The sequence below is a fragment of the Rhipicephalus microplus genome, chromosome X (assembly GCF_043290135.1).
Source record: "Rhipicephalus microplus isolate Deutch F79 chromosome X, USDA_Rmic, whole genome shotgun sequence".
Classification (NCBI taxonomy): Eukaryota; Metazoa; Arthropoda; class Arachnida; order Ixodida; family Ixodidae; genus Rhipicephalus; species Rhipicephalus microplus.
The window spans coordinates 50,438,197-50,582,375 of record NC_134710.1 but is presented as its reverse complement, the minus strand read 5'-3'; the positions used below and the strand labels follow the sequence as shown (position 1 = coordinate 50,582,375).

Here is a 144,179-nt window from a genome sequence, read left to right as displayed (position 1 = left end):
GCTAGGGATTATATTCCTTACACATAAGAAAACTTTGTTCCGAAATTGTTAATACTTGCTCAACAATAATAAGAATAATAATATTAAAATTAATAATATTAATCATGTGTTTTTACCACCAATCCACAGTTGATGGAGGGGGTGAGAAAAAAAGCGAATATTCGCTTGACTAAGTTCTCACCTCCCTTATAACATAAGGCAGTAGTGGTGGTGGCAACAGAGCTTCACAGCTAACGAAAGTGCCCAACAAAAACAAAATTACGAATTATAAAACTTTCAAACTCTTTCAGACGGTTGCGCCGACAAAAAAACCAAAAAAACATAGACAGTGTACATTAAATATATGCAGAAATGTGACTTAAAAGTCTCAACTGGTTAACCACAAGTACACTCAACATATGATTATGTGCAGCAGTGATTGCAATAACATTCTTTCTGTTTTTGCTCATTCTTTGTTTTGCTTAAGAGTGACGTCAGGCTCAGCTGCTCCGCAAACATTTCGTCTGCTAAACGGACACATTCAGTCATGCCTCGTCACCTGCATTGCTGTCATCGCCGTACGAAGTGTCGACTCGGGTTCAATACATTAGTCGGGAGCTTGGAGTCCCTGCAATTCGCGACGTCGCAAATTATTTTTGCTTCGATTGACCTTTTGCACAACAATGATTTCGAAATGGACGCCCTTCCAAGCAGCACTGCAGAGGTGCCCGGGGATGCACGCTCCAGCCATGTTCGCTCGTGTGTCTCAGCTATATTGGTGTGTTTTGGCGTGCAAAGCATTTAGGTATACGCAGAGGGGTCAATACAATATATCTATCGTGAATGAGCATCAGTGGAAAAATAGAATACGATTCCTGCTTGTCAGGTTCTTTTTTGCGCCTCCAGATGGCCCCACGTATCCAGCCTCTCACGGTTGACGCGGTATTACCACTTTTTTGTGGACACAAAGTCTACAGATGAACTGAAATTCAGTGATACCTGCATGTTACTTGTTAGCGATATCATCTGACTACACGCTCTTCCACTTTTGATAGCTTGTGGTCGTGTTGATGTGTAACAGATACGTGATATGAAAAGACACTCTCATTGCGCTTTTTTCGTGCTTCGAACTAGACGACTGCAACTCACCTGCAACTCGCAATGATTCCCCGCCATGCTGACCGACAAGCACATGTTTAATCATGCTCTTTTCTTTCGCCATTCTTTGAAAGGTGGTTTTTATTTTGATAATTTTACGAAATCATTCAAACTGGTGCGATGAAAATCAGACGCGATGAGCTACGGCTGGGCTAGACTGCACCTGCGCGCGCTAGCCCGGCCCTAGCCCGGCCGTGGACAAGCGAGTGCGTTTCTGCACTTCAGCGCCAGTCGGCGCCACGATAAGAACACTCAGATCATACAAGTCATCGCTATTAGGGCATCGTCACTCAGGATGGTATTTGTGGAATGTATCACACGGAACACATAGCACTAGTGTGTATGTTGCAGGGCAGTCCATCTTTCGTTTTTTTCTCCTTAGCTTTTCTACGCTGTTTTACATCGAATTAAAATAGCTTCCACGCGACGGATGCCATTCAAATATGGCCAAGAAGATCTACGCATACCAAGCAATCGAATGATGGGCACATCTCGATCTTGAAATTTCATGTCTGTGCTCCTTTAAATGTGAAAGAAATAAAGCGTCGTATATAACAAGCTTTGCCTTTAAAGGTAAAACAGATTTATTTCGCCAAAGTATGCCAACCGCTCTTGATGCTTTTAATAAAATGCTGTCGACATGATCATTCTATTGCAAATGCGGTGTGAAATATACTCCTAGTGATTTTATTGACCTGACAATTTTAAATGGCTGTAATTCATACTGCAAATGTACTAAAGAGTCACAGTTTTTTTATTTATGGAGTTGAAAATTACAGCATTAGTTTTATTTACATTATCTTGCAGTGCACTTTCCTTTGTCCAAAGTTACAGCTTAAATAAAACATTATTACCACGAGAAAATAGGCCAGTGTGTGTATCAGTTCTCAGAAGGAGTGTAGTGTCATCCCCATAAATAACTAATTGGATTGATCATCAATGTTTACAATATCATTAATATAAATGTTAAAGAGAAGAGACCCAAGTATACAATGCTAAGTTATTTTAGTCCACGATGGAAAATTTGGGCTGCACACCGACCAAACGACTTGAGGACACTTTTCAGGACTAAGTTGTTTTCAGCATCGAGGTCTTCTGGGGACTTTGCACTCGCGACGCGGCACTCCATACTTCTGAGCATGCAGAAATTAATGAAGCAGTCAGAAAAAGGAAACAGAAGAGAAATGGAATGCAGGGAAGGAAGAAGTTGGAGAAAAGCAATAAATGGCGCACGACACTCGCCTGTCCTATGTTATTCGATGGCACTGTTTATTTAACCTAGGACTGCTACAACTATTAAAACAACGCACATCGTTTACATGAGAGGGGCTATACACACTGGAATTCTTCGTGCCACTCGGTCTGCACTATGGAGGTCCATGGTCTGCGCACACTCGAGAAGAGGCGCAAGATCTTTCCGTACGAGTACGTGACCTGCAACAAACAAAGGCATTCCAGCCATTCCGGTGACCAACGTTTTGGACTGAAGCACATTTTGTTTAATACTAGCGAACAAAAGAAGAAATTTAACTGTAGGAGGAAGAAAGTACGAATTTTACGATTTCTGTCGCATAAATACTTTTATTATCATTAATAAAATAATTATTATTATCAATAATAGAAATGATATTGTTACGGATGTGATGGGTTTATTTACACTGAAAATACCAGCACTCAACCGTCACTGCTGAATCACCATAGCTCGAGAGCGTCCTACCTCTTCCTCTTTTTCGCTCTTTCAGTCCGCGTTACATTTTCCTCCAGGCAAGACGAAGCTCACCGAGCGAGTAGAAGCGATCGGTTGTTGTAGGGCTTCAATCGGGCAATGTGCACAATTTGCATCTTACGCAAACGCCGGTTCTGAGCTGTCACTTTCGCTACAACGTAAGTGATGTCACTCAAGCGCTGAGTAATGACGAATGTTCCAGAGTACTTGGAAAGAAGCTTCTGGCAAAGCCCCTTCTTTTGAATAGTGGTCCACAGCCAGACAAAATCACACGTAGTGAAAGTCACAGGTGAGTGTTTTGCGTCGTAACGGTCTTTCGCGCGAGTGTGGGCAGAGAGAGTTCGGAGCCTAGCAAGTCAACAAGCTTCTTCGGCCTGACACAAAGTCTGCGCGACACTGGCGTTTGCGTTAGTCGAAAACGGAAGTATGATTTCAAGAAAATTTTGGGGATGACAAGCATAGAGGAGAAAAAAAGGCATATAACCTGTGACCTGGTGTTCCGCGGTATTAAAGGTGTATGTAACAAAAGGTAATAAGGCATCCGAGTTCTTGTGATCCGCCGCGACGTACATTGAAAGCATGTTGATGATGGTACGATTGGTGTGCTCAGTGAGGCCATTGGTCTGAGGGTGGTATGGCGTGGAATGCCCATACTGGCAGCCACAAAGCCGTAGCAACTCTTCGACAACGTCAGTGGTAAACTGCCGGCCGCGATCACTTATCACCACACGAGGGGCCCCGTGACGGAGTATAATTGAGTGCAGAAAAAACCATGACACGTCAGATGATGTGGCTGAAGCAACCGCTATCGTTTCAGTATACCGTGTCAGGTAATCTACGCACACAATAATCCAGTGGCAACCGGTGGTGAACTTGGGGAAAGGGCCCAGTAAATCTATGCAGACTTTTTCGAATGGTGATGTGGGTGGCTTAACGGGTTGCAGATGGCCGGCCAATGGCGTGGTAGGTTGTTTGTGGTGTTGGCAGACATCACTACTTGCGATGTAGCGCTTGGTGGTCTTCCAGAGTCGAGGCCAGTGAAAACGATGTCGGATACAGTAAAGCGTTCGAGCAAATCGAAGGTGCCCAGACGTGATGTCATCGTGCATGGCTTGGAACACCACAAGACGCAGGCATTCTGGCACAACAAGAAATAGTGTGGAACCATGGCTGGAGTAATTCTTGCGATATAGTAGGGGATCATGAATCACTAATGGCGTGGCGCGTTTGGAGCTATGAGCCACACCGATCATCGATTTCAGCGAAGGGTCACGCTGTTGCTTGTGACGGAAGACGTCCAAATTCGGGAAGTTGGAGAAAATTGCAGCCAGGTATTATCGAAATCATCATCATCAGCATCCAGAGTTGCAGATGAAAGACGAGATAAGCAGTTGGCACCTGCGTGACATCGACCGCTCTTGTAGGTCACGAATAATTATATTCTTGAAGCGGCAAGGCCCAGCGAGCCAACCGACCAGCTGGGTCACGTAGTTCGACAAGCCAACAAAGCGAATGATGATTTGTGACGATCTTGAATTGCCGGGTGTACAAATAAGGTATGAACTTTTGGACGGCGAAAACAACCGCAATACATTGCAGTTTGGTGACCGAATCCCTCTCCGCCTTAGTCAAAGTAAGACTTGCATACGCCACGACGTGCTGGTGGCTGTCGTGATACTGAACTAGCACGGCACCAACACCGATATCAGTAGCATCTGTATGCAGTGCCACGAGGGACTCCGGGTCGAAATGGCGCAAGAGGGGCTCAGCAGTAAGCAAATACTTCAGCTGCTCGAAAGCAGCCTCACACTCAATGGTCCATCGGAACGGGGCGTTTTTGTGGAGCAACTCGTCAGAGGATGAGCCAGCTGGGCGGTCTTTGATGAACCGGCGAAAGTAAGAACACAGGCCCACCAAGCTATGGAGATCCTTCACAGACGTTTGTTGCTTGAAGTCTCGGACAGCATTGACCTTTTGCGGGTCTGGCCGTATACCGTCCCTGTCGACTAGATATCTGAGCACAAGGGCTTGAAGCTCACCAAAACGACTTTTCTTTGTGTTTAAAACGAGACCAGTTTGTTTGACACAATCTAGAACAACGCTAAGCCAATGGTTGTGCTCGTGGAATGTCTTGCCAAAAATAATTACATCATCGAGAAAACACATACATATCTTTCATTTGAGACCGCGAAGAATGGAGTCCATGAATTACTCGAAGGTAGCTGGGGCATTACATAAGCCAAACGGCATAACGTTAAACTCAAATAACCCATCAGGCGTCACAAAAGCAGTCTTCTCTTTGTCAGAAGGATGCATTTGTATTTGCCAGTATCCAGACCTTAGATCGGCGGACGGAAAGTATGCGGTCGAGTGCAGACAATCAACAGCATCGTCGATGCGTGGTAGCGGATACATGCCTTTCTTTGTGACAGAGTTGAGACGGCGGTAGTCGACACAAAATCGCCAAAAGTTGTCTTTCTTTTTTACCAATAAAACAAGAGCTGCCCAGGGACTGCTTGACTCTTGAATAATGCCTTTCTGCAGCATGTCATTGACCTGATCGGCGATCACTTTCCTCTCTGACGGGGATACGTGATAGGGTTTCTGGCGTATCGGTGTAGCACCTCCCGTGTTGATGCGGTGGCGCATACAGGATTCGGTCCACATGGAACAACGTTTGTCTTGAACGAAATCAAAGATTCTCGCATAGCGTGTAAGCCCCTCCTTGAGGACATCCTGCTCTGAAGAAGGCAACGACTTATTCATCATGCGTTTCATCTCAGCTGAGTAGTTGGGCACAGTCTGACTGATGGCTGGAAACTCTGAAACCATTCTGACGTCAACTGTGGCCTGCTCCTCAAACGTTCCCAGTTTAAATCCAGCTGGTAGGACAACAGGCTCTGATGCTGCATTGAGCGCCCACAAACAAGCATATCCGTCGATGGCTGTAAGGACAGACCGTGGGACCAGCACATTCTTCTTGATGGCATTTGTATGGTTGGGCTCAACAAGTCCAGTGCAAGGTCCTGAGCGGATGTCAAGAGCATACAGGAACTAGCATTGCTGTCCGACCAGAGATCTTCACATCTTCAGACAACGAAAGCGCATCGATGGGGAGAATTGGAAAATCGTCAACTATGGCAGCGGGCAACATACTTTGTAGAAGAATCTCTCCAGTTCCACAGTCAAACGTAGTGCTGCGTTCATGAAGGAGGTCTATCCCTAAAATGACATCATGAGTTGCGCGAACCAGTTCAGTGAATACAACTTGAAAATTTGGTCCACCAATCGTGAGTACAGTTGAACAAATACTAACAGGGCATAATGCTTCGCCTCCAACACCATGAAAAGTTTCTTTACGATCCCACGCGAACATTGCTTTGTGGCCCAAGAAACGATGCTTGAAATGAAGACTCATAACTGAAATAGCAACACCAGTGTCTACAAGAGCAAGAGTGTCTACACCGTCTATACACACACGCACTTTGTTCATCAACACCACAGCACAAAGAGGAATTGGCGAAACTGACCGTCCCGCGACCGCACCAGCTAGTTTCCCAGCTGATGCGGGGAAGGCGACCGATGACGCGGAGACGGCGACTGGCGGGAACGTGTCGGAGGTGGCGTCAGGCTTCGCTCGGAGGCGGGGGACTCGCTGCGAAATTCGTTAGGCCATTGCTGTCGGGGGCGGTGGTTGGCCGGGTGAGCTGTCCAGGTTTCACGCATACGAGGCGGGTACGTCGAAAAACGTGGCTGCATGGCCGTTTCATCAGTACGAGCCGGGTACGTCGAAAAACGTGGTGGCGCAGGTGGCCGGCTGGAACAGAAGCGTGAAATATGCCCTGGGAGACCGCATGTGTAGCAAACAGGGACTTGTCGGCTTACGTTAGCAGGAGCAGAGGTGGCAGAAGTACGCGGAGACGGGTCATGCTCTGCAGGAACATTTCGTGATGACGCATAGTAGTCTTCTGGTAGAAGCCTGGTGGACAATGGTGGAATGTCTGCAGCGGCACGCCGAGATGATGACATCCGGTGGTGGCCGTGATTTGTCGGGGAAAACGGAAGCCGCGGGGTGAAATCTGCTATTTCTGTGCGCTGTCGGTTTCGACGTGGCGATCTCGCATCCAGTAGGGAGGTAGTTCGGGGCAAGCGGCGAACGAGCATTGGTGGTGAGCATCACCTCCTTGAAGCCGTACGAGCTCATCTCGAATTACCCGACGTACGAGGAAGGGAATGTCTTCGCAGGCAGCGACGTCCATACTTGCAACACTGGGAATATTGTCCAAGCGCCCAAACTTGGGTGAAATTCTCCGGGTCTTCGATGCCTCGAATGCGCGACACTGCTGCCTGAAAATAGAAGGAGTGTTCAAGTTCTTTTTCATTGTGAGAAAATAGTACACATCCTCGGCGATGCCTTCAAACAAATGAGCGACCTTGTCTTCGTCAGACATATTTGCGTTGACAATCCGGCAAAGCTTCAATACCTCTTCAATGTAGGCTGTGCACGTTTTGCCGGGCAACTGAGCCCTACGTGACAGCGTTTGCTCAGCTTTCTTTTTCATAGAACTCATGTCCCCAAAGCAGGCCTTCAGTTCCTGAACAAATATATCCCAAGTGGTGAAGACATGTTCATGGTTCTCAAACCAAAGCAAATCGGTCCCGGCAAGGAAGAATACTACGTTCACAAGCTTCGCTGGTGCGCCTCAGTCATAGTAGTGGCTCACTCTGTCGTAGAGTTTTAGCCAAGCATCCATGTCTTCATCAGTTTTACCCGAGAATATCCGTGGTTCAGGCGCCCAGTAGCCTGGTTGTCGAGGTCGACGGCCACCTTGTACCATGTCGGTGGCACTGGCGAATGCAGCAGCGTAGTACGTCAACGGGATTGCTGTGTCGCCGTTCATGCTGATGATGTCAGAAGTAGGCCAGCTAAGCATCTGCTTCTTCAAAGAATTTCTGCTGCGGGATCCAGGATGGTGAATTACCCAGCACCGCTCCACCAAAGCTGTTATGAATGTGATGGGTTTATTTACACTAAAAATGCCAGCGCTCTACCGTCACTGCCAAATCACCATCGCTCGAGAGCATCCTACCTCTTCTTCTTTTTCGCTCTTTCAGTCCGCGTTACAATATCAACTGGTTAAGGAGTCACACGTGTCCCGCACGACCCGCCTGTTGCTGGATGCTGGCCTGGAAGGTCGGGAACATGCTGAGGAGGGTCACGCCCGTGGACGGCTTGAACCTGTGCTCACGGTGCAGGCTTGTGTCCACTACATAAGTCATGTCTTCAACGGTGATGGACATCTCGGCGATATTAGTGGAGTGGATCACTTTGCGCACATCTGAAAAGGCAGGATGGGGTAGGAGTAAGGAGGCCTGGGAGAAAATGTGGCTACAGTTTGTCTGTAGTCACAGTCAATATCGCAAGCAATTACAGTCAAAGCTCATTAGAGAAAAATTACATCACACTGAAAATAGGTTCGTTATATGAAAAAAATTCATTATAAAGGTATATACCCAACACTATATCTATCGCAAAACTATATTTTCATTTACTTCACAATTATCAATATTTTGTTTTATCCAGACTCATTATAACATTGTTTAATTGTAGTCATAGCACATATTTGCTGTCCCAATACAGTCGGAACCCGCAATAACAAAACCCCGCGAGTACAAAATCCCCGCGGCAACGAAATATTTCCAAATCCCCGGCGAACGTTCATAGAAGCCCATGTATTACGTATCTCGCAGCAATGAAATGTTTTTGAACAGCGATCCCGCATTAGCGAATTTTCTACCATGGTGCGGGCCTTATTTTACCCTCCCGCCAAAGGTTAACTGTCGAAAATATGCTCGTATGCGTGTTATGCGCACTCAAAATTTGTAAACGCCTGCTTTTGCCGCGCAAGTGTGGGTACCGCCATTTTTGTTTACTTAAGGGAGGACGCGGCTTTGGGATCGCGAAAAATGGCAAAAAAATCGATTTTTTGAAAATCAAGTTTTCAGTTTTGGAACCTTTTTTTCTATCTGATTCCAAAATATCTACACTGAAAACTGCGCAGAAGTGCTTCGGGAAATTCATTTCACACACCTAGGTAGCGAAACTTTTTTTTGGAAATCGCGAGAAAACAGCGACTTTCAAAAAGTTATGGCTTCGTGATGGCGGGGCCGGGAGCCGGCTTTTTGGCTCATCAAAAAGAGCATTTCTCCGTGTTTCACTTTCCCGCCTCAGCTGGCTCCTCCCTTTTAAAACAAGCGCACAAAAAGCAAATGTTTGAAGGTAATTTCGAGGCCCTTGATTGGCTGTGGCCGCCATGTTGCCTCAGTTCGCCTTGCCATTGGCCCGATGCTCGCTCCGGGAGATTGTCGTCTGCTGCTTGTGCGTCGCGAGGACATGGCTCTCGAAAAATTGCTACTTCGTGACGTTTTCACGGCTCGATGATCGCTTGAGATATAATTACGCTTTAGTTAGGAGTGGTATGCGCGATCAGGTTACTACGAGCGCGATGCGTCATCAGAATCGTCTTTAGCCCTCACTCCGTCGACAGCGAGACTGCGGGCAGGAACGACACGCTAACGCACTCGTAGCAACGTGCTTCGTCGCAAGCAACGAAGCTGTAAGCGGCGGCACGGTCGGATTACTACGAGCGGGCGCGCAGTCTACGAGCGCAGCGCATCATCGGAGTCGGCCTTAGCCCTAACTTCGCTGACAGCAAGACTGACAGCGAGACAGCGGGCAGGAACGACGCGTTAGCGCATCCGAAAAGACCCGCAGGTTGTTTTGGATGCGCAGGACACCCTTCGCTCCTTTGGTGACATGACGACGACGTAGCAATGGACCACTTTTCCAGTGCGAAGGCAGAGTTTTGAAGTTGTTGCATGGCAAGGGTTGGCAAAGTAAGTTGACCTACTTCTGACAATAAATTATCGTTTTGCTGGCCGTATCACTGTTTTTATGTCTCATACTCGCGGCAACGAAATTGTCGCGAAAACTAAACTTTTCGGTTTCCTCGGCGATTTCGTTATTGCGGGTTTCGACTGTAGACAAAAATTGGCACCAGCAATTCACTGCCTGTGTCGTGGCCGTGCTGAAGGCGGAAATCCTGTGCCGAATCGTGCGCGAACGTTGTTCTTGTGCAGCTTTACTACCACAGAACATGAGAGAGTGCACGATACACAGACAACCCAGAAATTACCTTGGCAATTTTGCACTTGCTGAGACTGTGGCGCCCTCTCTTGTGTGGCACGGGTCTCAGCTGAATCTTCTATAAACATTTTTCATGATGCTTCCTGGTTATTTCCAAAGTCTATATAATTTTAGACCTTGTTAGTATATTGTGCACTGGTCTTAAAGGGACACTACAGAGAAACAATCAGCTCCCTCTAAATTGACAAAGTGCCCTCTGAGAACTCTAATATCATATATTTCGCTAGCATAGGTTCATTATTAGCAGATAATATCACGGCTAATGATTTATTTTAAATTTTCGTGCGAAAATCACTGCACATGGCGAAACAAATTTTAAGGGGAGATGCAAGTCGAAAAATCGCGTCTTTAGCGAAATTTCTCGTATTTCTGATTTTTATTGCATTGTAATCTTCAAACCTTCTTCTTTCATCTGTGAAAATTTCAAAACTAAATTCGAACCGCAAAATGCAGAAAAATGTGTATGAAGGCATCGCGGTGGCTCAAAAATCAAGAATTTGCGCCGATATTGGCCATCTTTGACTGCGCGCTGCTCCCCGTTGCAGTGCCGCCCGCCATCGCGATCGGTTGGGAAAGTTGCCTCCGGCCTTCTTCTTACAGTTCCGACGACCGCCAGTTTTGTACGTGGGCAAAAAAAATTTAAAAAAAACGAGGTCTTTTTATCACGTGGTTTGAGCGGTTTGAAACGCGCGGCACCCTAAGACGCATCGCCATTGGCTGCCGAGTCATTGTGAGCTGTTGGTGGCGGCCATCGGCATTTGGTTCGTCTGCTTTTCTGTGCGTCTACGCATATTTCCGCGATGACAAGCCCGAAAAAGTGCAACGTGAGACCGCAGAAGTTTCGAACGAAGCACAAGTTCAAGGGAAGGCGGCGTAAAGCGCCCCGAACGACGGCGACGAACGAGAACGCGCCTACGTGTGCTAGGCCTGACGGCGGCATCGACGAGTGCGCGAGCGACAGTGGCTGCGATGAAGGGATTGACGCTGCGCTTTCTTTCGTCAGTGCTTCGGAAAAAAAGCTCGGCTTCTTCGAAAAGACGAAAGACAGCGCGATGAGGTTTGTGCAACGACAGTTTTGTGCGACACACTCTTGCTGACGGCACTTGTGGCAGGTGCGGCATGCCCTGCTTGTGGTATTCAAAAACTTGCCGTTTGGGAGCCGGCAGAAAAGCGCAAGGGACTTTCGTCGCTCCTCGAACTTCATTGCGAAAACAGCGAATGCTCAGCGACTGTTCTTTCGTGCTCCTATACGTCACTGCGTGTTAAGGCGGACGGCAGCGGCCGAGTGAGCCAACGGTACGAGAGTGGGAGCTCCCGAGATAGTTTCGCTGTAAATGTGAAGGCGATGGTGGCTGCACGCGCTGTCGGCATTAGGCATGAGCAATTGTCGAGATTTTGCTCCATTATTGGACTCCCAAAACCAATGCACCACCGAGGATTTTTTTCGATAGCAAAGAAGGTGCACACCGCTGCCATGGCAGCTGTGAGTGGAAACTTGCGCCGATCCAGAGAGTTGACGAAAGAAGTAGCAGGCGAAACTGATGTGGCTGTTATGTTCGACGGCACTTGGCAGAAGAGGGGCCACAAAAGCCACAACGAGATTGGAGCAGTTATCTCCTTAGATACTGGCCTCTGCTTAGACTTCGAGGTCATATCAAATTACTGCCTGACTTGCAGTAGGCACAAGGATATGGGCCCAGACAAGGAAGTGTGGCAGGCATTCTATGGCCCAGTCTGTGAAAAAAATGCAGACTCTTCCTCCCATGCCATGGAAACGGAGGCTGCAATGCGCATTTGGCAGAGAACATTGACTTATGACACCCCACTGCACTTCATGACATTCCTGAGTGACGGTGACAGCAAAGCATATAGTGCAGTTGCAGAGTCAAAAGTCTATGGTGCTGTCAATATAGAAAAAGAAGACTGCACTAATCATGTGGCCAAGCGACTTGGCACCGCGCTACGGAAGCTGCATGTGCCATCACCACGAGGGCAGAAAATGAAAGAGCCAGCCATTCAGAAGCTCCAAACATACTATCAGATTGCCATAACAAGCAACAGGGGGAGTGTACGGGATATGTACACTGCAGTATGGGCTTCGTACTTCCACTCATGCTCTACTGACAATGCTGGCAGCCACAAGTTTTGCCCTGCAGGAACAGAGTCGTGGTGCAAACATCAACGCGCTGAAGCATTTGGTGAACCTGCACCACGCCACACACCTCTCCTGACAAAAGCACAGGGATTGACTGTTTTGCCCATTTATAAGCGGCTAACGGATGAGAAGCTCCTTGCTCGATGCATCAAAGGGAAAACCCAGAACGCATCGGAATCCCTGAACAGCAAAACTTGGCTACTTTGCCCCAAAACTAAGTTTGTCTCCCGAACGGTTGTCGAGACTGCCGCAGCTATGGCAATCCTGTGGTTCAACAAGGGTGATGCTACTTTCGAGCACATCCTGGAAGAGCTCAACACACTGCCATCTAGAGATCTAGTTACTTTCAGTGATTCCCGCGATGCGAGGCGCATCAAGAGAATGTCCGAGCGTCTGACAGCAGAAGCAAGGGCCCACCGTCGTCGTGGAGTGAAAAGGGCACGGCTAGAAGAGAGTGCTCGCAAGGACCGTGAGGGCACAACCTATGCTGCAGGACAGTTCTAGTAACTTGCAGTGCTTTTCAAAGTTCTGTTGAACATTATGGCCAAAGATTATGCATTTCTAACAACTTTGTGATAAAAAAAAAAGGTTTCAAACTTTCAAATGCGTTTTTCTCCTTTTGCAGTTTTGTGTGATCTGTGCTTCTTATACACGCTAGTTCGTATACTTAGAATTGTCATACCTCTATGAAATTTTGCACATAGCATGATGAAGGCCCATAGAGTGCAAGTATCTATTCAGATTGTCAGTGCTGCTTGATTATGTTTTTCAAAAATTACATAACACTGAAAGCCCTTGGCAACTAGAGCCATAGTAAATTTTTCTATTTTATTATTGTATTTCACCTTTTTACACGCAAAATTTATATAGTTTTTTGCACTCTACAGTTCCAAAGGATCATAGTCAGCTATATCTGCATGCTTTATCTCAAATTTTTATAGGTCAGAATTGTTGCATAACAATGGCCATAATTTTGCAGTATCTGACCTGCAGAAAGAAAACCAAGCAATCTACATAAAAATAAATGACATATTTGAAAAGAGGAGAAAAAACTCTATTAGCATGCCAATTTGTGTTAAATTCAGACTCTTATTAAAGAAAATCGTTTTTCGAGTAGCATCTCCCTTTAATATCTATTTTTAGTAATAACATGACTTTGACTGAATAAAATTTTCTGAAACTTCATACACTTAGTCTATGCCAACCAAAGATTACAATGTACTTCATTTTTACCGACAGTAAGCTGCATAGTACACGATATATGCCTTTAAATTTTCCTACATCATGGTGTTTGGTGCTAGAATCTCAAGATGGCGTCGCCTCCTACATTTTCTTTTCGCGCCTTTTTTCACTTACTATAAGCATCAAGGCACAGTAAGAGTACTAATACTTGAAAAACCATTTTGCTCGTTAGTGTCCCTTTAAGCAATGGTGGCCTTGTGTTAGACTTGTGTTGACGACTGCAAGACCATGCAATGTATGGCAGTGGATGGACAAAAAAGGGGCCCTTTTAAAGTGTTACGCATTTAGGACAAATAATTCTAGGCTTCATACCCAAAGAGCTTATCTTTTTTATCCTAGCAGCATCTCACACGACATAAACTAAAACATGATAAGTTGAAAATCGTAACACAACAAAGTTCGTTTGACAAAACAGCTGAGTGTTCACATCAAGAGAAGTGCGACTATTATTGAATTTTGAATGTTACAGCCACATAAAAAAATGCGTTAATAAATTGCCTTTCAATACTTATTTTGCTTTTTATGCTATGTTTTAAGTTACGAGCCATGAACAGGCCAAATATTTCATCCGTTTCCGGCGAAAGCGCGGTGGCGCTCACGTTTTCGGTTTCCTTGCAAAATTAATACAGAAATGAGGTGTGGCCAACTGAAGTTCCTATTTAGTTCGTTGTAACAACTAATTCACTACGAGTGTTTGTTATGCAATTCAGTTGTGTGCTCGGCAACATCTTGTGACAATACTCAGCAACAACCTGTTCTTGTTGACAACACGATAATTCAGTACGAGCTCTGCCAACAAAGCCTGTACTGATCTGGCCTACTTCTGCAAAGAGAGCTGTGCAACCAAGAGTCCACATCAACTTTATGCCCTGCTGAGACAGATTGATTGATTGATATGTGGGGTTTAACGTCCCAAAACCACCATATGATTATGAGAGACGCCGTAGTGGAGGGCTCCGGAAATTTTGACCACCTGGGGTTCTTTAACGTGCACCCAAATCTGAGCACACGGGCCTACAACATTTCCGCCTCCATCGGAAATGCAGCCGCCGCAGCCGGGATTCGAACCCGCGACCTGCGGGTCAGCAGCCGAGTACCTTAGCCACTAGACCACCGCGGCGGGGCCTGCTGAGACAGAAGTTAGGCTTATTGGAGAATAGAGGTTTGCTGTTTTTAGGCCGAAATATCTATGACATAAATGAAATTGGCTGCAAAATTTGGCAGAATCTTCAAGTTTCCATCTTTAAAGTACAAATTTCATGACTGTTCAAGCATCCTGAGCAGACTATTTTACAGAGGGGTTTCAGTGCCGCCATGTAGGGCTATTAAACTAAAATTTGTGTTTTACATTTTTCGCAACTTAACTGAAAGCAACTATGAAAACAAGAAAACATCAACTTATCAACCAAAGATAGTGGCACTCACATGTCCTAGGTATAACAGTGAATCCAGAATTAATAACATGCCGTCTCAGCATTTGCAGTCACATATAGCTCATCTGGTGTACAGCGTCATGCACATCTTACACCCATGTCAAACCATCTAATGCCCTTGGCAGAACCAATCGACAAAACCAACCCGTGGAGGACTTGCAAAGATCTTTTGCTGCCCTTGGTAATCGAGACGGGAGTGCAGGGGCGAAATTCATTCGTGAAACTTGGCTGGCGCTCGCTTGCACCGCAAGCCAGCACGTTGATCTCGTTCCAGCTGGGCTTATCTCCATGAGGTACACCAAAACGTCGGGCACAATTTTGACCGGGTCGTCACGGCTCTGGAGGGGACATACCAAAAGCACCAACACTTACAGTATAATGCCGACAAGTCCTGAAAAGCAACAACACATGCATAAAATGTTCATCACTGATAACATCATGTATGTGTTTATGATGTACACTATAGTATCTAAAGTTATTCACTTTGTGCTGAAAAATTTTCCTAAAGTGTCCCTAGATACCAGAGACACAGCTCTGTCTACTTCCTGAAGCATGGTAGTTGACCTCAAAGATGAATTTATGCATATAGCGTGTTTGAAATCAGCCCAAAAACTAGAAAATTCCATTTAGTTTTATCAGATTTACCCACAAAATAAAGAAAATACGTCAGCCTAAATACCTGAGCAGGGAAGTATACATATATTTCATAGAAAACTATTTACTAGGGCTACTCGCAACAATATCAGCTTTCCAGGCATCATGCATTTCTTTTTCCTGGTACCCTTTACTATTCAACAATAATGTAAAATACACCACAGTAGAGAAGGAAGAGGTGATGAAGAGACAGCACCATTTTAGTGATTCTGAGAAGTTTAGCACTTACAGTCACTCACGATCAGGCCCGGTAATAGTGAAGTTAGCTTTCCTGTCATGCAGTTTGAACAACAAATGGCAGCTTGTCATTTAGCGGAAATGGCCTGTTCAAGCGCGGTGCGCCTACGCAATGATGTGAAAAATGTTGAGTCACCTCTCTTGATATTCTAAGCAATCATAATGACAAGCCCCAGCACGTTGAAACTAGGACCGCGCCTCCGCTCCAAGAACGACAGCTGCGGCCATTACTTGCTCAAATAAGCAGTGAAGAGAAGCGTACTTGCAAATTACGAAAAGGGCCCGTTCATGAACATTCTGCATGAAAACGGAACGTCCACCCAAATGTATGCGCCATACCTTTTCTGACGAAGCTTTGGTAATGATTTTCTCTGCAATGAGGTCTTCCAGAAAGACCTGGGTGATTGGATGCGTTCTTCCCGAAATCCTGATGATGGGGGCGTCGTTGAAGTATTTGGAAAACTTTTCAGTGACAGTTGCATTCATGAGAATCACCTGCAGGACGAAAAGAAAAAGTTAGAAACGATATAAATTTCCTTTTCGAATGTATTAACGATACCTTAAGGGCCTTTTTTCATGATAGTTTTGAAGACAGCACTGCATTACAGGACATTTTGAAGATTACAAGATGAAAATAATAGCATCAAATTCTAAAACTAATGAAAATGCAATAATGTTGGCACTTGAAAGAGCACTGAATCACTAGCGACGCATGAAAAAAAAACACCTGAGAAAATGCATTGGGACGTGGCCAAAAGGTACATGGGCAGTACAGCGATCAATGCACAGTGTGAAATGCATACCGCATGCAAGAAACATCATACGTACCTTCTGATAGCTGGTATGCTGGCAGTGCCCGACAAAAAAACCACAGTGTCAATCGAGCTTGGTAAAGCATTACAAATGATTACACGATGCCCAAAAGCAGAAGTTGGGCTTGCGTAACAACCAGAAGTTGTTAAAACACGGCCTAAAAATCATCAATATTTGTTAGGATGAATGGGATTCCTTGGCTTCGGCACGGCACAGCGCTCGATATAGCGGATATTCCGCTGCATCTGAGATTGATATATGTATGTACCAACATCACACTTTTCCATGAAAAATTCGAGGTAATTTCCCACCAGTTCGATATAGCCAATAATGCGATATATATTCGAAATATCGAAGATCAACTGTACTACTATGACAACGAAGCTTGTGTTAATAGTGAATTTTAGTTATGGTGCAATTTCAAAGCAAACAGCAATTTTAGTCATAATTTCGAATCAAATAGTATATATACTGCATAATATAAAAAAAAATGGACAGATTTGTTGTGACCTGCCTAACCTGGACAATAATTTGATAGAAATGTAACAAAGCCTGTTAAAATGCCATTTAGTGTCACCAAAGAAAGCAGAAACAGTTTTGAAAATAAGCAGCATTCTAGTTTCGATCTATTTGGTTTATATGTGCGGTTTAGTGTCCCAAAACCACCATATGATTATGAGAGACGCCGTAGTGGAGGGCTCCGGAAATTTTGACCACATGGGGTTCTTTAACGTGAATTCAAATCTGAGCACACGGGCCTACAGCATTTTCGCTTCCATCGGAAAAGCAGCCGCTGCAGCCGGGATAGATCCCGAACCTGCGAGTCAGCATGAGAGACGCCGTAGTGGAGGGCTCCGGAAATTTTGACCACATGGGGTTCTTTAATGTGAACCCAAATCTGAGCACACAGGCCTACAGCATTTCCACTATTATAGGAAATGCAGCTGCTGCAGCCGAGATATATCCTGGAACCTGCAGGTCAGCAGCCGAGTACCTTAGCAACTAGACCACCGCAGCAGAGCCGTGTTCGACTTTCAGTGCAATGCAAGTCATAGCCTGTAAAACGTGTTACGTTTTTAAAAAATATTTGCTGTACTTGGAGCATACAAGTCGTTATCACAAGCTTCTGAACTAAAAAAAAAAATGATCAATCGATGCGAGGGTAACATTTTCACTTGTCTTTGAATAGGGGTTTCATGGTAAAGCAAATTTCTCCTTATTATGTGTTCTCACGGTTTGGCACCACTTTAGTGCAGTGTAACACTTAAATAAGTGCCTTCACGGCTTAAGGGGGGACGCGCCCTTTGAAAACCGAAAAATCGCGAAAAAGTCGATTTTTTGAAAACCACATACTTGGGCAGTATGACTCATAAACTGCCTCTACTGTAAATATCAATGTCTAATTCATCGCGAAAGTACGTCAAATAAACTTTATAACATGCCGCGGCAGCCGGCAAGCGGCGAGCGAGCGCCAAAAATACCCCAACTTCGCGCGCTCGCCATTTCCCAACCGCTCGGCCGATCGCCGCCATCTTGATGTTGTTTTGCTCGTGAATTCTCGCGCTTTTTTTTTTCGCCACCCGCGGCAGTGGCGGTGGCGCTCCGAGGCGGGAGTCGCTCACAATTGGGGGGCTCGCGGAAGCTTTCGAATGTCCCGCTGCCTGGATGCGAAGCCGCGATTGGACAAAACGCGCGCCTCTCGAGGGAATGGGGGAACGCGCAGCTCCTATTGGTTGCTGCGCGCGATGACGTAGCTACTTCTCCGGCATGCGCCGGCTCGTCGTCTGCACCGGCGCTTGCAATGCCGGCGTTCTTTGCGTGCCCCGTTTGCCATCATTCCGATCGGTCGTCACACGTGCTCCTCTATCTTTCACCGTCTTCACGAGACGATCTTCTACCGTCTTCACGAGCAATCTTCTACCGTCTTCACGAGACGATCTTCTACCGTCTTCACGAGACGATCTTCTACCGTCCTCACGAGACGATCTTCCGCCGTGTTCACGGGACGCGGATTGTTGCGCTGACGGTCACGATGGGCATTTCGAAGTTCAAGACTCGGCACGCGTTCGGTTCAAGAAAGCGTCAGCTGAAGCTCGTACGCATGGCGAAGCTCACCTGCACGCCCACGCGCGGCGACAGTTGCACCGATGCTTCCGCTTCATCTTTTCAAGACGAATGCGTCAACGCTTCTAGCGATGAGACTTCTACACCATCGGCACAAGGATCCGTCGTGACGACTGAGACTGGTGTTTCGTGCTCAAGTGCGCCTGGTGTGTCGCGCTCGCCAACCGCATTGATTCCGGCCCCGAACAGTGAGACCGCGTCGTTGACTGTGCACTTCCAAACACGTTTTCGGACGTGCGAGGAGTTGGCGACGGCGGAGAGAGAACGTGCTGCTGTGCAACGAAAGCTTGGCGCTATGCCAGCGACCGAGAGGAAGTTTCAAGCGATGATGCCTGAACCCGAAGCTGCCACCGCTACGACCGAAGGCGAGAGATATTTCCTCGTGCAAGGGGATGCCCTTAGCGACATGCTGTCCAAGACCCCGTGCCCGCGCTGCCTCGCGACCGGGATGAAAGTTCAAGGAGGCACCCAGCTTGGACTTGCCACGAAGCTTGAGCTGGTATGTCCACATTGTGGAATAGTTTCAAGTTCGTGGAGCTCTGCTCGTCAGAACGAGTCAAGGGCCTTCGACGTGAATATAAGAGCCATTACGGTCATGAAACAAATAGGGAAGGGACAGACAGCCCTCAACGACTTTTGGGCAACTATGAATGTTTCCCACCGTGGCCTGCACCACAGAACTTTCCAGAGGCACCTGAAGCAATTCAGAGAACCACAGCAACAGACCCTGGATAAATTCTATGAAGAATCGGCTTCTGCTGTGAAAAAGGTGTACAAGGAGATGGACCCATCTTTCTGCAAGGACATTACAGTGAACTATGATGGCACGTGGCATAGGCGCGGACATACATCTCACATTGGAGTTGGTGCAATCATCGAGTATCACACAAGCCTCATCTTGGATGCTGTAGTTTTATCGAATCAGTGTCTCGGCTGCCAGGTAGGACCGAAGCCTGAAGACGAGGGCTATGCAAGCTGGTTGAAGCACCATGTGTGCCAAAAAAACACTGATGCCAAGTCTGGGAGGATGGAGGTTGAAGCAGCTGTAACTCTGTTCTCACGTTCACTGTCCAAGCATAACCTCCGGTATACAACCATTGTATCTGATGGGGACAGCGCCACATTCTCTGCCCTTCAACAAGACAATGTTTATGGGCTAGTCCCTATTGTGAAAGAAGAATGCTTGAACCATGTCCGGAAGAGGATGGGCACAGCCCTACGTAATCTTGTGCAGAAAAGCGAACAGGCTCTGGGAGGGAAGGGCAGATTGACAAAAGCCCTTATTGATAAACTCACAGACTATTATGGCTGGGCACTGCGGAACAATTCAAACAATGTGGCTGCAATGCAGCGTGCAGTGATGGCGTCATATTATCACGTCACCTCAACTGACGAGGATCCTCACCATGACTTGTGCCCGGAAGGTGCAGACTCGTGGTGCCGTCATAATGCCTGCAAAGGGAATGGCGTGCCACCTCCAAAGCACAAATACAATCTTCCGGGCTACGTTGCAGAAGCGCTGCTGCCAGTCTACCAGCGCCTTTCGCAGGCTTCTCTACTGCAACGCTGCCTGGGAGCAAAGACGCAAAATGCATCGGAGTCATTCCATTCTGTCCTATGGTCCTTGATGCCCAAGGAGCAACATGCATCATTGATTGCTGTCGAGACAGCACTGCATGACGCAGTTTTGCGGTATAATGCCGGCTGCTACAGGGCCACCCAAGAGTTGTCGTCATCAGTGGGACTTCCACCTGGCCACCTAACCATTCAACGAGCTGCGGAGAAAGACTCTCTGCGTCTGAGAAAGGCTCAGAAACGGATGAATGAGAAGCAGGAAAAGCGGCAAAGAAAAAGAGAGCCTAAGGACACATCTAGCTACTCTGCAGGGTCATTTTAGACCATAATAAATGTTTGAAACTTTCGAAGTCAATTTTCTCAGAATGACTTTTTTGGCCAGTGAGGCTGCTTAGTCAGGTGATCTCTCTGGAACTGCTGGTCTGATTTCTATCAGGTTTTTTTTATTATGCACCTTAATAAATTGCCCAGGGCAAGACAAGCCCGCTTTTTCAATTTATTGTGTCTGTAATTTGTAATAATTAACTAAAACTTCTTTGATGAGAGCCAAATTGTGAACACTAAATTCAGTGCTCTGCTAACATTTTTTGGCAAGGAAATTTAAAAAAAGGGCTCTGTCTTGCCCTAAAGCACCTACCCAGGAATCATCATAGTGAATTTCACAGTGCTAGCACATTTTTCAAATTCTCCAGACCCTGACTAAGGGACCCATGTGGACTACCCTGATAAATAGCTGTAACTTGGGAACCAGTGAACATAACTGCATGAAACTTTGTGGTTATTCAAATGGCTTTGCTATTAATGTACACTGAAAATTTCATTAAGATATCTCAACAAACAAAAAAGTTGCCCATCGAAGGTAGCCTCCCCCCTTAACACCCCTCCATTGCGGAGAAACCACCTTTACAGAAATTTGCATGCAGGTTAATGTGCACCTATTTGTTTGAATAACCGAAGCCTTCAAGTATTCGCACAAGCCTAATGACAACAGCACAGGGCAGACTAAGGCAGCCTTGTTGTAAAAAAAATAGAAAAGCCTACCTTGATAGTGGCGTTTTTGAAGAGCAGCCCACATAGGAGAGCAAGTAGGAAGTCTGCGCGAACGTCGCGCTCGTGCAGCTCCTCAACAATCCCGTGAGAGATTCCCAGCAGATTGCTGTTGTGCTGCAAGTGGCGCAGCAGGATGCCCACCGTGCAGAAGAGCATGCCACTGCGGAAGCTCAGGAGCTGCTTTGAAAAGCGCACCTGGTATCCAACGGCGTCGCTCAACTGTGAAATTGCGAGAACTCTAGTTTTGGGGGGAGAAGGGGTTTACAGGTTGGGTTATTAACTTGTGTTTGCATTTGAGTGCCAACACATCGTCAAAACTAAGAAAATGGCAGTGGCTCAAAACAAAGTCACTACTGCAAAAAGTTTTAAGCTTGGTTTATTTTGCCACCCAAGGTACGAAAACTTCAGATGTGGTTTGAAAGGTGAGAAAAAAGCTACATATATGTAGCGTGACTGGCCCCAGCTCCCATTACCCAGCAGTGCACACTGTAGCAGAAGCGAATCAAAGCATATACAGAAAGCGTTTTTTAATTGAAAAACAAAGCGATTAAAATATACATATATAGTAGACAGACACTTTGGAGAAATAAACAAAACATATTCACAAAAGATAACAATAGTAACAATTTTTTATAATTACAAGTAAGATGGTGGGTACATGCAAAATTGTAACTAAAAAGCAAGACACCATGGAATAACAGGCAATTATACAAGAAGCAAGTGCAATTTATTGTTTGAAAGTACACGCAAAATTTTCGTAGTTAGAATAAATTTATTTAACATTTGAAAGACGCTGGACTGCAACAGCTGCAAACCATAGTTTGTTCGCGGTCATGGTACATGCCAGAGTTCTGCGTGCCTCAAGGCTGCAGGTATGAAAGAGTTATCAAGTTATTTCTGTTCTTATGTATATCAGATCTTGTGGAAGATAGTAGCTTAAGTTCATATATCTTGCCTAGCTTTAAAATTTCAAATTTAGTGAATAACTGAGATGTGTGTGCACCATATGGCTGTTTGAGTATCGCTCGCACTGCATTTTTCTACATTATAATGAGTTTATACAAAGCTTTCTTAGAACAATTTCCCCACACAAGATGACAGTAGCCCAAGTGCGATTTGAACAAAGCAGTGTATACAAAATGGCTGCGATAGACGGAGAAAATGCATACACTTTTTCAGCACCACCTAAAGCTTTCGAAAGTTCAGTGCGAAGGTAGTCAGTGTAGTGGTCCCAAGGCATACATTCCTTAAAAATTACTCCTAGTGTTTTAGCTGTAGAATATAATTCAATGACAGAGTGATTGAACTGTAGGACGTCTCCCGAAGTTGATATCGATTTCGAGCAGAATAAAACAGCTTTTGTTTTTAAAGGGTTGATTATTAGGGAGGTTCTGAATGACTACTCATTTACTTTTCCAGTATATGATTTTCACACTCTGCCATGGCATTAGCATCCGTTCAAGCTCAAAATATACTGGTGCTGTCTGCACACATGATGTAATCACGCTGTGCTTTCGAACATTTGCAAGATCATTTATATAGATAATGAATAGGAGCGGCCGCAAGATACTGCCTTGGGCAACACCATATTTCACGGGCTGTTAACGATTCTTGGTCAACACAGACTAACTAAAAAGTAAGGAGGCACAGCAGCGAAACTACACTCACCACCCATTACTGTGAACCCTCATAAAAGAAAACATAAAGGGACCAGCAAAATATGTTGAAAAGTCAACAGGAGTTTCATTTACTGGGAGATAAACAGGGGTGTCGCATACAAGTATGCAACCAATTACATCAGAGGCAATTGTTGCATTTAAGCAGCAGTACCGTTTAACAGATTTCCGTTCCCTGAAAGTGCACTGTATAATGTAGTCACATCTGAAAAAAAAAAAAAAAAAAAAGCTTGCAGGGTGTTTTAGCTTTGCCGTCAAAAACACAACACAATAGTACAGTTGCATTGTATTCACATCTGCTCATTGGCTAGCATAGCTTTGCTTTTGGCTGAACATCTGAAAGGGACACTAAATTGGAACAACGGCAAGGTCTCCACTGACACACGAGACTCTGAGAACTCTAATGCCCTATGTTTCACTATCATAGGTTCATTACTAGCCTGGAAAATCGTGGTTGAAGATTCTCTTGAAGATTTCACACTAAAATTTCCACGTGAGACGTCGGAAATTTCAAAATGAATGCATGGTGTTTTCGTAGCATTGACTCGACGAGACTTTCTAAAACTCTGTAAGCTAAGTCTATGGCACCCACAGATTGCAATGTCCAATAGACTCTCAATAATTCAAACTATGTTAATTTATTCTTTTGGCTGATTCCAACAAAATTCAATTTTTTGGTTGGACCTCTATTCTTTCAATGTATTTAAAAGCCTGTTAGTTCAAACTCCATCTTTTGGTTAATTCATACTTTTTGCAGTTTCATACAAGAAATTATCAGCTGCTTTCTCACTACTATTTGAAAATTAACATGCTTATATAATCTTAACAGCCTACAAATAAAAACAAGCACACAAGGGCTTCAAGGAAAACGGCTTTGCTAGTAAACAAATGTTTGAGACAAAGCGCACAGTTGGTAAACCGTGATGCTTCTTATCTGGTATAGAGAGCTTTCTCCTGAAGGCACACACCTCTAGCAAAGAAGCAGTTGGTGATTCCCAATTTCTTTAACAAGGTTTCATCAGCCGTAAATGGCCAATAAACATGTGGACCTTACACCTCTGCTATTTGTTCATTGTGTGCAGTTAGGGTTTAATAATACTTAAAAAATTTTTTATATGTGATAAAATAAATGCCTAATTATAATTTGTGACATCGCCTCACCAAGAGTCATCTATCTGAGAACTTCTAATAATTCAAACTTTTTGATTCAGATGCCCTTTCGAGTTTGAATGAGTGAGAGTTGACTACACTTCATTCTTATTGACTGCAAGCTAATTAGGACCAAGTAGACGCCTTCGAAATTTTTTATGCCATGGTGTTTGGTGTAGAAATCTCATCACCACCCAAATTTCCTTTTCACGCGTTTACTCACTAAGTTCCGTGTCGTGGTAAGAGTGTGTATTTGCGATTGTGACCTTGTACTTCACTAATAAGCGAAAAATCGGTTTGCTCTTAGTATTCCTTCAAACATGGCATGAGGAAAGGTACCTCTGTGCATGTAGTACTCATCGTTTACAACTATTCTAGACCGATTACAGCAAGTAGAGCTGCAAAGAACCAACTACACCCAAGCCCCCCCCCCCCTCCTTTTTTTTTTTCCGAATCCTTGAAGCACCCACTATTTGCCCAGAAGGCAACATACACACCAGAACACTGTTGACGCTATTGTTAATGATAATTACTTGATTGATTGATTGATATGAGGGGTTTAATGTCCCAAAACCACCATATGATCAAAAGAGATGCCGTAGTGGAGCGCTCCCGAAATTTCAACCACCTGGGGTTCTTTAACCAGCACGCAAATCTAGCACACGGGCCTACAACATTTCCGCGTCCATCAAAAATACAGCTGCAGCAGCCGGGATTCGATCCCGCGACTTGCGGGTCCGCAGCCGAGTACCTTAGCCACTGGACTATCGCAGCGGGAGATAATTACTTACACTGAAGCCTCATCATAGGAAAATTGCATCTTCCTCAAAAATAGGTTTGTTATATCCAAAAATTCATTATAAAGGTATATTCATGACACTATATCTAGCGCAAGACCAGTCTTCATTTACTATGTTATAAACAATATGTCGTTATATCCGGAATTCATTCTATCGACGTTTTAGTGTATCTTTAGGTGCATTTAATAGATAGGCAGCCAGAAAATTATTGCCACGAAATCATTGCGCAATTAGCATGCTTTCAAACCTTGAGCGAATTTACTCTTCTGCCATGCAATATTACATGTGCTAGAAAAATTCCTCACACTCTACAACATTCGTATTATAATGTTTATTTTTTTTTTTTGCCCTTCCAAGACGGCTTCAAGCCCTGGCATGGCTCTATGGTGTAACACATGCTAGCCAAGCAGGAGACCTGGGTTCGATTCCCTGTAGGGCAAAGTTCTTTGTATATTTGTATCTATCTCGATTTTTCGGTCACCACCAACGAAGCCAAAACCAGAATTTCTGCAAAACGATATCTTTAAAACTTTTGCCAGTTAGTCTGAAAATATGGCATAAATGTATGTCCAAAAATATGCCATACATGTGTATTTGTACCACTAAATCTACAAGAGGACAACTTTTATTTACTTAGATTAAATAGATCATACTGAATTTTTACATTCGTTATACTTAGGTCTGAGCGATAACACAAAGGGCAACAATTGTTTGTTAATATGTTGCACTGCCTTGTTAAAACGTCATCGATATTTACACCACCTAATACAATCTTTTTAAACCTGAAAGTTTCCTAATTGAGGTTCACTCATATGCACCAGATCATGCCTGCACTTTACGTCAAATGCCACTTATTTGTACGGGCATCCTGTAACACTAATCGGCAAGAAATATTATAAACCCGGGACCAATGCTTTCCCACTGTGGCCGCTCTGCTACCTCAGCCAAACAGGACGCTTAAACATTGAAGCGAGATTCAACAGCCTGAAGTAGGCTATGCTGAATATGGCAATCTTAATTTAATGTTGAGCTCGTTAAACAGCACATTTGTAACGACATGAAGCAGAACTCTGATAGAGAACCTGAAATCCTGAGCATTAGCGTGCGAGTAGTTCCACATTTGTGTAAAACAAGTTACTGATATTTCTTGTAAGCACATCCTTGTATTTTTGTCATCTAGAATTTTATTGAAAAGTATTTGATCGTGAAGATGAGCGAAGGAAACGCCCCAGAGGACGCACTGCCAGAGTGAACGATTGATTACTGCAAACTACACAGCTTAAAGGTATCCAATGAATAGCTTGTATAGTCACACTTCCCATCACACATATTCAGTAGCGATAATCGTATACGGATATCTATAACTTGACTGCCAACTTTTTGCGTGCATTACTGTACTTTGCACAGCTCAAGCTATTGAAGGTTTTTTTGCGAATATGAATAGTTTCTTACCTGCAAAACTACAAGGATGGTTATTAACATTACAAAACTAGCAAACAAATCATAAGCTTTGTGATAAACCCTTATAGTTAAGGCAGATGCAGTACCTCACAGCACACGCTCGACGTGGAAGCACAGTCTTGCGAAAAGAAACGCAAGCAACCGAGAAGACTTTCCAAATGCAGTTTTCGTTTGAAGTTTATCCACTAACAAAATCCTACCTGCCTAATGGAGCACATGCAGACACTGGCCTTCTTGACATAGTCCCTTTTATCCTATGTTATTGCATTGACTATGTTATTGCATTTTCGCCACGGTACTGACACTTGTGCTTTCCATAACAGCTGGCCATCTGCGAAAAGGAGATAAGATTTCAGAGATCGATTCCATCACGAGCATATATATTCGAAAGTCCCACGCACGCCTCCGTCAAACGGCTTACGAAAGCCTTCGGGTAACGCCTCAAGAAACGACCAGAATATCGATAAAATCGTTCGATAAATTGATATTCGAGTACTGCTGCCGAAGCTTTACATAGTAAATTTTCAAAGCTCACCCAAGACGACCTTGCAAACAGAAAGACAGTGGCCGGATCCGCAATGCTTCGCCATGAAGGGATCCGAGGAAGCCAGGATATTGGTCGGATTGATGGCGTCTGGAAGAGATGAATAATTAAACCATTCTATCAGTGGCCTCGAAACTGCCGCACAAAATTTTTACCGGTGTTTTCGCCCTGCGGTAGCTCGGCGTCTCCAATACTACTCAGCGCATCGCCTGAGCTAAGCGTCGTGCTTTCTTCGCATGGGATCATCGAGCCTCTTCTACCTGCCCTGACATGGTGCAGGCTTGCATGCACAGACTACGCAAATTCGAAATTGTTTCTCCTGTTCTTCCAGAACTGAATGCAGAAGAGTGCCGCAAAGAAGTAATGGCTGAGGCAGGTTCAAATCCTGTATCTCTAGCCGTATCCACAGGATGTATTTTATTAGAATGTTGAGAGACTGTTCCAGCAGCAAGCTGTGCCAGATAACTAGTGCACAGAAATGTAGACACTCTGGACTGCTTTGTGTCTTCTTATGCCCAAACTAAAATTACATAATTATTTTTTTTAAATAAGTTGCATTTCACACTTTCAACTCTTCAGTACCCAATGCTATTTTCTGTATTCTAGTGAATATTCAGTTCATTGAACTTTCAGTTAATTGAACTATTTGTTCGGGTCCCTCAAGGAGGCCGAATTTTCAGGCACTAAAAATAGAGTTTAGACGCTCTTAGACCAAAATTACTATTCGCTTCAAATTCGCTTTGACGCTAAAATACACTATTCACACAAGCCCAGTAGCAACATATGTAGGAAATGGAGTAAAACGCACCCTGATACACATTCGAGTAGACACAGGGATTAAGCTTCTATCGTTTTTCAATTAACTGACGTGTGCGTAAATATTGTGCAATTTTGATTTGCACCGACCAAGCTCCCGCTTTTGACACCATAATTTTAGTCTTTGACTGGGTGCTGAGGCCTTTATTCTGGTGGCTTCTTGTGGCTGCGTGGTATTTCTTTCTGAAACTTTTTGTGGCTGTGCAGCTGTGCAGATGCCCGTGGCATTGGTGTGCCTGCAAAAAAAAAAAAAAAAAGAAGCAAAGCAAAGAAAAAGGGCACACATTTACAAGTGCAGCAATCGAAATAAAGATTTACATCATTGGACAACATCAGAGGACAGTCATTGCCAGTATTTTTGAAAACCGGTGACAACATGGGGCCAAGAACATATATAAAAAAAAGAGAGACCTGCAAAAAAAAAAGTTTGTAAAGCAACTCTGCATGTCGTAAGGTGATGACAAGATTGTAGCGTACAAGAGAAGAAGCTCGCGTGAGTCAGCTCCAGTTCATGACAATGTATAACACAGACCATGAGCAATTAGAAGTCGGCAATTTTTACAGAGAAAGCCGTCATGAGATCACAAGAAGGGTCGCGGGCACCGTAGCTGTTCGCCGCCAGTGTTCGTAACCACTCTTGTTGCAAAATTATTTTAAAAAAACAATGACAATAAAAATACAGTCTTTTGCAAACTCACCATAGGCAGGCTTCATGCCGTGAAAGGAATCGCATTGTGTTTAATAAAGTGCTTTAGAACAGCTAAGGAACAGCTAGGCGTCGGACAATGCGAATTGCATAACGAGTCGGTCGTCAAATGGTACAACCCATTACGATAGCACTAGGCATAACTCTTCATCGTCGTTAACCACAGCATAAAAAACTACACAAAATTCCTTGCAAGTGTGTAGCAAATAAGTACCACACTTCTCCGAATAATGAAGAAGGATGACATAATTAATGCCTGCCTACATCACAATGATTAGGTGATTGTGTAGTGGGTACCCTGCAAGAGTGTTGCAGGGTACCCCTAATGTGTTGCACGCTATCATGACAATAGGATACTCAGCCAGAAAGACCAGTGCAAGGTCTTCGTATTTCAGGCACTTGTTGCATCCATATTTAAACTCTCTTTAGCGTGCACAGAACACAGACAAAAATGTTAGAGGCACACGGGCGTACACGTGCCTCGATCTTTCTCGTCTTTGTCTTCTGTGCACACTCAGAAAAGTTTATATACGAATACATACCAACCCAGCCACCTATCAGTTTTCGTGCAATCTGGTTGAATGGCTGGCTTATGAGGTGACACATGAAAATCTGTGTATCCACATCTACTGAGCCGCTGCGGTGGCAGGAGACACGGCCCTTTTAAAGCAAGTGGTAGGGTCAGAAGTTTATAGGTTCCTGAACCGCATTCTGGAGTAATCATCAAAGATCTCAGTATCGGAGTTTAGTTTCACACGAAAATCGTTTGCCACAAAAACTTTTCGAATCCGTCAAAAACGAGCAAAGTCGCGGAGATTGGTCCCATACTACTTCGAGCGCCATCTCTTCTCTCTCGCCTTGACGAAACCCGCTGGAAACTACAGAGAGGTGATGGCACAGGGGAAGAGGTTACATAGGTGCATCATGACCTTGAGTGTGTCATAAAATGCAATCTTCCTCTCCTGTTGGGATTCCCAGGCACACTAGTGTGTAATGTTTGCAGACCTGAGTGCAGCTGCGACACCCCATGGCAAGATGTGCACCTGATCTAAACGCTGCTCTTGGTTCATTGTTGACTATTAAGCAATAGCAAGCTATATGTTCAGTGACGCCGAAGGGCAGGCGCTGGCAACTTCTGTATAAAGACAGCCTCTGTATGAAACGACTGTGTATGAAAAGAGAGCTCCTGATGAAATGGCAACTTCATGCTGTGTTTGTAGGCTCTCCTTGTTACACACAACTGCAAGATTTGTCCAACCTGTTCATAGTGTATGCTTTCTGAATGAACGGAGGCTACTTATTGAAAGCCGTACCATACCAGACCGAGAAATTTGGAAAAAAAAAAAAAAAAAAAAACAGTGAGGCCTTTAGACTGGTCTGTACAGCAGCTCAGGTATTCTTCACAAATTTAAACAAACGCTTACCGTTGTGGTTCGGGAAGTCAACAGTATCCCCAATTCGAAAGGGTAACGGTGTCCCATTCCGGGCGGTATTTAGATCCAGTGAAGTGCCTTTAGAAGATGTTTTGAGAGGACAAAGTTCACCAGCAGCTTCTAGGGCTGGCCCTTGTTTATTGTTCTTCAGCACACGCAGTTTCTGCAAGGAAAAGAGAGAGAACGCCACAATCTGAGATTTGGACTTCACACTAGAGCACTGTACGAGCTCGGCCTGGCCGAATCGGGCCGAGTAAAGCATTGTTGGATTGGGCCCGGTTGAGCTTCGGGCTCGAGTCAAGCCTTAGTGAAGTCCGTATTAGGCCCGGCTTTCATACACAAGGTGTTTTATGAAATTGGTCCAATATTTTTGAAAAACTAAAAAAAGGAGGCATCGGCATTCTACCTGCGGTGTTCCCTTTACTTCGGCAGAAGGCATCTTCAGATGTGTACAAATAATAATTACGGCAGTCATTAGAAAAATTAAAGCAATTAAATCTTCAGAAAATTTAGAATAATTATTTCTTCATTGAGGGTGTTTTCAAAGGGAAGCTGTTTTTAAAGTTTGAATAAATTAACAGATAAGTAAGTTACATCAAAGCTGGAAACATGAGCCCTTACTCCTGTAAAAATATAATGTATACAGTTGCATGCGGTGATCCTTGGTGTCTGCAAACGACCAACCTGCCCGCATCGAACAGTTTCGCAAGCTGGATAGTTGCTAGGAAACTATGCACCGTCGTAACAGGGATTAAGACACAGGGATTAAGCTTCTATCGTCTTTCAATTAACTGACATGTGCGTAAATATTGTGCAATTTTGATTTGCACCGACTAAGCTCCCGCTTTTGAGACCATAATTTCAGTCTTTGTCTCGGTGCTTTGGCGTTTATCTGAAACTTTTTGTCACTGTGCAGCTGTGCAGGTGCACGTGGCATTGGTGTGCCTGCAAAAAAAACAAGCAAAGCAAAGAAAAAGGGCACACATTTACAAATGCAGCAAACGAAATAAAGATTTACATCATTGGACAACATCAGAAGATGGTCATTGCTGGTATTTTTGAAACCTGGTCACAACATGCGGCCGTGAACATATAAAAAAAAGTTTGTAAAGCAACTCTACTTGTCGTAAGGTGTTGACACGATTGTACCGTACAAGAGAAGAAGCTCGCATGAGTCAGCTCCGGTTCATGACAAAGTATAACCCAGACCATGAACAATTAGAAGTCGGCATTTTTTACAGAGAAAGCTGTCATGAGATCACAACAAGGGTCGCGGGCATCGTAGTTGTTTGCCGCCAGTATCCGTAACCACCCTCGTTGCAAAATTATTTAAAAAAACAATGTCAATAAAAATACTAAGGACAAACTCCGTTGCAAACTCAACAAAGGCAGGCTACATGCTAGGAAAGAAATCGCATTATGTGTAATAAAGTGCTTTAGAATAGCTAAGGAACAGCTAGGCGTCACACAATGCGAATCGCATAACAAGTCGGTCGTCAAATGGTACAACCCATTACAAGAGCACTAGGCGTAATTCTTCACCATCGTTAGCCACACCATAAGAAAACTACACAAAATTCCTTGCAAGTGTGTAGCAAATAAGTACCACACTTCTTCGAATAATGAAGAAGGATGACATAATTAATGCCTACCTACATCACAATGATTAGGTAATTGTGTAGTGGGTACCCTGCAAGAGTGTTGCAGGGTACCCCTAATGTGTTGCACGCTATCATGACAATAGGATACTTAGCCAGAAAGACCAGTGCAAGGTCTTCGTATTTTGAGGCACTTGTTGCTTCCATATTTAAACTCTCTTTAGCATGCACAGAACACAGACAAAAATGTTAGAGGCACACGGGCGTACATGTGCCTCGATCTTTCTCGTCTTTGTCTTCTGTGCACACTCAGAAAAGTTTATATACGGATACATACCAACCCGGCCAGCTATCAGTTTTCGTGCAATCTGGTTGATTGGCTGGCTTATGAGGTGACACATGAAAACCTGTGTATCCACATCCACTGAGCCGCTGCGGTGGCAGGAGATGTTGGCTTTTAATGCAAGTGGGAGGGTCAGAAGTTTATAGGTTCCTGAACCGCATTCTTGAGTAATCATCGAAGATCTCGGTATCGGAGTTCACACGAAAATCGTTTGCCACTAAAATTTCTCGAATCCGTCGAGAACGAGCAAAGTCGTGGAGATTGGTCCCATAGTACTTCGAGCGCCATCTCTTCTTTCTCGCCTTGACAAACCCGCTGGAAACTACACAGGGGGTGATGGCACAGGGCAACAGGTTACATAGGTGCATCATGACCTTGAGTGTGTCATAAAGCACAATCTTCCTCTCCTGTTGAGATTTCCAGGCACATTAGTGTGTAATGTTTGCAGACCTGAGTGCAGCTGCGACACTCCAAGGCAAGATGTGCACCTGATCTAAACGCTGCTCTCGATTCATTGTTGACTATTAACCAATAGCACGCTATCTGTTCAGTGGCGCCGAAGGGCAGGCGCTGGCAGCTCCTGTATGAAGACAGCCTCTGTATGAAACGACTGTGTATGAAAAGAGAGCTCCTGATGAAATGGCAACTTCATGCTGTGTTTGTAGGCTCTCCTTGTTACACACAACTGCAAGATTTGTCCTACTTGTTCATAGTGTACGCTTTCTGAATGAACAAAGGCTACTTATTCAAAACCACACCATACCTGACCGAGAATTTCAAAAAAAAAAAAAAAACAATAAAGCAGTGAGGCCTTTAGATTGGTCTGCACAGCAGCTTAGGTATTCTTCACAAATTTAAACAAACGTTTACCGTTGTGGTTCGGGAGGTCAACAGTGTCCCCAATTCGAGAGGGCAACGATGTCCCATTCCTGGTGGTATTTAGGTCCAGTGAAGTGCCTTTGGAAGATGGTTTGAGAACACAAGTTTCACCAGCAGCTTTTAGGGCTGGCGCTTGTTTAATGTTTTTCAGCACGCGCAGTTACTGCAAAGAAAACAAAGAGGACGCCACAACCTGAGATTCGGACTTCACACTAGAGCACTGTACGAGCCCGGCCCGGCCGAGTCGGGCCGGTTAAAGCATTTTTGGATAGGGCCCGGGTGAGCTTCGGGCAGGGGTCGGGGCTTAGTCAGGTCCGTATTAGGCCCAGGTTTTATATACAAGGTGTTTCAAGAAATTGGTCCAATATTTTTGAAAAACTACAAAAGAGAGGCATCGGCATTCCACCTGCGGTGTTCCCTTTACTTTGGTAGAAGGCATCTCCAGATGTGTACAAATAATAACTATGGCAGTAATTAGAAAAATCAAAGCAATTAACTTCAGAAAATTTAGAACAATTATCTCTTCATTGAGGGTGTTTTCAAAGTGAAGCTGTTTTCAAAGTTTGAATGAATTATCAGATAAGTAAGCCATATCAAAGCTGGAAAAATGAGCCCTTACTCCTGTAAAAAAAATATAATGTATCAGTTGCACGCACAGACACCAAGGAAAGATAAATTTCCTTGGTGTCTGCAAACGACCAACCTGCTTGCGTCGAACAGTTTCGCAAGCTGGATAGTTGCAAGGAAACTATGCACCGTCGAAACAAACTTGAACTGAGTCGAGGACGACGTGTCGTACTCGCGATTGTTGATATTTAGTTTTCTCATTGCGACGGGTATTCTGGGTTCAATGTGTGCTCATTATGCCCATACGTCAGTTTTAAAATAAAGCTACTTTTATAGATCCACACTTTCACACTAAGTGCGTCTGTTTTTTTATACAAACGTGCAACAAAAAAGTTCATTTTACTTGTGCCGAACGTGTTTTGTCTTACTGAGAAATCAGTCAGCTTAACTTACGCCTCTTCAGAAAAAACGAACAAAATTTAATAACATTCACAAAATTTTATGGCCACAATGGCCAAGATGCCAGTGGATCTGAAAAAAGGCACGAGCGCGTTGCGCATACATGCGAAGTGTTGAAAGTGGAGCTTGTGTGGCAACCTTCCTCCTCTAAATATTTCGTCCTATCTCTCTATTTTGGGACCTCACCAGTGACGTCATGAAAGAATTTTTCTGTTCATGATTTATTTCTAGTAGGATGCTCGGCAACCGCCTGTGGTAAAAGCAACCCAGCCGCTGCCGGGAGTGAATACATGGGAAGTATAGGAAGTTTCCATCCCGTGGAAGTCTTCTCAGAATTGTCTAAAGCGGATTTTTTTAAATGCGCCACGTAATAAATGACGCTTGCAGGAGACTTGTTACATTTACTCGGCAAACCCGGCTTGCATGCAATTTCTGTAGACTCAAACTATAAATGTATGCCATTTTTTTCAATTTATGGGTGTAATATATTTAGTAGTCATTCTCTGAAATGAAAAAAAAAAAGACAGGTTTTCGTGCTTAGCACTGCGTACATGGTACAGCCCAATTATATTTTAAGTAACCTCGAATTATTTCCCGGACGTGTTACAGGCGTAATTACCCTAAAGTACACAGAATATACCAGCTCAATATTCATGACCCTCAAAGAAGTTCTCACGACAGTCTAGAAAATATCTTGTTTGCAGCAAGTATCGTCACATTTACCAAATATTGAACAGTGCCTTGTTTACGCTCCAGGCATAATTGGCTGAAACAGGCGCGGCCGGGTAAGGGCCGTATTTAAAAAACGACGGGCCGGGCGGGCCGGAGCATGAACTTTTCGGGTCAAGCGGACTCTGGCCGGAAAAATCTGCCCGTGCAGAGCTCTACTTCAGTGTCATGTACCACTACAACAAGTTTAGAGTGATGTTTTAATGCAAGAAAAACATGAGTATTGACCAGAGAATCCGTTTAGGACTTGCTGCTTCGCAGTGCGAATTGAGCCATGAATAGAAGGTTCAGGGTAAATTGATTGCTTGTATGATAAGGTTCAGGATGAATTGACAGCTTGCACATAAAGTCGCGACGCACAACACTGCTTTAAAATGGCACATTAGACAACGTAAAGGCAGTATAATCACACAGCGACTAACCTGCTTTAGCTAACTAAAGACTCCAGAAGTAAATAAAGTGGCGCCATTCGTGTCAGTCTGCTGGCTATTCATCTCCGCTGTGCTTGCTAATGCAAGTGCCATCCTCGCGTTTCGTTTTGCCTGTGCCCCATGGCTACCGAAGCAAGTGCACGCCCCACAATGACACTGCCATACCCCTCTCCAGTGTTCCGGGAGGAGTAATGCCTGTGTGGACAGTTCTCTGGCCGACACCATAGAGGCACTACTGCAGCTGCTGGGAGAGGAGGCAGAGGCGAAAGGACGCTACTCTGTTTTTGTGGGGGGAGCTTTGGCCTCGGCGTGACAACGATGTTGCTGAAACATGATAGGGCCTTGAAGATTGATTGATTTGTGGGGTTTAACATCCCAAAACCACTATTTGATTATGAGAAACGCCGTAGTGGAGGGCTCCGAAAATTTTGACCACCTAGGGTTCTTTAACGTGCACCCAAATCTGAGTACACGGGCCCACAACATTTCCGCCTCCATTGGAAATGCAGCCGCCACAGCCGGGATTCCATCCCACGACCTGCGGGCCAGCAGCCGAGTACCTTAGCCACTAGACCACCGTGGCGGGGCAACAAGATAGGGCCTGTGTGCATGAATGACGAAGGAGCCAGCATGCATTGTACTGATTAGTTCGCATCCCACCACGTTGGTGCTCCGCCGTAGCCGTTTCAGTGACGTCAGTGCAAGCCACCCATACATGAAGATGCACGAAGTAGCTGATCTGGCACTACTTTTGCGGCAACCTTTAGAGTGAAAAAAGGCTTAGGAAATTTAGTCCACCCATTTGTGTATGACACCACGAAAGAAATACACACAAATAACTGGGAAACGAAGCTTTCCCAATGAGGAAAAAGCCCATCCCAATCTGGGATTCGAACCAGGGACCAATGCCTTTCCACTAGGCCACTCTGATATCTCAGCCAAACAGGACGCTTAAACATTGCAGCGACAGCCAACAGCCTGAAGCACACTGTGTTGAATATGGCAATTTGAATTTTGGAGTTGAGCTCGTACATTTGTAACGACATGAAGCAGGACTCTGATATAGAACCTAAAAGCCTGAGCACTAGCGTGCGAGTAGTTCCACATTTGTGTCAAACAAGTTACCGAAATTTCTAGTATGTAAGTACATCCTTGTATTTTTGTCATTTAAAATTTCATTGAACAGCAATTGATCGTGAAGATGTGTGACAGAACAGCTACACAGCACGCACTGTCAGACTGAACGATTGATTACTGCAAACTACACATGTTAGAGGAATCGAATGAATAGCTTGTACGGTCGCATTGGCCATCACACCTATTCAGTAGCGATGATCGTAAGATATCTATAACTCGATAGCCAACTTCTTGCGTGCATTACTGTACTTATGCACAGCTCAATCTATTAATTGCTTTTTGTGAATATGAATCGTTCCTTACCTTCAAAGCTACAAGCACGATTATTAACATTGTAAAATTAGCAAAAAAATCATAAACTTTGTAATATAAACCCTTATGATTAATGCTGATGCGGTACCCCACAGCGCACGCTCGATGCAGAAGCACAGCCTTGCGAAAGAAAAGGCAAGCAACGAAGAATACGTCCCAAATACACAGTTTTCCTTTTAAAGTGTAGCATGTTAATGAATTATTATCTGCAGAACGTCTGGAGCACATGCGGGCACTGGCCATCTTGATAGTGTTTTCTATTTGCTGTTATTGCATAAACTGACAGTTCTCTGGGCCACGGAGCGCGTGTAGTGTCGGCAGGTGACACCAGACGACCTGTCGCCGGCCTGGAGCAAAAATCGACGGGCGCCGGCAGGGCCCGCGAGCGAAACAGCGAGTCCTGTTTCGCCGACACTATAACATGGCTATGAGGATGGGATGCCAAGGCCGATCCACTGCCGCCGCAACTTCACGACTCACCACCACCTCCGCCATAGCTCGGAGCTCCTTCGCCGGCTCTACTCCCGAACTTTACTTTATTCAGGAGCCAGTCGGCACCTCTTGTTGACTCTCAGACGAGATCTTCCGAAGTGCGGACGCGAATCCACTGCTGGACTCACTGTTGTAGAAGCTCGTCGCTTTACGTAGGTTTCCTTCACGGCCAGTACGTCCCACACGGTGCACATGCTCGTCGATTGACTTTGGCATGGCGCACATCCTTGATGTCCAAGCCTCGGGCAGCCACTGCAGTAACCACAATGACCGAGCAGGTGCCCGGTTGTTGCCATGAATTTTGCTTGGAAAGCACCACAACTACAACATATTCCTGGGGCTGTGGTGCGGGGGACAATCCAACGCTGCACCGGCAGGTTCTAGCTGGGGCAACGCCAATGGTACAGCCAGCTCTGCCTGGAACAACAAAGGTGCGGATGACAAAAACAATGGTGCAGGCACGGTGGCTTCGTACGACCCCTGGTAGGAAGAGTGCTGTCCCTCGATGGTGCCAAGCTCGCGTTTCGCGAAAGCACTTTTGATGACGGCCAGTGGAGGCTGAAATTCTCAATATTCAGTTCAATATTTATTGTATGATTGGTGCATAATGGGACGCGGACGCAATCTATACGCGTATTCGTAAATAATGTACGAATTTTCTGAATGCGTTGTTTATGCGCTTATAAGATTTTTTAACGTATTGACGCATGTTTATGGTTTCAGGTTCCAACTATACACTTAATAACCCAAGTTCCACGTTGTGTAGGATGTTTTCAATATTAATAAAATAAGAATTATCATGCGAAACATGCGAAAGAAATGACGCTTTAGATATCTACAGAGCCGTCCACTTCTACCGTGAACACCGCGCCGTGTGTCGGCGCTCCGCGGAGCTCCTCGGTCGGGTGCTTCGGAAACTAACGCGCAAACGCAAAGACAGCTGTAGACGGGGCCTACGATGTAGGAATATTCCTACACCATGGCGGGGCCTTCGCCACGTCGTCTGCTAGAGGGCGGCTGCTCAACCGCATTGCGCCTGCTTTGCGGTGAAGCAAGCATCTCTTGTTATGTGCGCACACAAATTGAGAAGCCGGCACAGTCCTCGAGAGGCGAAGCGACTGTGCGTTTTCTGCAAGCAATCGTACAAGTAATAAACCTCGCCCCATACATGAGCAAAACTTTCAAGCCGCGCTGCCACTGATAAAGCTAGGTTATTCGCCGGAACCGTGAGAATATTCCCACACCTCACACGACTTTTATGATCAGCCCAAATGTGGGCGCTGCAAAAAGCACAATAAAAATAAACTGGGTGTATCATGTCAGGTATTAAGTGTGAACGCTGCAGCATTGCACCAGCTACAATGCACTGTTATTGAAAAGAACTCATACAAGAGTGCATAATCATGATTTAGTCTGATCTGGTCAAAAAGTGAAAAAAAAAAGAGAAGTTCTGTTCAAGCTTATGTGAAATTAAAAATAAAATGTTGGGACATTTAGAAATGCCTTTCAGATAGCTCAACTGTTGTAATTAGATAATTATATTAGATTATTTAGAAGCGGGTGGCATCACCATGAGATTCGATCACCGCCCTCATCCTATGAGGAAGAGAGGCATACAAGGCGTCAAATGTGTGAACGTTCGCCCTGACTTCCTCCCACTAGTCTTGTACTGTTGACCACGGGTTGTTCGAAGACAAGCCATGCAGGCTGTGGGTGCACAACGCTGCCTTAATGTTTCCTCTTATGTTCTCAATGATGTTCATGTCTGCGGATTATGGTGGCCAGTCCAGCACAGCAACTCCACGATCTTGCAGGAAAGAAGAAGTCAGCTTGGACACGTGTACTGGGGAGCGGTCTTGTTGAATGATGCAGTCTCCATCTAGAAACACTTCCCCCAAAAGAAATGACAACGCCCCGTCGTCAGATTGGAGCAGTAGCTCTCAGCCGTGAAACAGCCATGCACCCTGACGAGAGGACCGAGGCCATCCTTCGCGATTGCCCCCCAGACAGTCACCGAACTTCAGCCACTGGCGGCTACTCGCTGTATGTATCGCGCCATATATCTGCAGGAAATGAACAAGTATAGCTCATGATAGAAGAGACTCCGAGGGCAAACCAGATTCCCATAAAAATAGAGACAGTGAGCTTTAGCAGACTAGGCCTGAGATGCCATAGCCGCCGACCATTTGGCCTGCCGGTCGTTTACAGTGGTTTCCGGGCGTGCTTCCCGATATCTGTGAGTCACTCGTGCATCAACTTTCAAATTGAAAGTCGCCTTCACGGGTTACCTCATCAGTTGAGATAGAGCTACGAAGAATTTTCAATAAAACGTTCCTAATATACATATACTTTTCGTCACTCGTACCAGCAAAATGCAATTAGATAAGGGTTTTAGATAACATTGTTTGGTGTTCTAGATAGCAACGAAAAATTAAAAGGGCTGTTTTCAGTGTCTAATAAACTCTAATGAATTACCTTCCTGTCAAATATCACTCGCTCCTTGCATTAACCGAGAGAAGATTTCTGACAATATTTAGCTGCTAACTTGGAATCAATAAAGTATTACCAGTACCTGCACAGTCATATTACAGGTAACTAGCGCTGCTAAAAGCCTCAACTGAAATTCACACAAACACGACTGCTTTTTGAAAGCTTAAGAGCACTGCTTTACATACTGCGTGTTCATGGGGTGCCAAACTCGTGTTCTCTGATCCCACCGAGTCCTGAAAGTGGACTGGTCCGTGAATACCATGCGGTTCCAGTGAGATGCAGACCAGTTAGCGTGATCTTTAGCAAACTGGAGTTGCTTTGCCTTGTTCTCAGCTCGCATGAGCGGCTTCCATTCGGTTCCAAGTTCCGCTTCGTAGAGGTGGCGCTTGATGATTGTAGCCAAAACATAGTTTTCGGCTGTTCTACCACGGCTGCAACAATTCGCAAGTCTTCGTCCTTTGTAGTCACCCGGCGACAAGGCTGCTGAGGGGCGTCTCCAATACGTCCTTTATTCTTGTATGCTAGAATTATCCGGTTGACAGTTGCAAAAGGACGGTTTCTCATCGCAGATAAAGCACGTTGAGAATATTATCGCAGGCATAAATCTACGATGCTTCGTCTTTCGTCTTCCGGCATGGTCCTTCAATCGTAAGGCAATTCTGGAATGAAGTACTACCGAACATAGGAAGCCCTTTTATCACGGGGCGATGAAAAAAAGAAAGTTTGACAGTGCTATGATTTAAAAGGTCACAAGAAATTACTGCAGTTGGCTAACGTTTCGAGCTAAGAAAGATATGAAGCGATAAGCGGGCCTTGTGTCGCCCAGAGACAAAAAAGTATGAAGCTTTATTTTGCACCTGCTCACAGCAGTAAAAATTTGTCATTGGCGCTTCTTTGGTGCACTGATTTCCCCGTACGAGTTCCGCTGAACCAGAACATTTTTATATTGTCTGCATGAATAGCATGAAGAAACACGGCTGCTGGTGAGCAGTGAATAAGAGTGGAATATTAGCGAGATAAATTCGGTAGCACATGAGAGCAGCGCTATTGGTAATACGCATATTTATAATATCAGTTCTATAAGATTAAGGAACTAGTCACATTCTTTTGTTTATAGGTTACTAACTAATCAAAATTTTCATACATTGGAATATGTTATATCAGGCCTTACATGATATATTCATTACTGATTTCGCAGCACTCATCTTTGCGCTGATCCGTCGTGTGAGCTGCAAGATATTATTTCTGTTACACTGAATAGCTTAGTGTGGGAGGGATCGGGAGTTTTTACAAAGAAATTGTGGTCAGTGTAAGATTTCTCGCAGTACGTTTTTCACGAGAGCATCAATCTGGCTATTGTTAGAAGAAAATAACTTTACTTTGCTTTATGCGATATGGTTTTCCCGTGCCAATGTACCGATCATTATTCAGTGGAGGCCCAGGTATGTTTTAAAGAGAGTAAAAAGGATGCAAGTCACGCCGAGAGCGAAAACATTTTTCTTTAAGCTGCATAGTGGAACATTGCCTGCTGAAACGTTTTTGGAAAAAAGGGGCTGCTTTCTGCCTTGGGGTACGTATTGTTTAATTTATAAGCTGCAAGAAACGGTTGACCATGTTTATTTAGATTGTTCAGAGGGGGTCTATTTTCGGGATGTGTTGCACAGATCAGAGGAAAAAGAATTCCCACTGGACCCGTGTGGCATTAGATTTCTAACAGTAGAGAACGAAGACGGGGCTCGTTTTGATGCAGTTATGCTCATGGGCTTCCACTGCATATGGAGAGTGAGAATGGCAGGTTGCCATTGTGATAAGGATGCACAGCCGGCATGGGCCTATTTCAGAAACAACATTCACTGGGTTTTTTTTAGATTTATAAAGCGGCACCGGAGCCACCAGTGTAGCTTCCACGACTGGAGCTGCTTGTGAGTTTGCGCGATTTTTAGCTTAACGAAACCAGCACCATTCTGGTTAATTGGTAAGTCATCATGTAAATATTGTACATTTCATACTGTATTTTCAGTGTTGCTTGTATTTTGTGTTCTGTACCAAACTCAGGTAATAAAGAAAAAAGAGAAGCTTAGTTGTGGCAGTGCCAGCGCGGCTTGAAGTTGTTCTCATGTATGGGTCCCAGGTTTATTACTTGTACGATTGCTTGCAAAAAAGCCACATTCTCTGTGCTTCTCGAGAACCGCACCAATTTGTCAATTTGTGTGCGCACTTAACAAGAGTGATGCTGGCATCACCGCACAGAGGGCGCAATTCGGTCGAGTGGCCCGCTCGAGCAGACGATGCGGTGAAGGCCCCGCCTACAGCTGTCACTTCTCTTGCGCGCTAGTTTCCGAAGCACCCAGCAGAGGCTCTCCGCGGAGTGCCGGCCACACGGCGCGGTGTTCAGGGTAGAAGTGGATGGCTCTGTACATATGTTGTACGCATAGACATATGTTAAAACAGTCGGATGTTTACTGTTGCATAACGATGCCAATAGGAACATGGGTATTAGCAAAAAAACCAGAAGCAGTAGGCTAATATGTAGCGCTTGTGCCAGCGAGGATGGCGGCCCTGGACACTGATGGATAAATGAGCTTCAGTAGATGGCGCTTGACTACACTTGTCGTTACGCTTCTTCTCAGGTACAGGTAGTGATATGCACGATACCGGAGGTACCGGTGCGAGACGGCAACTTGCAAAGAGCGGTTGTCAACGCAAACAAAGAGATATGGCGGATGAGTCGAGAGAAAGGCTTTGCGATGGTGGAAACAAGCAGGGAGGTGCATAGATGGGGTGGTTTTCAATGAAACAGAATTCACTTCGATGGGCGGCTAGGTGTTGAAGTGGGTTGGCGACTTGCAGGACGCGCAGTAGCTTTTGGGGGAAGGCACGCGGGCCCTTCAGGGTGCAGGATAGCTAGTAACGAGGAAAACAACCAGGGAGACTCTTTGACAGGTGGTATGGACCAATACGATTCCGAAGTGGCACCAGTATTTAAGATAGGTAGAGTCCGGGGCAAAAATAGACATAGCCACGAGCGCCGAGCCAATTCAGACATAGGGTATATTAACATGCAGGGTGGCAGAAACAGGCTGAAGTGGGAAAACATAGAAGAACAGCTAAGGGAGGAGAGGCCTATGGTATACAGTTTTGTAAAAACACATCTTAAGGACATGGAACAACCTCCTAACAATCCGGACTACGCGTGGAAATATTGTAATAGAACAGAAGCCAGCAAAAAAGGGGGTGGTATTGGTGTATTCATTCATAAAAGTACAGACTGGCAAAGGGTCAATCCGGAGTGCAAGGAACATTTATGGCTAAAAGGGAAAGTGGCAGGGCAAATGACACTCCTGATTGATTGATTGATTTGTGGGGTTTAACGTCCCAAAACCACCATTTGATTATGAGAGACGCCGTAGTGGAGGACTCCGGAAATTTTGACCACCTGGGGTTCTTTAACGTGCACCCAAATCTGAGTACACGGGCCTACAACATTTCCGCCTCCATCGGAAATGCAGCCGCCGCAGCCGGGAATCGAACCCGCGACCTGCGGGTCAGCAGGCAAATGACACTCCTTGGTTTGGTGTAGTTGTGGAGGGGAGCAAAGGCCAGAAAGGAAAACCAGGCAGCAGGCAGTGGTAGAGTGTATATCAAAGGACATTGAGGAGTTAGGAGGAGAATGGGAGATAATTATACTAGGAGATATGAAAGCGCACATAGAAGATATAAATGGGTATACCGACACAACAGGCAAAATGATCATGGATATGTGTGAAAGGCATGATTTGATCATTTGCAACAGAACCGAGAAGTGTGAAGGGCAAATAACATGGAAGGTAAAAAAGCTGCAGTCGACGATAGCTTACGCACTGATGTCTCATAAGATGTATGATAAGCTCAGGGGAATGCATATAGATGAAGGTGCCTCCAAAAGTCTGGGTAGTGATCACAAACGTATCAAGCTACGTTTTGGAAGAGCAGTGAAAGTGGGAAGGAGACAAGATGAGCAACTAAAGAAAACTTTTTATTCAGAAAAGCAAATAGAAATAGCTACTAAACAAATTGAGAAAGTAATCACTGGGGATAATAAAACAGTGTGGACATACACAAATCTAATTAAACTTGCTAAGAGAGCTTGCTGAGGCTAGTGACAAGTCGCCCCAGAAACGAAGACAAAAACCCAAGAGTTGGTGGAATGAGGACGTTAAGAGAGCCATAGCAAAACGTCAGCCAGCCTCTAGGGAACACAGACATGCTAAACAGCGGGGTGAACCGACAGATGATGCTGAAAGGAAATGGGAAATCTTTCTAAGCTGTAGAAGGAAAGCATCTCTTCTAATGTATGAAAAGATTAGAAAAAAAGGGGGCTCAGGGGCTGGCAGAAGTACTCAAAAGGATAGAAAGGCATCTGCGAAAATTTGGAATTATCTAAACTCCCTAAGAAATGAGACGAGCGTAGAGCAGAGGTTTTTAACTACAGCTCAAGGTGCTAGGCCAGAAGGGGACGAAGCTATTGAATATGCAAGAACAAGGGTGACAGAAAAATTTCAACAAAGAAGTGACTAATGCACCACTATAGACAAGGATGAATCAAGAGGCGCAATGGTTCCATTTTCACAATGAGAGTAGGAAAGAGCTGAGAAGAGGGTTTTTAGTAGTACATCAACAGGCCCAGATGGCATTCTAATGATGCCGATAAAGACATGGGGTCCGAAGACTAAGCAGACTTTGAGAGAGGCAGTGAGCAAAATCGATGGTGAAGTCCCCGATGGATGGAAACTTAGCAGGATGAGTGTGATCTATAAAGGAAAAGGGGACAAAGCTGACATAAACAACTACCGTCCTATAACAGTGACATCAGTGGTCTACAGGCGGGCACTGCAGTACAGGCTGGTACTGCAGATTATAAAGGAAAGACTGCAGGCATGGATAGAGGATGAGGGGGTGCTGGGGGAACTGCAGAATGGGTTTCGGAAACACGGGAAGTTGGAAGACAATCTGTTCTCACTGACGCAGTGCATCGACATAGCAGAAAAGGAACACAGGCTCCTGTGGCCAGCATTTTTGGATATCAAGGGAGCGTACGATAGCGTGGTTCAAGAGGACTTATGGGGAATACTGTACACACTAGGCGTGGAAGACGGAGTCACTAATCTTTTAAAGGACGTCTATAAAGGTAAGACGGTAGGTATAAAGTGGGAAAAACAGGTATCTAAGACTGCAGAGGTAAAACGGGGGCTTAGGCAGGGGTGTCCTCTGTCACCATTGTTATTCATGATGTACTTACAAGGATTAGAGGCTAAACTAGAGGGAAGTGGACTTGGTTTCAACCTCTCTTGCATCAAACAAGGAAAACTCATTTAACAGGCACTACCAGCATAGATGTACACAGATGATATAGTGCTAATGGCTGACAACAGGGAAGATTTGCAGAGATTGATGGACATCTGCAGTAATGGGAGAGATGCAGTAATGGGAGAGATAGGTTAAATTTCAGATTCTGTAAGAAAAAATCAGCAGTCATGATTTTTAATGATAATGAAGGTAGTGAGCTTATAATACAGGAGGTCACACTAGAGATAACAGATAAATACAAATATCTGGGCGTATGGATAAGCAATGGGACTGAGTACCTAAGGGAACACGAAATATATGTGACGACTAAAGGTAACAGGAATGCACCAGAGATGAAAAACAGGGCACTGTTGAATTACAATGAGTATGATGTTGTGAGAGGAATACGGAAAGGGGTCATGGTTCTTAGTCTGAGGTTCGGCAATGTGGTCTTGTGCATGAGATCAGAAGTTCAAGCAAGATTAGAAATCAAGCAACGTGGAAAAGATAGGCTTGCCATAGGAGCTCATGGGAATACACCAAATCAGGGAGTACAAGGTGATATGGGATGGACATCATTTGAGTGCAGGGAAGCTAGCAGCAAGATAAAATTTGAGAAGCGATTGAGCCTATGCATGCCGAGCCTTGCTAAGTTTGAACGCAATAGCGTGCCAGCGGTCGTTTCGCAAAAAGTCCGGTGTCGGCGTCACTGGTTGTGAGCGAAAATTGGCGTTCTTGGGGAGAAATGGGGGAGGAGCGTTCGGCTAATAGGTTTTCAGCTACTTGTACATGAAGAATGTCGATACAAAATGGAGGAAGCGAACCAGAAAATTGACGCGTAAATACTTGGAAAACAGCAGGGGGCCATACCAAAAAGAACTATCGGTTAAGAAGAAGGTGAAGGAAACGGAGACTGATATGTGGAGAATCGGCATGATTGCCGATTCACCACATCGATTGCGATGCACCAGCATTGTAGCTGGTGCATTGCTGCAGCGTTCACACTTAATACCTGACATGATACACCCAGTTTATTTTTATTGTGCTTTTTGCAGCGCCCACATTTGGGCTGATCATAAAAGTCGTGTGAGGTGTGGGAACTTTTAAGCAGCAAATTGCCAAGGAAAGGATCTATGATAATACTCGGGGTAGTTCTCTACTGTTTGAAACAAGGACGGGAGTACTGCGAACCAAGACATATCGGGCCAAATACGAAGGGGTAGACACAGTATGCAGTGCGTGTGGAGAGGAAGAAGAAACTGCCAAACACTTGATAATGTTCTGAAAAGGGCTTCACCCTATAGCTCACAATGATGGCGCAGAGTTTTTCAAAGCACTGGGGTTTAGGGACAGGGAGGGCAAAATAGACTTTAAGCGGGTAGAATTAACAAGAAGGAGGTTATCTGATTGGTGGCTTAAGTCAAGGCACGAGTGAAAATTAGACCCTTCACTGCAAAGTACGAGTCCTCAACCTCACTATTTAAAGGAAAAAAAATAAATCTAGTTTTTGATATAATGAGTATTACAGCTTGGTGGCGTTAGCCATCACCCGATCTAAAGGGTACAGCCATATAAATCCATCCATCCATCCATCGTTAACCTGACGTGACGGTTGTATGATAGGAGTTTGTATGTATATTTACCATTTGTGAGATTGGATAGTCAGCGCTGCAACCTCACAAACATTACGATCTACTTGAAAAGCAGTTCTGAGTCCTAGCGTGGCTCAGTGGTAGAATGCCCGATTGGCACGCAGAAGGCTGGGCCTCGATTCCTGCTGCTGGGACCATGATAATTGTTCTTTGCCCTCATTTGGTCAACGCTGCCGATGCCTGATTTCAGGGGCGAAGCTCCTTACGTCCTACAAAACCGAAACTGAACTCCTTCACAACAAAAATGAAAACGTGTGTAAACGACCAAGTCTATGTGTAATCAGCTATACGACAGCACAATACATGATCACCGGCGCCGCCAGTTTGTGTGTCCATCCGCCTGTCCATCGGGGCATACGTCCACCTGTTCATGCGTCCGTCCGTCCTTTATACTATTCGGCGATTTCAACGTAGACATTACTAACCTTATTACCTGACCTATAGCTTCGCCCACTCATCGTCATTCACTTCGTGGAGGTGTACTGATCTTTCTTAATGCTCTCACGCTGTTCCTTGGTTGATATAAACTGTCAATTACCTTCAGTGCATTGCGCTTAACTGCAGTTGATCTTGACCCAACATGACACCTCTATCGCAGGAGTACATATGTAATGTTTATAAAATTAGATAGCTATCCCTGCATCTTGAATTAAAACATCACGAACATTATGGCATATTTCAAAAGCAGCTGCGAGACGTGGCGTGGCTCTGTGGTACAATAGTTGGTTGCCACGCATGCAGAGTGCTCGGATTCTATTCCTGCTGGAACCTTGACATTATTTCTTTACATTTGGCAGGTCAACGCAGCCGATGCCAACTTTTTCTTAATGGTCACGGGTTAAAGTTACCCATGTGCCTTCTCACCGTTCCTGGGCAGGTAATGGTTTTCGAATTTCGAATATAGAATGCAGCGCAATAGAATCGTAATTTTTCCTTTTTTTTGGAAGTGACTCTAGGCAGCGCCGCCATTTAGCGGGACAATTAGTGGTGGCGCTAGGTACAACCGAGTTTGAAGCAATTACTCTACTTCACTCTCCACCACTATTAAAATTCAAACGACGTGACTTCGAAGCCATTGGCTCAGTCGAGCAAAAATTATGGTGGAGGGAACCTTCACCGGTAGCCAAAAAGAGCTTCTCCTCCCCGTTTCTGCATCTCCAGCTCGCAGCGAAAGTAATCGAGCTGGGTAACGGCTTCACCGTCGCCGACCGGCGGTGGCTGTGGCAGGAGCCTAGAAAAGAAAAATAAGAACAAAAAAACACAGCCTACTCACGGAGTGAATAATAATGAATGGGGCGAAGCTTGAAAGGCTTTCATTGGTAAACCGTGAATCCTCAGTCAGTCCATCTGTCTGTCTGTCTGTGTACGACAACGGATATAGACAGACAGACGGGGTCTTTGACGACGTATACAGGAGAGACTGAGCCACAACATAAGTGCATGAGGCCTGCATGTGACGCCACTGTTATCAAAGAGGCAAAGACGTGAGTAACCGTCGAATGGTCTGGGCGATTTATTTTGTTTTTACATTGTTATATATTTCCAGGCCACTGGCTCACTGGCATTCAATGATAGGGTCAAGTTCATCGCACAAGTTACGTACCACTCGTTTCGACAGACGGAAACATTGTCGGACTCTTTTTTCGGTCAACTATTCAAATGCATCATTTACCTCCCTTCGTCGTCTCTGCTCGGCTATAGCAGTCGCACAGGCAAGACGAAAAACCGTGGCAGAGAAAGAAAACACCATGTTCTTAATATGCCCGGATACCGAAAACGCGCGAAGGGCTTACATTTCAATCCAACCCATGCCGCCTCGCGGCCATTTCAATCCATCTTTTTCATTTCGGATGGTCTCTCCGACCGTTACTTCGCCTCTATTCGAAAAAAAAAAAAAAGGATGAAAATAGACACGTGACATCTTGACTCACGTGACGGAACGTCACGTATGGAATTCCTCTCGGCTGAAACGAGCCAATCGCGTGCGATTCGATGGATTGGAACGCCTTCATTTGGATTTGGAATGCGTACAATATCGCATCAATGAAGTTTCGATCGCCAGTGGCGCATAGTGCATACTAGTGGCCCATATACCAGCCAATGGTATGTGGCACTGTCTGGCGGAAAGTGTTTGACGACATACGCGATGAGATTGTGGCATTATATTCATGTCATTGCTAGAGAGTCATATTCTTCAAACCATCTTACCCTCTCATAATAATTTTCGTTTACCCCAATTTTAAAGGGGTGACGACGAGAATGCCCAGACGTAGGCGACTACATAGGTAGGTAGGTAGGTAGGTAGGTGCGGTGGAGAGGGGTGAGGTGGATGGATGGATGGACGGACAGACGAACGGACGACAAAAGTGCTTGTAGTACGCAAAGAAATGCTTCGCATTTACTATTGAGAATATTTTCCATGGTTTTGAAATGCTGCAGCACTATAGCTCTCTATTGTGTCACAACAGAAGTCGAATGCGCAGTAAAGAAGCGTGTCGTCTCAAAATGAATCTATGATAACAATAGAAAAATAGTGTTGCCACAGTAGAAGCTTCTGGTTCATTTTCAACTTAGGCACCGTTTTTTATGGAACTGTGACCAATATCCAATAGTGCGCGACATATGGAAATTCACCCAAGTGCCTGGATTGACGTTTGCAAATGCAAGTGTGTGCGTGTCAGCAGTCACTCGGGAATAGTTGGAGCGGGAAGTGGGACGCATCGTTTTTGACTGTCATGCATGGCATGGTGGCGAACGAAGGTGGTCCATATGGACATCAGATGGTCGAGCCTTCATGCACTTGAAGCGGATGACGTTCCACCGCCGCCTGCTGTTCACTGCTCGTGAGAGGTGGGCTCGACAAGTATTTGTTTACCTCATGGCGACATACATGCGCACTAAGTGGGTACGGCGAGTTTACCAACTCGAGAAAAAAACATGGGTTCATCCAGGCGCAACCTGTGGCCGAAAACAAATGAGGGCAAGAAGGAACTTCGCCAGCGTATCAAGTAGGTGGAGGAGGACAAGTGGGGGCTGGCGCAAGTGAACAAGCCAGCTCTCCTTTTGTTCCGGCAGCACAAGAACAGGATCGCTCCAATCCGACTGTACAACAATGGCATTGCTACTGTTTGACAGCAGGGGCCCTTCGTACTCTACTGCTACTGTTTGACAGCAGGTACAGCAGGGGCCCTTCGTACTCTCATCCGTGAAAGAACCTACGACAGTGAACTCGTCAGCGTGGTGTGTCGTGCGTGTGGTCGGGCGGACGAGATCACCGAACACATTGTGACTGAGTACACTCTACTGAACCCTCCCAATGCAAACACAGCTTTCGCACTGGGCTTTGGAAACACAGAAGGGCTATGGACTACCAAGCTGTGAGGAGCAAGATTCACCTGGAACACTAATGAATGATAACTTTCAAGAGACGTCAGGTGGGTTCCAAACTAACACCCCTTTCCTCTCCGTCGACCTGAGACCACTTTGGTGTTCCACCTATGTCTATTTCATGTCGGCCTGTGTTCTTTGTGTTTGTGTGTTTTGCGTGCCCCCTCCTCCCAATTTACAGTTTATGTATCATGACATCGTTACCAAGTGCTCGCAACTCATGCCGTGGTCAGCAGAGGGCACCAGGCTTCCGCTAGAATTGCTGACATTCTGCCCTAAAAGGGCAGAGAACTGGGCTATGAATTTGCGTTTTTCTTCTATATAGATCTAATCGAAATAGACATGGTATTAGGCCAGTTTAAAAAAAAGGATATTGTTTTTTCTCATTCAATTGTTAAGCTTGTTGACACACTTGTGAGAGCCCTGTTATAATGGCGAAGCTCATAGCATCCATCCGTTTATCTGTCCATTGTGATTTGAGTCACTTTGAGTCTGCTGAGGCTATGGGCTGAGGACCAGCGTAACAATACAATATCGGTTATGAATGTGGCGGATAGTGAGACGATGAGTGCAATTTCCTCCTCACTCTACCTCCTGTATTGTTTTAATGTTTTTTACGCCTTTTTTTTTTCCTCTGGCTAGGTTTTAGTAATGCGTCCACCCGATCCAAAGGGTACGGCCATAACTTATCATCATCTCCAGAGTCCATCGTCTATAGACCGACAGAAATGCTCAAAATGCCTCTGGTTCGCAATAAAATACATCGCTTTTCATAACTAGTCCCTAACCTACTGATTAGAGACAACTGCCGCATTATTCAGTGGAACCTCGGTGATACAATCACAGCTCGTACGAATTTTGGGGTGAGATGAATTTCGCAGTGCTTCCGGGCTGGACCCATGGTCCTCCAACATAACAGAGCTAGTACAGTTGCTAAGAACCGTTTTCGGCCCGTGACGCTTGATACGAACTTATGCTATCCCGTGCAAGGTCGAATAGCCTGTGCTGCCACTGACGACACGTCAATCACGCGCGGCTCCGGAATACCCAAGCGTGGACATTCACACCGCGCTATCAGTTTGTTGGATAAGCAGCGCGTGGTATCCTCGGAGATGGTTTTGTGGAAATTTTAACGCCGTTGGCATCACTTTTTTTAAACTCTCAAAGCGTCAACGTGTGTTGTTTGTCTTGAGGCAGCAACGTTGTACTATAATGCAACGTCTAATGTTTTCCTATGTTGTACTATGTCCCAACGTTGCTGTGTTCACAGTTGCTTGCAACATCCTTGCAATCAAATGCCCTATGATAGGCAGCCGAGGACTAAAAGAGGAAGGGGACGGTCTTATAGAAGAATCTAAGCCTCGCAACGTCATCATGCACGGCTGTTGAAGACACGCCCGCCTGCAGCTCCAGATTTGCACAGGATAGTCTAATTTTCAGCAAACCTTCCAACAATGTGTGCACGGCTGTAAATCACTTGAAAAAAAAATATTCCCCGTGCCACTGCGATCAAACAATAATAACAAAGGGCAGTGGTTCTAAAACTTTGTCTTGGTCTATCATGTGCAAAGCGCTCCTTAGGACACTTTCACGCAGCCAGAGCCAAAGAAGCTGTAGTCCAAATGTAGCTAAAGACAAAAAAGAGCAAAAATATTTGCAGTCAAATATTCAATTTGGACTTGCGTTTTCACATTTGGGTACTATAACCATTTTTGTACAACACGTCGTTATTGTATGAAACAGCTCATGTTGAAGAACGTGAAAGTATTGATATGTCGATATTCAGGCGCTTCCTTAGGAAATCACATTTTAATTTAAAAAATAAATCCCCCTCTCCCCTGCCAAACCCTCAATTCTGCCAGCTGCATCTCACCAGTCCGTTGCTATTGGAGTAATCTTCCGATGCGAAGTCTTTGCACCTCTGCAGTATTTTACACATGAAGCAAAACAGTGTCAAAGACTTCTTTTTCTTTTAGCTTTCGTAGAGAAATTCTATGACGATAGCCACCGGCCTTCGCCTCCTCACCTGCGAATATTCAAATCATGCGTTGAATTCAGTCAAAAGAAAAAAGAAAAAAGTGAAGATTCCGCAAAGTCGTGCAAGCTTTGAAACAGAAATTGGAGATGCCTACACTGGGCCGCAAGCTTTGGAACTACGAAACTGGACGACTCTGAGGATTAATCTGGTCGCTGCTTTGTTAAGATAAGCGATGCCATGTTGTTTCTACGTTGATTCTCAGCGCAAAGAGATTCCAGTTGAACCGGGCACATGGGCACACCGTCGTTGGAGTAGGCGTTCCATCGTGTCTCAGTCTTTTCGCAATCGCCGTAGTCTTTCCTTTTAGCTAGTGTTCTCTCGTTGTACGTGATTATCTTCGGCTTTTTATTGGGCTTTGCCTCCTTCTTTTTTTAGTAGACCAGTAATGGGTAGTGGGATCTAGCCCATTTCGGTGGCGCATACCCGCTTATGATAGTTTCTTAACACCTTCTCACAGGAGGAAAAAAAAAAACACCACCATGATGGGCTGCGCGAGGGAGTACAACGGCTAGAGGCACAGCCTTGTCAGTGCATTTTTGAGAGGTCACACCAATTGGCGCAACCCAAAGATGACTATGGCGGCGCCCATGGAGGCGTTTTTGAAAAGGTCTATACGGGGTGAACAAATTTCTTAACAACCTGGCTATTGAAAAAAAAAAAAACGCCCACTTGAACATTTAAAAGCAATATGCCGGTAGTAAAAAATAATGCGGTGGAAGAGGTACACAGTAATAATGGTCGAGTGTGTACATCCCAAACAACATGTTTATGAGTGACGCCGTGCTGGAGCGTTCCGGAAATAACGACCACCTGCGGTTCTTCATTTAAAGAACCCTTAACACCAAATTTGGAAACTCGAGATGATTCTGTTGATTGACTGTCCTGCATGCCACGGCACTTTTGACCAATTATTAGCGACGAGCATCGTTACAAGATCGTTAAATTTGGTTTTAAAGTAAGGGCGAGGGCTCGCCCGAATATCCAGGTCCAATCAATATTTTCTGAGGTTTGACGTAGACAGGGGCCTCCGCGTGACGTTGCAGAGGTCAAGCAAGTATTGTCGGGTTCAGAGAACATTTGCGGGATGCTCACAAACCCCGACTGTAGAGTTACTGTATACGCTACCTTTAGTAGGAGTGGTTAGAAGAGGAAAAATGCACCTAATTTCTGCAGCTTAGTATGGAGCACGGCGCAGTGCCTCTCCCTTTACCTAAAGGTAGCATATATATAGTAGCTCTACCCGACTGGCTCCCGGCGAAGACTATTGTTCGATCGTCACCCCTCTCGCTCTCTTGTCTGGCGGCTCAATTTTTTAGGCGGGCGTTTCGAACTCACGCAAACTCGTCCTGAATTAACGGCGCTAGACGAGCAAGAAAAACGAAACTTTTGTGCTGACAATGACCAAACGTGCTGCCATAAACGAGCTTGTGGAGTGCATGTGTGCCATTCACAGCCTCATTACGGCTCATATTGTGAATCTACAATAAGCTTGCAGCTTTGCACTTCGTGTGTAATCTGCTGAATGCAAGAGAGCTACGGCGCGAATCGGCCGGATAACCGCCGAGACAGGCCGTTTTTTTCTGCAGATACGGCAAGTTCAGGGCACGGAACATAATGTAACAGTGGAATGTCATTTAATTTATCTTGATTTTTGTTCAGATGAAGTACCTCCGAGTCATTATTTGCCAAGTATGACACGATATAGGTGTGCACGAGTATCGTTCTCAGCAGCGTGCGGGTCGGCCGACTGCATGACCATATCGGAAAAAAAAAAAAAAAACTTGGCCTTCCTTCATGGCACATTGAAATGGACGAAAAAGCGTACCAGCCAAAGTTGTTCTGTCGGCGTCGTATGGGGGCACAGTCACGCAGAGAGAGCTCGGGTTCACGCAAGTGCGTGAATGCTCACTCCACGACCGAGGCAGGCGACGGAGCAGTTTCCACCATGAAGGACATTTTTTCTTCCGCCATGGTTGCCACCAGCAGAAACCGCGTTGCAGCTAGCCTGACGATAGTTATAGCGCGAGAACAAAACGACGACACAGAGACAAGAAGGACACTTGTTGTCTCTGTGTCGTCGTTTTGTTCTCGCGCTATAACTATCGTCATGCCATACCAACTAGCCCAAGCTACCACACTTCTAAGTTGCAGCTAGCGTCTGCACAACTCCAAAGCCGACATCAGCCACATCAACGTTTTTAGATACTTGAACAAAAATTAGGTACGTCAGCGTCCAGTCGAATTTACATAGAGATGGTGATTCTTCAACAAACAAGCCATTTTTATTTTTTCAAAACAAAAATAAATGTGGTAAATTAAAATAATAAATAATTGCATGAACATCTGGCCACATTGTTATTATTTTGTCACAAAAAACAGGCAACACTGACAAAGAAATTGTTATGTACAATGATATAACGCATCATTATTATAGTAAAACATAGTCTGTAAAAAAAGTTGTTATAAAGTTTTTTTTTATTTCTATAATTGAAAGTATTAGTGTTCATTGTGCTCAGTGAAAATCTGGCAACCATCAATTTTTGAAGTTCTGGCCACATAACAACGTATTTTACAATGTTTTCTATGCATAATTACTATTATTTTGCTTATTTATTTAACGCGTTTTTGTCTTTTTTAAAGCGTTGTCAATATTTAGATATTTTGAGTCATATGTATGTATGGTTGCGACGACGGCCGCGAGGTGCTCGCTGGTTAGCGTACAGGTTGCAGTACAGGTGCGGTCATAGGTGTTCTGTGGTACGGTCACAGAACAACAATGAAAGTTGGCACCAACATGATCGTATGTGTACTGGTTCACTCCTTGTGTGAAAACTTGAACGCATGTATGCGGAATACAGGATGTTGTGCAGTGGGACAGTGCAAGTTTTGTCAGCTTGTGGTTGGTGGCGTGTCCCTCATGGATGCAGACTAGGTAGTAAGTAACCTGTGAATTTCTTCCAAAGACATCAGCGTCATAGGTGGCCGTACATTGTAGCTGCCGATACGCGCGGTTTCTGTAGATTAAACTACGCCATGCCCTTTCCGTTCTGTAGCGGAAGTTCCCGCACTTTGGTGTAAACTTGCTTGTCTTTCGCATTGTACGTGTCATTCCCTAATATTGACTCGTGCAAGTGAACTCGCACAGGTGCCGGCACCCGAGCTGTAATGCTACATTGTCAATCAGCGCACAGTGACGCTAAAGCGATTGACGAATCGTTCTGTGCAATTGTGATTCCGCGGCTGCTTCTGTGCGTAGTGATATCGACGCGGCATTATATCAACCGTGATTTTACACACACGTCATGATTTTCATGTTGTGGCCCGTCGCAGGTCATAGTACATGTACTGAGGGGAAACAATAATAAATAAACCTTTGTGTTTATCAGCTTCAAGAAGCTTTCCACTAGGGATTGCTGTGTAAAAACGTGTTTCGCACAAAAAGCTTTGTGTGAGTGTGTGTGTATGTGTGTGTGTGTGTTTTGCGTACATCCATACATATCTGCTATTTTTTTTCGCCTTCGTAACATGCCGTTTCCGATAGTACACCCTCATTCCGCTACACCGAAAAACCAGCGAAAAGACAGTTTGTATTCAAACTTATGTCAAAAACATTTGCATGGTGCAGCGCTATCAGCAATAAATATAAATAAATTGAAAAGTCAGTTTTGCGTAAGGGCGAACCAATGATCGAGTAGGAACAAATTAGCGACGAGAGCAAAGCACGCACGCCTGCTGATCTTGGAGATGGCACGCGCGACCACGCCCTTTTGATCTACGTTTGCAGTTTCTGCCGAGTGGATGCCCAATCCCAATGGAGCCCTGGACGTAGGGCCCCAGCCATAGAGGTTCCCATTTTCCTTTACTAGAGTTCCTACCCTCCAGCGAAATTTCCCCTTTCTGCCATTGTGTGCTGTTTCGCGTCTTGACAGTGTAGGCATGTGGTAAAGTAAAACTCAACGGCAGGGGGATGGTATCATCTGATGGGAATATAAAACCTCTGATCAAGTTGCACAGTTCATAACTATTTTAAATGCGGGGCATCTCTTGCTGGGGTCTATGTCCCGCGGCGTGGGCGTCTGCACACTTCCCATGTGCAACTCTCCTCCTGCCCCCTCTCCTACTCTCCACCCTCTCGCCTCGCAACGCTGACGCAGGGAGCGTCTGCTGACCTATGATCGCTCCCCCCTCTCCTCAAGGCATTCCTCCCCGCGGTGTTTACACTGCCATTGCGCATGCGCCCCCCCCTCCTCTTCTCTTTTACGCTCCCCCCCCCTCTCTCGACTCGAAACACTGATGTAGCAGCGTCTGCTAGCGATTTTCTTGTCTGAAAAAAACTGGCTGCTCCCGCTGCATAATCCTTCACTGGTAACCCTTTATATATAGGCACTGGATGTTAATTGACCTCCAAGGTAGTGCTGGTGGGAGATTTCTCTTCCGCGTTGTTGAACAATAAAAATTCACAGCGTACACGTTAACTAAAAGCGGACTGCAGGTCTCTGTGTTTAGTCGGAGTCTTCTGCCTTTCACTGACCATTAAGCAGCAATTGGCATGTTCTAGTAGAAAACACCGGTTCATCACTGCGTGCTCTTCGCCTCTTCAGGTTTCTCTCCTGCACAACACCGCGTCGAGCGCCACCGTCAGCGTTGCTGCCAGTGTAAACGTTAGCACCCGCTGCTTTGCATCTACGCATGGTTCCTTGTAGCAGGAGATGGTATAATTTTTTGGCAGTTGCTATGCTCGACCAAGTGATGTGATAATTATAATGACCATCATGAACCGGCATACATACATACACATAAAGCAATTCTTTCAAACAATCTTTTTTTTTTTGCCAGGCGGAGACGCAGCCTTGAACCGAACGTGCTGGAAGAATGCACTACTCATCCATGCCTTCGATGACCAACTGTGGGTCGTCCAGAGGGGCGAGGCCGCCGCCAGAGCTCAAGGGCTCGTGGCCGATACCTAGGCGGAGATATATGCCCAAATCCCTGAATAACTCACCGGATGTTTTTTTTTTCTTGACTGAATGAAGTTTCGTTACTCTCTCCCTACCAGGGTGAGATTTAAACCATGTATGCACAATCCAAAGCTGAGAATAGAAAGTGGGTGGGAAAGGTATTGCAAGGGAGCAGAGGATGAAAAAGAGGCGAGAATAATAAGAGTGATAAAGAGAGAATTAGGAAGAAAATAACGAAGTCAGATGGAGAAATATAAACAGAAAAAAAAAAGATGGAAAAGAAAAGGGATCAAGCATAGTTCAGCAAGGTGTTGTAAGAGAAAGATGACAGGGTAGAAACATAATCAAGCCAGCACCAGCAAAGTACTCGCCAGCTGTGCTGTGCTATGCATCGCCTTGCACAACTTTTTGCATGCTGCGTTAACTTTTTAAATTGAGTTTGAAGTGAACGGACTTTCAGTGATGAATGCAGTACTACAGAACTGAAAATTTACAGCAATATTTTATTAATTAATTTTATTTAACGATACTGTAGGCCTTTGTACAGGTCCACACAGTAAGTGGTTAGAAAAAGTATACATGAGCACGGACATATTAAAATAAAAAATGAAAGCAGAACACAGATTGCCTCAGTAGATAATGCTTCAGTAATAAATCAAGAACAACACAAAAAATGAAGAAATGGGATCACACATCAAGAAGCACCATACATGTGACAAGCTTCTGCAAACATCTACTTTATAAAGTACGTGCCTATGTACAATCAAGAAAGAATTTCAATTTTCCAAGAAATTCATCCACAGATCGGAGGGCGCGCTGGTCGCCGAAGAGAGCGGACGCGCATCACGTCGGGTCCGTCTTCCAAGAACTATTTGCCAGTGATTTTCGGTCATTCAGCCCATGAATTTTACAACAACGCGTGCGGAAAGTGACCAGGATTCCACTTACACCGAAATTCAAGGTGGGAAAAGACTTTTTGCCGGATTTGAGAGGTTTTCAACCCACGCCCCTTTGGCCCGACGCTCACGAAAGCCGGCCACCCAACGAGACGCGCTGAGCGTCTCCTCTGACGCGGGCGCTTTCTTCGCCCAACAACGATGGAAGTCCAAGTGAACGGGGAGGATATCTCCCCCGAAGAGGGCACGGATTGGTGCACCATCGGATCTAAGACCCAAGTTAACCGCGCAAACGCGCAGAGCAACACCCAGAACGGAGCCCCCTCCTGCACCGGCGAGGGAGCGGACTTCAACCGACAGCGTTCGCGTCGACAACTGCGTAACATCAAGTAGCAAGACATTAGAAAGAGCAAAATGCCACTACTCCCACGGAGCGATTTCAAGATCGTGACACGACCACGAGGAGGCCTCGACGTGGCCACCACTGGAACCGTGCGCCTCGCATCGGCGATTTACCGCGCGGCCAACGTACCGGCTCATGAAGCAGGGGAGGACACGGTGTGTTCCAACAACCATCAAAACATCATCGTCGTGAGCACACCACATGCCTCTCACGCCGATAAGTACAGACAGCTTCAAGCCATCACCATCGGCGACCGCCACCACGAGGTTAGTGCGTACGAGACGGCCCCCAACAACACGGTGAAGGGAATAATTAAGGGCATCCCGTTGGAAAAAGACGCCAAGTCCATTCATACCAGCATCGTTCACGCACGTAACCCTTATGCCCTGGCAGCCAAACGGCTCAGTAACACCATGACCGTCATAGTGGCGTTTGAAGGATCGCGAGTGCCCACTTACGTCAATTATGGCGGCGCCCTCCTTCGCTGCACCTTGTATCGCAAGAAAATCGACATGTGTCACTGCTGCGGGAGACTTGGTCACCGCATGGACGTGTGCCCAAAGCCCAAGGACAAAGTGTGTCGTGGTTGTGACGCCCCTAACCCAGGCCCCAACCACCAGTGTTCCCCCCATTGCAAGCTGTGCGGGGGCGCACACATGACAGCGGACCGCAACTGCCGTGCAAGGTACAAAACGCCCTACATCGTGACGAAGAGACAGTGGGAACGACGCAGGGCCTACGAGGAGGCAGAGGCCACTGCCACCAACTATTCCACCAGCAAGCCCCGCTCAAGATCCAGGACACCCAGTCGAAGCGACTCCCGATCTCGTAGCCGCACACCGGGACCCCGAAAGCAGCAGCAACGCCGAGCTCGCAGCCGAACACCTGGACGGACCCCAACGAGGGACGCGAAGACAACTGATTCGGTGAGCTTTGCAGATGCGGTCAAAGGAAAACGCGCAACAAACGCGGAGGCTGGCGGCAAAATACACACTAAGATAGAGGCGGAGATAGCTCAGTTAACACAGACGATACAAACTATATGCAAAAACAAATTGAATGCATGCAGACACAGATTCATGCGAAGGACGAACTCGTACAAAAGCTCCTGTCTGCCGTTCACAGCGAGACTGATCAACAGGCAATGCTGGAAACACAAGAAGAACTCGTAGAGGACGGTGAGGTCGAAGGCCCTGATACTAAACGCAGGCCGGCTATCTCCCTTAAAAAGTCAGTACGTTCCAAGCGTACGCGCGCAGTAACAGACGACACCCGAGTGAAGGCACTCGAGGCTCGCGTGAGCAGTCTCGAGGAAACTATCACCGCGACTATCACGCGTACGATTCAACAGAGCTTGGAGAGCATTTATCTCACGATTGTCCAGATTAGAAGCTGCCAACAGCGCGCTGGTGACGTCGCATAGCGAAGCGGCGCCACACTTGTAGTACCACATAACCACGGCAAGACACCCTTCGAAACAAAAACATACAATATGGCAGTGGAACTGCAGAAGTTACAAAAACAAACGAGCGCACCTACAACAATACCTGAAAACGATCCCCGAACGCCCAGACATCATCATACTGCAGGAAACAAACGGCCCCGCCAAACTTTCAGGGTACCAGTCTATACCAGGCAAGGAGGAAAATCCAAACGTCACCACACTGGTCAAGCGAGAGCTCACGGTCATCGAACACGACACCCATGTCAAGGATATTGAAAACGTCCTCGTAGAGCTAATTCCACCGCGTAAGACGCCCGACAGCATCTTCGTACTAAACGTCTATAGCAGTCCGAGATGCCGTAAACACCGCTTTCACGTCCTCTTCAAACGAGCACTCGATATCGCCCAGGGGCAACAACTCTTCATTGGAGGCGACTTCAACGCGGTGCATACGGCGTGGGGTTACAAACAAGATCAGCCGAAAGGCAGGCATTTGTGAAAAACGGCGCAACTCGCCGGCCTCGAGCTGGTCACTGACCCAGCGGCACCAACTAGGCAGGGCAACAGCGTCAGCACTGACACCACGCCTGACCTTACCTTTACGTGCAATACACGAAAGGTGACTTGGAGAAACACTATGCAAGACTTAGGCAGTGACCATTACATTATCTCTATAGAAGCAGAAGGCGGCCCACAGGAACACAATGCTGGTCGCCAAATGAAGATCACCAATTGGGAACTACTACGAAAAAATCGAGACAAGCAACAGATTGAAGACATCAAAGACATTGAGCAATGGACCGAGCAACTTCGGCATGACATCGAGAGGGTGAATAGACACCCGGTTACTGCACATGTGGCAAGCCAAGACCCAACTGCATCGCCGTTGGAAACGACAACGACATAATAGAAGACTGCGAAAATGAATAGCACAGCTCAACAAAGAAATAGAAAAGCACGCACTTAACCTGCAACAACAGCAATGGGAAGCGAAATGCGCGCAGATGGATGGTCAGTTCACTATGAGTCGCACATGGCAGATACTGCGGTACCTCATAGATCCCGCGAACACCAAGACCTCACAGAGGCAAGGCATATGCAAAATCATACACGCTTACGGGGGAACGGAGCAAGATTTCCTACGGGAAGCGGAACTCCATTACATATCCCAAACGCCCCCGCAAGTACACCCGGACTACAGGGGAGAAGGCAACGCCATCCTAGACGCAGAATTCTCAATTTCCGAAATCGAGGCGGCCCTCGTCAAACTCAATACCAAGTCAGCCCCAGGCCTAGATCGAATATCGAACAGGGCACTGCGCAACCTCGATTACAGATCGCTAGAGAAACTCAAAGATTATATTAACGAGTGTTGGGTGCGTGGAAAGTTACCCCAGCCATGGAAAGAAGCGCAGATCATACTTATACCGAAACCTGGCAAGCAATTGCAGCTGCAGAACCTGCGCCCTATCTCCCTAACATCATGTGTAGGTAAACTGATGGAACATGCGTTCCTCAATTGACTAACAGATTACCTTGAGGACAACAACCTATTACCACACACAATGATTGGGTTCAGAAGACATCTCTCCACACAGGATGCTCTTCTGCAACTAAAACATCAAATCATAGAAAATCCTGGGTGCTCAACGAGAGCCATCCTTGGCCTGGACCTGAAGAAGGCCTTCGATAACGTTCGTCACGACGCCATATTGAGAACAATAGACAGATTGAACCTCGGAATGCGAGTGTACAACTACGTCCGAGACTTCCTCACGGGAAGAACCGCACGCATGCGAGTGGGACAGCTAGAATCAAATCAAATCAACATTGGAAGCTCGGATACACCGCAGGGCTCGGTGATCTCGCCGATGCTCTTCAACCTCGTCCTGCTGAGGTTACCCGAGCGATTACATCAAATTGATGGACTGCACCACACGCTATACGCGGATGATATTACGATCTGGACGACAACTGGCAGTGACGGAGAGATCGAGGATCGCTTACAGGCGGCCATAGAATGCGTGGAACATTACCTCGTAGGCACGGGACTCACCTGCTCGGCCGAAAAATCCGAATTACTGCTATATAGACCGGTGAAAAAGGGACGCCTGCCCAAAAACTACGTACCTTCAGAAAATCAAGAAATCAAACTAACATCATCAAACGGCTCACCAATCCCAATGGTAAAGAAGATCCGGGTACTGGGGATGATGATTGAGCAGAACGGCGGCAATGGTGAAGCACTGCGCAAGATAATGGCAAAGGCCACCAGCACGATGCAACTCATCCGACGCATCACGAACAATCATGCGGGCATGCGCGAAGGCAGCGTCATACGACTCATACAAGCCTTTGTTATTTCACAACTAATGTACACGGCACCGTTCCACAAATGGACAGTTGCGGAAAAAGAGAAGCTTAACGACCTGATACGCAAGACGTACAAGTTCGCGTTGGGACTGGCGCCCGGAGTTAGCACCAGCAAACTCCTAGAGCTAGGGTTGCATAACACCCTCGAGGAACTCGTGGAGGCGCAACAAGTTTCCCAGCTCGAGCGCCTATCCAAGACCCACCCAGGCCGACACCTACTCGAAAAACTTGGCATCACGTACCATACGCAGCACGGCATCAAAGTCGAAATTCCAAGATCGGTACGCGAGCAAGTATACGTACCCCCATTGCCTCGCAACATGCACCCCCAACACCATACGGGACGGCGTAAAGCCAGGGCACAACGCATTACTCAAAGCTACTCCAACGACACTGAAGCGGTTTTCACTGATCCTGCGCGTTATACCAATAAAAAGAGTTTCATGGCGATAGTTACCGGCCATCGTGGCAAGTACATCACAAGCCTCACTGTGAACACGGCACACGCTGAAGCGGCAGAGGAAGCGGCTATAGCACTGGTCCTCACACAGACCAATGCCACATACGTGATTAGCGATTCGCAAACAGCAATTCGCAATTTTGCCAACGGACACATCTCGCAAGAGGCGTTTCACATACTCCAACGACATCCCATACATCCAGGAGAGGTCGACTTCGATAACCGAAGGCACCTGTTATGGATCCCGGCACATACCGGACTGAGCACCCCCAACGAAGCGGCTCACCGCGTTGCTCGAGGCCTCACTCACCGAGCATCGCCGGAGGACGACGAGCCCCCACGGGGAACTGCAGACATCTGGGCATGGGAGGATCGTATGACCAGGTTTCACGACATCACCACACATTACCAGTTACAAAGACGCATATACCCATCTCTTCACGAAAGGCTAAACAGAACGCAAGCGGTACACTTCAGACAATTACAAACAGATTCATACAGAAACCCTAGACTCATGCACGCCATGTATCCAGACATATACACTACAAACAGATGCACGTCATGTGGCGAGGTTGCCACCCTTAGTCACATGCTGTGGGAGTGTCAGGGCCTAATAAACAATTCGAACAGTGCCGATTCATCTCACTCTTCCACCGCCAGCCTCCGCTCGCGTTGGAAGGCCGCACTGCTCAGCTCGAACCTGACAGCACAACTCTGGGCCGTCCAGCGTGCCGAGGAAGCCGCTTCGAGACAAGGTCTCGGAACCGCATCCGCGGTGGGTGCCCAGGCCCACTAAAAAACGCCGGACTCGAATCGTCTGGATTCAACAAATAAAGTTTATGTTCTTCTTCTTCTTCTTCATCCACAGATCGGCATTCAACAATTTCACTTGGTAAAGCATTATAAGTTTCAATAGCTCATGGAAAAAAAGAATATTTAAACATGTCGCATTTGGCCTGATAAGGCTTGCTGTGTTTATTGGGACAAGTGCTGATGGAGTGACGGTGCGGTGTCTGCACGTAATCGTGTTTGTTTATGTCTATGCGGTCGTGATAGAGCATAAAAAGAAACTTCATCGTGGCCACAACACGCCGACACGCAAGGGTAGGCAATGCTGCCTGATTTCTAAGTGCACTTGCGCTTTGATGTCGAGAGCTCTACTTTGAATATATAAATCTTAATGCTTTATTTTCTATACTTTCTAGTTTTTGAATAAGTTCTTTCTGGTGTGGGTTCCACCCAATATTACCATACTCAATAAGCAACCTCACCAATATTTTATATGCGGTTGATTTCCCATTTTATGGAGCTTCAGACAGTTTTCTTCGCAGGAATCCTAATGTACGGAAAGCCTTTGTGCACGTGTTTTTAATGTGATTATTCAATTTCATGTCTCCTGTAAAGATCACGCCCTGATATTTAACTGAATCTATTAACTAATCTGTTAAACTAATAAATCGTTACCCATTAGTCTATATTTGAAACTAAGAATTGTCTTTTTATGTGTTATAATCATGCATTTAGTTTTCCTAACATTAATTCCCATGCTCCATCTGTCACACCAACGAGCTATCTTGTAAAGTTTATAACCCATTGTATCGGGCCAGTTGGTAAGGATCGCAGCCACTAGTTCTACGGGCTCTTCACCATTAACGTCTCTTCAGTGGCTGCGCTTCCTAGCAAGATTGTTAAGTGTATTGTTCAATTTGAGTCGATCATCGACTCTCTGCATGCAAGTGTAGATGACCAAGTCATCGGCGAAGAGCCGTAACTTTACTCCTTCTTCTGCACAATCATCGATGTCATTAACATAAATAAAAAATATGTGTGGTTTACCGTCCCGAAACGACTATATGGCAATGAGAGATGCCATAGTGGAGGGCTAATTGATTGATATATGGGGTTTAACGTCCCAAAACCATTATATGATTATGAGAGACGCCGTAGTGGAGGGCTCCGGAAATTTAGACCACCTGGGGTTCTTTAACGTGCACCCACACCTGAGTACAGGGGCCTACAACATTTCCGCCTCCATCAGAAATGCAGCCGCCACAGCCGGGATTCGAACCCGCGACCTGCGGGTCAGCAGCCGAGTACCTTAGCCACTAGACCACCGCGGCGGGGCTAGTGGAGGGCTACAGAAATTTCGATCATCTGGTGTTCTTTACGGTGCGCTGGTATCGCACAGTACACGGGCCTATACCATCTTGCCTTTATCGAAATTTGACTGCCACGGCCGGAATCACGCCTACAACCTCCGGGTCAGCAGCCAAGCACACTAGCCACTGTTTCACCGAGGTGTACGGAACTGAAAATTTGAGCTTGGCTGTTTAGCCATTTTGATTTTGCTATATCTGTATATGATGGCAAAAAATGTATGCCTCAGTGGTGGGGATGACCTTCCACTTTTTTGTTCTTGTTCAGCAGTAGATTAATAACCTTCAGTGGTTTTGTCATTCAACTTTCAGAGAGAACTGGCTCAAAAGAATGGTTTACTGGTGTGGAAATTCTGTTGTGTGGCACATTGCATTACAGTGGACGACTGCGTGCAACTCAAGCTACAACTTTCACTTGTAAAGGCCTTCAGAAATTCCTACTGGTTTCTGATTGGAATGGCTGACAATGCTAAATCTGACAATTGTAGCGGCAATGAAAGTGTTGCCTACCTTCTTTGTAAAAATCTCCGTTGCAGTGTCCCCAAAATAGAGCAGTTTATCGCCTTTGGTTGAAAGGGAGGGTTCAAAGACGCTTGCCTAGACCGTCCTCAGCTCTGAAGATGATGAAATAATCTTGTTTCTTACATAAATTAAGGCTTAGAATACTGTAGTATTCTCCTTTTCGCTTACTTTTACAGTAAAATCTCGTTAATTTGACACTTGTTAATTCAGAAAATCAGATCATTAGGACATGTACTTTTGTCCCAGCACACATATGCATTGTTTATTGGCATCAAACTCTCATTAATTCGGTTGTGTTTAGCCGAACTCGTACTTCGGTCCTCAGAGTGCACTGAAGGAAAAAAACTGGCTTTCATGGACAGGTGAAATGGTCATGGACACTAAGAAGAAGTGGTCGCCATCCATAATTTGGTTGTTGTTATGTAGTAAGGTAGGGGTTCAGAGCAACACTCAAAATGCGCCATGGTTCTAACCTTTTTGTCTTTTATTTTGTTTCTTTCTCCTCCTTCCGCTCATGCAGTACTTATATAGTAGCTGTGTTTCTTCGATCACTGCTCTTGTTCTCTGCCGCCTTTATCATGCTTCTGCTGTAGCTTTTCCTCTTTCTCCTCTCATTCTCACTGCTGCCACTGTTTGTCATTCTGCCCTGTGCTTGATATTCACTCTCTTCCTTTGTGCCACTCAAACACTCGATGTCACGAAACACATTATAATAGGTTGAATCTAACAGACAATTGAGCATAATCGACTGCTGGATTCGTTAGGTTGTTCCTAACAAAAGAAATGAGATATTGATCTTAAAAACTGTCGTGCCATCTTTTTGATGCCTAATAAGTTCTAAAGTGCACACTTTAGAGCTTATTGCATGCTGTTTTGTTTTGTTTGAGCTTTACGTCACTGGGCCTCGACACAGATAGCTTGTTATAGAATATGGATAAGTTGGTGCACAATGAAAATTGTAGTAGAGTGCAAGTCACGATTGCATGGCAATCAACGCGCATGTGCAACACTCGATCCGCTTATCACAAGCCTCCTTATATACTCGGCTGCATTACTGAATAAAACTGCTTTTGTTCCCCGCTACTCGTCTGGCGTACATGGTGTCAGAAGTGGGCACGGCAGTTAGTTTTTGCCGTGCAGCAAGCTTTTCCATGTAACCACAGCCTTAACGGAGACAGTACGGGACGAGCGTCCCTCACGCCCAAGCCCGCGAGACAAGCCCGAATCACCCAGAACTACAGACACAACCATGAGTTCTACACTGCCACCTCCCCCCAAGCCGCTCGACACCACTGGCGATCGACGTTTACCTAAACTGGAACATCTGGAAAAGTGAGTTTGAACTTTTCGCAATAGCAATGAATCTGAAGGCACAGCCGCAAGATGTTCAAGCCGCTACATTTCTCATGACCATCGGCGAAGAGGCAAGGCGGGTTTTTCGAACCTTTAAATTTGAGAAGGAGGAAGACAAGAAAGATCTGAATGTCCTAACCTGGAAGTTCGAAGCCCACTACAAACCAGTTACAAACCTCACCTTCAACGAGTTCAGGTTTGGTTCCAGAAACCAGCGAGAAGGCGAGTCGTTTAACGATTTTATCACAGAGCTCAGGATTCTAGCAGCGCTGTGCGAATTCGGGGAGCTTGAAGATAGGCTTCTACGCAGTAGAATAATCCTTGGGATACGAGACAAGGGACTTCAGCAGAGACTTATCCATGATAATCCCTCCTATGCCAAAACGGTTGAGATTTGCCGTGCTAAAGAACAGAGTAAAGAACAGGTCGCTGAAATCCAAGGCAGCACATCTTTTCGCGGTACAAGAAAAACCGCCCCCTGCCCGAAATGCGGCTTGCAACATCACAGATCTCGAAGATGTCCGGCAATGGGGAAATATTGCAAGAAATGTAACGGTCGAAATCATTTTGCAAGCGTGTGTCGCACTCAAAGCATGAAAACGCGGTCAGAAGGACGACACATATACGACATGTAGAAATGGCCGATGACGAAGAATACTTCCTGCAAACGTTGGAAGTTCACGCGATAAAGAATGATGAGCACTGGGTGGCGACGTTGAATGTAGCGGGTGCTATGATCAGGTGCAAAATAGACACGGGAGTGAACTGTTCTGTCATACCAGAATCTGTCTTTCGAAAGTTATCAGTGGCTCCTGCGCAAAGCAGTTCGGCTACCTTGCGTACTTTTTTTGGTCACACACAAAAAGCAATCGGGAAGATACACCTTGCTGTCTCTAGCAGCACGCAGAGCACCAAGGTTACGTTTTTTGTTGTCGCTCAAGAGGTGCCAGTTACACCAAGTGGTGAAGTCACTGAGAGAATGGGCCTAATACAACGCATAGATACAGTCAACGTCGAAGCGTCTGACATGTTGGTATCCGGCTTTGATGATATTTTCCAGGGCCTATAGGGCAACTTAAAGGATTCACCTATCGCCTGCAGCTTGAACTCGATGTACCACCAACCATCAAACCCGCAAGGAGAATTTCCGTTACCCTTCAAGAACCAGTGTAAGCAAAGCTAGACGAGATGGAAGGCGACGGCGTCATCACAAAGGTGAAAGAGCCGTGCGTGTGGTCCAGCCACATGGTCGTAGTAATAAAGAATGGGAAGGTACGCATATGTTTGGATCCTTCAGATTTAAACAAGGTGATCTTGCGAGAGCATTACCATATGCCGACTTTGGACGACGTAGGAGCCAAATCTTTTTCCACGCTCGATGCTGCTTCATGCTTTTGGCAAATAACCCTTGACGAACAAAGTTACAAAGTTCGCGTGTGGGCACTATGAGCACACCGTTTGAAAGGTACAGGTATCTACGCATGCCATTCGGCATCACATCGGCACCAGAGGTTTTTTTCAACGTGCCATGCATGAAGTGGTTGGAAATTTGGCTGGCGTAGCGGTTGTGATGGATGATATATTAGTCTGGGGAAAGACGAGACAGGAGCATGACAGAAACCTCACCACCTTGCTTGAACGCTGCAGAGAATGCAATTTAAGGCTCAACAGAAAGAAGTGCCAATTTTTGCGGTCCAGTGTACGTTACATTGGCCACCTCCTCACTGCTGAAGGACTCTCACTGGATCCAGAAAGAGTACAAGACATCATGTACCTGCGCCGAAAAACCGTAAGGAGCTTCAAATATTCTTTGGAATGGTCAACTTTGTATCGCGTTTCATCCCAAACCTGTCTGTTGCATATGCGAGAGCTGCTTAAGAAGGACGTCGCATGGACGTGGACAGAAGCGCAGGAAAACAGTTTCCAAAAGTTGCGAGCTAGTCTTGCTACCGTGCCAGTACTAGCCTACTTTGACCAGTCCAAAGCAGTGGAATTGTTCGTTGACGCGAGTCAGTACGGCGTCGGTGCAGTCATCTTACAAGATGACCACCCCGTAGCCTATTCTTCCCGCTCTTTAACGGCACGCAGCAGAAATAGGCACAAATCGAAAAAGAAACCCTAGCCATAGTTCATGGCTGTATGAAGTTCAAGGACTACATACTCGGACAGCCATTAGTCACAGTAAAATCTGACCATCGGTCACTTGAATCAATTTTCGAGAAACCACTCTGTGATTGCCCTCTTCGTCTTCAGCGCATGCGCCTCGTGCTACAAAGATTTCTCATCGCCGTGGCATACAAACCGGGAAAAGAACTGTCTTTGGCCGAGGCACTTTCGCGTTTTCCTCGTAAAACAGAGCTGGTGGATGAAACGGAACAGCGCTGTTTCTTCGTTACCTGTTTCAGATCGGCAGCTACTCAGCATGAAAGCAGAGACCGAGAAGAACACACTCATGACCGAGCTCTGCCAGTACGCAAGTACAGAGTGGCCCTAAAGCAAGCAGCAACTGTCGGATGCCTTAAAGCCATATTGGAGCTTCCGGGATGAGCTCCACGTCGAGGCCGGGATGCTTCTCAGAAGCAACAAGCTTGTCATTCCGCCAGCAATGCCCACGAGTCACCAACTCTGCCATGGCAAGTTGTCGGGGTGGATCTTTTTCATCACGAAGGCAATGAATACCTCATAGTCGTTGACTCTTACTCAATTTTCTTTGAGATTCGCAAGCTTTGTCATGCCACCGCTGCTGCAGTAATCAAAGCAAGTGCAGGAATCTTTGCAACGCATGGCATTCCAGCGAAGCTGTGCAGGGACAACGGCCCGCCTTTCAACAGCACGAACTTCCACGCTTTTGCGAGCAAATTTAATAGCAACCACATCACGTCTAGCCCGTACTACCCGCGCGGCAACGGCTTAGCAGAACCCGCTGTTCAGGAAGCTAAGCCTCTGTTAAACAAGTGCCCGTTTTCCACCCTTGAATATTACAGTGCGTTGCTGGAATGGCGGAACACTCAGAGGGACGAGTGGCTGCAATCGCCAGTTCAAAGGCTTATGGGACGTCACACCCGAAGCCAACTCCCGGTCCTCAACTGTCACTTGGAACCGAAGACGGTTCCCACAGAAACTGTTCATCAGCGACTGCAAGAAATACGACATAAACAGCGCTTCTACTACAACATAACTACAAAAAGTCAGCCAGACCTTCATAGCGGAAACCGAGTGTTCGTATATGACGCACGCAGCAGAACGTGGGCTCCAGCCTTAGTGGTCGGTCCTGCAGGGCCCACGCGATCCTACGTGGTGACTACAGACAATGGGCAACAGCTACGCCGCACAAGAGAACATCTTAGGGCCACAGAAGTCTTGTCGCCTGCCCGCGAGTCCCCAGCAGAAAACCAAGCAGCACCATCAGACTCAACTAAGGTCCTTCGAAGACGTGAGCGCATACGCTTAGAGCCGCAACGTTATCCATTGCCAGAACGTCACAAAAAGCAAGGCTATCCATGTTTGCAAACAAAAAATTTCCTCAACGCTTGTTTTTTGTGTGTGTTATGTCTCCTTTTGTTTTGCCCCAAATAAGGGAAGATGTAGTAGAGTGTAATTAAGTCACGCTTGCACGGCAACCAACGCGCATTTGCAACACTCGATCCGCTTATCACAAGCCTCCTTATATACTCGGCTGCATTACTGAAAAAACTGCTTTTGTTCCCCGCTACTCGTCTGGCATACAAAAATGTTCAGACTTTTATTAAAACTTTCCAGAATGTTTGTTCATTATTTTTACTTCTTATTTATCGCAAAATTTCCTCACGTCTTGTACCTTCTTTAAAACAATGGTCATTGCATGTTCTAGAACATGCATTGATCATATCCTTCTGTGTCCCAGTGTCGCAGTTGCTAAAAATAAAGCAGACAATAAACAAAGCATAGAGCTTATTTGCACTAGAGTGCATTAAAGCACCTAATTACCAAAGCCGCCTTTTAAGGGGTTAGCTGTTTTTTCACTGTACAATCTGAGCTTTTGTAATCTTTTGGTGTTAATTTTCCACCATGCATCCTATATTCAAGAACCTTGTAGCCCCATATGGCTTGAACATTGTCTCTTTTTATGGAAGGTGGCTTCTTAATTTCGTGGCATTATTTTCTGGGCTTGCTAGCTGCTGGTAAGAAAGCCATTTGCCACCTTATACTGTTGAAGGCAAAAAATAGAAACAAAGTGGGGGGGGGGGGAGGGGCGTGGGGACAGGATTGTATTTGAACATACTCAATCACTACCAATATTGGTGAAGCCCTTCTGAGTGGCAACCTTGTGAGTAGATTCAGTAGCTGGCGTAAATCCAGAAAAATCACAAGGCGCGAGGGGGGGGGGGGCACACACACATCTTGCGAAGGTGTCCATATTGTTTTCATAAATGTTATAGCTTGTATTTATTTTTTTTCTTATAAAGCTGCCCCTTTTTAAAAGGGGCATGCACGGGGTGGGGAGCAACTCTAGTCTTTTATAAAAGGTGTCTTGTATAAGCAAGGCACCCCGTATGCGTTTTATTATTAACCCCTATTTTAATGTACACAGTCTGGTGTCTCTCATATGCTTGGATTTCTTACATCAGTGTCGCTTAGAAAGGGGTTTGACTGTATCGAAATTGAAATCATGCCTTGAAACCAAATTGAAAAACAAGTATGGCTTTGGGACTCGCATAATTACATTGTTCTTTTCAGTCATTTTTGAAACTGATCGACCGGCAGTGTTGATTCTAATAGTCTCACGCAGCTGACGGTTATTGAACACCAGTGCATGCTAGGGGGGAAAAAGGCATAGGAGAAGTTGAACATACTATGCTCAACTCTCAAGCCATTCCAATATATGATGTTTGAAGAGAAAGCTTTAGGGGTGACACTTGCTAGGGCCGTCCCCCCAGCCAGAGCCCAAGCAGTGTCATGATGTCCCTGACTCAATCCCCCATGATTTATGCTACTGAATTCAACTCGCAAAGAAAAACAAAAAGAGACGTCATATGGCAGTCAGCACTGGAACTGTTGTACATGTCTCTTTTGTTTTTGTCCATAATGCTGTTGGACCTTGCAGATGTCATGTGGCAGTTCACTTATTGGGCATCAAATTCTTTATAGCGAAAACACTTCCTGAGAAACGGTTGTCTGGAGAGCTCATGATAACTTTAATGGCCTGTAAATTGGCATTTTTGCATTCCATCCACAACAGGATGCAGCTGATGAAGGCATGTAGCGTATTATCTAAACGCAGTACCTGCTTAGCTACCACAGAAGGCCTAGCTCTCATAAATAAATAAATAAATGGGACATAGTAGGTGTGAAAGATGAGACTAATCTTTTAAAGGATATCTATATAAAGGTAACAAGGCAGTTATAATGTGGGAAAACATGTATCCAAGCCTGCAGAGGTAAAACGGGGGCTTAGGCAGGGGTGTCCTCTGTCTCCCTTGTTAGTCATTATTTACCTGCATGGATTAGAGGCCAAATTAGAGGGAAGTGGACTGGGATTCAACCTGTCTTTCGTCAAACAAGTAAAACGCATTGAAGAGGCACTACCAGCATTGATGTACGCAGATGATATAGTGCTAATGGCCGACAACAAGGAAGATTTGCAGAGATTGATGGACATCTGCAGTAATGAGGGAGATAGGTTAGATTTCAGATTCAGTAAGGAAAAATCAGCAGTCATGATTTTTTATGAAAACGAAGGTAGTGAGCTTAGAATACAGGAGGTCACGCTAGAGATAACAGATAAATACAAATGTCTGGGCGTATAGTTAAGCAATGGGACCGAGTACTTAAGAGAACACGAAATATACCTAACGACTAAAGGTATCAGGAATGCAGCAGTGATGAAAAATAGGGCACTGTGGAATTACAATAGGCATGATGTTGGGAGAGTAATATTGAAAGGGGTCATGGTTCCTGGACAGACGTTCGACAATGTGGTCTTGTGCATGAGATCAGAAGTTCAAGCAAGATTAGAAATTAAGCAACGTGTAATGGGTAGGCTTGCTCTAGGAGCTCACGGGAATACACCAAATCAGGGAGTACAAGGTGATATGGGATGAACATCATTTGAGGGCAGGGAAGCTAGCAGCAGGACAAAATTTGAGAAGCGTTTGCGAGAAATGGGGGAGGAGCGTTGGGCTAGGAAGGTTTTCAGCTACTTGTACATGAAGAATGTCGATTCAAAATGAAGAATGCGAACCAGGAAACTGACTGGTAAATACTTAGAAAACAGCAGGTGGCCAAACCAAAAGGAACTATCGGTTAAGAAGAAATAGAAGGAAACGGAGACTGACATGTGGAGAATTGGCATGCTAAAGAAGTCCGCACTAGAAATCTATCGAACTTTTAAGCAGTAAATTGCCAAAGAAAGGATCTATGATAATACTCGGGGTAGTTCTCTACTGTTTGAAGCCAGGACGGGAGTATTGCGAACCAAGACATATCGGGCCAAATACGAAGGGGTAGACACGGTATGCAGTGCATGTGGAGAGGAAGAAGAAACTGCCGAACAATTGATAATGTTCTGTAAAGGGCTTCACCCTATAGTTCAGGATGATGGCGCAGAGTTTTTCAAAGCACTGGGGTTTAGGGACAGGGAGGGCAAAATAGACTTTAGGCGGGTAGAATTGACTAGAAGGAGGTTATCTGATTGGTGGCTAAAGTCAAGGCACGAGTGAAAATTAAACCCTTCACTGCAAAGTACGAATCCTCAACCTCACTATTTAAAGGAAAAAAAAGTTAAATCTTGTAATTAGTTCACTAAATATCATGGCTAGGTGGCGTTAGCCGCCGCCCGATCTAAAGGGTACAGCCACATCCATTCATCCATCCATCCTCTCTGTACGGCAGCTTAAAGTGTGGCGAGTGCGGCCGTGGGAACACCGCGGTACGCGTATTTTGTGTTTTTTTTCTGCATTTCTTGAGTGTTTCAGTCTAAAGTACCACTAGACGTACGTGTTCTAAGCATGCTTACTGCGAACCTAGCTTGAACGATACCTAAAGCTGGTTCGCAACCGCACCTCACGCTTATTTGAGTATCGGCGAAACCTGCGTACATGATGTTATGCGATTTCTATGCTGTATTTAACTTGGCAAATGTAGTACACTGTTCATATAAATGACAGCGAACGTGCAAAATAATGATTCAGAGGCTTTTGAAAGTGCGAGCTAAAGAGGGCACGAACAGAATTTATTCCCAGAGAAATTGCGGACTCACAATTTCACTTATTTTCGTGACAGCGGCTTTCGGGAAAATGTTTTATAAACGCTGTTCTTATCCGTGGTTGTAGATGCATGGTGGACAAGGAGTGGCCTGATGAACCTTGTGCAAACCAGCACGGCTAGGTCCTTGTGGTGCTGGATGTTAGACGTAGTGCACTTCAGTAGCGCTGAATCCGACACGGCTGGAACGGCTGCTTCAAGTAGTGTTTTCAGGGAGCTTTTGAAGGCTTGGCTCCTTTCGAAGTGCCGTTTCTACGAATTACCGCAAGGTTTCCAGTACGTAGAGCAGCTTGTCCGAAGGATAGAGCAGTCCGCCTCTGTCTTGATGCCAAACAAATGACTGGAGTGGCTGGTTGGACAGAGCTTTTGTTGTAACGGCACATCAATCTTCGCAATCTATGTACTCCATAACAACGCGTGCGATGTAGCCACCAACATAAACAACTGCTGACAGCTGCAACGTTGGAAGACTGGCTGGCACATTTGTCCGCTTTAAGCGCTCCAACACGTGAATAGCTTCCTCTGGTAGCTTGGCGGAAATCGTTGGCGTCTGCTGCCTTGCAACCACAACCCCGTTGTTTTGTCCAGCTTCTTCACTGCGAAGCACGTTACTATTTTCTGATGTAGCTGAAATACCAATTTTTAGGAGCTTTTGCAAGCCACTCACTGCAGATCGGGCATCCAGCTGGTCATTGCAGCCCAGTGATCGCCGGAGTGTTCCAAACAACGACTCAATCGGATCGCTGCCGAATTTCCGCGTAAGAACAAATAAAAAATTCTCTGTTCTTAGCATATAGCGAATGCAGGCAACTGTCGAATACATTGTCAGTAGAAGTGCCTCGTAGGTTTCAGTGGTCAAGAAGTCACGAGTATGCGTTGCTTGCTTCTTGAGATTCTCCATGTACACACAGCAGTACACACAGCAGTACACACAGCAATGTACAAACAGCAATGTGGCACACAGCAGTACGCTGTCGGGCGCAAGGAGTTCACATAAAACTTTTTGATCGGCTGCCGTACGTTGATAACGCTACTTTTTGCTTCGTGCGATGGCTATAAGCGCTTACAGCTATATCGGCAAATAATCGCAGCAGCAAGGAAACGTTGCGACACGCGATTGCTTAGGCGCGCCGGCATGTGATACAGTGGCAGGAACTTCACAAGCCACAAAAGAAGATGCGACGCATGGATTCATATGGCTGTACCCTTTAGATCGGGTGGTGGCTCACGCCACCAAGCCATAATACTTGGTGAAACAAAAACTAGATTTATTTTTTCTCTTTAAATAGTGAGGTTGAGGACTCGTACTTTGCAGTGAAGGGTTCAATTTTCACTCGTGCCTTAACTTTAGCCACCAATCAGATAACCTCTTTCTTGATAATTCTACCCGCTTAGTCTATTTTGCCCTCCCTGTCCCCAAACCCCTGTGCTTTGAAAAACTCTGCGCCATCATCCTGAACTATAGGGTGAAGCCCTTTACAGAACATCATCAAGTGTTCGGTATTTTCCTCTTCCTCTCGACACGCACTGCATGCCGTGTCTGCCCCTTCGTATTTGGTTCGATGTGTCTTGGTCCGCAATACTCCCGTCCTGGGCTCAAACAGTAGAGAACTACCCCGAGTATTATCATAGATCTTTTCCTTGGCAATTTCCTGCTTAAAAGTTCGATAGATCTCTAGTGTGGACTTCTTAATCATGTCAATTTTCCACATATCAGTCTCAGCTTCCTTCACCATCTTCTTAACCGATAATTCTTTTTGGCTTGGCCCCATGCTGTTTTCTAAGTATTTACTAGTCAATTTTCTGGTTCGCTTCCTCCATTTTGTATCGACATTCTTCATTTACAAGTAGCGGAATACCTTCCTAGCCCAACGCTCCCCCCCTTTCTCTCAATCGCTTCCCAAATTTTATCTTGCTGCTAGCTTTCCTGCCCTCAAATGATGTCCATCCCATATCACCTTGAACTCCCTGATTCGGTGTATTCCCGTGAGCTCCTAAGGCAAGCCTACCTATTCCACGTTGCTTAATTTCTAATTTTGCCTGAACTTTTGATCTCATGCACAAGACCGCATTTCTGAACGTCAGACCAGGAACAATGACCCCTTCCTATATTTCTCTCACAACATCATACCTATTGTAATTACACAGTGCCTTGTTTTTCATCAGCGCTGCATTCCTGTTACCTTTAGTCGTCATGTATATTTTGTGTTGCCTTAGGTACTCGGCGTCATTGCTTATCTGTACGCCCAGATATTTGTATTTATCTGTTATCTCTAGCATGACCTCCTGTATTTTAAGCTCACTGCCTTCATTATCATTAAAAATCATGACTGCTGATTTTTCCTTACTGAATCTGAAATCTGACCTATCTCTCTCATTGCTGCAAATGTCCATCAATCTAGAGCTGCAAATCTTCCTTGTTGTCGGCCATTAGCACTATATCATCTGAGTACATCAACGCTGGTAGTAACTGTTCAATGAGTTTTCCTTGCTGAACGAAAGAGAGGTTAAAGCCCAGTCCACTTCCTTCTAATTTGACCTCTAATCCTTGTAGATACATCATGAATAATAAGGGTGACAGAGGACACCTTCCTAAGCCCCCGTATTACCCCTGCTGGCTTGGATACCTGTTTTTGCCACTTTATAACTGGCTTGTTACCTTTATAGATACCCTTTAAAAGATTAGTGACTCCATCTTCCACACCTAGTGTGTGCAGTATTCCCCACAAATCCTCTTGAACCACGCTATTGTACGCTCCCTTGATATCAAAAAATGCTAGCCACAGGGGCCTGTGTTCCTTTTCTGCTATTTCGATGCACTGCGTCAGTTAGAACAGATTGTCTTCCAACCTCCTGTGTTTCTGAAACCCATTCTGCAGTTCCCCCAGCACCCCCTCATCCTCTATCCATGCCTGCAGTCTTTCCTTTATAATCTGCATCCCCAGCCTGTAGACCACTGATGTCACTGTTATAGGACGGTAGTTGTTTGTCAGATTTGTCCCCCCTTCCTTTATAGATCATGCTGTTCCTGCTAAGTTTCCATCCATCGGGGACTTCACCATCAATTATTATTTTGCTCACTGCATTTCTCAAAGCATGCTTAGATTTCGGACCCAATGTCTTTATCAGCATAATTGGAATGTCGTCTGGGCCTGTTGATGTACTTCTAGGAACCCTGTTCTCAGCCCTTTCTCCTTCTCCTTGTGAAAATGGAGCCATTGCGCCACTTGATTCATCCTTATGTATTGTGGTGTTTGTTGAAATTTTTCTGTCACCCTTGTTCTCCTATATTCAATAACTTCGTCCCCTTCTAGCCTAGCACCTTGAGCTTTAGTTAACCTCTGCTCTAGGTTCGTCTCCTCTGTTAGGGAGTTTAGATGGTTCCAAAATTTTTGCAGCTGCCTTTCTGTCTTTTTTATGTACTTCTGCCAGCCACTGAGCTCCCTTTCTTCTGATCTTTTCATTGATCAGAAGTGATGCATTTCTTCTATAGCTCAGAAAGATTTCCCATTTTCTTTCAACATCATCGGTCAGTTCACCCCGCTGCTTAACATGTCTGTGTTCCCTAGAGGCTTCCTGGTGTTTTGCTATGGCTCTCTTAACTTCCTCAGCCCACCAATTCTTGGGTTTGTGTCTTCTTTTCCGGGGTGACTTGTCACGTACCTTAGCAAGCTCTAGCTCAAACAGTCTAACCATATTCGTGTATGTTCACATTGTTTTATTATCCTCACTGATTACTTTCTCAATTTGTTTAGTAGCTATTTCTATTTGCCTTTCTGAATAAAATTTTTCCAGTAGTTTCTCATCTTGTCTCCTTCCCACTTTCCCTGCTCTTCCAAAACTTAGCTTGATACGTTTGTGATCACTACCCAGACTTCTGGAGCCACCTTCATCTATGTGCATTCTCGTGAGCCTATCATACATCCTATGTGACATCACTACGTAATTTATCTTCAACTGCAGCCTTCCTACCTCCCATTTTATTTGCCCTTCACACTTCTATGTACTGTTGCAAATGATCAAATCATGCCTTTCACACATATCCATGATCATTTTGCCTGTTGGGTCAGTAAATCCATCTATATCTTCTATGTGCTCATTCATACCTTCTAGTATAATTATCTCGCACTCTCCACCTAACTGCTCAATATACTTTTTTCTACACTCCACCATTGCCTGGTTTTCCTCTCTGGTCTTTCCTCCCGTCCACAAGTACACCAAACCAAGAAGTGTCCTTTGCCCTGCCACTTTCCCTTTTAGCCATAAATGTTCCTTGCACTCCTGCTTGACCTTTTGCTAGTCTGTAGTATTATGAATGAATGCCCCAATACCACCCCCCTTTCTGCTTCCTTCTGTTTTATTACAATATTCCCACGCGTAGTCCGGATTGTTAAGAGGTTGTTCCATGTTTCTAAGATATGTTTCTACCAAACCGTATACCATCGGCCTCTCCTCCCTTAGCAGTTCTATCTCTTCCCACTTCAGCCTGTTCCTGCCACCCTGAATATTAATATATCCTATGTCTCAATTGACTCGGTGCTCGTGGGTACGTCTATTTCTGCCCGGTACTCTACCTATCTTAGATACTGGTACCACTTTGGAATCGTATCTGTCCATACCACCTATCAAAGAGTCCCCCTGGTTGTTTTCCTCATTACTAGCTATCCTGCACTCCAAAGGGCTCGCGTGCCCCTCAAAAAAGCTATTACACGTCCTGCAAGTCGCCAACCCACCTCATGACCTAGCCGCCCATCGAAGTGAATTCTGTCTCGTTGAAAACCACCCCACCTATGCACCTCTCTGTTTGTTTCCACCACCTCAAAGCCTTTCTCTCGACTCATCCGCCATACCTCTTGGTTTGCGTTGACCACCGCTCTTCTCAGGTTGCTATCACGCACCGGTACCTCCGGTATCGTGCATATCACTACCTGAACCTTAGGAGAAGTTGCGCGCATGTCATCGACGCCTTTCGCCAGTGTGGCTGCTAGTCCTGCTGCATCTTCATTTAGGACATCGTTTAAACCGTCTGAAATTATCACGAGGTTTCGTCTATCAGCTGATAGTGTCGTGATAGTGTCATGATAGTGTCGGTCGTGAGCGCCACCGCGCGAAGCTTATTTGAAACTGAAGGCAGGCCAACTCCGCTGGGAGCGCGAGTCATTCCTCAGGCATCTTTCTAGAGGAGGCGTTTCTGTATCCGGTGAGAAAAAGTGTCATGGCGGCTTCCGGTTTTGTTGTTGGACCTGCGCGAAGTTCAAGCTACGTGTTTATTTGCGGCAAGCACTCTTCGCGATAAATCTACTCTTGAGTGACAAAAGTGATGAACAGAAATGCTCACAGCTTGATTGTGCACCTCGTGTCAAGGACGGGTAAGCTGTCAACCTCTAAATAATCTCCGTGTGAACGCGCTTTTGCACCATTAATTTCGTGGCAGTGATGGTAATATCGCTCTGTGTTAATGTACCACAATTCGAAAACGTTCTTGCTGCGCGAGTTGCTTGGTTTGTACAGCAGCCTGATGAGATTATCGTGAAGGCTAATACAGATCTTGACAATAGAAGTAAGACTTTCATTGTTTACCGTACTTCCGCCATACGTGTTGCGTATTTATCTTGTTGCGATACGTGTACTCATGATGTACATTTATTGTATGTGCAATTTAGACACATTGCTGGTTTTAGGATCACGTGTTGCTCTTCTGCTGTGTCTGATCTGCAGCGGGAGCGTTTCAACTAGGTAAAATCGGCTGCGCTGACACTGAGTGACGGACGAGTCAGCTGCTCAGTGCTGCATAACAAATTAGGGTGATACGTCACATTTGGCCCACTTTTCAAATTATTATGCTATTTGAATTATTGAACCACCGAAAAAGAAATTGCAGATGAGCGTCGCCGGGGGGGGGGGGGGGGTTAAAATATTTTTCACTTTCGCCCAGGAATGAATTCTTCACTGGTTAGCCAGCAGTCATGCTTCCAGCACTTGACATGCTGGTAATAAAAAAAAAAAAAAAGACGCAATTACTGAATATTCTCATTTCGGTGCTACAGTGTAAAAACATCATTCTTTTTCTTTCTTTTATATTTTCAGTCTTAGTATAGTACGTACTAGTCTGTAGACGCAAGATGGCAGGAAATAAACGATGAAGAGCAATCGTTGGTTGACTAACCTAGTCAAATGATTGCTTAAAAGAAACCAAGACAATGGGTGCATTGAAAATCTACCTTGAAAAATAAGCTATTAATAACATGGATTATACAAGGGAGTACCAATTTTAATTTTTTTTTTTTTTACAAAACAGAAATGTCATCTTATGAAACCAAAAAACACAGAAGTTGAGAGGAAGACAAGCTTAAAGAGATAAAACATTTGTGAACACGGGTTGTCGCTGGCGTCATCGTCTCAACATGCAGACTTCTTCAAGGCTGCAACTGCCGACCTATCTGAATTGTGTAGGGCAGATTGATCAGGATGAAGGGAACCCACATACACTGGTGCTAACAATCAGCAAATGACCACAAAACATTTCAAATATGTTGTACCAACAAGGCCAAAATTCATCCCTTGCCTACCTTAGTGCATTTTGTATATTCTTCATACCTTCTTCTCCAACTTAATCAAAGTAGGGGAGGCCACATGCGAAAACGGGGAGATGCAAACGAGGAGTCGGCATGCTGAATTGGGTGAGTTGAAGGCCGATCCCCGGTAATGGGTTGCACCAGGGTAAAAAGGGCAATCAATCAAAAGCCCATGAAACAGAGAGAAATAAGGAGCAGGAGGGAGCAAGGGTATTGCATGGATGGGTAGAAAAGGAGAAGACATTTTGCTGAATTGTCTTTGTCTCGAGGAAGCACCATTTGACAAAGGGAATAATTAGCCTTTGAAATTCCTTTAAGAATGGCTTACTTTTTATAGGTTTTCGTTGTGTATGTGCCATGCCAAATTGGTTCAAGTGCCCCCTTTGAAACATTTATACTTGTCGGCTGGAATGTATTAAACTTGTGGATAGGGTGCGGCAATTTTTTTTTTTCGAAAAGCTGGTTACTGTATTTAAGGTTTAAGATCGTTGAAGATATGTCCTGCCACTATAAATTGCTGTGCCATTGCTTCCAATTATTTGCCATGCTTGCTTGATGCCTATTTAATGAAACGTTAACAGGTTGTCTTGTTTGTTGAGTAGGGTTGAGAGCTGAGCTAGTTGGTGAGATATCATTTTAACATGGGGTGTAGTAGCGCAACTTTGACGGGGACACAGAGGACAAGAAAAGCAAGTATTGTGTTTTCTTGTACTCTGTGTCCCTGTCGAAGTTGTTCTACTACACAATGTTAAAATGTTGTCTTGTTTGTGACAATATGTATATTTAATCATGTTGATAATGTTTGAACTAGTGCAGGTAAAACTAGATTTTTTACTATGCATAAATCACTTCTAGTGCTTTCAATTCTAACATAATCTTGAAGGTGTTTGCAGGTCTTAAATCTTAGATGACAACTAGGTATTATGTGTACAAAAAAAAAATGTGGGTTTGCTTTTGCATGCACTAACATGTCGGCGAACATTTTCCGAAGCGGCTCGTTGCTATTTAATGTTGGGTAATACTTGCGAAAGATATTATTTAAGTTTGGAAGTGCGTTTCGGTATTTTAATGCAAAGGCTAGCGGCTGGTTAGGCTTTGCTATGGGACATGTTCAGCTAGTGATGATTTCCTCAATTTTGAGCTTCATTTTGAATTTTGTTCAAAGTGTTAGGCAGGTCATTTCGCTAAATGTCTCTTTTCGCTTTCTTAATTGGGGAGTATAGTGATCGTTGTTGCCACAGACGCTTCTTAAACGCTTTGCCTGTCTGACGAATATTTCTTCTTTGCCGTGTCATAGATGATGGCTTGTTTAGTCTATGTATTGTAGTTGGCTATTTGTTGGCATTATGTAGAGTGTAACCTTTGATTTCTCTGTAAAAGAAAGAACTTCTAGACAGCTTCATTAAGATGTGCATCACAAGAATTCACCACTGAAGATTAAATTTGGCCAAACTTGTTAGCAGCAAGAACAATATTGTAAATCAAATCAAGATCTGTTTTTCTTCGTTTTGTCCGGTTCGACTGGGGGTGGAGTCCGCTTCTTCTGCACATCCTTCCTCCTCAAAATTTCACTTGGCTCTGCCCTGTTCATTTTTCTTTTTTAATTGGCATTGCCTGCTATATGTTTATGGTGTGGGCAAAGGATTTGTATTTTTTTCATACCTCACATTAAAGAATGTTTATATATATACCGTCATATCTAGGAAGTTAATTTTGCTGAAAGGGTGGTGCATGGTAAATTTACTACTAGGGTGAAACTTCTTACAATTGCCAATTAATGCAATTGTAATGGATGCATGTCAGAATGGAGGTTAGGAGCAGAGATATTGAATCTATTCTTCAAAATGATTCTATTTTCAATAATATCAGTGTTACTTCAAGACAACTTATCCACTTAAAGGTCAAAAAACAACATTTAAACCAAAAAAATGCATGTGTTAGTCTCTGTTTATGATAGAGCTATAAAGAACAAGTGGAATAAATGTCATGTTTTGCCACTATTGAACCCATGTGGTTGAAACTGTGGAAGGAAACTCTGGAGGGATTTATAAGCCTCTGCTGCTGTAGTCTCGAGCAGTTTGGTTTCCTTCACTGCAGCAATGCGACATGGGTGAAATCACATTGTACAAACTCCATACTCCCAACACCAGTTTGCTGTGCAGCTTTGCACTTGATTCACAAGCTTCTTGTGTGTATTTTACAAAAGCATTACAAGGATGCTGAAGAGAAACAGTGACCTTGTTTAGATTGACAAACTGCACTCTGAGAACTCTAATGCCAATGCCATATGTTTGAGTATCTCAAGTTCATTATTAGTGGATAAAATTAAGGTTGAAGTTTCACTATTGAAAGTTGTGCCGAAATGTCCATGCATGACATCAAAAGTTTTTAAATGTATTTTTCATAATTTTGCGATTGGCTCGGTGATATTTTCTGAAACTTCATATGCTAGGTCTATGACACCCACAGATGACATTGTCCTTCATTTTTATTGGTTATAAGCTATGTAGAACTCAGTAAATGCCATCAAAATTAATGATGCCACAGTGTTTGGTGAGACATTTTCTTTGTGCAGTTTTGCACTTGCCAAGCGTCGTGTCGTGGTAAGAGTGGTGATGTGAAATCATACTTCAATAGTATGCGAAAAATTATTTCGCTCTTTAGTGCCCTTTCAACACCCAAAGAAAAAAACTAATAAGAATGTTGTAGAGTAGCTGACTAGCTCATTCACCTGGCCCAAAGAGAATGAAAGTCAGTGTAGTTGTATTGTTAGGTGTATTATATCTCAATGTGTATAATCCTAGGAGGATGGAGGATAGAAAGCATGACACAGAGGACAACTTATTGCAACGGACACACATTACATGTACATTTAAATGTGCCCGTGCACTGCTTTTTTCAAACAAGCAAAAAAAAATATGCAGTCTCACAAGTCTGCAGCACTGTGGTACCTCGTGAGGTGACGTTCATACGCCCAAGCAGAGCACTATGAAAATGTCTTTAAATAATTTAACTGTTGTGTGCTCCATTAAAAAAGGTTTACAGTCAAGATAACTGGATCATTAGCCACTCATTGCAACACAAGAAATGACACGTCCAGTTTTTGTGTCGGTACTCTCTTACCATTATTTAATAACTGAATTGGAACAACCAAAACAACCGCTAAACAAAGCACATCACCTTTTGAAGGCATCTATTGGCAAACAAATGAATGAATTATGGCCATTGGATAGGCCCTGATAAAAACAGAAGGAGGCACACTTTCTTCAGCTGTAGGTTGATGGTACTGTAGCCAGTCGCCGCTGAGCGCAGGCCACGTGCTCACGTTTTCCCTTTCATAAAGGACGACAGTGTATAGCTATGTTGACTATGACTGGTAACGTGGAAAGTGTGTCCTCAGAAGCTCAAAGGCTACACATGGCTGAAGATTGCCCTCATTTACAAAACTTGTTTGATGGACATGCGAGTTCCACCATGGTGAACTAAAACTTAAAACAGTGCAAACGTATTTGGTATGCTGTGTTTCTTCTCTTTGCGTAGGGGTACAAGCTTCCAGGTTATTAGTATTTCAAAGTGAGAGATGCACACTGGCCTAAGCACTACCTCCAACTTCATACTGCTGTGAAATCCCGAGAAATCACCCCCTCGACACGGAAAGATGATCTGGAAGGGGGCCCTTGCTTGGTCTCAGACTCTAATTCAATATAGAAGTGCCTTTAAAAAAAATGCACACCTGTGTTTCTAATGAAATGCTGTACTGAATACACACGCATTTACTGTATTACAGACCCGAGGAGAATCCTTGTGTGAAATTCAGGTGTTATGACAAGACAAGAAAAATGTTCTACAAATGTTCAGACAATTTGTGACAACTCAGAATGCAGCCTCGAGGCATCACACTGTAAAAGTGTGAAAAAAATCTTGCGCATATATAAGGATTCTCAGAACTTTGGTTCCAAAGAACTGCTGCTGCAGAATTCCATAGTGGAGAACAGGTTGAAAAATAATTGCGGGAGGGGAGGGGGTGCTTGCTCGGTCGTTGGCACATATTGGAGATCTCCTGTAAAGTAAAAAGGGGCGCTTGCTCTGTATTTTACAGTGCCCACTCGCGATTGAAGTTGGAATGGAGGCACTAGCATGTGCTTTTTTCATAGCATTGCCAGGGCTGCACAAGAGGCCCATTGAATGTGACTACCCGTACAACCAAGGAATGCTTGCCACCAATTCAGCTGCTCTACCTACGAGTGTTCTCTTCACACTATTTTAACTGTGTGATACTTTACAGTAAAAATGCACACCTATTTTCATATTTTTGTGTTTCAACTACTTTTGCTTAGATATCTACAGTCTGAACAAAGTGGACACTTATTACAGTTTCTTATGAGAGTTTATGCGTTGAATTGCAGCCCGAGTCATGCAGTGAAGTTCATGCATGCACAGCTTACTCACCGCCACCCTTATTTAGGAGTGGAAAGATAGGCTGCTGCTTGAATTGTACAGGAAAATAAAGAAGGAGGTGGGGTAATTTGCCATGTCTGTTACAGGTAGGTGTGCTTGCCGCCAAGGACCTCAAAGGAGGATAACTGACAGTGGTGGAAATGAATCTGCACTCCAGCCAAGTGCACAATGAGCTAAGTCAGGAACATTATTGAAACAAACCACAAGATAAGCATTTTAAAAACTGCTAATAAAGCATTGTCTTAGCTTCATCGTCCGACATGTGGTCGTTCTCATAATTCCTGTATTTTTCCTGCATCAAAAACCTCAAGCTGGGCATTCCGTTGTTATTACTAGCACATATGTTTGCAGGTGCTTATTTGGCTGCAATCTTGGATAGGATATTTAGTAAAAGTGCTCAGTGACATTAATGTTTATCTGCCCCCTCGTTTGGTTTTAAGATGCACTTTTTTCTAGATTTGCACTTGTCTCTAATTGCACATAATTCATATTGATCCTTGGGGCATATAGTAAATAAGAAGCGGCTTTTCCAGGCAAGGTTACCTTATTATATTCGGTGATGTGTGGGGTTTAACGTCCCAAAACCACCATATGATTATGAGAGACGCCTAACTTTATATTTTCTTGTCAGTAAATTTTATTAAACATTTCTATTTGTCTTGGACATTATTTATTTGAAAGTATAGCTGCATGACTGCTGCACAACTGTATAGAATTAGTTTGCCTAATGAAGATGAAGAAATTTTGTTGATTTGCAAAAGGTGTGTGTATTGGCCAACTTGAACACATAACCAACTGTTTCAAACATCCTCCCATGCAGTAAATGTTCCCTGGTGAATTTGTCTTCTGGTTTGAACAAATGTGAAAAAAAAAATCATGGCAATAGGGAAGGCCTTGAAATATCACTCTGCTAAATAATGCCATAAATTTTGTGATGAACCACACATTCACATGAAAAAAAAGTGGGGGCAGAATTTTTCAAGCACTGTACATCTATGCTGGTTTAGAGAAGAAATAATAAAATTAAGTTTGATGGTTTCATGTCACAAAACTAAAATCTGGTTTTGAGATGCACTGTTTCAAGTTAAAGCTTAATTATTTTGACCTCATAATCTCTCTGAGTGCATGGAACTAGGGCACTAGTGTATATTACAACTATTATAATGCGACTCCTGAGGTTCGGAATCAATCCTGTGATCTTGTGCAGAACTGCACGCAGTGGCGAAGGGGGGCGCTAGAGGTGATCCCCCCCCCCCCCCTCCAAAAAGCCTCTCAGGACGCCTGCTCCTCTCTTCAGTGCTTGCCGTCCACCTGTTATCACCAATTAGGACAAATGACTGGGGTTCCTTTAAGCATACATAAATAGTATTTATGCTATGATAGAGTTTTTGTGCTCGTAAAAAAAAAAGTAATGACCACGCCCCTCTCTCCGGTGTTACTTTAAGCAACCCCCCTTCTCCTAAAATGATTGACTGGATTCACCCTTGACTGCACGGCAGCATTTCCCTTAACCTTAGGGTCAGAATAGAGATACAGACTTTCTTTCTTTTAATGCACTACTTCATATATAAATAAAGACAGCCATATTTACACTGATGATTTTTAAAGCTACACCAAAAAAATTGGCCCGAATCTACATTTTACACTGTAAATGTCGTCGAAAGGTGATAGTCTTGCGTCTAAAGAGAGTGAACAAAACGTTTCTTTGATGTTCTGCGCAAGAAAATCAGTGAATGGTATTCTGGAGGCGCTGCGTTAGAGTGCCTCGAGCGTTTAGCGAAGGTGAGCAAGCGCATCAAGGCAAGTTAGACACGAGCGCCATCTGACAGTTCTCTTCGAAAACAAAAGCATGCGCGACCACGGAAAAAGATGTGCACCAGTCTCGGAGGTGACAAGGTGTAGAATGCAAAGCGACGGGCAGGTGCCACCACCGTGTCGTCGTAGCAAAGCGTTGAAAACACCTTCTTGAGCATCGCACTGCACTGTCAGCGCCGCGCAATAAACGCTTCAGTCCTTAGAGTTACTTGTGTGGGCCTCTTTTACTATAAAGGCAGACATACATAACATACGTGTTGTTATGGCTCTTCAGATATGTGCGATATTTGCTTTTTAATTGACAATTGCACAAGTATGAACGCTAAACCTTGAGCAATATTGGTTGAGGCTGCAGATGGGGTTGGCCGTTAGAGGCATCGTTAGGGCGCACAAACAGACAAATGTACAGATAGACAGACCAAAATTTTTTCGTCGAAGGTCTCCAAGAAAGACTATTGTCTTTAAAAAGCATGTATATGCGACCGATGGTATAGCATCCTGTACAAACAAACAGTATTCCTCATATGCTCTACAGCAGAATACTGAATAATGTCAATGCCTTGAACAATAGCTTAAAAAGAAACTTCTTCGTGGTGAATGGGAGATGTGACATAATAATCTCTTTTAGCATCTAGCATCAAACGCTATGCTCAGTGGGAATGAAATATGACAAAGACAGGCAATAATAATATGACACTTCCGGGTTGTTCAAATGTCTATAATGAAATGCACAGGCATAAAGAAGAGGATAAATATGGTGCTACTATATGTACATGCAACAAGGTGGAACCTCAATACTAATTACTTAAATTCAATTAGTTCTATGACGATGGAGATCATCAGCAATGCTTTTACTGAATGATGTTACCCTCTTCATGAGATGCAATAAAACACCTCATTTGAATTATACAATTTTTCTGTTTACTAAGTTGAGGCATTTGTTATTACATCATTTGTGATGTATTTGACAATCTGTGCAAATGCATGGCAATAGAAACAGCACCTGTTCAATCAGAGCAAAAATATTCTATTCATTACAGTGAAGTTCAATATGTTATGACACCATCCTGACACACTAAAGAAAATCTGAATAATTTGTGACAATCTTGACTTCAAAAGTATTTGAATTCCTAGACATTTAATGTTCAGGTATTAGCAGTTTGTTATAAAAGGATAGGAAAGAAGCTATATAAAGAGTAAAAATAGAGCTTAGTATAACATTGTTTGGAGGCCAGCAAAAGAGCTTAAGACCTAGAAAAACAATTGACTTTCCTTGGTGTTAGCGAAGGACGTTAAAACTCTATTGCCAAAACCTAGCAAAGGCTTTTTTAATCACAATCAAGAGAAGCCTTGCCTTGGTTTTTCTGCTAAGCAAGCATTCTTTTTGACCACCAAAGCCTCCTCAGGGGAGTTTATAGCATCTAAATATTATAAGTACTTTTACCTCCTCAACTAACTAACCAGACAAACTTCCTAGTTGAAATGTATGGCTGCAAGAGGTAAATCAAATTTTTTAATTATGCTTTTAATGGAGAGCAACATAGGTTCCTTCTGTTCTGCATGAACCTGCAAGCACAGAAACTCACACAAGTACAAAAGATCTGTACATGGTGACAGACTCCCAATAGAGCTGTGATCAAGTGCTCCCAGCTTTTATTTAACTGCAAATAACTTGCTTAAAGTGCCGCAGCTGTTGTTTCGTACCTATTGACCACATAATTTAGACAAATATTGTTATGCTTTACTATAATCAGTAGGCATGGAGTACCATTTGGGTGCTTTTTAAAAACTAATGGACCAGCTGTTGTCGATTGTCTGAGCATGTTTTTACAATCAAAAGTTTACACTGATAAATGTTGCAACAATAGAATTTATTATGCATTAAATATGCCAAGCAGTGGTCTTTGAGTTGCAGTAAAAAATTGCAATATGGTAGTGCATGATCAAAGTGTCAAGGCCCTCCAGTGCCCTGGTCTTTTTATTAATGTATGAGATGTGATCTTTTATTAAATAATTTGCATTATGAAGTGGGAAAAAGCAACAAGACCATAACTGATATTTTTTGCCCAAAATAAATTACTGCTAGATCATGTTTATCGTGTGCCATAAACATGTCAAACAACACCATCACATACAATCAACACCTATACATAGCCTTCATAGAGTACGAGAAGATGTTTGACTCAATCAAGACATCAGCATTAATGCAGGCACTACTGAATCGGAGCATCGAAGAACGCTACATAAACATACTGGAAGAAATCTACAGTGGATGCACAGCTACCATAAAGAAAGCGGCAGAATCCCAATAAAGAAGAGTGTAAGGCAGGGAGATACAATCTCTCCAGTGCTATTCATCTCGTGTTTACAGGAGGTTTTCAGGACCCTAGCTTGGGAAGAGTTAGGAATAAGAGTTAATGGAAAGTATCTTAGTAACCTGCGATTCGCTATTGACATCACCTCGATGACTAACTTGGGAGATGAATTACAGCTCACGATTACAGAACTGAACATGGAAAGCAGAAAAGTAGGTCTGAAAATGAATATGGGCAAACCTAAAGTAATGTACTACAGTCTCGGCAGAAAACAGCACTTCGCGATAGGGGGAGAGATGCTGGATTTTGTAAAGGAATATGTCTACTTAGGATAAGTAGTAACCGCAAAGCCGAACCATGAGAGTGAAGTAACTAGAAGAATAAAAATTGGGTTGATCACATTCAGCTGGCATTCTCTTATCATGAATGGTAATCTGCGACTAACCCTCTTGCCAGTCTTTACCTATGGAGCAGAAACCTGGAGGCTTGCAAAGAGGGTTGAGCTTAAATTAAGGATGACCCAGTGAGCAAAGGAAAGGAAAGTGATAGGTGTAACTTTAAAAGACAAAAAAAGAGCAGAGTAGGTCTGCCAACAAACCAAGGTTCAGGATATCATAGTTGTAATCAAGAAGAAGTAATGGACATGTGCCGGGCACATTGCACGTAGGCAGGATAACCGCTGATCATTAAGGGTAACTGACTGGATTCCTAGAGAAGGCAAATGCACGAAGGGGAGCCAGAAAGTTAGGTGGGTCAATGAGATTGAAAAGTTTTCAGGTATAACATGGCAACGAAAAGCAAAAGACCGGGTTGATTGGCAGATCATGGGAGATGCCTTTGCTTTGCAGTGGGCATAGTCAGGCTGATGATGATGACACCTTCAATGTACGACGAGGTTTAGATTAATTTGTTAAGCAAAAAGTCAGCATGCCAAAGTTGTGCTGAAGGCAAAAAACCCTCTATTTATGCAGATCGCAATTTACAGGTTACCACTTAACACACCAATCATACAATATTGTCACAGTGCAACGCGAACAAAAGATGACAGCAGCTTACGGCAGCGAAAAGAGCGTATTCAGGATCAGCTGTACAGCAAGATGCCTGCTTCGTTGTCGTCCTGAAAAACCACCTGACCCACTAGCTGGAATCTACAAAACATTTCTATCATCGTTCTTTTTCATATAAACACGTGTCACTTGCCCCTCCTTATAAGAGCATCGCCCCGATGCTGATTCAGACCCACAGTATTTTTTTAACGTGCAGTCAGTCACTCACATACGGCTTCATACGTACTACATGAACAAGTTCAGGCTGGTGCTGGCGACGCCTCGGCTTTGGGGACTGTCGGAGACGACCTCGTAGGTGACGTCACTTAGCTGGCGCGATACTCATAATGGCCCGAAATATCGCCTTAGAAGCTTCTCGGACAGTCCACGTTTTCGTACGGGTGTCCAAACCCACACTCTGTCATCGATTTTGTACATTACAGTTCTATGGCGAGCATTGTAGCGGCCTGCGTCGTAGTCTTGTCGCTGGTGGATCCGTAAGCGGGCGAGCTGCCTAGCTTCTTCCGCGCGTTCAGTGAACACGTCAGCGCCTGTGTCGGTAATGTCCCATTCATGTGGCAACATCGCATGCAGCATAGTCCGTACCTCCCGTCCGTGAACCAAGCTGAATGGAGTCATGTGAGTCGTCTCTTGTTTAGCCGTATTGTATGCGAACGTGATATAGGGTAAAATTTCGTCCCAATTCTTATGTTGGACATCCACGTACATCAACAGCATATCTTCAATCGCCTTGTTGAGGTGCTCTGTTAGTCCATTCAATTGCGGGTGGTACGCAGTGGTCTTACGGTGAGTCGTTCCACTAAGCATCAGGACGTGGTCTAAAAGAGCTGCCGTGAATCCTGTTCCGCGGTCTGTGATCACGATAGTCGGGGCACCGTGGCGTAGCACAATATTTTCTATAAAAAATCTCGCCACTTCCACTGCGGTGCTCTTTTGGATAGCTTTTGTTTTGACGTACCTGGTTAGGTAGTCTGTTGCGACTGTAACCCAGCGATTCCCTGCAGTAGAAGTAGGAAGGGGTCCCAAAATATCCATTCGTATCTGTACGTGGAACCTGTACTGGTTGCAGCTGACCGGCGGGTCTTTTTGGAGGTGACTTGCATTGCTGGCAATCGAGGCAAGTGTGAATGTGGTGCTTGACGGCTGTTGTGAGTCGTAGCCAGCAGTATTCCTGCTGTACTCTTGCCAATGTGCGAGTGTAGCCTAAATGGCCAGACGTCGGCTCATTGTGACATGCTTGGAGCACTTCAGTTCGAAGGAGTGCAGGAATAACGAGCAAATAGGGAGCTCCGATGGATGAAAAGTTTCTTTTGTAGAGGACGCCATTGCGTAAGCAAAACGACGATAATGTCCTTGCAAAGAGTCTAGGTGCCCTCGAGGAACGTCCGTCCACGTAATTAATCAAATCAAGCAATTCAGGGTCACCTCGTTGTTGTTGGGCAATCGTGGACGCGTCGAGAACACCAAGGAAGGCCATATCGTCGTAATCAGAAAGAGAAGCTGACTGTAGTGGTGATCGAGACAGGCAGTCGGCATCCGTATGGCACTTCCCAGACTTGTGTATGACCGTCATATCAAACTCTTGTAACTTTAGACTGCACCATGCTAATCGGTCGGTTGGATCTTTTAAATTAGTCAACCAACAGAGTGAATGATGGTCACTTATAACTTTGAAAGGGTGGCCATACAAATACGGGCGAAATTTCATAACTGCCCAGACCACGGCGAGGCATTCTTTCTCATTTGTTGAATAATTGGCCTCAGCGCGTGTTAGTGTCCTGCTTGCGTAGGCGATTACTCGTTCCATGTCTTCTTGCCACTGCACAAGTACAGCTCCGAGGCCTACATTGCTTGCGTCAGTGTGAAACATTGTTGGCGCTTGCTCGTCGAAGTGAGCAAGCACTGGAGGTGTTTGAAGACGTAGGCGGAGGTCATTAAACGCTGCTTGCTGTTCGTGGTTCCACTCAAAGGTGGCGTCGTCTCTAGTGAGGCGAGTTAACGGCGACGCAATCCGTGCGAAATCGGCGATGAAATGACGATAGTAGGCGCATAGGCCCAGAAAGAGCCTGACAGCTTTCTTATCGGACAGTACTGGAAACTGTGCCACGGCTGCAAGTTTTTCGGGATCAGGCCGAACGCCGGTGCAGCTGACGACATGACCAAGAAACAGCAGTTCTTCAAAACAAAAGTGGCATTTCTCTGGTTTCAATGTGAGGCCTGCGGAGCGTGTGGCTCGTAAAACAACTTCTAGCCTCTTGAGATGCTCGTCAAAAGTTGGGGAAAACACTATGACGTCGTCTAGATAAACTAAACAGGTCTTCCATTTTAAGCCTGAAAGTACAGTGTCCATGAGCCTTTGAAAACTAGCGGGCGCTGAGCACAGACCGAAGGGTAGAAATTCAAATTTATATAAACCATCCGGCGTCACAAAAGCGTTTTTTTCCCGATCTCTTGGGTCTACCTCGATCTGCCAATATCCACTTCTGAGGTCTATTGAAGAAAAGTAGCGAGCGTTTCGAAGCCTATCGAGGGAGTCATCAATACGTGGAAGCGGATACACATCTTTCTTAGTCACTGATTCAGCTTCCTGTAATCCATGCAAAAACGCAGGGTACCGTCCTTTTTCTTAACTAATACTACAGGCGATACCCACGAACTCTGTGATGGCTGAATCTAATCATCTTCAAGCATTTTAGCGACTTGTTGCTGTATCACTTCCCGTTCCTTTGGAGCCACATGATAAGGATTCTGGTGTATAGGCCTTGCTGCGTCGTGGGTAATTATTCGATGCTTTGTTAGCGGCGTTCGACCGACCCGTGATGTTGATGAAAAGCAGTCCTGGAATTCAGCTAGCAGCTCAAGAAGTCTCGTTCGTTCGTCCCTTGACAACGTAGTACCAACGTCAAGATTAGGTACTGATTCTTCTTGAGGTGCTTCGTCTAGGGCCGATAAACTGCCTTGGATTTTTGCAGTAGTGTCAAAGTAAGCGATGGCTGTACCCTTCGGGAGATGTCGGCGCTCAGTGCTGAAGTTAGTGAGCAGCAAGTTTGTGCCTCCAGCAGTGACAGTGACTAGACCTCGAGCAACTGAAATACCGTGGCTAAATATCAGATGAGCTTATTTGGTCAGCAATACCGTCGCCGTCAAACGGCTCATCCCCTGCCACCGAAACAAGCGTACACGATCGTGGCGGGACGACCACATCGTCATCCGTCAGCTGCAAAGGCCCTGAACAAGACGTATGTCTTGGCTCTGGACAATTAGCTAAAGTAAGGCTGTTGTTGAAAAATGTAATGACACTGTCAGGGACGTTGATGACGGCGCCATGTTCTCTCAAGAAATCCATTCCGATAATCTGGTCTTTACAGCATGAAGCGAGAACGATGAACGTCGCCACGAAAGTAGAGCCACCGATGTCGAGCCTTGCTGTGCACATTACGACAGGCATCAGTAATTGGCCGCCTGCCGTCCTCAAGTGAGGTCCCGTCCACGCTGTTTTTACTTTCTTGAGGCGTACGGCAAGGTCATCACTGATAATTGAGAAGTCAGCCCTGGTGTCGACTAAAGCTTTGACTTGCTGTCCATCCACAAGAACGGTAAGGCCTGGCGTCACAGTTTCGTTGGTATTACGTCTTGTCGGCTTTACAGCGTCCTGAGGTGGGAGTAATGGGGGCTTTTTTTCTTCGTCTTGACAGCCTGCAACCTTACCCCCTGAGGTCGCCGCCTTCAGTTTCCCCGGTGTGGGCTGGGTGACCTCGCTCCTCTGGTGTCGGCAAAAGTGCGGCGCTGCAACGAAGGTGACTGGGCAGGAGAAGGAGAGCGTGGTCGATGTCGAAAGACCGGCTCGTAATCAGTTATAGTCTCGTCATCATTGTTATGGCGGCCGTCGAATGGGGGTCGAGGTACCGGAGGTCCTTGAGAACCGACATCGCCACAGTGGTATACGTAGTCGTTGGCATGTCGAATGTCAAGCCGTGGCCTGAGAGGGCGAGACGGATTGGCGCGGTGCCAGCAATAGCGGGCTATGTGGCCTACACTTACGCAGTTGAAACAGAGTGGACACCTGTCGACAGTGCGCCAGGTGTCTGTTCCGCGAAGCTGTGGTTGCCGTGATGACTCCTCACGCGACGAAGGCCATGGCAGGCCAGAAGACGACTGGTCGTATGGGGGCTGGATGGGTGGGCGCCACGATGTCTCCCCTTGTGGTGGTGACCAAGGAACAGTTGCAGGTGGCGGGTAGTATGAAGGCGGAGCGGGTGGGCAGCTTCGAAAGGCGGCGGCGTACGTCATGGGACGTTGTTCGGGGGTAGGATCAGCTGTCGAGAATGCTTGGCAGATTTGGTCACGGACGACTTGAGCGACAGATGCCATGGGTGTATCTACTACCGGAGTCCGCAGCCTTTGCAGTTCTTCACGAATAATCTCTCTAATCATGTCATGTAAGGAGCTATGACCGTCAAACGTCACAGCGGCGGCCTGAATTTGGGGACTGCTGCACAAGCGGTCATACTGTCCGCAGTGTTGGTGAAGGGCCCGCTCGATAGCCGACGCTTCTTTGATAAAGTTCTCTACAGTGCTTCGCGGGTTGCGCAGAAGTCCGGCGAACAGCTGCTCTTTCACGCCACGCATGAGGTAGCGCAACTTCCTATTTTCGGTCATCTGCGGGTCAGCCCTCCGAAATAAACGTGTCATGTCTTCGGCGAACATGGCGACCGTTTCATTGGGTTTTTGGACCCTTAGCTCTAGTAGTTGGTGGGCGCGGTCACGTCTGTCGACATTGGCAAAAGTTTCAACCATTTTCTGGTGAAAGTCGGTCCATGTGGACAGGTTGCCTTCTCTGTTCTTGTACCAAGTACGAGCGCTGTCATCGAGATAGAAGTAGGCCCGGCCGAGCTTTTCCTGAGCAGACCACTGCTTGATCTTCACAACACGGTCATAGTGGTCTAACCAGTCTTCTACATTTTCGTGCGCGCCACCACCAAAGCGTTTAGGCTCCAGCGATTGAAAAAGCGTTACCTGGGATGGAGCGGGAGGACTGGTGCCGAGAAGTACAGGCTGGGGGCTGGTGTTAGCCATTTCTAGATGTCTGGTAGAGGTTTTCTGTGAGGGGTTGCAGTCTGGAGGAATACCTCGTAGCCGACGATGGAATCGATGGACAGGGGTTGCAGTAGGCACGTCCGGGCTGAATGAGCGGCTCCCACTAGGAGTGTGAAGCATCGGGCAGCGTCGCGGCCCAGCTCCTCCACCAGTGTCGCAGTCCAACGTTAACAAAAGATGACAGCAGCTTACGGCAGCGAAAAGAGCGTATTCAGGATCAGCTGTACAGCAAGATGCCTGCTTCGTTGTCGTTCCGAAAAACCACCTGACCAACTAGCTAGAATCTACCAAACATTCCTATCATTGTTCTTTTTCATATAAACACGTGTCAATATATGTATAATGCGGTGGTCCAGTGCGGCTCATGTCAGCAGAATCCTAATAACAAAATTTGCCAAAAGCGTGAGCAATAAGCTTGTTTGCAAGACCGAACATGTACATGGGCTTCTTCGCGGACGTTTTATCTTTTCTAGAGACTTGCCTAAGTGTGATTCACCATTTCTGCATAATTTTGATGACCTGGTAGGCTGCTTTTTCCTTGCATTGTCATGTAAGCAGCAGCCAAAGAAGTAGAGTCAGCAAAAGTGTACAGAACTGAACGATTCATAAGCATTCACGTGTGATCACCGACAGGGGATACCGCAGTCACAGCTTTTTTTTCTCTATGCTACTTGGCCTACCTGTGCGAGTAGTGGAAATAATGCGATATTCATACCGCCGGTATCACACAGACACTTGTGATCGCCGTCAGGGCATCTGCGCCAAACTCAATGCTGCACAGCGCATCAGCGATAAAGTTGTTGCGCGCGATCAAGATTTCTCGAGAAAAATGGTATTAGTCACCGCTACACGGTCCGGATAAAATACACTGCAGCGCGACCACATGCAGCAAGTACCCGTGTGACAGCGTTTACTAAAGCGCGTCAGAGCGCACTGTATATTCAGTACTAACGTCCAGAGAGAACAGTCAGCACTCACGCATCACCATATTTGCAAAGAATAATATCGCAATAACACAAACAGCCGCACAACTCCGAAATAGAGGAAGCGCTGACACACATAACACAGCCAGTGGCGCCTTTACATACCCGCACCTCTCCAGCCAGTGTGGGCGCACCGCTAGGCACTAAAGTGCTTAGGGATGTTCGTGCAGTTTGGTACCTAGGCCGCGTGTGGTCGTGGCGCCCGCGCCGCAGTGGCGCCGTTGCACTGCAGTCACCCGCCTGAAACCCGGCTGGAGTTCAGTTCGAACTGACACGGTGGATGGACGTGTTTTTTTTTTAGCACTCTCGATCGACTGCGCAGATAAGTGGTTTTGCATGTTTTGAGCTTGCCTTTATAACTAGTAAGGCAACAGTTAAAATCTTTGTAGCTCTTATTACATTGTAAGGCTTTTCCGGGGGTCAGTCACCAGGTATTTACTAGTTTGTGCGTGTGTGTGTTTCTTTGTGTTTTTTTTTCTCTTGCCACCCCGTGGGGGAGGTGCACGTACATTTAACACGCAAATTTTTGTGGTAGAGCTTAGACTTTCTCTTTTTCGTAGGGCAGGGATCGTGTTTTGTAATTATCGAGTGAGGTAAGTCATAAACACAGTTGGTGTCATAAAGACGTGGTTAAAAAGGCTGTAAAGTGTTTAGGATGCGGGGTGGGTTTGAAAATGCACACAAGTGTAGAAGCAAATGAAGAAGAGGCTGACGTGAAGTGTAGGCAATGTGAGGTCGAGGAAAAAATGGAGAAAACGATGGTTGCCCAGAGTGAACTGCTAATGAATGAGAATCACCAAGCTGAAGACTGTGTTGGCGACAGAGCAAGAGAAAACGAGGGCAATGGGAGAAAGGTTGAAGTCCGCCGAGGAAGCACTAGCCAAGGTGAACAAAGGACCGGCCGACAGAGAGAACAGCAGGGCACCGGCAACCAGAACGGCGCAGAAGAAAGAGCAAGCAAGTTTGGAAAAAACAGGTTTAGCCAGTTCAATTGTCGCAAGGCCCAGCTTCGGCGAAGTAGTGGTGGGGCTGGGAGGGGACAATGCAGTTGGCGTCACAGGTGTAAGTGATCCCCAGGTGCAGGACGCTGGGGACTTGAATTTAAATTGATGCGCAGAAGCAATCACAGAGAGGGTAAAAGGTGACAAAATTGTTGCAGTAGGGACATTCCCAAGACGCAAGCTGGAATCAGTCATGAGGCAAGCGAACGCGAAACTCAAAACTACCGCTGATAGAGGAAACCTCGTGATAACTTCAGGCAGCTTAAACAATGTCTTAAATGAAGTTATGGCAGGACTAGCGACCGCACTGGCAAAAGGGGTAGATGACATGCGCGCCACTTCTCCTCAGGTACAGGTAGTGATATGCACGATACCGGAGCTACCGGTGCGTGACGGAAACCTGCAAAGAGCGGTTGTCAACGCAAACCAAGAGATATGACGAATGAGTCGAGAGAAAGGCTTTGAGGTGGTGGAAACAAACAGAGAGGTGCATAGGTGGGGTGGTTTTCAACGAGACAGAATTCACTTCGATGGACGGCTAGGTCATGAGGTGGGTTGGCGACTTGCAGGACGCGCAGTAGCTTTTTTGGGGGGCAAGCGAGGCCTTCGGGGTGCAGGATAGCTAGTAACGAGAAAAACAATTAGGGAGACTCTTCGACAGGTGGTATGGACAGATACGATTCCAAAGTGGCACCAATATCTAAGATAGGTAGAGTCCGGGGCATAAATAGACGTAGCCACGAGCGCCGAGCAAATTCAGACATAGGATATATTAACATGCAGGGTGGTAGGAACAGGCTGAAGTGGGAAGAGATAGAAGAACAGCTAAGGGAAGAGAGGCCGATGGTATACGGTTTTGTAGAAACACATCTTAGGGACATGGAACAACCTCCTAACAATCCGGACTACGCGTGGAAATATTGTAATAGAACAGAAGGCAGCAGAAAGGGATGGGGTGGTATGGGGGATTCATTCGTAAAAGTACGGACTGGCAAAGCGTCAAGCAGGAGTGCAAGGAACATTTATGGCTAAAAGGGAAAGTGGCAGGGCAAAAGACAATCCTTGGTTTGGTGTACTTGTGCACGGGAGCAAAGGCCAGAGAGGAAAACCAGGCAATGGTAGAATGTATATCAAAGGACATTGAAGAGTTAGGAGGAGAGTGCGAGATAATTATACTAGAAGGTATGAATGAGCACATAGAAGATATAGATGGGCATACCGACCCAACAACTAAATGATCATAGACATGTTTGAAAGGCATGATTTGATCATTTGCAACAGTACCGAGAAGTGTGACGGGCAAATAACATAAGAGGTAGGAAGGCTGCAGTCGACGATAGATTACGCATTGATGTCACATAGAATGTATGATAAGCTCAGGGGAATGCACATAGATGAGTGGCTCCAGAAGTCTGCGTAGTGATCACGAACGTATCAAGCTAAGTTTTGGAAGAGCAGTGAAAGTGGGAAGGAGACGCGATGAGCAACTAGAGGAAAATTTTTATTCAGAAAGGCAAATAGAAATAGCTACTAAACAAATTGAGAAAGTAATCACTGAGGATAATAAAACAATGGGAACATACACGAATATGGTTAGACTGTTTGAGCTAGAGCTTGCTAAGGTACGTGACAAGTCACCCCGGAAAAGAAGACACAAACCCAAGAATTGGTGGGCTGAGGAAGTTAAGAGAGCCATAGCAAAACGTCAGGAAGCCTCTAGGGAACACAGACATGTTAAGCAGCGGGGTGAACTGACAGACGATGTTGAAAGAAAATGGGAAATCTTTCTAAGCTGTAGAAGGAATGCATCCCTTTTGATCATTGAAAAGATTAGAAGAAAGGGAGCTCAGTGGCTGGCAGAAGTACATAAAAAAGATAGAAAGGCAGCTGCAAAATTTTGGAACCATCTACTCTCCTTAAAAAATGAGACGAGCCTAGAGCAGAGGTTTGTAAATACAGCTGAAGGCGCTAGGCTAGAAGGGGGCAAAGATATTGTATATATAAGAACAAGGGTGACATAAAAATTTCAACAAAGAAGTGCTTTATGCACCACAACAGACAAGGATGAATCAAGTGGTGCAATGGCCCCATTTTCACGAGAATGAGAAAGGGCTGAGAACAGGGTTCCTAGTAGTACATGAACAGGCCCAGATGGCATTCCAATTATGCTGATAAAGACATTGGGTCCGAAGTCTAAGCATGGTTTGAGAAAGGCAGTGAGCAAAATAATAATCAATAGTGAAGTCCCCAATGGATGGAAACTTAGCAGCATGAGCATTATCTATAATGGAAAGTGAGACAAAGCTGACATAAACAACTACCATCCTATAATAGTGACATCAGTGGTCTACAGGCTGGCGATGCAGATCATAAAAGAGAGACGTCAGGCATAGATAGAGAATGAGGGGGTGCTGGGGGAACTGCAGAATGGGATTCGGAAACACAGGAGGTTGGAAGACAATCTGTTCTAACTGACGCAGTGCATCGAAATAGCAGAAAAGGAACACAGGCCCCTGTGGCTAGCATTTTTTGATATCAAGGGAGCGTACAATAGCGTGGTTCAAGAGGATTTGTGGGGAATACTGCACACACTAGGTGTGGAAGATGGAGTCACTAATTTTTTAAAGGGTATCTATAAAGGTAACAAGCCAGTTATAAAGTGGCAAAAACAGGTATCCAAGCCAGCAGGGGTAAAACCGGGGCTTAGGAAGGTGTCCTCTGTCACCCTTATTATTCATGATGTATCTACAAGGATTAGAGGTCAAATTAGAAGGAAGTGGACTAGGCTTTAACCTCTCTTTCGTTCAGCAAGGAAAACTCATTGAACAGTTACTACCAGCGTTGATGTACTCAGATGATATAGTGCTAATGGCCGACAACAAGGAAGATTTGCAGCTCTAGATTGATGGACATTTGCAGTAATGAGAGAGATAGGTCAGATTTCAGATTCAGTAAGGAAAAATCAGCAGTCATGATTTTTAATGATAATGAAGGCAGTGAGCTTAAAATACAGGAGGTCATGCTAGAGATAACAGATAAATACAAATATCTGGGCGTACAGATAAGCAATGACGCCGAGTACCTAAGGCAACACAAAATATACATGACGACTAAAGGTAACAGGAATGCAGCGCTGATGAAAAACAAGGCACTGTGTAATTACAATAGGTATGATGTTGTGAGAGAAATATAGGAAGGGGTCATTGTTCCTGGTCTGACGTTCAGAAATGCGGTCTTGTGCATGAGATCAAAAGTTCAGGCAAAATTAGAAATGAAGCAACGTGGAATAGGTAGGCTTGCCTTAGGAGCTCACGGGAATACACCGAATCAGGGAGTACAAGGTGATATGGGATGGACATAATTTGAGGGCAGGGAAGCTAGCAACAAAATAAAATTTGAGAAGCGATTGAGAGAAATGGGGGAGGAGCGTTGGGCTAGGAAGGTATTCAGCTACTTGTACATGAAGAATGTCAATACAAAATGGAGGAGGCGAACCAGAAAATTGACTGGTAAAAACTTAGAAAACAGCAGGGGGCCAAACCAAAAAGAATTATCGGTTAAGAAGAAGGTGAAGGAAACGGAGACTGATATGTGGAGAATCGGCATGATTAAGAAGTCCTCACTAGAGATCTATCGTACTTTAAGCAGGAAATTGCTAAGGAAAGGATCTATGATAATACTCGGGGTAGTTCTCTACTGTTTGAGGCCAGTACAGGAGTATTGCGAACCAAAAACATATCGGGCCAAATACGAAGGGGTAGATACGGTATGAAGTACATGCAGAGAGGAAGAGGAAACTGCGGAACACTTGATGATGTTCTGTAAAGGGCTTCATCCTATAGTTCAGGATGATGGCACAGAGTTTTTCAAAGCACTGGGGTTTGGGGACAGGGAGGGCAAAATAGACCTTAAGCGGGTAGAATTAACAGTTAAAATAACCAATTAACAGTTAGAATTAATATTTAAAAGTTGGAGCGAATTAAGCTCAGCTCGCGCGTACCTGTAAATAGGACCCCGCCGACCAGCCGCCGTCGCTTGCAGGGCCCCACCCACAATAAGCACAAATGACCAAAATTCCAAATAATGAATGCTTATGCCGGATCCCATTTACAGGTACGTGCGAGTCGTGCTTAATTGTCTCCAAATGCACCGATAAAGCTTCCTTCCAGGTGTATATAGCTGTAGCATATCCGACATATCCCGATTAGTCAGCCTTGGGATGTTTATTCGTCACATTACACGAGTCTGAACGATATGTCTTGTGCTGACACAGCTAGCGGAAGCGTAGCGTCCCTGTCATGGCACGCGGTCAGCGCAACACGATCAGCTGTGAAAAAAAAAAAGAAGAGGGGGGGTAGCGCACCGCCTGATGCGACTCTATTCAGTTTTCCCCGTCGTCCCTAATACTGAGACGCGATCTCCTAATTGCACAGCTGCACACACAGCAAGAGAACGCGCCCCGACTTCTGTAATGTGCGGTTCATTGCGTTAATTACGTCGTACACACACTCGGGAAAAAGTTTATCACACTCGTGAAATGCACCGCGGACGACACGTTCTTGATTCCCTAACTCTGAGACACAATTTCTTGATTGCACAGCAGCGCACACAGCAAGAAAACGTGCCCCGGCTTCTGGAACGCTCGTTTTATGTTCATTTTGTTAATTAGTATGGCCAACACAGCTCACGCACTCGTGAAATGCACCGCGGACGACACCAAACTATCACGAAGAAGCCACAACTACAGGGGCAAATTTCTCCACTGAATTCGGTGGCAGTCTGGCAACTGATTTGTGCAACACCAAACAGAACCTTGCCACTACTGCTACTGATAAATTGAATAACAACATGCTTATGGATTCATACTCTGCACCTAACAAGTTCTACAATCCTTTTACTGAAGCTGAAAAATAAATGAAGCTGAAGTTTAAGGTCATAATTTAGGAAGAAGCCAAGTGAAGCTAATCTGTTTGACTTCTTGTGGTTGGGCTGTGTGAAAAATGGGCAAAAAAAAAGGGGTTGGCTTTTTCTATCTTGATAATTAACTTTCTTTTGTAAATCAATCACAAACGCCATGTTTTGCTGCCTGTTCAACTCGAAGACGTGGAGCATCAGTGTTGTTTCCTGTATATTTTTCCATTACAGGGTCTGGAATACATCACATGATTTGTCTGCATCATCTGGAGCTTGTCAATGAAGGGAAAGGCTTGCGTTTGGCTACTCTGGTTGTCATTGTGCCTGGAGCTCCTCAGTCCTAGCTTCCTTCACTATAGTAAGGACTATGGTCACCACCATTTTTATCCCTTCTAATTTTTCTTTTTTTAGTGTTCTTTTACTTAAAAGTCAGCTTTTCAGTATGAGAAGTGCGATGCATAATTCTGTTCAACACTCCACTTTTTCGCAGTTGTGTGAGGATATCTTCACACATTATTTTACGTGTGCTCGTCAGCCTTCTGAAATGATGCACTTAACAGATATCATGTGGCTTCATTTCACGAGACAAGCCTGGCATCATGTATAGTATTCGTTATTGGCATCATGTATATACATAGCGTTCTAGAATTAATTGCCCATTTCACACGGTGTTTCATTCGACGTAATGTTTCTTGTAATGTGCGCAATGTAATGCATCTCAGTACTGCTTTGAAAACATGATATTATGGTTTCACAACGTGCATTTATTTACAGAAAGTGTATGCCATCTTAGCAATGGCACGAGAATGAATAAATATATATATATATATATATATATATATATATATATATATATATATATATATATATATATATATATATATATATATATATATATATATATATATATATATATATATATATCTTTACGAAGCTCTGATTTGAAAAAAAGGCTGCATACTTATTCTTTCACATTACTTCAGCATTTGCAAATGAGCAAATCTACTTGAAAAGCCAGACTGTCTGTTTCAGTATCGGTAGTCTCATTCTAAAGGAACAGTGTGGTGGAGGTGCCACAGAAGGTCACTGAGTGTAGTAGATGGGCGTTGCCCAGACAGGAAGTGAGATTACAGTGCACAGAAAAGAGAAGACAGGCTTCTAGAAACGTGGTTAATTTGCTACGACGCACCGGCTTGCAACAGCAACCCACAGGCCTCCTACCGAATGTTTCTAAGGGCATATGTGACTAATGGGCTGATCGACCTCCGCTCATTTTTATTTTTTTGCAAGTGTATACTGACGATGCCTTCTGCATAGAAGGTGAAACCTCAATCACTTTGTTAATAATTTTTATGTCAACTCGAAGTAAAGCTTTCACAATCAGTTACAAACCTATTTTAAATGATAGCTTCAGCCTTTCAGCAGTTTCATGCTGCTGTTTTCAAGCCACCTGTCAAACGCGACTTCCTGGAAGCCTCAAACGGAGGAATGCACCACCGGCATACCAGAAAAGTGGATATAAGCTCAAGTCACCAAAAGTCTATATATATTCTCCCTCCCACCCCCACCCCCCCACCCTCCAGAAAAACGAAAATACGGGGGGAGGGGGGGGGGCAGGCATGTGAACTTGGCAAGGTGTTCAGTGGTGGCAACATGATTGATTTATGACATTATGAATCAAGATACCCTCCAGACACGCCTCGTTTCAAAGCAGCCAGACAGGTCTTTGTCAAATAGTTTACCTTTAGACATGTAGTATACAAGTAAACTCCGAGCTCGGTCTTTTGCAGGGAAGATATTCGTCTTATTGACCTGCTCTTTCAAACTGCGATGGGAGCCATGGAAAGTCGAAAGGTGGAGAGGATATTGTAAAAAAGGAAGTTAAAAAACTGGAAAGCGTGTTACGTCTACCTTTAACGAGTGTGGCTGTTGGATATTTTTTTACAAAAACAAAAGTAACTGTAACTGTATTTTTCGTTACAGTTACTTAGTAGCAAAAGCAACATTGTTACAGTTGCAAGCTACTCCAAATTAAAAGTAACACAGTTACAAGTTACTGGAAAAGGTAATAATTACCGGTAACGCATTACTAGTAACTAGTTACTGCCCAAGACTGGCTATGGCTCTTTTCACAGCTTTGGAATACATCAACTCATATTGAAGCAATTATTTTGCACACCTAAGCCAATAAAGCTAACATGCATGAAGACTCTGCAAGGTAATGTGCTAAGTGAATTGGCACTTACAAACGAGTGGCCAGCGGCAAAAAAGCCGCTGGCCACTCGTTTGTAAGTGCCAATTCTTTTCCCAGTCGCAAAAGCCTGCTAAACCATTGTTCACAATGGTCCTCGACATTAACCGAGAACAAGTAGCCTATCGAAGGATTCGTTTGACGAAAGTGGATGACGCACGAGAAATTCTCAGTTTAATACGAGTCTTTCATGACAACCGGCTTCAGCTGTTTTGATAAGAACTGACTAGTCACATTCTGCCAGATACCTCATTCACTCACAGTTGTCCTGAATGAAGCATCGGGCTTATGCATCTTGGCTGCAAATAACACAGAAAGGGTGTTGTTCTTGCTAGCTGCAATAGTCTGTTGTAGTTCAGGAAATTCGAAGTTGTTACATGGAGCCACTGCCTTGTATTTCAAAACACTTGTTTTGCTGGCTTTTACCTTGACAAAGTTCCTGTAGACTGCCTGTCCTGCCTTAAAGTTGTATGAGTCTACATCCATTGCCATGAAGCCACTGCTTTTATCCACTTGAAATAGACATGAATTGTTGCACTTGAAAAATGACACAACACCTGTCAGGATCCTTCTGACATAGAATAGGTTTTTCTCCTATTCTAATTAGAGCTTCCAAACCCTCTTGTAAGCTATGGTCCCTAACTGATACATCTGCTTTTCAAGCAGCTCATCGGTTCAATGTTAATAAATAATGAGCCAGCAAAGGAGGTTTGTAGCTAAATTTTGGGTCATTGCTAAGTACACAGTGTACATTTTCTTCAATGTGAACATTTCCCAGCCCAATGAGGCCTTTTCGGGTTGTGGGAGCAGGCTTCTTGGGTATGAGACAAAGGGCATCCTTCAACTTCATGTTTCACTTTTCCTCAGTGTTGTGGGCTGCTGGACGCTTGGCATCATAAAACTTTTTCAGTGCCAGCCACTCCAGGTTCAAACTAAACTGCACGAAGCAGGTAAAAAAACGCGCCTGCTGTAACAGTTTATAATTTCACGTACTTACTTAACATGACCATTGAAGCGGTATGAGCCTTTGGACAGAAGATGAAGAAGCGCGAGGGCCGGGGCAGGAGAGAAGAGGAGGAGGAAGTGAAAAATAAAGCAGATTAAGATGGACGCCAGTTCCATACTGAAGCTTTAATGCTGTTCCGTTATTTTAAGTAGGAACACTACATTATTTTGGCGCAGCCGGCCATCGAAGCCATCAGTGGGTGACGTTCTTCATAGACGAGACCTCCGAGGAGATCATCTTTTCGAAGTACCAAGTTCAAGACGAAGCAGCGGTAGACCTACCTCGTGAGCTCAGCTCGGAAGAACTCGTAAACCTGGTTGTGGAAAAGGCAGCCGTAGACACTACTGAACTACGACGGAAAGGTGCTGTGAAAGTGAACTTGCGTGTGGCGACCTTCAACGACCTAGTTCTTGAACCAGCGCGTCGAAAACACTCAGGATCACGATCTTCGACGGAAGAGGTGAGCCTCGTTTTGAAAGCTTTTCAGCTGCAACAGGAACAGATGATTCAACAAAACCAAATAATGACATCTCTTATAAGCTCTCTGAATGCTGAGAGACCGACACCTAATTTCGTAGAACCTGATGCTTTCGACGGTGTGTCTTCAAATCCAGAAAGTTGGCTTGATTTCTACGAATATGCCGCTGGAAAAAACAAGTGGCTCTCTGATGAGGCTAAAATCACCAACATGCGCGTTTACTTGAGAGGTGTTGCGCGAAAGTGGTATGAAACATGCATTCTGGAAGACAGTGACGACTCTTGGAGCCAGTGGAGGAAAAAGTTTTTGACTGCATTCCGAAGCAATCCAGTAGAAAGATGGAACACGGCGCTTAATTTCAAGTCTGAGCAAAGCTGCCTTGTCGAGTACTTCTTTGAGAAACGCCGTCTTTTAAAGCTGGCGGAGCCTTTGCTTCCATCTACGGCCGTAGTTGCCTTAATAATGCATGGATTGCACACTAACGTGTTGAAGCAAGTGCAAATACTGTCACCAAAGACTCTAGATGACCTCCTCGCGTGTCTTCAGAACATACCATCAGCTTCGGAAACAAGCATAACCGCCGAGTCAAGCAGCTGTTTCAGTCGGAGTAAATCGGACTGGTCAAGCCGCGCTCAGCGAGAACCGAGCCACCTCGCAACTCGCACAGATAACTTGCCCTGGCGTGTTCCAAGAGGTCGAGTGAATAATATCGACACTGAAGCTCAGGAGTATTCGACAGAAAAAAACTAATAAACGAGGGTGATCAGTCCCACCCGATGACTCCAAATGAGACTGTTTATTTAAGTTGCTCTAGCCTACTTCACATTCCCGTCAAAGTAGGAAACAAACATATGATGGCTCTGGTAGACAGCGGTGCTTCTGTGTCCATTATAAATGCCAAGCTGGTGGATGCAAATCGCTTGCATAGTGGAAGAATTCTACGAGTACAAGGCTATGATGGAAAAGTAACGTTGCATGATCAGTGGGCCTTGGTAAACATCGAGTTCCAGGGTCAGCAAATAGAGAGCGAAGTGTTGGTAATAGAGGGGGTAACGTACGACTTTTTGCTATCAAGACCAGATATAAAGAAACTAAAGATCAACGTGTACTGGGACGATGTGGTTCTAGTAGAAGGAGTAGCAAGGAACGAGACAAATCAGGGTAGACAAGATAATCTACGAGTTGTCAAGTGCGCGGAGGATATCGCAACGACCTACCCTGAACTTGTATGCATAGGAAGCTATCCTCAGGCGATGAAGTCCCACAAGGTTCCTTTCGAACTCGCTGACAAGACCGTCATCCGGAAAGCACCTTACAAAATGTCAAGGGAGCGAAAGATGTGGCTCAAGAAAGAGTTGCAGGAGATGCTAGATGCTGATATCATACGACCTTCGGTATCACCCTTCGCTTCTCCCATAACGATCGCACCGAAAGAAGACGGAACCTTCAGATTATGCACCGACTACAGGGTTCTCAATCGTCAGACAGAACTCATACCATTTCCTATGCCGAAGATCGACACAATTATAGATGAGACCGGGGGTTGCCGACATTTTTCCCGCATCGATTTATGCAAAGGTTTCTGGCAGATCCCACTAACCGAAGAAACAAAAATGTACACCGCTTTTATCACGCCATTCGATCTCTACGAATACAACCGGCTCCCTTTCGGTTGGAAAAACTCGCCAGCGTGGTTCCAGAAGATCATGAACGACGTCCTAAAGCCATTCCTTGGTGTTTTTTGTAATGTGTACATAGACGACATTATAGTCTTCTCCAAAACAGAGGCTGAGCATCAGGACCATCTGTCTCAGGTGTTAAACGCCTTGAGCTTGGCACATCTCAAGGTTAATTTTAAGAAGAGTGTATTCTTTCAACAAAAAGTGGTGTTTCTTGGAAGAGTCTTCGATGGGAACACCAAAAGCACAAAACAAGAGTCCGTCGAGAAGATCTCCCAGTTGAAGAAACCATATGACGTCCATTCACTGCGTGTGTTTTTGGGATTGGCAGGACATTTCCGATCTTTCATAAAGGACTTTGCTGTCAAAACTAGATGCCTCACGCGCTTAACGCAGAAAGAAGTTCCCTTTGAATGGAGTGACGAATGTGAGAGAGTCTACCGTGACTTGGTGCACAGAATTTCTTCTGACCCCGTTCTGCGTATACCAGATTTCACTTTACCCTTTGAATTGAACACTGACGCCTCACATTATGGGACTGGTGCAGTGTTGTATCAAAAATGTATTGAAGCATCTGGCCGAGAAAAGCGACACGTAGTCGGTTACTACAGTTACACTTTCAAGCCGTCTGAAACAAACTACACTACTACGGAAAAAGAAGCACTGGCGGTTCTGAAGGCCGTTGACTACTTCCGCACGTACCTGGAAGGTACGAAGTTCACTTTGTTCACCGATCACCAGGCACTCACTCATCTCTTGAATATGACCCAAACTAAAGGGCGTATCGCCAGATGGGTGAATTACTTGCAGCAATTTGACTTTACCATCTCGCACCGACCCGGACCGCTTTTAACCGATGCAGATGCTCTATCAAGATTGATGGTACAAAACAACACAGAAAAATCTGAAGAAATCAATGAAGTGAAGCTGTGGGAAGGCTCAGAACAACTGGTTTTTACGGAAGGTCGGTATCAAGTCCCACCAACTCTTGTTTCCAAAGTGCTTTACTTGTACCACGATAGCCCAGAATCTGGAGGACACGACGGCTTTTGGCGTACCTACAACAAGTTGGTCAAGAGGTTTACGTGGCCTCACATGAAGAAAGACGTTAGTCAGTACGTTCGTTCATGCCATGTGTGTCAAGTACACAAAGTCAAGTATAAACAGCCTACGGACACCATGATACTACCTTGCCACTCGAACGTGCCTTTTGAAGTAGTTCACCTGGATTTCGCCGAACTTAACAAGAAACGGGAAGGAGTCAGAAAAACGCAAGCTTTTCTGCTGGCCATAGATGAATGCACCAGGATGGTCGCGGCACGAGCAGGAAAAGAAGATGCAAATAGCGTCATAACCCTTCTCGAAAGGGACATGTTTAGAACTACGCGGACAATCGTATGCGATAACGGCCCCGCGTTCAAGAGTGAAAAGCTAGTAAGATGGGCTCGAGATCACAATGTATCGATCAAGTTCTGTGCGCCATACCATCCTGCGGCGAATGGGCTTGCAGAACGTGCCATACGGGACGTGAAACAATACATCAAGATGTACGATAGTTTTCCTGGGGGATGGAAATGTTCTTTAGAAGCAGCCGTAAAACATCATAACCGATCCTACACAAGTGGCTTGGGGTGCAGTCCACAGTACGCTTCTACAGGAGAGACCCCTATTCTGCAGGCAGACCGTGAGTTGGGACTCTTGGAAAACCTCAAGATTGTCGAGGAGAGGCAACAAAAATCACAGGAGGAGAGGTACCGAAAACGAATGAAAAAGAATTTCGACAAGAGGCATCGAGCAGACATGCCAGACATTCAAGTCACCGACCTCGTACTAGTGAGAAAAGGAATAAGAGATTCCAGTGCCAAATTTTATGGGCCTTACTCTGTGACCAAGACAGCCACCCAGAACGGAATTTTGAAGACTGTCTGGTACACTGGTGAACGTGGATCTGTTGAATGTGCCTCAATTGGGAATGTCTTCAAGTATTACCCCAGGAGGGGTAATTAAAAGAAAGCGGGAAGGGTGAAGCGGTATGAGCCTTTGGACAGAAGATGAAGAAGCGCGAGGGCCGGGGCAGGAGAGAAGAGGAGGAGGAAGTGAAAAATAAAGCAGATTAAGATGGACGCCAGTTCCATACTGAAGCTTTAATGCTGTTCCGTTATTTTAAGTAGGAACACTACAACCATATGAAGGTGGGATTTCCCCAGAAAGGGCACTCGCTTCTTGTGCAACATGGCCTTTTGGGGAAGTCATGCCTTCCTTAGGGCTTGTTAGCGAGTCTGTAAAATTGTAAAATCCAAACTGTGGGGGCAGGTGCACTTTTTGTTTACCTCTTTCATGGGCTGTGCTTTAGTTTGAACCTGGAGTGGCTGGCGCTGAAGTTTCACAATGCCAAGAGTATCATACCTGACTACACATGATAACAAGTGCCTAGTGAGGCATGTGTTATCAGTTGAAACACGTCATACTTTGGGATCAACATGCGGAAAGCACCCCGAGGGAGCATGCATCTTCAGTTAAACAGACACACCTTTCAACATTGTCACACTCATGCAAAGCAGGTCAGGATGTCTATTAGGTCGTGCATGCTACTGTGCACATTGTGTCAGAGCCGGCAACTGCCGCAAGGTATCGCTAATCAAGGCTGGCTGCAGATGTGCTATGCACAGTCACGGACGAGGCTCTACATCGTTCTGCTAGATGGTCAAGATACGTTTCTATGTTACTGTTGAAAAGCTGTTGAAAAGCTGTCGATAGAAACACTACAATACGTAAACAGTAACGCTTGTAATGCGAGTTGATTAACCTTGCAGTATTAAAACCACCCTGCGATGATGAACAGCTCGATAACGTGTACCTACTGCTCTTGTATATCAGCCTTTATGTCCAATGCTATAAAGAGGCTTCTCCCCAGTTACCTCCAATTTGCCCAACACCCAGCAAGTTTATTCCATCTTATGCATGCAAATTTATCAGTTCATCATCTAATGTATTCTCCTGTCTTTCTCAGCTATTTTTCCCATGTTTTGGTAGCCACTTCTGATTGGTTATTTGTCTCTCCCTCACATTTCTTCACTTGTCTATGTCGACCTTTCTTTTTCTTCTTAATCTCAGCTAGAATGTCATCTAGACCTGTTTACTCTCTAATCAGCTCTATTGTTTTATTATCTCTATGTTCTGCCAAACGTTTTCTGTTTCATCATATGTTACATAGTTCTGACTTGTTCAGGACTTTTTTTTACTACCACTCATGTTTCCACACCGTGTGTTAGTTCTGTAGTTCTGGCAGCATACAATAGTTGACCACTTTTCGCTCTGGGACAGTTGTAAAATGCCTGTCGTGATTTGGGAATGCCTGCTGTTGATGCGCCAGCCCATCCATATTCTTTGCTGAGTTTTCTTTTCGTAAGTAGAGTGTCCTGTGAATATCTGACTTAAATACCCGTAGTGTAAGGATTCTGGTATTCCATTGCCAATTGCAAACTCTCGCTCTCTTGTTTGGTCTCCTAACATATAATCTTTGTCTTTTACTTATTACCGAAAGACTTTGTGGGTTCAGACTCTGTTTTTGTAGTTCGTTGGCATCACTGCTGAAAAGCACGATGTTATGTGCAAAGCGTAAGTACCGAGATATTCTCCATCAATCTTTATTCTTGTTTCTTGTCAACATGATAGCTTAAATACTTCTGCTGAGCATGCTGTGAATATAGCTCAGATTTTGTCTCCTTGCCAACTCACTTCACGAATGGAATTTTTCTGCTCTGCTTCCTGTAGATGTTGGCTGGTTATTCATGTATGCAATATGCACAATTTATTTAAGACAGCTGGTATCTCTACTGAGTCAAAGGCCTTTATGTAGTATATGCAAGCCAAGTAAATGAATGGGTTCTGTGCATGGCTATGATTCATAGTGGAACATCTGTTGATCTGTGTATAATTCTTTTAATCTTTTATGTCTCCTTTTTTTTTCTGTATTTGTGTGGTATTTGTGTTTTTACAATTTGCTAGTATGTTTGATTCACCAGTTTTTGAGGCATTGTGCAGAAAGTGTCACAAGCTTGTTAAATACAAGTTCTCTTATTTTTGATGAAGTCAGCTATTTCACTATTTCACTCGATTTTTTTGTGGGTCTTATTTTGTTGGGCTCTATTACATTCCCCTTTTTCATTCATTCCCTCAGGGTAAGGTACCCAACCTGATTCAATCCTGGTTAGGCTTCGATTATCTTTCTGTTTCCTTCTTTCTAACTTTATTTGTATTCACTCGCAGAACCTAAGGGTTTTGTTGAACTTTGGTTTTTTTTTGTTACATGGCTAATTTGTGAGCTGTAGAGTGCATATAGAGTCTTCTGTGACCTTTACTATGTTCCTGAAACTGTTGATAACATTACCCTACCTATTTTTCAGAGCATGCATTCGTTAGCAGTTTCCTGATGTCATGCTTCATCCTCTCTTTCAATTCGTCATCTATTTCTTTTGTGCTGTAATTCCTTATGTTGCCAATTTTCTTTGTGTTTTTTGTGATTTGGGAGAGTTGGCATACTTTTTGCCTTGTGTTTCAGAAATCAGAGTAGTTATGGTATTGTTCATTTATTCTGTGTCATAATTTATCTCTTCTTTTATGGCCTCGCGTACGGATGTTCTAAGGCAACTCTGAGCATACGCATGACTGTGGCTCTGCTTCACTTTAAGGGAAGCCTTGCAAGTTCTCTGCAAATTATAGGAAAATGGCATTTTTGGGTGCCGGGAGGTTTCATATTGAATTTCGGTGGGCTTGCTGATGACGATGACTATATAATTCAAGCACGTGAAAATGAAAAGTTAAAGATGGAAAGGCAATAAACACAAATCGACAGTCATCGCTGATGTCCCTAGGGTGGTAGCTACAGTGAATTTCGCTCAAAACAACCTTGGCTTACGTTGTCTCAGAGTTGACTCGCTCATGGAGTTTTCTAAATATACACTAGAGGGAACTCTGGTGCTAGTGTCTATGACAGCTGCAATGCACAGCACTTCAGCAAGCATGAGAATGATGGTAGCCACCATAATGATGGGTAGTACTCAGATTTGTCTAATCTTCACACTTCTGGCTTCATGTGTGTTCATGTGGCTCGAAGCTAATTTCTCACAAAACAAAAATCGGCAAATGTTCAGTCGTTGTACTTCACATTATTTTTTTAGGCTTGCCATTTAAAATCAGGTCACAAAGTTCAATAGAGCTCGTTCTTCAAAACAAAACTGAAACACAGCAATAAACGAAGCCACAAGTACGATTCGCTGCCTGCAAGTACGAAGACTAAGCCAATCCATGTACTATCCATCATTATAGTGAACTAGAACCGACATCCTGGTGGTGCGAATGGAGGAGTTTTGCAATGCAGCAGCTAAAGCCGAACGCGTGTCCTCGCCGCGGCTGTGTCTTTCCCTAGCGCTCCTCTCTTTTTTTTTTGTTTTATTTTTTCCCTATAAAATGGAGGGAGGAAGTTCAGTGCTGGAGCGGTGAGACGGCGTGAGTTGGTGTCTTTTCTGGTGAGTCGGTGTCACCCCCACATCTTGAAATATGACAGCCACGCCGTATTAGACGCCGTTATGTCGATCTAAAAAAAAACGTAATAGAAAAATTATATTTCACTACAGGCTCCACAGCAACACCTCTGCAGGTTTTCTTGAAGCTAGTCGAAGTGAAGGGCATGAACGTTCTCTATATTAAATGCGTGCTGGCCATCCGCAGCACCTCTGTGCACATGGCCTTGAAGCCATCCTAATGGTTGGCTGCGTCCGCATAGCTGTACCGGACGCTCAATTAAGACTGTCTTCTACAGACACGCGATGAAACATGCACGAGTGCGTGCAGCAACAACGATGGGAGCATTAACGTTCCTAGGGAAGGATGCAGTAGCGCCGCCTAGATTTTTCTGCAGCAAATGGCACACCCAAACCCTCCCGTTCGTATCACTAGGATGTTGGTACTAGTTCACTTTACCATCCTGGAGGAAGGACTTCCCATCATTCCCATGGTCTTTGAACGACTGCAGAGCCAGAGTCCCCTCAAGTTAATTTTAGAAAACTGAATGGACTCGCTGTGCTCGTTGCCTGCAATGGACTCGTTTCCTGGGAAAATGAGGATAAGTGTCATGGCAGCTTCTGGTTTTGTCGTTGAACCAGCGCAAAGCTCAAGCTACGTTTTTATTTGTTGCAAGCATCCTTCTTGAGATAAATCTACTCTTCAGTGATGGCTGTGAGAAAGGCGAATTTTCACAGCTTGATAGTGAGAGAGAATTATTTTAATAGGGAGCTGCAACTGATTTAACTAATCTCTGGATGAACACGCTTTTGTACCATAAATATTGTGACAGTTCCGTGTTAAATTACAACCATAAACAACCTTTTGTACCATAAATTATAACCTTTTGTACCATACATATCATGAATATTATTCCATTTTAAATTACAACAATTCAAGAACATTCTCGCTGCGTGAGTTGCTCAGTTTGTACAGCAGCTTGGTGAGATTATTGTAGAGGCTAATACATGTGTTGACAATAAAATTAGCACTTTTATTGTTTACCGTACTTTCAGGGCAGCAAACCGACATTGTTCTTGCGAGCATACCATACGCATTCCTGCATTTCTCTTGTGATGCTACGTGTGCTCATGATGTCCGTTTCTTCTGCGTGTAATTTAAACATGTTGCTGGTAATATGATCATGTGTCGCTCTTCTGCTGTGGCTGATCTGCAGCTGAAGCGTCTCAACCAGGTAAAATCTGCTGCACAGACGCTGAGTGACAGACGAGTCAATTGCTCAGTGCCACATTATAACCATTTAGCATGAAATATATCACATTTGGCCTACTTTTCAAATCGTTATACTATTTGAATTAATAAACTATTGAAAAAGTTACGGATTCACATCAGAGTGGGGGAAAATGTTTTTCACTTTTGCCCAGGAATCAACTCTCCATTGGTTTGCCAGTAGTCATGTCCCTGGCACTTGACATGCTGGTAATAAATAAAGATGTATAACGACAAAATATCTTAATTTTATTGCTATAATATAACAATTATGGTCTTTTTGTTTCTTTCATAAGTTCAATTTAAATATAGTGCATACAGTCTGTAGACCAGGCAAGAGGGCAGAAAATAGTGAAAAGGGATCGTTGGTTCAGTAACTCAGTCAAATGATTGCTCTGCTCTGTAATACACTTTTAGCGCACATAAGAAACCAAGCTCAATGTGCACATTGAAGATATACCATGATGTAGACAAAAATGAGCCATTATTAACAGTTATCCAAAGCAATAGACAGAAGTTGAGGCAAAGATGCAAATTTGAAGAGATGAAATATTTCTGAACACTGGTTGTTCCTAGAACCACTGTCTCAAAATGTGGACTTTCTCAAGGCTGTAGTCACTGGCCTTACCTGAAGTGTGTAGGGCAGATTTATCAAGACGAAGGGGACACACGTACACTAGCACCAACGTTTCTTAAATGACCATAGAACATTTAAGATATCTTTTACCAACGAAGCCAGAAGTCAGCCCTTGCCTGCTTTAGTGCATTTTTTATATTCTTCGTACCCTCTCCTTCAACCCAAACAAAAAAGAGAGAGGCTGCATCGAAAATGAGCAGATGAAAAGGAGGAGCCAACATGCTCAATTGGGCAAGTCAAAAGCCAGTGAAACAGAGAGGAAGGAGGGGCAAAAAAGAGGGGGGTTTCACACAGAAGGGAAGGAAATCTGTTCCTGAATTATCCTTGCCTCGAGGAAGCACCACCTCCCGTGTTCTCAGATTTGGGTGCATGTTAAAGGACCCCAGGTGGTCGAAATTTCCGGAGCCCTCCACTACGGCGTCTCTCATAATCATATGATGGTTTTGGGACGTTGAACTTCACATATCAATCAATCAATCAATAAATCAATTGAGGAAGCACCACCTGACAGTTGAGATAATTAGCGTCAGAAATTCCTAAAAGAATGGCTTGATTTTTACTGGTCTTCATTGTACATGTGCCATATCAAATTGATTCAAGAGCCCTTTTTGAAACATTGATACTGGTTGGCTGGAATGTAATAAACTTGTGAATAAAGTGTGGCTATATTTTTTTCTGAAAAGCTGACTTGAGTATGTAAGGTTTAAGATGATCAAAAATGTGTCCTTCCACTATAAAATGCTGTGCCACCACTTTAAGTAGTGTATTTGCCATGTCTGTGTGATGCTCATTTAATCAAACATTAACAAGCTGTCCTGATTATGACAATATGTACATTTAATCATGTTGATAATGTTTGAACTAGTGCAAGTAAAACTAGATTTTACATGATGTATATAAATCCCTTCTGTTGCTTTCAACTCTAAAATAATTTTGAAGGTGTTTGCAGGTCTTGCATTTTGGACAAGAACTAGGTGTGTTAAAAAATTAGGGTTTACGTTTGCATGCACTAACATGTCCTTCAAATTTCTATCGCAATGATACATGACCTTTGGTGCTTCGAGAAATGCTTTTCTAAGGCGCTCATTGCTTGTTAATGTTAGATTATGCTTGTGAAAGATAATATTTAGGTTTGGATGTGCATTTTGATATTTGATTGTAAAATCTAGTAGCTAGTTAGGCTGTGCTACGAGGTATCTTTGGGTAGTGCTGATTTCCTCATTTGCAAGCTTTATTGTAAACCTTGTTCAGAGCATTGTGTGGGTCATTTGTCTTGACAAATGTCTGGATTGCCTAATTAATGAGCATAGTCATTGTTCTCACTACCGACTTTTCCTAAGCGCTTCGCTTGTCTGATGAATGTTTCTTGTTTGCAGTCTCGTGAGTGATCACTTGTGTAATCTACGCAATGTTGGCTACTTGTTGGCTTTATGTAGAGCATAACCTTGGTTTTCTTTGTTTCAATAGGTACTGGCATATCTAGGAACTTAATTTCACTGAAAGGACGGTGCATGGTACATTTATACTATTAGGGTGACACTTCTTACAATTGCCAATGAATGCATTTAGTGCACTTATGGCGCGTTCACATGTCTGCCACGATGGTGTAGCTGTTACAGTGCGCAGCTGCTGACTTGAAGGCGGCAGGGTTGATCCTGGTCATTGCGAGTACATTTTGATGGAGGTGAAATGCTAGAGGCTCGTGCACTGTGCGATGCCAGTGCTTGTTAAAGGACACAAAATGATGAAAATTTCTGGAGCCCTCCACTTCATAGCCGTTATAATCATATTATGGTTTTGTGACATTAAATGCCAAATATTATTACGCTACGTATGTTCACATATGATAAATATGTAATCTGTGTAGCAGATATAGGTGGAAAGTGCTACCGGGGACTATTTCAAAAGCTCTCAATTCTAATGGTCCCATAAAAATGTTGGTGTATGTTAGTGCAAAAGGTGTTTCCATACTTGTGCCCAAAATTTGTTGGATGAATGCAATTGAAAATAGTTAAGTTTGAGGACTAATTTTAGTAATGAGAGGCAAGCTTCAGGATTATGTGTTTGCTTTCTGTAAGTGACTTTACTGCTTCAATCCCTTCAGTGATACGTATGTTCATCAACAAGAAGCAGGCGTTTAATGCTACCAGGATGGCCTGGTCAGTGTGTATTTCTGTTTTATTAATAGCTGAATTTATGATTCGAAAGAAATAAAGTAGATCTGGAATAAAAGATGGAAGGGTAGGGGGTATTTTGGATGAACAATGATTTTAGAAGTTCTTATAACGGCTCAGTAGGTGTATTGTTGTTGTATAGTAGAGGTCTGCGTGGTATTTGTGTATTGAGTAATTCACCCATGGAAACATCATGAATCGTTAAGAATAAGGTAGAAGTGGCCTTCTTGCTTGTTTTTAGGCATCGAGAAGTGGTATTCTGAAGGTGTGATTAATTTCTAATCTAGAAAATGTGCTATGTTGTCATCACCTACGCTGGCCCAGTAACCGATTTGACCGAATGTTTTTTTTCCGAGGCAACCGACTATGCCGAAGCACCTCATCATGGCATCAACATACCATATTTACTCGCATAATCCTCACACTGGCATAATTCTCGCACCTTCCACATCGCCTAAAAAAAACACGATTTTTTTTTCTCGAGTAATTACCGCACCCCCCAAAACTGCCGCAATAATGTCGTCTGCTTGTTCCAGCCACTGATGATGATAGCGCGTGCCAACTGATGCCATCTCTTCAGCATCAAGTGTACTATAGCACGGAGATTCCATTCAACCCAAGCCGAAGTGGCCAGTGTGCGTTGTGGCGTGGTTTTGTTTGTTGTGTCAGTAATCTTGGCGCGTTATGGGGCGATACTGAAGCTACACGGCTGGTTCAAGTTACAAGTGATGGATCATGCACTAAACAACGGCAACAGGGCCACCGATAGGCCCTTCGGAGCCTACGAGTTTTGTGCTTGCTACTGGTGATGGCAGCTGAAAGCCACCAAGACGCGTTGTGCCTGCCGTGTGCCTAAAACTGGGATTGATGCTAAACTTTATTTCTTCAGAAGGAAATTGCGGACGATTCTGTTAAATAGCCATCAGACCAATATTGACGTCCTACGCTTACCTTTTGAGGGCTCCTGTTGAGCGACAAACGCTACTGCTACGCCTGCAACGCCCACAAGCTTTGCGTATGGTATTCTAATTCTTGACTATTTGCCTCCACTTTTTGTGTCTCAAATAAATCTTGTCTTGTGTTGAACCTCTGCTTTTATTGTTGTGGTAAGTTCTAATTAGTACCTCTTAAAGCTTGCTGTAAGTTGCTGGTGTGAGAATCCTGATTTGCGGCCACTTCGTTTTCTTTTTCACTCTCTCCGTTTTCGTGAAAAGTTTTCCCCGCGTAATTCTCGCACCCAACAACCTTTCATCGGTTTTCCGGCAAAAAAAGTGCGAAGACTATGCGAGTAAATACGGTAAGTCTAATACTTTCTGATGAAAACAAAGCCTGCACAGCCTGTTGCTAGAGTTATACGCCTGCTTTGCACGTTGGTCGAAAATTCGCCAGCCATTGATTACAAAACACCGTATAATCACCTAGGATGACACACGCCTTATACGGCAACAACATTACCGCGTTTCACTAACCGAACGACGTGCAGTTCAAATGCAGGTGAAGGAAATGCTTTAAGGCAGCATAATACAGCCCTCAAGCAGCCTGTGGTCATCGTCAATTGTCCTTGTAAAAAAGAATAATGCTAAACTCTGCTTTTGTGTGGATTGTAGGAAGCTGAATAGTGTCACAAAAAAAGACATGCACCCATTGCCTTGGGGAGAGGATTCTCTAGACAGGCTGAGGCGAGCAAAGTACTTTCTCTCGATCGACCTCGAAAGTGGTTCTTGGCGAATTGAAGTCGATGAACGAGACCACAAAAAAACGGCTTTTGCAACTACGGATGGTCTATACGAATTTCGAGTGCTCTCTTTCGGCCTCTGTTCCACTCTGGCAACATTACAACGAATGATAGATACCGTTCTTGCTGACCTCAAGTGAAATAGTTGCCTCGTCTACTTCGACGATGTAGTTTCTTTTACCCGCAGGGCGCGGGTTCGAATCCCGGCTGCGGCGGCTGCATTTCCGATGGAGGCGGAAATGTTGTAGGCCCGTGTGCTCAGATTTGGGTGCACGTTAAAGAACCCCAGGTGGTCTAAATTTCCGGAGCCCTTCACTACGGCGTCTCTCATAATCATATAGTGGTTTTGGGACGTTAAACCCTACATATCAATCGATGTAGTTTCTTTTCGAAAATGTAGAATGAGCACCTTCGTTGCCTTCGGAGTGTTCTCAAAGATATTAGATCGATTGACCTCACCCTCAAGCCCGAGAAGTGCCATTTCGGCTGTGAAGAACTAAACTTCCGCGATCACGTTGTGAGCGCTGCTGGTGTTTGGTACGATCCTAAGAAGACTGCCACCGTGGCCACTTTTTTAGCTCCAACGGACAAAAAAATTCTTCTACTACTTCTTGGTTTATGCACATATTATCGCCGCTTTATTGAAAATTTCTTCAAGATTGTGAAGCCACTCATCAGACTTATGCATGACGACACACCATTTCCCCATTTTTATAGACTGACGAACAGTCGACTGCCTTTGTGGGACTGCAACATCGATTGTCTTCTCCTCGTGTACTTGGTGATTTCGATAAGGATGCTGACACAGAGATACGTACTGACACCCTGACACCAGCAATATTTGTCTCGAAGCTATCTTGTTCCAAACACTAGATGGCACCAAACAAGTTATTGTATATGCAACCCGCACTCTGTCATGCACTCACACCGACTATTCAGCGTCAGAGAAAAAGTGCCTTACGGTAATATGGGCAATTACAAAGTTCAGGCGTTATCTACGGGCGCCCTTTTAAAGTAGTCACTGATCATCACACTTTATGTTGGTTGGCTAACCTCCAAGACCCCTCTACACGTTCGTTTAGCACGATGGAGTTTGATTTCAGCAGTTCGATATCGCCATCATACACAAGTCGGGTAGAAAACACGAAAACGCCGACACGCTATCACGAGCCCCTATTGAACCTGACCATGTAGCAGTCGAAGACGACATGCCTTCCTAGGGACTCTCAATGGGTCGTACCTCATCAGTAAACAATGAACAGATCCTGAGTTAAGGCCTATTAATGATCATTTAAAAGGCAGCACCACCTCAATTCCTCATCCACTTTTGCGTATGTTGCTGTCATTTTGCTTACGAGTGGCTATTATACAAGGGAAACATTCGTGTCGGCAGCAGGTCTCATTTTCTAGTTGTTTTTTAAGACCTTCACGATGACATCCTATTAGCCTGCCACGATGAGCCGATATCTGGCCATCTGGGCTACTCACGAATGCTCGACTAGGTGCAACAGCTATATTTCTGGCCACTGTGAGCAGCTGCAAGATTAAGCGCCGTAAAAAGTTTGTTGAGTGTGCAACACAGACTGTTTATGGTGTACCTCTGTCTTGTGGACTTGAGTACGTAGGTCAGTCAGGCAGGTGCCTTAATGTAAGATTTTAGAAACATTGCCAGAAAGTAAGAAGTACAGGATGGGACGGTTTTTTCACCGCTCGTTGTTTCGAATGTGGGTGCCAGCCATTGTTTGAAAAGGTAAGGGTTCTTGCGTCCCACTCTAACGAAGGCACAAGACTTGAAATCGAAGCTGCTACAATCACTCGAGGCAGCTGCATCAGCAAATCATCAATAGCGTTATCTGAAAAGAATTGGCGTTTTTAAACTTGGCATGTGAGGGTCCGGGGTGAGCACGTAGTTTTTTGCAGTCTCTTTAGAATTTTTGGTGCTGAGAAGTTTAATAATAGATTACCAACTAGCCCAATCCCACACTTCAGTGCATTTCTAGTGCTTCAGGTGCTGTTAATTGTAGTTCCTTTCTCCCTTTTTTGCTTGTGACACTCATTTCACTTGCCCTGTGTCGGGCATGGGCTCTGGCTTACTGCATTCTTGTCGGTCAGCTACCGCTGGACACTCAGGCTCTGTTCAGGAGCCTGGTCCCGTCCGTTGGACATGAAAGGTGGGTCTGCAAGATTCTGCGTTCTGAAACCCTGAGGCAAGCTCGTATATTTCGGGATTTCTTGTACGTTCGAGTGGAACGTGGTCCTGGTGATAGATCTGCAAGGGTGAAAAAACGGCACGAAAGGACAAAGCTGATCGACCATGCTGTAGAGAGCAGATGGAAACGAACTGCTTCTTCTTCGGTGCCAAAAAAGGTGTCCCCAGGAGCGCTCTGCAGGAAAGCTCCACGTTGAAGAGGGAATAAGCCTTCCAGACTACATCAGGACAACAATATTCCTGGGACCAAAGTTCTCGTCAAAAAGAAAAACTCACCTGTGGAACTTTTTTCGTTATTGCGGAACGTTTCATGGACTGCTCGAAAGTGAATTTGAGAGGTGTATTTCAGAAGGTGTTGATGTCGTCTGCCGATAAGCGCCTCGAAAAAAGACCATTCCAGTGAGAGAGGACGTCTCCTACCTAAAAAGCAACAACCTATGTCTGCTGTTTTCAGGCAAAGAAGCTGAGTTTTGTGTCGTAAGGAACGGTACCTTCATGAGTAAAGGCTGCGCGGCTATTGATTCGGTGTTTAAACTATGCCACAAGTTAATCTGAAGCATGCGAAGTGAAAAGCGTGCAACATGCTTGAAAAGCTTAATCTAGGTGGTCTTGCAAGATTGGTTAACAAACAAAAAAGATTGGCACTGAATTTGTTTTTTTTTCTGTGAAGACCCATAAAATTGATATGCCCTTTCGTGTAATAATCTCTGAATGAGACACATGGCAGAAGTGTGTTGCCTCTTGGCTTCAGAGTTACCTAAAGCTGTTGCCGATCAATGATCCTTCTTTAGTGAACAATTCTTTGCAAATTATAGGTCATCTCTGTCAACACATGTCCATTCGTCAAATGAGTTTTTCGATCAACATAAGGAATCTCTATTATTCTCTTCCTCAAAAACCATTTGTTGATGTCATTGAAAAGGAAATTTCTGAATTTGGTGCTATCGTGTTCCTAAACGAGTGTGGTGTTTCTGTTTCTGGCTTCCTGGATGCGCTGAAGCTTTACCTCGCCTCTACTTTTGCGGAGTAGAATGGTGAAGTTTTTCTGCAAAAAACAGGCGTGTGTATTGGCTCATGCATCACCCCAGTGTTAAGCGATTTGTATCTAGCTCATTTGGATAGAAAGATTCATGAACGGTTGGCACAGATAAATGTTAGTAAGTGCTTCTGGTTTGTTGATGATTTCTTGATTTTGTTTGACTGCAATCTTGATGTCCTTGATGAGAGCTTTGAGCAAGTCTTGCAAGTGTTCCAGGAATGCCTTGAAGCCCTTTCTCTCATGCATGAGCTGCCGGAAAATGGTTCCCTGAGGTTTTTAGATTTAATACGAATATTTTCAGCTGGATACGTTTGTTAGACGTATAAGCCACGGGGGAAAAAACCCCTTTTGCCGTACGCGTCTTCTCACAGCAAACTGGTAAAGCATGGAATTGTAAAAGCATGTATACTCAACACTTTAATGAAATCTTGCTTCTACTCAGTGCAGCAAAGTTTCGACAGGCAGATTCTCCGTCTAGAGGCAGCAGGCTATCCCGCTTCCTTGCTAGTTCCTGTTTGTTAGAAGCTGCGCAGGCAGTCAAGAGTAGGTAACGATGTGGACGCTTTACGAGAAGCAACTCCCAAGAGGATGGCGGTGATACCGTATCTGCAAGTTATCTCGCATAAACTCAAGGAAATAGGCCAAAGAGCAGGCGTGTGAGTGGTTTTTCTACACCGAATAAATTATATGTTATCTGTCCGAACTAGTGCCGTAGCAACCACCGTGAGCAGCTGCAAGATTAAGCACTGTAAGAAGTTTGTTGAGTGTGCAACAGGGATTGTTTATGGCATACCTCTGTTTTGTGGACTTGAGTATGTAGGTCAGTCAGGCAGGCGCCTTAATTTAAGACTTCAGGAACATTGCCAGAAAGTAAGAAGTGCATGACGGGACGGTTTTTTGGCCGCTCATTGTTCCGAATGTGGGTGCCAGCCACTGTTCGTAAGGACGAGGGTTATCACTTCTTGCCCTAACAAAGGCACAAGACTTGTAATTGAAGCTGCAGCAATCGCTCGAGGCAGCTGCATCAGCAAACCATCAGTAGCGTTATCTGAAAAACAATTGGCATTTTTAAATTCGGCATGTGAGGGTCCAAACTGCGCACGTGGTTTTTCGCAGTCTCTTCTTACTTTTTGGTTTTGTGTTTTTTGTTTTTTGGTTTCTGCTTAAGCAAGTGATCTTTTTGTATTTTTTTAACATATATATGTGCATCGTAGTAGTAATAAATTAGTTGAAAGTCTGCGCTCGTCCTCGTCCCTTGTGTTAATTGTCATAAGTTTTCGCGCTGAGAAGTTTAATAAGGGATTACCAACTAGCCCAATCCAACACTTTACTAAACTGGAAGCTTGTGTCAAGCGCTATGTGAAAGGATGGCACAAATTTTAGCATTGCAAGTCATCACATATAAAACATGTAGGCCTCCTATAACCCATAGACGCACCGCATACACTGTTTGATCAATTTGGGATGGACTTTCGTAGACCGTTTCCAAGGCTTACTTCGAAAACAAGTGGATCTTCGTTGCAACCGATTAATTGACGTGTTATGCTGAGATGAACCTACTGCTTGCAGTGCAGCATCCGAAGTCACAAAGTTTTTTCTGCACCACATTGTCTTTCCTCATGGCACCCCCTCATGTTTCAAATGCAGACAACGAACGATGGTAGGCATGGGTAAGGATTTATATTTGCAGAAGGCAGGGATTTGCATCGCGTCTTCCGTGGCTCTCTTTCTTAGTGACGTTTTTCTAAGCACCGACAAAAAAATAAAAATTGCAGAATGCCTAGCAGGGACAGCTAAACACATTTTTCAGTATGTGGACAATTGCCTAACGTTTGCGGGCAAGAATAACTACAACCAAGGGATCATGTTTGAGAGCAGACGGTTGGGAAAGTTGATAATCCATGCTTGTGTTGTTCATTTCTTCTTGCATCTACATTTTTTGTACAATTTATAATGTTGTAAGGATCATCAGTGTGCTAAAGATTTTCTGAAAGAATTCATGTAGTCTCAAGTTCGCAACAGACTTGGCACATGACCAAAAGCTTCTGTTTTTAGACATCAGACTATTTATTGTTCAAGCCAGGATTTTTCTGCTAGTGAAGGGTTTTTAGCACCACGAGTAGAAACAGCGCACCTGTAGCAGAGAAATTTTTTTTACACACCAACCCATCGCGAACACAAAAATGGCATGCTGTTGGCTCTTTTTCAGCAGAGAAAAGTGGCTCTAAGCTTGGGAATCTTCATGAATTTCTTTTGTGAAGGCTGGGATATCTGGGAAATCCTGTAGTACGGCTGCAATTAAACTGGTCCAAATTGTCAGCGTCAGATTCCATTGCATGGAGAGGCATCCTGGAAAGACAGTCGGCATCAGGAGGCCTTCATGCGTTCTTGTAGGAGATGGTGAAGCTGTACTCTTGCAAATGTAAAACCCTCTGTCCAAGACATGTCCAAGTCATTGGAAGATGAATCAGGAAGATTGATAAGCCAGCATAGAGTGATGGTCGGAGATGATAATGAACTCGCACCCATACAGGTACAACCGAAACACTGCACGGCGAAAATAACGGTGAGACATTTCTGTTCAGTAATCGTGTAGTTCCGTTCGCATTAGCTTAACAACCGGCTCGCATAGGTGATGACATATTCTTTGTTGTTTATGTTCTGAACAAGAACAGCACCAAGACCTACACCGCTCGCATTTGTGTGGACCTCTGTTGCCACAGAGGGATTGAAGTATCGGAGCATTGGCTGCGACATCGGTAGAAACTTCAGTTTCTACTGACGTCGCAGTTGTCGAAAGAAATCTCTGGTGTCCACTGGAATTGGGCGTCCTTGTGAAGAAGGTTTGTCAAAGTATAAGCCATCTCAGGAAATCGAGGAATGAATCCCCTGAAGTAGGAGCTCCGCAAAGATATCCTCTGCAATGCCCTTGAGGTGATGCACCAAATGGTAGCCTGAATGAAGGCTCAAAAAAGTTTGCAGTGTTTCCGTGCGATCACAGACATCACATAGTTCGAAGAATGTAGTGGCGAGATTATGTATTGCTACTGTTTAGCCCCAAACAAGCTTTCACCGTTGTGCCTTGGAATCCGAGGGAAAGTGAAATTCTCATGAATGCGAAGTGCCCGCTACTGATTGCGCCGAACTTGCATTGTGTACCAGGTTGCACTTAGCTGTGAAAAATTATTGGACAATGTAAAGGTGTGTGAACACTAGGCTGAGGGATCATGAATTGGTCCTTTGTGATTCCACACGTGAACACCTGATTGACCACTGCAGTTCCTGCGGATGCGCTCCTTTCTTTAACACCCACATTTTATTGACATATAGAGAACAAATAAACAAAGAATTAATACATGTCTTGCATATAATAGTATAGGTGATAAATGTGCCAGCCAGGTCTCTATTTTTTTATCAAACCAATTATTTGCTTTCTTACACAACACAAGTTGTTAAGGCTTCCGACACTGCTTTTGTTGTTTTCCATGTTAAAATGGAAGTTTAATAGTGGATCACGGCATTTATATATGTGCACATTTTATGTTCACATGTTTAGTTGCCTCCACGTGTGCTTGCCAAAATGATTAGTTGAAGTGTCATTCTCAGTTCCAATGAACCAGTTGTGAGTTTACGCTCATATTGTTTCAGTCACCTCTTTGTTCGAAGCAACCAGTGTTCAACAATCCTAGCGTAGATGTGTGCACATTGACACACGATTGTCTTCCTCACTTTGAAGAACAGGCAGCTGGTGTGGCACTTGTTCTCTTTTATATGAAATCATTACACTTAGATATTCTGACATAACGAAAACAATACGCAGTATACACATTTGGTTGGTTCAGAGGTATGCTGCTGCAGTTGCAACTGAAAGATTGAGCAACTGAGCCAAAGCAGTCACATTTTTTACCAAAGAGGACATTTGCGACTGACTTAGTCACATTACATATGCTGTTTGTGCATGCAGTGGGATTGACAGTTGAGCGACGTGAAAATCTTGTATGCTGCCTGTGTACCTTCTTGACTAGTTGGAAAAAAGGTAGAATTTGTGGAAGCAAGCATTAGCAGTTGGCCTATAGCCCTGAGCTATAGCGGTACCTCAATTATTAATACGTGAGGTCTTAAGGCACAAGTGCCAAGTATGGGCATATAATATCAAGACAGTCATTTTAATTTATATAAGAGAGTGAATGACTACCTAGTTGTGGATGATTAACAACGATACTAGTAAGGGGCATAAAATACATGTATTTAGTATGATTATGACAGTGATTAGTGGAGAGTGCTACAAGAAGAAATGTATTATGAAGTGATCATTAAGCTATAGCAGGTTTGTTGCAATAGTACTATCACCTCAACAAAGCTAGTTACAAAACAATGGCCTCGTAGCCATGCAAAAGGAAGTATGCTATAAGCTCCTCTGGCCAATAAGTTGCAGGGTATGGATACCTTTAAAAATTGGAAAACCCTTGAAGGGATGCTGCAGGAAATTTTTGCTGCCAAGAGTTTTCAACCAAATTTACAGATTGATCCCTGAAATTGATAGACAACTTTCATTCCAGGCAGAAACTACAGGAAAATAATGAATTTAATCTGTTCTTTCCAAACTTGCCGCATCTAGCGGTCACACTATGAACGAGAGAAGGTGACATTTAGTGACTCCACAAACACCTGAAACGGGCAAGCCAATAATGCCTACCATCACTCTGTGTGTTTCAACTCGCTTATATCGCATTTCGGTTCCCAGAACTGGTTTGAACAGCAACAAACCATGCTTCCAGCTGGGGCAAAGCACTAGCACAAAAAGGGAGGACAGAAACACGTGCTTCCTGCATGCGTCTCGGCGATTGTGACGTCATGGCTTGCGCTCGCGTGCAACTGCCTCACGCTGAAAATCCATTAAAAATACTACCAGCTGTTCAAGAATATGGGAAATTAACTCTCTTTATCAGAACAGTGACATCTTCCAAGTTGAATTTCAAAGTTTTGCCAGTTTTTTTCTTCGGTATCCCTTTTAAAAGGTGAATGCCGCAGCGATAGCTGTCCTTAGTGTGTACTTCAATTAATTAGTGCATATTAATAGGGGTCACTGCAACCAACTAGCCCAAATAGCCGTTCTTCAATAATTAGTGCACACTTTTTATTGTACAATGTTTCGCACTTATATTGTGGATTACGACAATGTAATCAATCAGTTAAAGAAGTGGATTGTGTCAGTGAAGCTTTCACTGCAGCTGCATTTTGTGTAATATGTAGCATGCTTTTAATCATGAGCATTGATGCGCATGAAATCTTTTGAAGTTCGCTATGCATCTCTTTCTGGTCTTGAAGAAATTACGTGCAGTGATGTGCCTGTCTTTTGTAATGGGTGGCCAGCTGTAAACCACGAAGTTATTATGATAATCACGTGTTCTCACACCTGATGGCAAAATACGTTTGTACCACACAATGTCACTGTAATATTATGTGTTGTGAGGCCTGTATGTAGGACGTGTTTATTTGTAAACCATGTAGGTTACTTTCACTGCATTTCCAAGCAGATGCGTGGCTGTGTGGTGTTCTTGCCCTACAAATGGTCTGGGTTTGATGCTCACTTGGACCCGCAAATTTTTATTATTTATTTTATTTGGATCTTTCTCAATTTCTTGGTCATGCACGAGATGATTTTTCGCTCACAACGAACAACAACCAAATTTCCGCGAGACGAGCTTTTTAATGCTATCACGTTAATATGTGAATTGCAGTGAATTTTGCTTGCGAAAGTAGCTTTGTGCTGAAAAACAGTGTGAGGCACAATTTTATGTGCTGACAAGACCTCGTTTATTAATGCTTCTGTTCACAAACAACAGCATATGCAAGATTCCACACAATTTCACCAACTTCTGGACAAGCAATTCATGTTGGCCTCACTGATATTGCTTGTATGATTACTTACAATGCTTTTATTTGTTTTGCGTCATGGGAAAACTTATTCGCCACTAAAAAGTTTACCTCAAATTTTGGTGCATTGTGTAATATATGTTTAAAAAGTGCTCAGCAGGTTTTAAAAAAATATGTGGAAGTGCTCGCATCATTTCGCACTGATCCAGCGGGAAGCCTTCATTTAGAAAATCTACTGAGGAACAGGAAGAAAAAGGGAGGCTAGCAGCAGAGCTACTGAATCTATTCTTCAAAATGATTTTATTTTGAATTACATCAGTGTTAGCTCAAGGTAACTTGTCTGTATCATGATCAACAAATAATATTTAAACTTGATAAATACACAGCTTAGTATCTACTTATATGGTTATATAGAACAGGTGGTTTAAAGGCCACGTTTCGCCACTATTAAACCTATGAAAGGAAACTCCGGAAGGAAGCCCTCCGGAAGGATTTATGGGCCCCCGGTGCTGTAGTCCCAAGAGGTTTGGTGCCCTTTGCTGCTGCAGTGTGGCACGGGTGTAATCATATTGTGCAAACTCCAGGCTCCCTCTGAACACTAGTTTGCTGTGAAGCTTTGCACTTGTTTGAACTTGATTCACGGGCTTTTTGTGTGTATTTTACAAAAGATTTACAGGGATACTAAAGAGAAGCAATGACTTGGTTTAGAAAAACTGCACTCTTGAGAACTTGAATACCAATGCGATATGTTTCACTATCGTAAGTTCATTATTAGCAGAAAATATCAAGGTTGAAAATTCAATTTTGAAATTTGCGCCGAAATCTTTATGCGTGACATCAAGAATTTAATATGTATGTTTCGTATTTTTGTTATTAGCTCGGTGATATTTTCTCAAGCTTTGTATGCTAGGTTTATGACAGCCACAGATGACATTTTCCTTTATTTTTATTGATTAAAAGCTATGTAGGACCCAGTAAATGGCATCAAGATGTATGACATCACCGTGTTGGGTACGGCATTTTTTTGTGTTTTTTCACTTGCCAAGCATGGTGCCGCAGTAAGAATAGTGCTTTTGACATTGTGAAGTCGTGCTTTAATGGTGTGCGTAAAATCATTTCGCTCTTTAGTGTCCCTTTAACGCTCAGAAAAAGAAGTAACAAGTGTGATGTAGTATAGCTGATCAGCTCATTCACTGACACAAAAAGAAATGAAAGTGAGTGCCGTTGTGATGGTTAGATGCAACACATGTCAAAGCGTGTAATGCAAGGGGAGGGAGGCTACGATGCGTGACACAGAAAACAATTATTTAATGCAACAGACACACATAACATCTACATTCAAACGAGCTCATGCACAGCAGTTCTCACCAAACAAAAGAAATATGCAGTGTCGCAAGTCCGCGGCAATGTGTGCCTCGCGAGGCGAGGATCATTACGTCCTTGCGATGCACTATGAATATGTCTTTAAACAATTGACTGTTGTGCACTCAGGTAAGCAAGGTTTGCAGCCAAGATAATGGAGTCATAAGCCACTCATTGCAAAAGAAGGAATGGCATGTCTAGTTTTTGTGTTGGCACTCCCTTAGCATTATTTATGAACTTATTGGACTTTTCATGCACTTTGTCACTTGGATATGACATAGAACATACCGTCATGCTGACTACGACTGGTAACATGAAAAGTCTGGTCTCACAGGCTCAAAGACTACACATGGCTGACTCATTTCCACAACTCGTTCAATAATTTTTGCTGTACATGCAAGTTTCACCATGTTGAAAATTGGAAACAGCGTAAGCCTAATTTGCCTTACTGTGTTCGTTGTTCTTGTGTAGCACGTAAGGGTAGAAGCTTTCCAGGTCCTTAGCACTTGGAAGTAAAAAATGCACACTGGCCCAAGCACTACATCCCACTTCATACTACTGTAAAATCCCAAGCATGCCCCCCCCCCCCCTCTCCCCTAGTTTGAAAGATAATCGGACATGATCTGGAGGAACGCCCTTGCTTGGTCTTGGACACAAATTCAATATGGAAGTGGAAGAGCCTCAAGAAAAAAAGCACACCAGTATTTCTAATAAAATGCTGTATTGAATACACATGCATTTACTGTTTTTACAGACCAGAAAAGAAGCCTTGAGTGAAATTTTATTTCATTTCGTGAGTTCTTTAAGGGGGAAAGATGTTTTACAAATGTTTAGACAATTTGTGGCAACTCAGAATGCAGCCTCGAGGCACCACACTCTCAAAGTGTTGAAAAATCTTGCACATATATAGGGACTCTCAGAACTTGGCTCTTAGGAGCTGCTGTAGCAGAGAACAGGTTAGAAAACAATTATTTTCAACCTGTTTTCTGCTACAAGTGCCCCCTCCCCTCCCTCAATTATTTCACAATATCCCACATGTGCCACTCACCGTGCAATCGCTCAGTGATTGGCACATATTTCACATCTCCTGTAAAGTAAAAAGGGGCACTTGTTTGGTATGTTAATTAATTACACAGCCGACTCGGTATCGAAATGGAGGCGCTAGCATTAACCAATACCACAGCATTGCCAGGGCTGCCCAAGAGGCCCATTGAATGTGACTACCCCTTTAAACAAGGAATGCCTGCCACTCATTCAGGTGCTCTACCTGGGAGTGTTCTCTTTGCACAATCACTTTACTACACATTACAGAAATAAAAAGCATACCTGTTTTCATATTTTTGTGTTTCAGCAAATTTTGCTTAAGTGTCTGCAGCCTGAACAAAGAGGACACACATCATTTTTAAAAGACCTTTTGTTTTAGATTGCAGTGTCATGCAGTGAAGTTCATGCATGCACAGCTTACTCACCCCCACCTTTATTTGGGAGTGGGAAGATAGGCTGCCGGTTGAACTGTACAGGAATAAAGGTGGAGTATTTTGCCATGTCTGTTACAGGTTGGGGGACTTGGTGCCAAAGGCCTCAAAGGAGGAAGGTGAAAAGGATGGTGGAAATTAATCTGCACTCCAAGCAAGTGCACAACAAGCTAAGTCATCAGCATAATGGAAAAGGGGCACAAATTAAGCATTTTAAAAACTGCTAATAAAACATTGTTTTGGCTTCATCATCCAACATCTGCTCATTTTTATGATTCCTTTATTTGTTCTGCATCATAAAGCTGCATTGCCGTGACTATAATTAAAACTTCAACCTCAAGCTGAGTGTTTTGTTGCTATTACATTACTGTCACAATATGTGTCTACAGGTGCTTTATTTTCCTGCAATATTGAATAGGATTTTTAGTAAAAGTGTTCAGTCGCATTAATGTTTAATTGCTCCCTCGTTTGTATTTATGATGCACCTTTTTATTAACCTGCACATGTCTCTAATTATAGAAAATTGATATTGATCCTTGAGGTGTGTCATAAATCTCAAGCAACTTTTTGGAGGAATGCAAACTTTGCATTCTCTTGCCAGTCACTTTCATTAAACATTCCTGTTTGTCTTAAACATTTATTTCTCTTACAATATAGCTGTATGACTACTGCACATTAATTTGCATAATGAAGATGAAGCAATTGTGTTCTTGATGTGCATGATGTGCGAGTGAATATGGACCAACTTCAGCACATAACCGTTTCAAACATCCTCCCATGCAGTTCAAAAGTACTTGGCTGTAAATATTTGCCAGTGCACTTGTGTTCTGGATTTTAAAATTTTGAAAAATGAGGGGGGGGGGGGGGGACACAGCAATCAGGAAGGCCCTGAAAAACCACACTGCTAAATAATGCCATAAAATCTGTGATGAACCCGACATCCACATGAGAAAAACTGGGAGCAAGGTTTTGCAAGCACTGTGCACCTATGCTGGTCTCGAGAAAAATTAAAATTAACTTCTATGGTATCATGTTGCAAAACCATAACCTGATTATGAGTTGCACTATAGCAAGTGAATCCCAAATTATTTTGACCTCAAATTGAATCCAAAATTAGTTAAATATTTATCTGTCTTTCTCTCTCTTCTTTTTTGCCTATCTCTTTCTTTCTTTATTACTCCCCTTTCACAACACCAACTGTTGGGTATAGCCAACTGAGTCTAAGCTTGGTTGGCTCCCCAGCCTTCTCTCTCCAATTCTCCCCTTCTTTTGAAGTGCATTGCATTAGTACATATTCCACCCACTATAATGTGACTGCTGTGGTTGGGAATCAATCCAGTAATCTCGTGCAGAACTCCACTGCAACATTTCCCTCTGCACATGTGGCAGAATAGACTTTTTTTAATCTCATTTATATTAAAAAAAAACAGTTGCATTGACTCTCATTATTTTCAAAACTGCACACATGTAGACTAAAAGCATGTAAATGTGACCGATGGTATAGCGTCCTGTACAAACAAACAGTATTACTCATATGCTGTACAGCAAAATGCTGAAAAATGTCACTGCCTTAAAAACATTGGCTTGAAAAGAAACCTTTTTGTGGCAATTGGGAGGTGTGACCTATTAATCTGTTTTGGCATATGGCATTGGACTTAATGCTAAATTGGAGTGACATATGACAAAGACAGGCAATATTAAGACTTCCAGGTTATCCAATTGTCATTAATGAAATACACAGATAAATATGGTGCTACTATATGTGTTTACGGACCAGATATAAGTTTACGGACCACGTGAGCGCATGGCTGAAAGCCTCTTGCGAGACTTCCGCTATGTCAGCAACAGTCAACAGCACTGCAGCGCCCCGAAAGCATCCCTCCCGTAATCGATGGTCTATCTCTTTTCTGACTGGGTACAGATAATTTTCACCTCTTGCTTTTCAAGGCAATGCGCTTTTGGCATCTGCATCTACAAGCTTCTGTCTGGACAGTAGTCTACATTGCAATCTTTATCACAAAGCGACACCTAGCCAACAGAACACCACTTGAGGTACGCCGTGATAGTTTTAATCCTCCTATGAAAACAGCAACGTGATGGTTATACAGCAGATAAGTGCTTCTCGTGAAAACTGTGAGCTAACAATGCGCTACGTGGCAGTAGAAAACTGAGAGACCAGTGAATAAGAAGACCCGTTTCCAGCCCAGAACTGCGGTCGACGGTAGATGGTGCACCACTAGGTGGCACGGACGGGCAGTTTGACGCACTCGCGTGGTCTGCAAACTATTGTGGTCTACTGCACATGCACCAAACCTTCATACTAATTATTTCAATGTGTTCCATCACTGTCATCATCAGCAATGCTTTTACTGAATGATACGTTATCCCCTTCATGAGATGGAATAGTTGAATTATAACTCTTGGTGTTTACCAAGTTAAAGCTTTTGTCATTAGTATATAATTTGTAATGCATTTGGTAATCTATTCAAATGCATGACAGTTGAAACAGCAACTGTTCAGTCTGAGGATAAATATTCCATTCATTACAGTGAAGTTGTCACATGTTACAAGAGCATTCCGACATGCCAAAGGAAATCTGAAAAAGTTGTTACAGTCGACTTCAAAAGTATTTGAATTTTTAGACATATAGCGTTCAAGTATTACTATTAGCAATTTGTTATGAACAGATAGAAAACAAGCTTTATAAAGTGTAAAAATAGCGCTTAGAGTAACACTCAGGTCAGCGAAATGCTGAACTAGAAAAATGGTCAACTTTCCTGGGTATTGAGGAAGGCTATTCGAAATTTACTGCAAAAGACTAGCAAAGGGCTTTGCTTTATGACAATCAAGAGAAGCTTTGCCTTAGTTTTTTTCTGTTGAAGCATTTTGTTTTTGGCCATCAACGCCCCTTGGGGGGGGGGGGGGGGGGGTTGAAGCATCTAAAGATACTTTTACCTTCTCAACTAACTCAAAAACTTCTGTTCTGTTGGAGGTGCACATGTTTTCAAGTTGCAATGCATGGCTGCGAGAGAGGTACGTCGAATTCTTTTATTGTGCGCTTGATAGCCAGCAAGGTAGGTCCCCACTGCTCTGCTCTCCATGTTCCTGCAAGCACAAAAACTTATGCAAGTACAAAAGATCTGCACATCATGACAGACTCCCAATAATGCTGTGATCAGGCACTCCCAGCATTTCATAACCACAAATAACTTGCTTGGAGCACTGCAGCCATAGTTTCATACCTGCCAATTACATATTTTAGACAAATACTATTATACACTCCTATATATCAGTAGGTATGCAGTAACATTCGGGTTATATTTCAGAACTAATGGACCAGCTGTTGCTGATCATCTGAAAGCTTACACAGACAATACTTGCAACAATAGAATTGATTATCGGGTAAATTTATCTGCGGTGTTGGACATCTCATCGACCTTTGATCAGTTTCATTCCCGTCTTAGTACAATTTTTAAATTAGCATCATGCTCAGCACAAGTTAATCTAAATAAATCATTCCGTGTTACAAAGGTAGTTAAGTCTACTTGATTTTGACAAGTTATCCTGATGGTATACTGATGCAAGATCTAGCTTCGAAAAGTAAAGAGCACCTGTAAGTTTCTGGAAAAGTGGGCAAGGGAAAGGGCAAGGGAAACCAGGCAACCACAATGGCTTTGTTTGCTTCACACAAGTCAACACGGAGCCTTAAGGAACAGTTCTTTTTCTTTCTTCACCACGAGCACTGGAGAGACCCAATCAGATGCTGAAACTCTTTTGATGACGCCCGATTTTTCAAGACGAGAAAGTTAATCGGAGACTTGTTGCAGAAGCAGGAATGGCAATCTGCATAGTTTGGCAGCGACTGGCTGCACACCTGGACGGCATTTCACTTCGTGCATGTAGCCGTTCACCAGTCCGAGTTCCTTGGTGAAGAGGTGATGAAATTCAGAAGGAGCATTGGCAGGAATTCTTGGGGTTTCTGAACTTAAAACTTGTGAACAGGTTAATGTTGTGCCATGAATGGTTATGGTGAAGCTTCGAATGGCATCCAACCAAATTGAAGAACCCAGAGCTTTCTTCACATAAAATGGGACAGCAGCAGTGGTATTATTGTACCGAAAATTTGTAGAGAAGTATCCGAGGTTGGGAATGCATTTCTTCCAATAGTTTTGAAGAACAACGTACGAGTCAAGTAGTCTGGTCTCCAAAATGTACTTAAAATATTGTAAGTTAAGCAATAATACAGTCACACCGGTGTCAACGAGAAAAGGAATGTTGACTGTACCATCTTGAACAGTAATCTTCAGTGGCGAAGAACGGCTGAAGCATTCATCAATGTGTAGGATTATAACTGTGTTTGTTAGAGCAGTATCTTGCACTTCAGTTAAGTTCTGTTGAGACGTGCTGACATTTGATGAACGGCATACAGCTCGGTAGTGACCTCGTTTCCTGCAGGCAAAAAAATTCAAAACCTTCGCGTAGTGTTGATGAAGTCTGCATCTGTAGCAGACACTTGATTCAGATCAGTGTGGTCCATCCTGATGGCTTGCAAAATTTGATGTAAGACAGAAGTCGTGATGCCCGCGGCCATGTTGGCTTCCTGCCGAGTTCTGTCAGGGAGGCCGTCGGCCATACTTGTTTTCGGCGGCCATCTTGTAATCCGGGCTGCTCAACTTGTGCGTTCGCAAATTCCTGCATTTCGGGTTCAGTACGTTCCTCTTCCTTCACAATTTGAATTACTTGCTGTAAAGTAAGGGCAGGACCCAGTTGAAAGAGTTGTCTTCAGGCATTTTCTGTAGTTATTCTACTGAACAGCTGATCGCGGTCTATGGAATTGGCAGAGGCGCCGAAGTTGCATTTGCTCGTCATTGTCTGTAAAGCAGAAAATTAGTAACCGATTCCCCCGGTATTTGCTTGCGCATATTGAAGTAATGACGCTCTAGGACTTCATTGCTTGGAGCCTTGAAATGGTTCTCTAGCAGAGTGAGTGCTGCGATGTATTCATCCCGCGTGCCTTCGTCCCGTCTCCGCCTGGTCCTGTGTAGTGTCCAGTAGACAGCAAGGCCCTCAACTCCGAGTGCGTTAAGTAGTAGACTTCTTGAGAGCGGGCAGGACGGTGTCCCCGGCGGCGACGTCAACGTATGTGTAAAAAACACGGCGCCATTTAGGCCAAGGCACGCGAGGAGTGCCCGGAGTCTGCAGGAATGGCGGAGGAGCAATCGCGGAAGTTGATTGATTGATTGATTTGTAGGGTTTAACGTCCCAAAACCACCATATGATTATGAGAGACGCCGTAGTGGAGGGCTCCGGAAATTTTGACCACCTGGGGTTCTTTAACGTGCACCCAAATCTGAGCACACGGGCCTACAACATTTCCGCCTCCATCGGAAATGGATCGCGGAAGTCATACTGGAACGTTGAGGCACTGACGAGTCGCAGTCGCCAGTACGCGTCGGCGAGTCACTGGTGCCAGCAAGCAGTGGCCAAACGTGCCGGGACGGCCTCAGTAGGCCTAACACATTTGCAGCGTGCAAGTAGGGAGGTGCCCTGTAAATGTGCACGAAAAGGTGACAGTCCGCGTAGAAATTGACGGAGAATACCGACGAAGTACGTAAGATGCTTACTTCTTGTTCATCTCGTCACCAGTTTGTTGTATCGCCGCCGGGGCACCATCTGACTGAGACAATAGGCGCGGTAGCGCCGGAGCGCCTAAAAGAACGTCACAATAGGCTGACAACCGGGAGTGGACTGTTTATTCAGAGAGCCCGCATCGGCGCCTAATAATGGTTACCGATATCCGTCTCGTGGTCTCGTGGATGGATGGATGGATATGGCTGTACCCTTTAGATCGGGCGGTGGCTAGCGCCACCAAGCCGTAATACTTAATGAACCCAAAACTATATTTATTTTTTTCCTTAAAAAGTGAGTTTGAGGATTCGTACTTTGCAGTGAAGAGTTTAATTTTCACTCGTGCCTTGACTTTAGCCACCAATCAGATAACCTCTTTCTAGTTAAGTCTACTTGCTTAAAGTCTATTTTGCCCTCCCGGTCCCTAAACCCCAGTGCTTTGAAAAACTCTGCGCCATCATCCTGAACTATAGGGTGAAGCCCTTTACAGAACATTATCAAGTGTTCGGCAGTTTCTTCTTCCTCTCCACACGCACTGCATACTGTGTCTACCCCTTCGTATTTGGCCCGATATGTCTTGGTTCGCAGTACTCCCGTCCTTGCCTCAAACAGTAGAGAACTACCCCGAGCATTATCATAGATCCTTTCCTTGGCAATTTCCTGCTTAAAAGTTCGATAGATGGTATGGTATCTAGGGTGCCTTGAGCACTCTAATGGTATCGGTATGGTAGCGCCACCGCTCGGCACCCCTTGCAACTGGTGTGGCAAAAAGCGGGGGTTTTCTCTCAACCCCCCATAAAAGCCCATAGGGTTAATATGGTTACAGTGGCTAGAATAAGAAAGTGTGATGAGCGGCAAGCGGCACCTGCGGAGCGCACTGAAGCCTCCGAGCAGGAGCCGCGTGGGGGAGCGCGCAATCGTTTAAACGTCGTTTGCACGTTTCCGACAGTTTCATCGGGCGCGTTCGTCCTTGTTTTTATTTTTTTTAAATTGTGGTGGCACTCTGACACCAGTGCACGTTGTTCGGCGTTCCAAAGGACGAAGCTCTGTTAGCGCAGTGGCGTAGAGCGATCCCGCGCGCTGACAAGCTGCTTCAAGATAACTCGGCTGTGCGCGAGCTGCGCTTCAGCGAGAGGTACATCTCCCGGCACTTCGAAACAGTCCGCATTGAAAGGGGTACACCCGTGGGCGTGCTTGCCGTGCAGGGGAAAGGGGGGGGGGCGAATGTTTATTGCAAGGTGCCTCCTTTATATTAAATCAGTGTATGAGGCAGATTTTACGCCACCCATCTAGATAGAACAGATTTAGCGCCCCCGTCCCAGGTGGCCAGCCCCCTTTGCCTCCCTCGTGTGGACGCCTATGGGTAGGACTTTCGGAGAAGCTCTTCGCATTTGTCGACGCCTTTGAAATCACTTTTTCAAAGTGCTTTAGCTACAACGAGCTTCACAGTGACAACTTGGAAGAGCTTGTTTCCTGCTTGAAAAAAAAAAAAAAATGTCACACTGGGCTGCACACAACATGGTCCGAGCTTCACGAATCAAGTAAGCAAGTTTTTTCTGCTCACCCAATTGCGTTTTTACACAAAGGTACTCCTCAAAAAGCGAGCATCTTCCCGTGAAAAGAGGAAGTGCCTGAAGCTCAGGCACATAACCTAGGCTTGCAGCCCAATGTTCTCTGGGGCGCTTGTGAACTAATAAACTTTTTTCTTGGGGATAAAAAAAGGACGTGCAACAAATTATTAAGAATGCATTGTTGTAAACAAATAGTGAGTCACTACTCGGAAATGTGTTTTATCACCTGTGTGTAGAAATTAAAGGATTTCATTCAGACACCGCTCGTGGTTCTCGCCTCATGATTATGACGCTTTGATTGATGGGGCTTCATTTACAGGTTTCAGATTTTGGTGCTCGTTGAAAAAAAACCCAGTTGGTCAGAATTTTCGGAGCCCTTCACTACGGCGTCTCTCATAAATATATGGAGGTTTTGGGACGTTAAACCCCACATATCAATAAATCATCAATCAATTATTAACAGAATAATGCTTGAGAAAATAGTGGTTCGCCGTGAAAAGTGTTGCAAGCAATGGCTCACAACTGAGCTCATCATTCCACTCTTCTACCACTTCTCATCGATAAAATGTTTCAGTACCGTTACGCGCTCACTTTCGGCAACCTATCGACCTGACGATATTTCAGATCAGTCGTGCACCCGCGTAGGCGTCCTGTTTTTCAGAAGCTAATTAACATATTTTCTCGGTCGCCACTTGAGGCCATCCACGAGTAAGAAAATGTATTTTAAATGTTTCACGTTGCCCCCGCACGTGGTTTATTGCCGTCTCTGCGCAGCGCAGCGCCGCCTTAGGTGACGTGCAAGCGTGTGCCAGCGCCATCTGGCGGTTTTCTCTCATGGCGTTACGCGCTAGCCGGCGCATCCTATTCTAGCCACTGTAATATTGTCACGTGCTTGTCAAAAAGATTGACAAGCACGTGACAATATGGTTATAGTCATAGCCTCCTAGATTTCCCTTGCCTGCTGGATTATCGGCGGTCACTTGAGAAGCGGCCGTCGTCGGAACTATGGTGATGGCGCTACTTAGGTAGGGGCAAAATCTAGTAACGTTGGGTAGGGGTGTCTTCAAATAAGTTTTTGCGTTTTTAAAGCTCATATACAACAAAAATAACGGAAAAAGTTTTAAACAGGCGTAAATGTAATGATAAATAACCTTACGTAAATGCCGTCGTTATAGATGACAGGCGTTTTGCGCTCATTCAGCAGGCAACCCCTTCAATACAACTTATACAAGTAGAGTGTACTAGAACTAGAACGAAGTGTTGAGTTAGGGCGTGACCGCGCCTCGCCGCCTGATGCCTTCCACGTTGCCCGTAGCGGCGGCGCTGATGTCGAATAGTACTTAAAGAGCCGCGCGCGAACGCAGGAACTGCTTAGCGCTCCGGCTTCTCCGGGGCACTCTTTTGATGCGGCTTTCGTCGTACCGGCCCATCATTCATGTCTAGCACATGATGTCACAACCCTTGAGTTATGACACGCCAATCTACTGAATTTGAGCTCCATAAAAAACCTTGTGAGCGGTTCAATCATTATTTAGGAAGGGCGTGCGAATTTACGCAGAGTAACAGACGGGATATGTATATTATACAACTGGTACTCTTTATTATGTTCAAGATAACCCCTTTTGTATAGAGTTTTTTACTAGAAGGTACAGGCGTTCTTTCAACTCGGCTCCCTGGCTCGGCCTCCTGTAGCTTGCATAAAAGAAGCAAAGTGAGCGCGAAAGCACGCGGTTAAAACAAGAAAGCCTTTCAGAAAGATTTAATTATTATATTCCGCAAAACTGGGATGATAAAACTAAGTCGTCACCAATATAAAGGGGGGGGGGACAAGATTACTTATAATCGGGTTTCTCATTAGCAATCGAGGGCGTGTGGACCTATATGAGGAAGAATGCTCTGGATATAGAAACTGCCGACAAAACTATAGCGTATGATTTATTCGCGGTTTTAATGGTTCCTTCTTTGTAGTTCACCAGTAGCCATTTATGATGTAGCGCCGCTTAAAGCGCTGCTTGAGTGAAAAGCTAGGCGGATCTGTGCAAATTCTGATTGTACTACATGTTTTCTTTTTCGGCAGGCTCTTGAAACAGTGAATGTCTCGAAGCACTTTCGGCGTGTCTGCATATTCACTCGTACACCATTGCGCTTAGCATGTGTGCATACACAGATAAAGACTCTGAAACGCAATAAACGTGCTAAAAACAAACAAATACATGCTTTCGTGGACCACTCGCGTGCGCTCGCAATGCAGACGCTTCTGAGATCCTCAGTACCATGCGACTCCAGCGCCGCCGCTACTGTCACCCGCTGGAGAATCAGCCGAGACACGGCGTGGCCGCCTCGTTCACTCCACTGCCCCCTTCTAGTACACTGTAATACAAGGCATAGCATCTGAAATTGATCACCATCGTCAGCCTGACTACGTCTACTGCAGGACAAAAGCCTCCCCCATGTTCCGCCTGGCGTTAGCTCTGAAATTAGCAAACGCCAAAATTGCTGATCTAAAAAGGGGGAGACGCAGCGGTCGCCGACCAGTGCGGACGCGAGAAGATCGGCTCCCGTTTCTGTTAATGTTTTCGTTAGGATTTTCGTGGTGCCTGTGCTCGAGCTGCGTTTCATTCGACGCAGTTTCTTCTGAGGATCACGTCGATACCAGACTTTTTTCGGTGAGTGGTCCTTTTGCCGAATTATTGGAACTTTTCTTGTGGAACGCGCCGCGGCTCGGCTAACCCTACCGGGCCCAGCCTAGCGTCGACGGCGAGGGGCGGGAGAAAAGGGGCAACATGCCCGAAGTAGAGATGGTGGAAGGAGAGGAAATCTCTCACGAAGAAGCCAATCGCCCGGGTTGGACGACAGCGCTGGCCAGGAACAAGAAAGCTCGTGTAGAAACGTCACTTTCCGCGGGCAACGCATCACATGTGGGCTCGAAGAGAGGCCGCCGCACGGCAGCCCCGCAAGGTGTAATGAAGCGCCTCGCAGCTGCATCGAGGCTCCCCCGGCTGCCGAGGGACCACATACGAATTATCGTCAGGCCGAGGGATGGACTTGACGTCAGAAAAGTAAGCCAAATTAGGCTCGCACAGGCTATTGCCATGGCGGCTGCTCTTGCCCCGGCAGAGACGGAAGGGGACATTGTTTGCCCAAACATCGCCCAGAACATTCTCGTAGTTTCCACACCGGAGAAGAAGAACGCAAACGCCTACGCCGCGATCCAACAGATTCGGATAAGCGAAGGAATGTACCATGTGGCGGCATATGTGGTGGCCCCCGATAACACCTGTAAAGGAGTCATACGAGGAGTGGACACTGACATCAGTGAGGCCCAGCTCCAAACGATGATCGTCAACCAGCGAAATCCGAAGGCCCTAGAAGCCAAAAGGATCAAGAACACCACTACTGTGGTAGTGCTTTTCGACGGCATGAAGGTACCAAACTATGTCATATGCGCCGTCAGCATGCTGCGCTGCACGCTCTACAAGCGCCAAACCGACATGTGCTACGCGTGTGGAGGACTTGGTCACAAGGCCGATGTTTGCCCCAACCCCAAGAAGAGGGTGTGCAGGGGCTGTGGGCTCGTGTCTCCACCCGACGATCACCAGTGCTCGCCGAAATGTGCCCTTTGCGGAGGCCCACATCCGACGGCGGACAGAACGTGCAAAGAACGCTTTCAAGTTTCTTACGTCGTGCGACAGAGAAGACGACGGCGCCGAAAGCGCGTCAAAAAGTCTCAGCAACAGCTGGCCGAAGAGGACCGGTCAAGGGATTCCAGCGTGGCAAGCGCTCCCAGGCAGGGGCGTTCCGTCACGCCGGCTGGCCGCCGGCGCTACCGCTCCAGGAGCCGCGCTCGCACCAAAGGGCGCTCTTGCTCCCGGGCACGAATCCAGGAAGTACCTACCTGGGCGGATCGAGCCAAGCCGAAGCCAGCGGCGCCGCCACCAGAGGTAACGCAGGTACCATTGCCAGAGCATAGGGAAGACCCCAGGGTAGCTAAGTTGATCCAAGAGAATGCTTGCCTTAAGGCAGAGATTCAACAGCTGAGTGATGACCTTGAGTCGTTCCGCAAACATTACTCCTCGCAGGGTGAGAGACAACAGATTCCCCCACCAGGGGACGTGCAGGCGCGCTCGGGAAAACGTAGGGCCTCACCCCCCCCCCCCCCCAAGGGGAGTGGGATGCTATGGAGACAGAATCCAACAGCAAGGCTCTGGAAAGCATGCAGCAATCGATTAAACAACTGGCTGATAGCATGACTACCCTACTGAAAAGGGTGTCGTCTCTTGAAGGTACCCAGGCAGCGCTAGCTACGGGTAGCTCGCCTCCGAAAGGCCCAAACAGGGCACAGACGCCTGCAGGCGCGGTAGCAGTCAACCCGACAGGAGATTGGCTGTCTCAGAACAGTAATTATGGCGGACAACACTAATAAACTGGTCGTGTGGCAGTGGAACTGTGCCAGCTTCAAAAGGCGCAGGGCTCCACTGCTGCACTTTATTGCTTCTCAGGCGGTCGAACCGCACGTAATTATGTTACAGGAAACTCTCGGTGATGCGCTAACTTTCCCGGGCTATCGAGTTGTCTCGGTGCGCGAGCAAGGGAAGCGCGGTTTGGCAACCTTGGTCGCAAAAAAGTGCTCCTTTCATGAACACAAACTACAGCTTGGCAACAGCAAGGCTGAGGTCATTATCCTCGAAATAATCCCCAACAGCTGGCTCAAGAACAGCGTATTCCTCATGAATGTGTACAGCTCGTCGTCGGACAAGCGGCAGGGGTTCGCTTCGATCATGGCAAAAGCGGTGGCTCTGGCCAGGGCGGCCCCCATCGTGGTAGCGGGAGACTTTAATGCTCCGCACGACGCTTGGGGATACGCCAGGCAGTCCCCTAAAGGCAACAACCTCCTAAAGGCCGTATCTAGCTGTTCTCTTGAATTGATTACGGACCCGCAATACCCGACAAGAATTGGCACATCGGTGGTCCGAGGCACAACTCCAGACTTGGCGTTCGTCAAGAACGTCGCCGGAACAGGGTGGCAAAATTTGCAAGAGAATCTAGGTAGCGACCACTTCATAGTGGCTATTACCCTAGCAGTCAATGCAGCTCCCCCCAGGGAATTTAAAGTAACGGACTGGGATGCCTTTCGTAAATTGCGGAAGGAGGACCAGGATGAATACGACAGCTTAGACAGCCTCTTTGCAAGGCTCAAGGAGGATGCTAATGCTGCGACCAAGGTTGTCAAAACGAACCTGAGGGTTGATCGGATGGATGCACGCCTCGCGCATCTCTTAGAGGCTAAGAATTCCATCCTGCCCCGGTGGAGGACGCAAAGGCTCAATCGCAGACTTCGAAAGAAAATTGCGCAACTCAATCGCGAGATCGAAGCCTACTCTATTGAACTCTCCAAACAGCAGTGGAATGAAGTATGTTCTTCGGTTGACGGACAGATGAGAGCGGGGGCCAAATGGAACCTCCTCAAACAATTACTTGATGAGTCACAGTCGAAGGGAAATCAGCGATTGGCTATTGACAGAATCGTTCACAACCAAAAAGCGAAGGGAGTGTCCGAAAAGGACCTCCTGAAGAGGTTAGCGGACAGCTATCTTCCGCTGGGCCCTTCCGGCGATGCGGACTGTCCGCATTACAGGGGTGGAATGGTGGCGGAGCTGGATGCACCTTTCACTGAACCAGAAATAGGTCCTCCACGAGCTCTACGTGTTTCCCGGCGCCGCCACTCTCAGCTGCATCAGTGGCGCTGCAATCGCACCCGGCTCCCGCTCGGGGCTCCTGACGGCGGCGGTCAGTGCGTTCCTCCGGATACACCCGCGATCGTTCGGCCAGCGTTTCGACTCAGTTCATGTTATTTTCTTTGTGTGTGCCTGTGCTCTACCTGTAGATTGTTCGGCAAGCGCCATGCCGACGTGTTTTGTCCCCGGTTGCACGAGCGGCTACAGAGGAAACAAAACCCCAAGGCACTTCTCGCCTCCAAGTGATCCCGGCCTCTGTGCAGCATGGGATCGTGCCATTCCCCGTCTCGACCGCAGCCTTTCATCCAAATCGTGCGTGTGCGACGTTCATTTTTACCCGGATGACATAGCGAAAACGTACACGCATTTCATAAAAGGTGAGAAAGTGGAAACGGAGCGAGGAAAGTGGAGCATCGTCAAAGGAGCGGTGCCGAAAATATTTTCGAATGTGCCTCCTTATCTATCCAAACCCCCGGCAAGAAGAAGGAAATTGCCATGCCGAGACCAGGTTGTTGCGCAGACCTCGTCTGCAAAGAAAGCGAAGACAAGCGCTAGTGCTGTTGCCGAAGAAAGTGCGGCAGATTTAGACGTGCCGGCAGCAGGTAGCGAGCTTACGTTGACGGAGATGGCAGAAGTTTGTTTGCCATCAACGAACTGGAGAAAGATTGTCGACAGCGATGACGATGGAAGTTACGTCACTTTCTTTGTTCAGAAAGTGGAGG

The 144,179-nt window shown here is 44.7% G+C and overlaps 4 protein-coding genes and 2 long non-coding RNA genes across 8 annotated transcripts; 3 read left to right on the top strand and 3 right to left on the bottom strand.

The window, feature by feature from the left end:
- Nucleotides 1–1,703: 1,703 nt before the first annotated feature.
- LOC119186660 (ATP-dependent RNA helicase DHX30) lies at nucleotides 1,704–27,161 on the bottom strand. The gene is made up of 8 exons (XM_075876549.1): nucleotides 27,139–27,161; nucleotides 26,975–27,073; nucleotides 23,184–23,234; nucleotides 21,345–21,591; nucleotides 16,131–16,286; nucleotides 15,046–15,238; nucleotides 7,954–8,202; nucleotides 1,704–2,571 (listed from the first exon to the last, which is right to left on the bottom strand). Exons 4-7 carry the CDS (start codon nucleotides 21,507–21,509, stop codon nucleotides 8,009–8,011), a joined length of 708 nt encoding a protein of 235 aa, XP_075732664.1. The 5' UTR covers nucleotides 21,510–21,591; nucleotides 23,184–23,234; nucleotides 26,975–27,073; nucleotides 27,139–27,161; the 3' UTR covers nucleotides 1,704–2,571; nucleotides 7,954–8,008.
- LOC142775206 (uncharacterized) lies at nucleotides 18,930–20,653 on the top strand. Its single transcript, XM_075876548.1, has one exon. It carries the CDS (start codon nucleotides 19,024–19,026, stop codon nucleotides 20,623–20,625), a length of 1,602 nt encoding a protein of 533 aa, XP_075732663.1. The 5' UTR covers nucleotides 18,930–19,023; the 3' UTR covers nucleotides 20,626–20,653.
- Nucleotides 27,162–27,928: 767 nt separating the features above from the next.
- On the bottom strand, nucleotides 27,929–53,882 carry LOC142775207 (uncharacterized). Its single transcript, XM_075876550.1, has 4 exons — nucleotides 53,603–53,882; nucleotides 32,750–32,921; nucleotides 29,930–30,101; nucleotides 27,929–28,035 (listed from the first exon to the last, which is right to left on the bottom strand). Exons 2-4 carry the CDS (start codon nucleotides 32,804–32,806, stop codon nucleotides 27,944–27,946), a joined length of 321 nt encoding a protein of 106 aa, XP_075732665.1. The 5' UTR covers nucleotides 32,807–32,921; nucleotides 53,603–53,882; the 3' UTR covers nucleotides 27,929–27,943.
- A 607-nt stretch (nucleotides 53,883–54,489) lies between these two features.
- On the top strand, nucleotides 54,490–63,165 carry LOC142775204 (uncharacterized). 2 transcript variants are annotated; one of them, XM_075876545.1, is made up of 2 exons: nucleotides 54,490–54,709; nucleotides 56,614–63,165. In XM_075876545.1, the coding sequence occupies exon 2, from the start codon at nucleotides 61,044–61,046 to the stop codon at nucleotides 63,105–63,107; it is 2,064 nt and encodes a 687-aa protein (XP_075732660.1). In that variant the 5' UTR covers nucleotides 54,490–54,709; nucleotides 56,614–61,043; the 3' UTR covers nucleotides 63,108–63,165. The 2 variants fall into 2 exon arrangements, with proteins under 2 accessions (XP_075732660.1, XP_075732659.1); XM_075876544.1 differs by having other exon boundaries at nucleotides 54,490–54,712.
- Nucleotides 63,166–78,805: 15,640 nt separating this feature from the next.
- LOC142775202 (uncharacterized) lies at nucleotides 78,806–130,774 on the top strand. Of its 2 annotated transcripts, XR_012886695.1 has the most exons (4): nucleotides 78,806–78,953; nucleotides 84,704–84,794; nucleotides 102,041–102,167; nucleotides 130,605–130,774. It is a non-coding gene; the product is annotated as an uncharacterized LOC142775202 (long non-coding RNA). The 2 variants fall into 2 exon arrangements; XR_012886696.1 differs by lacking the exon at nucleotides 84,704–84,794.
- Nucleotides 130,775–133,557: 2,783 nt separating this feature from the next.
- Nucleotides 133,558–136,548, bottom strand: LOC142775201 (uncharacterized). The gene is made up of 2 exons (XR_012886694.1): nucleotides 136,148–136,548; nucleotides 133,558–136,070 (listed from the first exon to the last, which is right to left on the bottom strand). It is a non-coding gene; the product is annotated as an uncharacterized LOC142775201 (long non-coding RNA).
- Nucleotides 136,549–144,179: the final 7,631 nt, after the last annotated feature.

Coding starts and splice junctions, on each gene's coding strand:
- LOC142775206 (XM_075876548.1), top strand. CDS start 19,024: ATGCCAGCGACCGAGAGGAAGTTTCAAGCGATGATGCCTGAACCCGAA.
- LOC119186660 (XM_075876549.1), bottom strand. CDS start 21,509: ATGCTCTTCTGCACGGTGGGCATCCTGCTGCGCCACTTGCAGCACAAC. Junction 15,239..16,130: donor CCAAAGCTTCGTCAGAAAAG/GTATGGCGCATA, acceptor TGTCCCCTCCAG/AGCCGTGACGACCCGGTCAA. Junction 8,203..15,045: donor TCTTTGCAAGTCCTCCACGG/GTTGGTTTTGTC, acceptor CTGCCTTTTCAG/ATGTGCGCAAAGTGATCCAC.
- LOC142775207 (XM_075876550.1), bottom strand. CDS start 32,806: ATGGGACATCGTTGCCCTCTCGAATTGGGGACACTGTTGACCTCCCGA. Junction 30,102..32,749: donor TGACCTCCCGAACCACAACG/GTAAACGTTTGT, acceptor TTTTCCTTGCAG/AAACTGCGTGTGCTGAAGAA. Junction 28,036..29,929: donor TGACTTCCCGAACCACAACG/GTAAGCGTTTGT, acceptor TTTTTTTTGCAG/GCACACCAATGCCACGGGCA.
- LOC142775204 (XM_075876545.1), top strand. CDS start 61,044: ATGATTGGGTTCAGAAGACATCTCTCCACACAGGATGCTCTTCTGCAA.